This window comes from Camelus dromedarius, chromosome 8 (genome assembly GCF_036321535.1).
Source record: "Camelus dromedarius isolate mCamDro1 chromosome 8, mCamDro1.pat, whole genome shotgun sequence".
NCBI lineage: Eukaryota > Metazoa > Chordata > Mammalia > Artiodactyla > Camelidae > Camelus > Camelus dromedarius.
Window position 1 is genome coordinate 49,877,388 of NC_087443.1, and position 121,896 is coordinate 49,999,283.

The 121,896-nt window shown below is 39.0% G+C and overlaps 1 long non-coding RNA gene across 1 annotated transcript; it reads right to left on the bottom strand.

The window, feature by feature from the left end:
- Positions 1-56,815: 56,815 nt before the first annotated feature.
- LOC116155801 (uncharacterized) lies at positions 56,816-119,093 on the bottom strand. The gene is made up of 5 exons (XR_010381953.1): positions 118,949-119,093; positions 87,848-88,009; positions 69,955-70,060; positions 67,730-67,852; positions 56,816-57,176 (listed from the first exon to the last, which is right to left on the bottom strand). It is a non-coding gene; the product is annotated as an uncharacterized LOC116155801 (long non-coding RNA).
- Positions 119,094-121,896: the final 2,803 nt, after the last annotated feature.

Consider the following 121,896-nt stretch of genomic DNA (forward strand, 5'->3'; position numbering starts at 1 on the left):
TATAGTATTGTCTGAAGTCTGGGAGGGTTATTTCTCCAGCCTCTTTCTTTTTCTTCAGTAATGCTTTTGCAATTCTAGGTCTTTTGTGGTTCCATATAAATTTTATTATGATTTGTTCTAGTTCTGTGAAATATGTCCTGGGTAATTTGATAGGGATTGCATTTAATCTGTAGATTGCCTTGGGCAGTGTGACCATTTTAACAATATTGATTCTTCCAATCCAAGAGCATGGGATATCTTTCCATTTTTTTAAGTCTTCTTTAATTTCCCTAACCAATGTTTTATAGTTCCCCATGTATAAGTCTTTCACCTCCTTGGTTAGATTTATTCCTAGGTATTTTATTACTTTGGGTGCTATTTTAAAGGGGATTGTTTCTTCACTTTCTTCTTCTGTTGATTCATCATCGTTAGTGTAAAGAAGTGCAACTGATTTTTGAACATTAAAGTAAAGAAAACTTCTTAGAAGAGAGAAGAGCAGTAGAGGTGACAGTGAGGGTGAAGTTATAAAAAAACCAGGAACAACCTAAGGACACATATTCAGGGCCAGGAGAAAGGGCCCTCGGGGGATGAGAAATGGGCTGGTTCAAGGGGACATTATTTAGACCCATCCCGCTAAGATGCTGGTCAGAGCTCTCTGGTAATATTTTCAACTAACTTTTACCTCTAGTTGTTTCCTAACGGCCATGCTCATCAACACCCTATGCCTTCCCTAATTTAGCATCCCAAGCAATGAGAACACAGACTCAGGATCAGAAATATACTTTTTCCAACACACATTCCTAAGGAATATTGAGAAACTATTCTGGCATCTTCTTCTTCTAAACCAGGAATCTTTTTCTCCGCCTCGTTCTCTGGTTACCCATCACCAATCAACAGGAGCTGACACAGGCATTAAATCTATATGTCATTACAGACAATGGAATAACTTTTTAGAATGGGATAGAAATAAATGATACATCACTCCAAGAAGAGCAGCCCTGAATAAATTATAAACCTGAAGAAGGGCAATCAGACAAGTAACTTTTAGGATCAAAAGTCAAACTCCAACAGAGATGAGAACCAGATTCAATACAAAACCAGACACACTCGACCACAGCACCTCCACAACCTTCTGGCTCACCTACTTACTTTGCAACCCATTTCCCCTATTTTTTTTTAATTGAGATAACATTGGTTTATAACATTATATAAGCTGCATGTGTACAACATTATATTTCAACTTCTGTATACATTTTCCATCCATCACCTTACAGTTGACTCCCATTGCTTTTTCCTCACAGAGAAAGGAGGAGAGGCAGAAAGAAGAGAGTTGGGGTGGGGATTCCTATAATATGAGAAACACACCAGAGGAAAACTCACTGTGAAGCAGTGTCTCCTAAATGCCCTCTGTGGCACTGTATATACCACTTCTGAAGTGTCTGAGGGCACTGGGGAAATTCATAGTGTATATCTCTGGGGAAAACTACTTAATATGATTTTACCACCATCTGGTGTTAGTGAAGATAGGGGAAGCTGAGGAGCTGGGTTGTTTGTCTGATGTCCTCAATGACCTCACACATCACGCGTTCTTGCCCATCAGCACCACAGCCTTCCCGTGAAGGAGCTTGTGGCTTGGCTGAGTCTGCTTGGAGCACACACTTGCTGCTCCCACAATGAAGCATTTTGGATAGTCACGCACTAGTTGGATGATCTCTGGGCAACTGGGTGGTGCATCAGGGATTGTCATATAGGGTTTAAAGATAATTTCATTCCCACGAGGACACCTGGTGAGAGGAGTCCCAACATTTTCTTAGAATCCTGATAGCCAGGCAGAAAACCAAATATTTATTTACAAGAATTTTGCTCCAGTATGACTCAGAATAGAAAAAGAATCTGAAAAAAAAAAAAAACCTGAAGTTACCAATAATAAGGGTTCTGGTAAACAGTGTGTTTGATGCCAATATGTTGGAGTAGTACTATTTAGGTATTTTTAAAATCATGTTTAACTGGAAGGTTATTCAAGGGAGAAAATATCTCTGAAATATTGTTAGGAGATAAAGGAAGACACAGAAGACTGTGGATAATATGATCCTCATCTTATGGCGTGTATGGGAGAAAATATTGATGGTGATTATACCAGATAGTTGAAATCATGAGTAAATTATTGATTTTTCTCTCCTCCTCTTTGTAGCTGAAACATTTTTATACATTAAATGATTATTACTTATGCAATCAGAAACAGCATATATTAACAACATAGTGATGAAGAAAATATAAATTCTCCTAGGAAGGATAGTGTGGTCTTTTTGAGAAATATAAGCAAGTTTGAGAGAAAGTGGAAAGCCTAATAAAACAGGCACTGAAATCATGTTGATGGATAAAAAGACTCAATATTGCAAAAATGTCACTTCTTCCCACATTGATCTATAAATTTGAAGCAAATCCAATCAAATTTCAAGCAAGTTAGTGTGTGTGTGCCTGTGTATATGTAGATATTAATAATATACCTCTATAATTTATGTGAGAAATGAAAAGATCCAAGAATAAGTCAATATTGCAGAAGAAACATACACCTTTAGGTCTTAAAATGCTAGATACAAAGACTTTCTATAAAGTGGTTAACCAGTTTCATTTGGGTACTGGACAAATAAACCAATGGAACAGAAAGGAGAGTACAGAAATAGACCACATCTGGTCCCTTGATTACTACAGTGCATCATTAATTAAGACCAGCCTTAATAAATGATGCTGTGTCAAGTAGATATCCAAATGAAAAAATTTTTTCACTGTTACTTCTCACTGTAAATAAAAATAATTCCAGATAGATAGATGTTATGATGGATAAAATAATAAAGCTTCTAGGTTAAAGTAAAAAAAGATAAAATGGACTACATTAAAATTAAAGATATCAGTTCATCAAAAGACATTAGATACAAACTACTATATATAAAATATATCAATAAAGAATAAGGTTCTACTGTATAGCCCAGGGAACCATATTCAATATCTTTTAATAAACTATAATGCAAAAGAATGTATATATGTATAACTGAATCACTATGCTGTACACCAGAAACTAGGTCATTATAAATCAACTATACTTCAATTAAAATAAAATAGGCATCACCAGTGAAAAGATGAACTACAGAATGGGAGAAGATATTTGCAGAACATGTATCCCAAAAGGGTTCATATACAGAATATATATATTTCTAAAAAACTCATAGAAATGAAGGGGAAAAAATCAAATAATGCAATAGGAAAAAGTGGGCACAAGACATGAAAAGACACTTTTCAAAGGAGATACTCAAGTGGCCAATAAACATAAGAAAAGTGCTCAACTTTACAGGTTATTAGGGAGGTGCTAATTAAAAACATTTTAAATGCCAATTCACAATTATATGAGTGGCTATAATGAAAAAGACAAGTAACTTCACATTTGGTGATACTGTGGATCAACTAGAATTCTGCACTCACAGTAGAGCGTATGTTGATGTAACTATTTTTAGCATACTATTTGGCAGTATCTCGTAAAACTGAACATGAGCATTCTCTATGATCCAGCTATTTCATTTGTGAAAGTACAGAAATCTTTGAAGAAATGCATACAGATGGTCACCATAAAAAGTATACAAAATGGGCATGACAGAATTATTTGTAATAGCCCTAAACTGAAGCCAACTCAAATGTACAAAATGTAGAATAGAATGAATATATAAATTACGGTGTCCTCATACAACAGCAGTAAATCAATGCTACTTGCAACAATGTGTGATTTTCACAAATACGATACCGAAAAAAGAAGCTAGTATATACTGCATTATTCCAGTTATATAACATTAAAAAACACAACAAGAAAAAGTTACCTATGTGTTATATATTAGGATAGCAGTTATCCTTAGGAGGATAATGCCTGCTAAGGGTATGAAGCTGTTGATAATGTTTCGTTTTTTGACTTGGGAGCTGATTACATAGTATGTTCATTTGTAAAAAAATAGTCCTTAAGCTGCACACTTGTACATGTGTTATACTTTAATAAAATATATACTTTATGTATAACTGAAACACTTTGTTGTACACCTGAAACTAACATTGTAAGTCAGCTACACTTTAATAAAATTTTTTTTAAAAAATACTTACACTGTTGCTCAATATATATATGTAGAGGTATTACCTGCAGCCTTATTTATATGTGGAAAAACTGGAGACTTCATAATGTCCAACAAAAAGGTCTTGTTTAATAAATTATGGTATATTCATACTATAGAACATTATGAAGAAATGAAAAAGAATAAAGCAGATCCATAATTACCAATATGAAAGCATGTAGCATTGCATGAAAAATGTAAATTATAGTATGTATGATCATTCTCCCCAAAAGCAAAGAACTCTACATGGGTGCACACAAGTGGGTGTGTGTGTGTTTGTTTAAATGTACATTTTAAAAGGTCTATAGGGAAACACACCGATTATTCTGAGAGATTGAAGAGGAGGAAAAAATGAGAGCTTTCTTCTTATACACGTCTACATATTCAATTTTTTGTGTTTTAAACAGGGAGCATGCAATGTTAATTTCCTGCTTTTGATTATTGTCGATAACTATATAAAAAATTACCATTGGGGGAAGCTGTGTGAAGTATATATAGGACCTCTCTCAATTGTGTTTATAACTTCCTGTGAGTCTGTAATTACTTAAAACAAAAAGAACTGTGAGCATGTATCACTTTTGTAATTTAAAAAATTACACTTTAAGAAATTTTGCTAAAGAAAAGTTGCTAAAGAAACCATTTGTATGTTACAGTAAGTTATTTGGTGGAAGGTTACTAGAAAATGATTTTTAAAAAGATTAAAGGTATAGCTAGTTGCCAAAAAACCCAACTTGGCACAAGCTTCTATGTGTGCTGAAGCCTTGAAATCCAGGCAGGACATAGCTTCCAAACATGTTTTCCTCTTGGAGTTTCCTGAGCTCTGACTTGGCTCTTCCAGTAAGTTGTTGACTTGGACCCTCTTGGTAGCTATCCTATTGTGGTGCTCCAGTCCTGGCTTCCTGCTGGCCTCCAACTTGACTCAGCCCCACATGTGACCCCAGGTCCTCACCCTGGGGACTATCATCATTCACATCCAGTCTATGACTTTATCTCCTCCATTTTTGCCCCCACATCAGCAACCTCTGATAAGCTTACAATCTGACTTGATCACTACTCAGATGAACCCTTATTAGAAAAATAAAAATATTGAAGAAGATTTATTTTGCAGACGACAGTTCTCTCTCTCCATTCTGGCTTTTGTAAGGCTACCAGAAACGAAAAGCATAAAATCTCTCTCACAGGAAAAAAAAAAAAAAAAAAAAAGACAGTAAGGCAAGAGTTGTAAACCCAAATATCCAAGTGGGCCAGGCAAATGAAAATCATTAAATTTTTGTTAAAAAATTATTTTCCTATTAAAAGAAAACATATGCTTATTTCCATTTTTCTAAAATTTTACAGTTTTCAGCCTAAATGTGGTACAGAGAAATGTGCATTTACTATATATTTGAAGAGTGACAGCAAGTAAAATCATTATGACTCCTCCTCTTAGGGCAGACATGTACTGTAATAAAGCGTAGGGCTCATGCCTTGTCTACTTGAGAGGATTTTATTTTTTAATGGAGGTACTGGGGATTGAACTCAGGACCTCGTGCATGCTAAGCATGTGCTCTACCACTGAGCTATACCCAGCCCTACTCATGCCCTGTCTAAAACAGGTAGCTGATATTCTGATCCACCATGTGATGCTGTGGAGAAATATAGATCTAGTGCAAGGAGAGAGAGAACCTATAGTCTTAGGTTAAGATCTCCCAACTCCTAAAGTTTAATTAAAAAACCATAAAAGACTAATGTCATTGACTAAATTGACTAAAGGTCAAGTGAATAAGTGTTCGGGGCTGGATTTGGCCAATGGATTGTTAGTTTGTAACCACTCTTATGAGCTAGTTGCATATTCATTAAGTTCATTCTTCCATTAAAGAAATTTCAGAGGAATACTCTTCACAAAAAGAATTAGAGAGCCTGGTGCTGCATACATGTTTTGGAACGAGCAAGGAAGTGTCGGTGCCAAGCACTCTTTCTCAGACCCAGAGAGAGAACCAGGTGCAGGTAGGTAGGCCAATTCACTCATTTATTCATTCACTCAGTGAGCAGTTATTGGGTAGCTGCTCCCCAGGTGTACTTCAATGCGGTTCAATTAGAATTATTTAATTTCTGTGAAATGGATAACCAAATGTAAGCAAATGTGCAAACCAAGAAAGCGAAGGAGCAAATGATAATCCTGGACTTAAGATTCAGAAACCATGACTCCTCTCTGGGAAAGCTTTTTGGCATCAGCTTTTATGGAAGATACTCGAGGGTTAGTTGTGGAGTCTAGAAGGAAATTAAAAGCCTCTTGAAGGCTGACCTTTCAAACTGAAGTCTAGACATTGTTCAATTCAAATTCAAGATAGAGAAACAGAAGATAGAGGAAAGGATCGCTGGACACAGACAGTTAAATAAATTAATTCATACAGAATGATACTTGGAAGTGGAAACAGCAGTTAGAGCTGAGGTTCTCAGCACTGAGGAGAGATCTAAGAGCAGAATGTCATACCTACCTAAGTGGTCCTGCTATTCCACTCCCTGGTTTATTTTTGTGTTAAGGAAAAAAGCACAAAGAATAAAACATCTCTCATCCCAATAGCCTTTTCTCCCCTCCTTTCTCTAATAGGAGGAGACATGTGGTCCCTACTCTTTTTTCTTTTCTTTTCTTTTCTTTTCTTTTTTTTGGTTACTGTCTCTGGGGTCTAGTTTTTCCTTACATACACAAGCCAAACTTTAATAAATATTTTGCTTCTCACAATACCACCCAAAGAACCCAAACATTAATTCCTTCAAATGACAGCAATTACCCTTTTATGCAACATCAGTTCTCCAAGCTACTCAGGGGCTTCCCAGAGACGCTGAAGCTGCCAGTTCAACCCCGATTGAGAACAGAGCCAAAGTGAACCCTTTCCTGGAACCAGAGGGTGCCTTTCTGAACTTTGTTTACAGAATTTAATTTCTTCTCTCTTCAGTTCTAACAGAGCTTGTGACAAAGAAATATGAACACATTCTTTAGCAATTCCAAGGTCAAGATCATAGGACAAAGGGCCTCATCGTTTATTCGTTCTTATCAACATTTTGTGCAGAACAAATAGGGTTGTTAAATTTCCCTGCATTAAGGTAGTCGGAATCATGTGTGATTCAGGAAAAAAACAAACAAAAAAACCCTTGGATTGGATTTTGTTTGCCTAGACCTCATCCTCAATAGAAAGGAATGGAAATGCTTAGCAAACTCTTCCTGCCCATATTCTGTCCTGGGCTCATATTCCATGCTCCATACCTGTTTATTCTCACTGAACATCTGCTGATTTATGGGCATATGATGGTGCCTTGGTGAGTACAGCAAAAGGTTCCCTGTCTCCTAGATTTCTCAGCAGTGACAATCTCTAGAAGAAGACAATATCTGAGGGTCACTAGTATGATGGAGAAGTCTTAAATTTGGAGTCAGACTTCCAGCTGAACAAGACAATCTCAGTAGCTTCCATTTCCTTCTCTGTATAGTGGGAATAAATATTCATACCCACATCTGCAGTTGCAGTAAAAATTCCATGACACATATGAAATATCCAGAATGGTACCTTGTGCAAAGGAAACTGAATTCAAATTCCTGAGAGAAATGGCATCTTGAACATTGATCACAATGTTGTATATTATTCACAAAACCCTAAGAGATCAGGCAACCTAAATTATTTATCAAGATATGTCTCCTCTTGGTTTGAAAAAGCCCAAATGCTCTAGAGTTTTACTAAACTAAGCACATACTATTTTTTTCAGAATGTACACAGGCTCCAAGTTCTGCTGCTAGGAACACCATCACGTAACAACTCAAACACGTTTTCCCCTGCAAAGGAACACAGGAAATTTTGGAATTCCCAATCTAACTATCCAGAAAGTTAATATAAAGGTCAACACAGGACCATTTTGCTAGTTGAAACCCTATTTATTTAAATTTGTAATTCAAACATTTTACAAGCCTGAAAAATAGGTTGATTATATTTTAAATATTCACTTTGGTTTATTTGGTTCTATTTGGCTAAAGAGTTATGGGATCTAGTCAGGCTTTTTTTCCCAGAATCAAGAGTCATTCTCTGAGGGAGACCGAACTCACTCACTGTCTTGACGGACAGTCTGTACTACTCCTAAGATTATGTAGGGAAAACTGTATGTGTGTAATTTGTTTTTAAAAAACCTTTTATTGACCTGTAACATATCTACATAAAGGTGTGTACATCACAAGGGTACAGCTCAACTAAATTTTATAAACTTATTATTCTCATGCAACCAGCATCCAAATCATAAAACAGAACATCACCAGCATCTCAGGAATCCCTGGTGCCCTCTCCCAGCTCTGTCCATCCAAGGGTAACCTGATAGCATACAAGAATTTTGCCAGTTTTTACACATTATATAAAATTACTCATACAGTATGTATAATCTTTTTGGTCTGTCTTCTTTCACTCAACATTACGTTTGTGAGACTGATTCATATTTTTGCATGTATCTGTGGATCAATGTGGTGTTTCACTGTGTGCATGTATCACAGTTTGTTTGCGTATCATGCTGATGGATATTTGGGGTTTTTTTTCCTTCCAGTTTTTGGCTTTTACAAATAGTGCTGTATAAAGCAATGTACTGCTTGTCTTTTGCTAAGCATATGTATGCATTTCTGTGGGTTATATACCTACAAGTGGTATTTAAAAATTTTTTAAATAAGCATATTTTTAGCTTTAGTAGACAATGCCAAAAAGCCACCCAAAGTGTCTGTGCCAAAATCTACTCCTACCAGCAGCAGATGAGAAGGATGTTGGACCTACATCCTCAACAACACTTGGTATTGTAAGCCTTTTTTATATTAGCTATTCTTCTGAGTGTGTAGTGTTATTATACAGAAATCACATGTGTACTTAGAGACAAATTTATTTGTATAAAGAAAAAATAATATATCAGCCTGGCCCTGAAGAAGTATAATCGGAGAAGCAATTTTTCGTAACATGAATCAAACTCCCACAGAGATGAGCTGCCTAGGTATTCTTCACAAAGTACAGACACATTCAACCACAGTACAGCTGTGAGCTGCTGGTCATAGCTTACAGTTTTTGAGAGCAAGGCTTAGATGTATCGAAGCCACAAATGAGCTGGTTAGCTTTCCACAAAGCAATACTCTTCCTGTCCAGAAGTGGCACACCTAATGTTTGCTAGCAACTTTGTAAATAGATGTCGGTCATTCCCAAGGGCAATGAAAAAGAGTGGGTGGATAGATCAGCACAAAGTCCTCAGGAAGATTTTTAAAAACCCTCAAATTTATGGTCTTTTCCAATGGCACTTCTATAAATGTTATCACCATATACTTGATATAAGAATTTCTTCTACTCTATTAGGGTACTTGTTAAGCATAGAGCCTGGAACCAAGCTGCCAGGATCTGACTCCTGAGTCTACTATTTACTAGCTGTCTGACCTTGCCCAAGTTTCTTAGCCTCCCTGTACCTCAGTTTCCTCATATGTAAAATGTGGACAATAACAGTACATGCTAAAAGTGTTGTCATGAAGAATACATGAGTTAAATGAATAATATGAAGTGCTTACAACAGTGCCTAGCCCATGGTAGGCGTTATAAAAATATTTGCCATTATTTCATAGTATTGTGTCCTGAAACAATGCCCCATCACCTAAGATAACCCTCCAATAGTCCTTAAAATCTAGCATCATATGTGGACCAATTCTCCTTTTAGAGAAGTCCGTGGGCAAAGGAGAAGTTCCCAGCTTTCGACCAAATCAGGAGTCACAGATTATTAAGTCAACCATGCTGATCAGTATGACTTCTGGGATCTTTTGCATCTGTAAAGTTTCCTAACTCTGAAATGGGGCACAGAAGTGAGTATTGAAATAGGAGATGTGGCTTAATATCTGGGCTTGCTAACTTTTTAATTTTGAAACTTCTTGCCTGTTTCAAGGATGAAGTAGTCCCCTTGATCAGACAGAGAAGACCTGTCCCCTAAGTATCTTAGGGGAACATCTCCAGAAGTCAATTAAGAAGTAAAGGTTAGTCTAGCTAAGCAGTTGTATGTATTAGGGTGCATTGTTGAAACTAATAAATAACTCAACGCAAAACTGCCCGATAATAAAGGGAAATTTGGTGTGTGGGGGTCATCAGGTTTCAGGCAATGCCTTCTCCACACCTTAAGGTGCTGCCAGCAGAATCATGGCTACCTGCTTCCTGGTTCACATCTGAAGACAAAGAGAGCATCTCTTCCCACAACCATGAGGCCAGAGTCCTAGGCAGCACCACAGCCGGACCTGAGAGGTGGACTCTGAAGCGAACGCTATAGTGAAGAGGGTAGAAACGATCTAGTTGATCTACTACAACCAGAGTGCTCTCTGGAACTTGGCATAAGGCAAACCATGCCAAAGTCTCAGTGCTGCTATGTTTGGGGAGGGAGGTGTGGAATAAACATGGGGATGGATGGGGATCAATGTGATGTTCACATCATCAGAGGAGGTCATACCATTAATTTGGATGTGGGACTTGAGAAGGGGAAGGTAGGACAGAATCACATTATAAAAAGGCAAGGAAATGTCTTAGAGACAAGAAGGAAAGAGAAGGGTAAGAATTGAAGTCCCATAAAGATCATACCTTCTCATAAAGTAATTTGGAGGAGAGAACCAAGATTGGAGGTGGAGGAATTCTCCAATTTTCTGATTATTAACTTATTCTCATAATAAAACACATAGGTTGAGAATAAACTGTAGGTAGAAAGACTTCTACATTGATGAGTGGGAAGAAAAATTTCAGATTTGTTTAAAAATGGGCAAGGACTTCTAGAGTTAAATAAACATAACTCAAATTGTCCTGAGGATGCCAGACTCTTTCTAGGCTCTTTACATTTATACAGAGTTCCCTGTGTCCAGAATGCCCTCCCCTCCATCTTTCCTCTTGGAAAACTCTCAAGCATCCTTTAACACCCAGTTTAAATGTCATCACTTAGATAAAACTGTTCCTGATCTTCCCAAGGAGAGTCACCTCTGCCTCTGTTTCATAGCAGTCGCTATATACCTCTAACATAACAACACTTTATTGACTGTATTGAGGTTGTTCATATAGTCTTCTCTGTGGCCTAGGTTTGCACAAACTACTGGTCACATGAGACTGTTTAAGTTAAATTAATTAAAATTTAGACTTCAGTTCTTCAGTCACATTTCACGTGTTCAACAGCCACAATAGTCTAGTGACTGTTGCACTGGACAGTGCAGGTGAACACTATTTCCTTCACTGCAGAAAATGCTACTGGACAGCACTTCCAGACTCTGAAATCCACAAGGATGTTGGTATTCTTTTATTCATCTCTATCTACACGGGGCTTAGCACCACATCTTGCACATGATATATCCCTAATACATATTTGACTGATCGACTGATAATGAACATAATAATGCTAGATAATCTTGTTAAGTCCTAACTATATGCCAGGCACTGTGATAGTCTAAAAAAAAAAGTTTTTACTTTTGGAACGATAAAGCCTGAGAATGATAAGACTTTGGTCTATAAAAATTATAAGCCAATGGATAATGTGAAGAGAATCTATTTCACTAAATAAATCTTTAAATATCAGCCCAAGGCGGTATGAAATCGGAACTTCACAAAACTGGTCATGACCTATGCTGTGCACCCAAAAAGCCAGATGAAGGAACATGGATGATTCGGTTGAACCTGATGACAGTTAAATAAATCACTCAAGACCTTGTCAAAGAGGAGAGTTAGACACCTTTCACAAAACATAATACTTACTAGTCATTTGGGACAAATAAAACATGAGACAACCTGTCACAACAGGTAGTAATATAAGGAGTCTATTACACTCAAGAGATAAAAAATCAGAAATGAAAAATGACTTAATGAATAAGTAAATAGGCTTAAAACTATAAATACATTCAAAAATCACCCTTGGAAAATTGAAACATCTGGGAGCATCCCTCGTTCTTAGTATCTGGTCTACATTTAGGACTGGATGGATCAGAACCTTCAACCATTGCAGCAATTCTTTTTTCTTTTTCTTTCTTTCTTTTTTTCTTTTTGTCTTTCTAAGATATTTAACATAGGGTATGTTTATTTACATATTATTGAAGTATAGGTGACTTACGATATTATATTAGTTTCAGGTGTACAACATAGTGATTCAATATTTTTATAGATTCCACACCACACAAAGTTATCACATCATTGAAGCAGAGATGAGCCATTTTTCCCTCGGGGCATTAGGTACTAATAAGAGAGGTTGAGAACACAGGCAGAAGGCTCAGGCTGAAAAGCCAGCCAAGCTTTTGGTAGACTCATGAGGTCGGACTGACAAAAATGAGAGACGCTGGGGGCCAAGGAATCCTCCAAGAAGGGAAGGGTGGTGAACTGAACCCAGTGTTCTGTTGCTTTCTCCTCAAGACATTTGCAGAATTTTGACGCTGCTCATGGAAGAAGGCTAAGAAGTGGAAGAGAAAACCTCTAAACGGCAGGGAAGTGTTTGGGCCGTTTCCAAGTTTCAATAAGATCACCTGCATGTGGGATCTTTCAGCAGGGAGCAGCCCAGGAGCTTTCAGTTAGAACAATGGAGAAGCACCCCGTGGGAGCAGGGGCCCTGAGCCCTGAGGAAAGAGCCCCACCAGGCATGTAACCTAGAGGTAGTCACAGTTGTCTGGTTCGTTAGGGTCTTAGCCCTAGAGGCCACTTGTGATGGTCAATTCTATTTATCAGCCTGGCTAGGTTATGGTTATTTGGTCAAACAGTCACCTAGATGTTGCTGTGAAAGCATTCTGTAGATGTGATTGGTATTTCTCATCAGCTGACTTTAAATAAAGTAGATTATCCTTCATAATGGTGATGGGTCTTATCCAACCAGTTAAAGACGTTAAGAGCAAAAACTGAGGTTTCCTTGAGAAGGAATTCTGTCTCAAGACTGTAGCATAACAATCTTACCTGAGTATCCAGGCTGGTGTGTTTTAAGGATTTCAGACTCAAGACCACGACCTAAACCCTTGCCTGAGTTTTCATCTGCCAGCTCTACAGATTTCAGGCTTGCCAGCCCCCAAATTGCATAAGCCGATTCCTTAAAATCTCTCTCTCTCTCCACCTCCCCCCGACCACACACATACAAATGGTTTTGTTTCTCTGAAGACTCCTGATTGATACACTCAGTTATCAATCCTAACAGGGCCTGCATCCGAAGGAGATCCCTTCAAACATGTCTGAATTCTTAGGAGGCACACACATAATGGGACCTCACTGTGGGAAACGCAGTAAGTCACCTGTCATTTGTAAGTTTACTGAAGGTAAATTTATTGAATGAGATGGAAAATGCCACCATTTTAGTATGATGCTGTTTTCGGCCATGATTAAACAGATCATTTTAGGAAATGTAACACTGAATTACTTAACCAATCAATTTTTTGCAGCAATTAAGAGACCAGTTTAACAGCTGCAATACCTCAATGGTTATTTTTAGACCAGATTGCTTACATTGTAGTTTCATTTATAAACCATTTTTAAGGTCTTGATCTGTATTAAAGACAACACCCATTCTAGTTAGCATCCTGGCCAACAGGACATATTGCAAGGATAGATTCAATTCCAGCTAAAAGGGCCTTAATTACTACATAAGGAATGACCACGTTGAGTGTAGAAGTAAAGATTGCATTTTGTAGCCAAATTTCCATGAAAATAATGAGTAATATTAAAGCTGCAAATAAGTGCCAATTTTTCTTTACTGAGCCAATATGTAAAAGTTGTTTTGAAGGCATCCATGGTTTGTGGTAAGCACCACTCCATCTGTCTTTGCAGCTGTTAATACAAGTATCCATTTCACAGCAAGATCTGTTTGGACTACTCCTCCTTTCATCCTTTCTCTTCTTTCTCACCTTTTTCTCCTTTTATTTCCACTACCAGCTTCTCGTAGCTTTTCTCATCTTCAGTATATGAGATGGGTCCTACATATTAGCATCTTTAAATCAATTAAAATAAAAGCCATCTGTATTTCAAGCACACTGTGTTATAAACGCTCCACTCTAAAAGACTATGTTCAGGAAATGGAATGTTAGCTAAAATTTATTTTCATAAACATGCTATTCTTCATTGTTAGGATGAAGGCTCTGGCCAGAACGCATGCTCCTCTGAGAACAAGGAGTTAGTTCTTACTATCTAATGGATATTTGAATCCATGTAATTCCCCTGTAATTCAAATATTACTGCTGCAGACATTAATGACTGTGCAGCAAACACCTTTACATTTATCAGCATTAACAAGTCATTCCAGAACATTTTATGTGCCAGGCAACACACATGACATTTGCAATCCCCAGAGTGGTGCCCAGGTCACGTTATTGTAGAAGGATTGCTCAGTTAGTTGATTGAAGGAATGAAACACAGAAAGAAATGATTTGCTTCGAGGGAGAAGCAGTGGAGTGGAGTGGATGAGCTGCTAGGCGAGAAGAGGTGTGTTCAAACTCAGGATCCCACACACCCTCGCTATGTGTGACCAAGTGACTCAACTTCTCTGACCCCTCACTGCCTCATCTATAAATTGGGTCTTACCCTTATCCTAAATATGTCTTACCCTTTCAGTATCGGTGAAGGTAAAGGAGGTATTTTATGTGATGTGATTGGCATAGTATTTGTAGTACTTATTCAGTGCTAGGTAACAAATTACAGTGAACCCTTGGATAACACGGGTTTGAGCCACGCAGTTCTGCTTATATGCAGCTTTGTTTCTTTTCCACTAAATATGTATGTACTACCGTACTACAGGGTCCGTGGATACAGAGGAACTATGGATGAGGAGGAACCAACTCTAAGTTATACTCGGACTTTCCACTGCACAAAGGTAGGTGCCCCTAATCCCTGGCAACGTTCCAGGGTCAACTGTACCCCAAAATGTAACACCTAGAAGCAGGGAATATTTATTATCTCACCAGTTCTGTGGTTCTGGAATCTGGCAGGCTCTAAGCAGGGTCTCTCACAAGCTGCAATCAAAGTGTTGGCGGAGATGGCAGCTGCCTCCACCCTCATCTGGAGCATCTGCTTGCTAGCTCACCCATGGCGCTGTGGCATCATGCTTCCGAGCTCTCACAACAGCCCCCCAGAAGGCTGCCTCGTAACATGGCAGTCGGCTTCCCCCACCACCCATGAACAATCTAAGAGATAGCCAGAGACGGCTCTGTTCAAGTCGCCATCTTTTCATAATACAATCTCAGAAGTGACATCCCATCACCTTAGCCATATTGTTTGTTGGAGGTGAGGTTTTGGGTCCCACTCACACAAGACAAGGAGCTTTCATAAGAGTGTAAATCCGAGGAGGCAGGGATCCGTAGGGCCACCTTAGAGCCTGCCCACCACAGTACCTGAATGTGGTACTAATACTATGCTAACATGTTACTACCTGCCAGCAAAAGTACTTTACATGTATTACTTACTCAATTCTCACACGGTGCTGTGAGGGAGGTAGAATTATTGGTCTCGTTTGATGGATGAGGAAACTGTGGCAAAGCCCCAGCATTACTGTGTAGCATCCTCAGGCTTCAAAGCACGATAATCCAACCCTAGGACCACGGTCTTAACCACAATGCTAAATGTCCTCTCAGAAAAGAATTGAATAAACGGTAACTGTTGTCACTAAATTCAAGGACAACAAGTATTACAGAACATTCAAAGAGCAGAGTAGGGGAAGGAACCCAGAAGATGGGGAGTGGGATTCAAGTAACTAAGAAAGGAGCTGAAATTTCACATCCAGGAGAAAACACAGCAATTTCCTGTGGGTTAAGTCCAAGGGTTAGGGCCATGGGTAGAGCATCTTGGCAGTTAAAAGGCATGGATCTGACTCAGCTAAGAAAGGGCCTTGCCAAAGACAGCATCATAACCTTAGGATATGGAAGAGCATTGTAGGTATGGGTGCCTGGACAAGATTTTTAGAGCCTTAAATATGTGCCACAATATTGTGGCTTTTTTCCCCTAATGTTGGGGCATTCAGGGTAAACATTTTGGCATAGGACTCCCAGACTTAGTTATTTTGGGGGGCTAGAGAGAGAAAAAAAGAGCATTTGCTGAAATGATATGTACTCCTTCATCTGTTTCCCTAAATATCAAAATACTGTTTCAAAAAAGATTCATAATTCAAGAGCCAAATTTGCATCACATCGCTGCAAAGGAAATAATGGCTCTGCCCGTGACACCTGGCAAACTGTTTCACTATACGAGTTACTAAAGCGTGAAATAGGATCTCTCCCTTCTAAGCTAAACACACAGTCAAAGCACCTGTTTAGAGGACCGGAAACAGCAGATACAGGTAATTTAATTTGGATTCATGCTTACTAGTTACATCCAGAGTTTCAAAGGAAACCACAGCTGGTGTTCAGATAGTCCTCCAAAGTGCTAGGAAAGCCATAAAAGAAAGTGCCATGGGCCACTGAATTTTTCAAGGAAAGAGAAAAGAATGATTCATTGATCACTTTCTAACTTGGGGCCGAAACGTTAATCAGAGAAGTATGAATAACATGTAACAAGTTCTTTTGCAAAATATGACTCACTTTAAGAAATGCAGTGTGAATTTTTTACATCAGAAAATAAATTATTTTGAGGGTGACTATACTGCATTCATATGCACTGTTTAATTTAGGAAAGGAAAGTGTTAAGACGTCAGAGTTTCTATTCTTCAGAAGTTTGCTTGGAATCATGACATTGCAAATTTTTGGAGCTGCAGAGGACATTGGGGAAGTGTTGTTTGGGGAACAGGGACCAGGGAAGGAGACGATACTGCTGCTAGGAAAATAAAGTTTTGCCTTATATCCCTGCCTGGTCAGAAATAAGGTTGGGACAAGGATGGGTTGGATGTATCATGGATGTATCTTACCTCTTTCCCTAATGAATGGCTGTGGTTTGGAAGAAAGATACACAGGAACATCCTCTTTCAGGAGTCCTCACGTTGTGTTTATTGCATTTCCCTGGCTCCATGCGCTCTACCCCTGAGCAATACCTCCCCCCAACCCCCGCCGCCAAGGCAGTGTGAATGAAGCCCTTTATACCTCAAGGGAATCTGAGTCAACTCTCATAAAGGAATGAGATCTTAGAGGTGCTGAAAAGTGTGGAACTCTATGATTTTCTCTGATTAATATTAAATCACTAATTATACTTCACCACCTGAGTCAGTAGAAAACATCTAAAAATAAACCCTTCCAGGATAGAGTTCAGTCTACATCATCTTTGCATTCCCTGCTCTGCCCAAGGTGCTCAGCAAATTGCTATGAATGTTGAAAGGTAATTGATAACACTTTCCAGTATGTCGGCAGCGAAGGCTCCGATCAGTATGTCCACATCCTTGATACCTATACCCATGATCCACTTCTCACAACCTGAGCAAATCATACCCAAATTCATGGGTCAGAAGCGTCCAAGGAAGGTTCTTCGGGAGTCCGAACTGATTCATGAAAGCATGTGTCTATTATTTAGAGAAGTAATGAGTTTACTAAGCACCTTTGTGTTCACCTGTGTCCTAGGTGCTGAGAAGCAAAAGATGAACAAGACACAATACCTTCACAAGGACCTCTTTCTTTTACACTAAAAACATGACTCATTTTATAAAATTTCTGTTTAGATTTCACATGCCCGAAACACATCTGTTACAGCTATGTGCTCTTCTGTAGTCAAACAAACAAAAAGCGCTCGAAGTCTATTACATACCTCTCTGGAGAATATGTCTCATCTATGCAAATAAAGTATAGTACACAGAAACCAGCTGGAGCCCAGCTCCGATGATAAACACAGCTGCTTTTCAAAAAAGGGCCCTAAGCCTGAAGACAGAGGTTCCAGATCTATTTTCACACTTGCTAGATGCATAAACGTGGGCAAGTCACCTGTCAAAGGGGTGAATGAAAATTTCCCTGCATTACTAGAGTCTCAGCACTCAACCTATAGAAAATGAACAATGAATATTCTTAAGGAAATCACTGAATAACAATGTATCCTATCTGCATTATAAAATATCTTCTTAGTTTCTTAGAATATTAAAAGCCCTGAGATCCTACTGTATAGCACAGGGAACTAAATTCAATGCCTTGTAATAGCCTGTAGTGAAAAGGAATATGAAAAGGAATATATATATATATATAAATCACTATGCTGTACACCACACATTAACACAATATTGTAAATTGACTATACTTCAATTAAAAAATTAAAAATTAAAAAAATTTGTAAAGCCCTGAGAGATCATCCTTTAAAATAATGCTTGTGAAATCTCTTTCATTCAACAAGTACTTTCTGAGCACGTATTATATGCCAGACCCTGTGCTGGGCTCTGGGGATTGAGTGGTGAGCAGATGCTGATGACCTCTGGAGGGAAGCAAATTATGAGATTATTTCAGAAATCTAGATAATACCTGGAGCATTGTCACTTATTTTCAAAAGACTACAAATGATATGCAGGGTGGCCCTGGAATTGTTTTATTTTTCCTCCCTAGTAGGAAATGGTGAGAGCTGCTACTTTGGAAATGATCCTGTTTTCAGCTATAGTAATTTTGCTTCTCTCTTTCTTCTAATCCTCTTTGTATTTTATATATATATATATATATATATATATATATATATATATATATATATATATATATGTATATACACATACACACACACACACACACACACACATATATATATATTCAGTCAAGCCATCTGCATTGGAATCATTCTTTTCAAAGACAGCATTCAAATATATTTTACAACCAGCATAGTTCAGGGAACAACCTGACCCAAGCCAAGGAGCTGATGCCCCAGTCCTAAATGTAATTTCTTTAGACACTGGATTATGAGGAGATTCTGAGAAAGGTCCTGGGGAGGGGACTGCAGTGGTGGGGTGATGGGAAGATTCAGGCACAGCACAGTATCGACTCACCCAAGCCATAAGGGAGTATATTAACACTTCCACAAATGGCACAACCCATGTCAGATGCAAAATAAAGCATCTGCATAGCTAGTCTCTGGCATCGTAGAGCTTCACGTAATACTGAGCGTTATGGGCGTTTACTTCTCTTCCATATTCTCTGCGAAATGAAACGGATCACCACTGTAACCCACATGTTAAAGAGCCCTGTGTGGACGGACGTATGTAAGTCCTTGGCTTTTTATTAAAATGGCAACTTCTAGTTTGTGTCATACCTAAAATTGGGTAAAAATTACAGAGTCTTTGCTGTTTCCCATCCTTCCTGGAAATAGTGGTTTAAACATGTTATGCCTACTTTCATGTTGGTTACACCCATGGGTCTAGTCACAGGGATTTCTCAAAACAACAAGTCTTGCACTAAAAGTTCTAAGCTGCTGCCATTTCAGTTACTGTTATGTTTGTATAGATTGTTACTTATTTTTAAAAATTAGTCTGGTTTGCTTCTGGTTGTTCAGAGTAGGAAGAAGAATTTTTGTCTTTAGTTCAAGAGAGGAGGCTCAATTTGCTGTAAAGGATTGGGGAATACCAGAGGATTCAAGGGGAGGCCCCCTTGGAAGGAGGCTGTTCCTGAGATTTAGAGAAAAGACAAGTACCAAGGGCAATAAAGCATCTCCATGAAGATATGCAGCCTGGTAGGTGAGGAGGGAACGTCTGTTGAGCACTCAACTGAGCAAACCAGGAGGACGAGAAATAGTTATCAGGAAAAAGAGTGCAGAAAATGATCTTGTTTCACTTGAGACTTCTAGTTTCGTTCCACTCGTGGTCAGTCATAACATTAACTCATTCAGCACAATAAAAATGTTTCATGATGCTGAGGAAATGAAGAAAGCGAAATTTTGACCCAAGGAAATAAATTAGTTGCTCCTTTCTCTCTCCTTTCTCTGTTGTTTTCTTCCTTTTTCTCTTCCTATTCCCCCACCTCCTCCCATCCTTCTTCCTTTCCCTTTTTCCTCTTTCTTCTTCCTCCTTCCTCTTCCCTATGAAGGAATGAAGGGGTAGTGTTCAGTTGATTCCCACAAGACTAACTCACAAGGGCATCTGTATTCTCTAGCAGTTAACTCTCATTAGGAGCCAATGTGCATCTACCACAGGTAATTAATGCCTTCAAATACAGAGCTGCAATATTTGGAAAGACTTTCTCATTTGCCGGCTCTACCCACGCCCCTCTTCCACCCTCTAACCCAACACACACATGCAGACCTTCAGCCATAAAGTTAAGATAAGAAGAAATCCGTGAGCTGCTGATTTTTAGAATAAAATAGACCAACAGTGCTCAACTATTGTCCCCCATCTTCTAGCGTTAATACCCATCACGAAGGAAGCATCCAGAGAAAGAGATTATTGAGTAAATTATGGCAAATTCATAAACACAGTCTAAACAGAGAGAGTCTAAATGTCAGCTTTCTGCAGTGTTGCATTTCCATGGAGAAGCTGGAGAAGCTGGAGAAGCTTGAGAAGCTTTCAGTTTCCTGGGCAGTTTCACAACAAAAGTTAATTGCCTTTATCAAGTTTCATTTCTCACCCAGGGACCTCTTCTACCACAGACAGTCTACTCGCTGACAAGCCTTAATAGTGATGAGTGATGGAGAGTGAACAGAAAAGTCAAATTCATTTTTTTTTTTCAGCAAGCATGTACCATGTCAAATACCATGTTGGGTGCCAGGGACACAACTGGAAACAAGGTAGAATCACCCTCTATCGGACACTTCAGCTTCTCAGATTGTGAAACGGACTTTTCCACTCTCCAAAGCTGAGTGATACTCTCCAGCATATTATTTCAAACTTTTCATTATTACACATTGTGGATAGTCATTGTCTCTGGCTGAAAACTGTGAATGTGAAAGTCATGAATGCTAAACTCACACAGCGTGCCCATCTGAGCAGCGGGCACATCTAAAGCATACAGGAAGATGGCCTTCTCTGCGTTCCGGAATCAGTGTCACTTCCTCGCATTGGGGGGCTGCTTTTATGTGCATCTTAACTTTGTAGCCCCTAAAAATTATCTAGAGCTTTCAATTTACTCCTTCTTTTTCCTACAGCAATAATTAAAGAAAACCCCAAAGTTCCGACAACTGACCTATGTTCAGCAGTGTGCATGCTACGACTTACTGTTCCCGAGTGGGCATAAATTTGCGTCAATTGCATAACATTCATAGGTCCAGTTTTCTCTGTTAAACAATAGCTAACATAAAAAAGTCAGCTCGTGGGTGTGGTTCATGGCCTGGAACATGGTCAAGGAGCTGCCCACACGCAGCTGGAAACAATTTGTGGTGGGCCTTGACCCATGGTGCAGTCTGTTCCTGGGCCCACCCCAGGGCAGGCCTTGCCCATGAAGCTGCCTGTGTGTGAAACACACAAGGAGGAACGGCGTCAGGCCTGACCAAAGCAAACTGACAATCGAAGATCAGTACTGACAGAGTTTTCCAATGAAATTATTGAACCAGAAAAGAACATACAAGATTAAGAAGCTGGGAGCATTGAGACCAAAATTTTAACTGAATAAATAACAAGGGGAGGGGTGGACAATGGAAAGCCAGTAATCCAATATCAGAGCCAGGAACCCATCCTGCCACAAAAGGAGAGCTCAGGTGCATCACTGCAGACCCAGAAGTACAAAGGTCTAAGAATCGGTGTGAACATCGAGCATGTTTTAAAGTCCTTGCACCCTGACACAAAGGGCAGAACTTGGCGGTGTGTAGACAGAGTCGAAATAAGCTAGAAAACAATTTAGCTAATTTGTCTGGATTATGTGATTTTCTCTGGGAAAAATTCTGCATTCAGTATCTCATTCTTAATTGATGAACCTCCAAGTTCCTATCTTCTTTCCTTCCTAAGTACATTATACCCACCGCCATCAAGAAGAGAAGGATCTTAATCAGTTGCTGCCCCTGGTCTTGAGCTCCTAAATATAATTTGACATAGTGGTAAAAGGACAGACTAAATCAGAGTAATTGTGAGTATTCACAGGGTGGAGATTAATAGTGCTCTTAATTATCCAGATGCTTAAACAAATCTAGGTTTTATTTTCCATGCCAAAAAATTATCGAGATGTTTTAGTGCAATTTTCCATTTTCCCTTTATGTGTGTGGAATCATGTAAACATTTTTTGAGCGCATTAACCAAATTCTTCTTGAAGAAATGGAAAAATGTATCCCTCCCATCAAGATTATGAAGATGTCTAACCCCTGAGCCTGATTTTATTTCATTTTATTTTTTTAACTGAAGTATAGTCAGTTTACAATGTTGTGTCAACTTCTGGTGTACAGCATAATGTTTCAGTCATGTATAGACATACGTATGTACCTTTTCATATTCTTTTCATTATAGGTTACTACAAGATAATGAATATAGTTCCCTGTACTATACAGTAGAAACTTGTTGTTTATCCAGTTTTGTGAGAATTTTCTTGCATTTCCAGTGAAAGAGATGTTCTGCCGAAGTTCAGCAGGTATTCTGTGTGATCTGTTCCATACGCAGATGTAATTTTTGCTGTATTCATGGGAGAGGGTGAGCTGGTCATCCTTCTACTCTGCCATTTTGCCTAAGCCTAATTTTAAATATAACTTTAAATTTCGAGTTCCCAAGGAAAATTCTTCTCTAAATAAGTTTGTTAAAAAAAAAAATGTCTTTTGACATCCCATTCACATAGAGAGGCTTGTGAGGAAGTTTGAGGAACAAGCTTTAAGTAGAAAAGAAATCTTCATTCTCTGACAAAGACCCAAACCAACCAACCAACAAATAAATCAATAAATAAGAAGATAAAGCTGCATTAGGTGAATCAGCAGCCCCCAGTCTTAATCTTGAGTGTGCCGATTAATCCTGAAGTTTGACCTAATGCGTAGCAGGGGATGAGCATTAGGAGACATTGTAAATATTTCCTGGCTCCCTCAGTAATATTCTAAATGAGTTTCTCGCATGCCTCTGTCATAGCACGTGTCACCTCATCCGATAGCTATTTATGCACATGACAAGAATATATTCTAAGGCACAAGTAGATGTATCCCCACGCCCTACACCTCCTCTCCATCGGAAGTCTCAGATCGTCCCAGTCCTTTCCTTGCTCAGGAAACCGTTTATGTGCTAACCACTGCCTTAGGTAAGGTCTCAGAGCAAAACCCCCAAAGCAGCGTCTCTGGGCTATGAATTTAAAAACTAAAAGGAAGCAGTAAAATGGAAAGATTTGGAAGATAGAGGAATTACTTCCTCCTTCTCCTATCATCTCCTAGACCAAGAAAATATCCCATAGACTGGGGAAAGAGGAAAGGAAAGACATTCCAGGAACTGAGAATAAAGGAATAAATAAACAAAAGTGAAGTCAATGTGAAGAGATCTGGGGAGACAAGATACGGAAGGTCTAGACATCTTGACTAAAACAGTGTCATGTGTATCAGGGAGCTGAAGGGAGAGAGGCTGTGACCAGGGAATGGCATACTAGTTTCTGCCAGAGGACATTTCCTGTTGGTGTAGTGAGCAGAGCAGATATGGCCGTAAGTATACAAAGCAAAAGGGAAACAAAGGCCATTGCACGGAGAATATCAAGGAATTTTGAAGTGAGGGAGCTGCTTGAGTAATTCCACGGCCATCTTATCTGCACACAACAAAGGGGTCTCCACCCTACCCTCTAGCAGGGTGCAAGCTACCTGCTAATGGAATAGCATGGCAGAATGGCCTTGCCTCATGGAAACAGACCCTGTCCTCCCCACAAATCCATGAAGCAATACAATGCAAAGAAAGTAGAGTGAGAGCTGAGAGTCTGGTGACTCTTCAAGCCTCATGGATGAGGAAAGCTAATGATGCAACCAAGGATGTGAGTGGAGCAACGGGAGGACAGCTGAGGGCGCAGAAGTGAGTCATGGTCACTCTTCCTGAAAGATCTCACTGCCTGCCCTCACTCTGGGTCGGCAGAAGTTCTAAAAATGTCCAAGAGGGGACACAGTTGTCCCAAAGACAACTTCCTCTCTCCCAAAGTGTTTCTGGAAATGTGGGAAAAAAAAATCTCCTCTGGCCTCCGACAGAAATGTTCTTGGGCGGAATAGCTTCCAGTCCTGGGAGATGCTGGCGTCAGGGGCTCTTATTTTCTCCAGTCACTGGAGTTTATTCAAATCAAGGCAAGCTTTTTGCTAAGCTTTTCCAGTTTCCTCAAACTTAGGAGATCAAATCTCTCCCACAGGCCGGTCTCCACCCAGCTACACTAGGCAGCCCTCAGGGGAGGACACTGTCGGTTCCCGTTTGTTAGCATCAGTCACTAGCAGCCCCGTTCTGTTGCAGTTACAGCCTGTTGCTGCAGAGCGCACAGATGGCATGCCCAGATGAGACACAGGAGGAGAAAGAGGACCACGGAGGGGAAGGACGGTGTTGCTGTGCAGTGGAAAAGATGTGTGACGCCAGGAGCCAGGTCAATCTGAATTTGAATCCTGGCTTTGCCACTGATGGCTATATCCCCATAGAAAATTAACCTTTTTTGAGCCTCAATTTCTTCATCTGGAAACAAGGAGACAATAATATCCACTTTACATAGTCCTTGGCAGGATTAATCATGATAGCATGTATAAAATGCCTGGTGAATAACAGTACATAATCAGGCAGTAAGTCCACCTGTCCCCCTTTTATTTTTCATTTTATTTTATTTTATTTTATTTTTTTGCTTATAAAAGTGCCATGTCCTGGGGTCTATGACAGTGCCAGAATATATGTGTCACTTTACATTCCACTATTACATTCCTAAGAATAAACACAATTAGTAATTTTTTCCTGTTAAAGTGATTTTTATATTCTTTCACTGTTAGTTTTTCCCAGTTGATTTCTACCTCCTTGCCTTACTTGGGATTCCATCTCCTGTCATTAGATGGTATTTACCATGGAAAGACAAACTTTGAAATATGAGCTTCTGGAATCCCTAATAAGAATGCTAGTAGCAGTCCAACTCATACACTGCACACCCAAAGATTTTTGAATCACTCACTCTTTTTTATTTTTACCAGAGGTACTAGGGATTGAACCCAGGACCTCACACAGGCTAAGCACACACTCTACCACTGAGCTCTACCCACCCCTGCCCCCAGAATCATTCTCTCTTTGGAATTTCTTTACACATATAAATTAACTCAAATGTAAATAGATATAAGACTGGGTTCCTTAAAGGATTACATAATCTCATTCCTTTAGAAATCCAAGCATGAGATACCCAAACAAAGAAATTTATTTATTATGATTAATTATCTCCCAAATATCCTTCATTCATGCATTAAAAATCTAGAGGACAGTAGTTCTCAAATTTTGCTGCACGTTGGAATTATTTGGGAGTCTTTCAAAAACATCCAGGTTTCTCTTTGCCCCTCCTAGACATAACTGTTCCAAGGTTTGACCTGGGTGTGGGTTTTTTCCCAGATGATTCTAATGTACAGCAAAGTCTGGAAATTGCTGTTTGCGGCTAGAAGCAGCAGAAGCAAATGATTTCTGAGTACTGACTTCCTCTGTACCAAGAATATTCTTTTGTTTAATCAAGAAAATGTGGCCTTTCACCTTAATTATCAAGAAAGGAACAAATGATTTTCCAACTAAATACAGGTCACACAGATATATTTTTTACTACTTATTTTTAACACCTTTACTGTGGTATGGCTCCTGTACAGTAAACTACATGTATTTCAAATGTAAAATTCGATGAAGTTTGATAGATGTGTACACAAATGACACCACCACCACAATCAAGATAGCTAACATTTCCACCACTCCCCAAGATGTACTGTTTTTGAATTCCCAATTTGCCCCTTCCCACCCTCTTTACTCCCTGGTTACCATAGTTTGTTCTCTCTGTCTGTGAGTCTCTTTCTGTTTTGTTCGTAAGTTCATCTGTGTCTTTTTTTTTTTTTTTTAGATTCCACATATAAGTGCTATCATATGGCATTTTTCTTTCTCTTTCTGACTTACTTCACTTAGAATGATGATCTCCAGATCCATCCATATTGCTGCAAGTGGCATTATTTTATTCTGTGTTATGGCTGAGTAGTATTCCATTGTATATATACACCACATCTTTTTTAACGAGTCATCTACTGATGGACATTTGAGTATATTTATAAAAGCAGCCAAACACATCCTTTTGTCAGTCCACTTAAATTGTAGGCTCATCTCTCACTTTTCTGTCTGGAAAGGACACACAGAAAAGGATCCCAAAAACATCCAGTTGGTTTTTGATGCTGATGCTCCTGATTCTCCTTCTTACATGAAACCTACAGGAGATGAATTTTGTGAATTACCCAAGCAGAGAGAAGCAGGTTGACAGAAAACGTCATTCAGCTTGAGTGTCTACTACACTCGCTTCCTGGATAATTTAGATATTTTAGATCAGGCAGCTCCGGCGATTCCTCAAATATGAGACAGGCTTGGGAAAAACTGTCAACTATAAACTGGGGGGATTCTAAGGAGATAAGCTCCCGGTCTATTCCTCTCTGAAAACAATTATTAATTTAAAACTCAGATATATTCTGGGGCTTCTACAGCTGCAGAACATTTGGAGGGGCTGTTTTCTTACTCAGCCTCATGCCCTGGATGTGGGAACAGTATCTCTTCAGATTTTGGAAGTGGATCACCACCGTTCTAACACAGCCGTGCAGGGGGCCGGCAGCCCCATGATGTTAGTAGGGGTCCCTTGGAGGACGCGGAATGGGAAATTGGTATTTCATCAATTTCAGTAGAGTAAGTTCCCAAGTGACCTAAGGAAAGTTAAATTCCTTCTACCACAATTATACCCTTATAGCAAAGACCCTGCCCTAGGCCACTGACCTTCCTACCTGGGAAAAAGCATCATTTTGTGGTAGCTCTACCTTAGCTGCTCTCTTAAAGCTGCAATGACTCTAGCCCCCTGCAGCATTTCACGGTCATCTTTATTTTGAGCAACAGGATAGTTTCTTTCACATGTACAACTTGCCACAAGATGCTGGTCCTTTTGAAAACCAAAACAGTTTGGTGAGTGTTTCTATGTTTCTATTTCATAGAGTGCTTTGCTTTTTTTTTTTTTTTTTTTTGATTGTCTCCTGTTTCCACACCAAACATACTAGGCTGTACTGTGCTAGAGAACACACTGTCCCTTTGGATTTGGATGCAGATTTAAAGGCACGAGCTCCAACTCACTGTGGAGTGCCTGTGAACAGAAGTGGGGACTTCACCTCCACTCCCTAGGGCCCTGTTTGGGGAAGCTTGAACTTGGGTTGCTCAGTCACACTTCCATGAACTTCAGCTCGCTGGACTGAAATAGACATCTCTGAACCTAACTTTCCCTTTGGTCTTGTTCTCTATCATTGCGTCAGTTTCCCTCTCTTCTTCCTCTTGAAGTATTTTTATTTATAGCCAAATCAATGGGAACTGGAAAGGAGAAGTAGCCATTTGATCCTTTCAAGTCCCAGTTGGGTCTGATTTCCCAAATTGCACCTCATAGCATTTTGCGGTATGTTTCTTTGCGGAAGTCCTAACAATTGTGTAGAAGTCTCCCCTTCCTGTGCATGTGTGTTCAGCATACAAATCCCAGTAACTCTATACATCACCAATCACCAACAACATTTTTAGCGCTACCAGATTTTATCCCCAAAAGGCACAGCCATTGACACTTTCATGATGACTTATAATTCTTAAGGCTGGACTTGAAAACCATAGAGTAATTGACAACCTTTGTTTCTCGACCTCCAAGGCCAGGTACCCTATGGCAGATGCTATGTGTACATTGCTTACCATGAAGGATGCCTGCAGACAGTTTCCATTCAGGGCAATGGCTTCCTGCAACTCTCTACCTAAGATGCTCTGTCCACCTTATATTCAGCCTGTGCATAGAACAGGCAAGAAATGCTAGATAGTAAGGTCTCAGGAAGGATCCTTGCCTATTGAGGAAGAAAAGATTCTCTGCCCCTCTTCCAACATTTCTGAAACATGTTCTGCACAGTTTCTCAGAGGGTGCCCAGTGGGATTGTACCCCAGTGACCCTTAGCCACTACCTGCCAATGAACATACACTTCATTGGCTCCTCTCCCTGCCCTGTCTCCCTTCCCCATTCTGTTGGCATGCTTTCTGGGATCACCTTTAAAATAAGTTTACACAGAAATTCTTTTCTCTGGATTTGCTCTAAGAAGTACCCATAGGAAGACACATCCCAAGCAAGTCTGGGATCTGTCCTAATCACAACCCCAAGTCATTCTCCTTAGGACCAGGAACTACAATACCCCACCTGTCTATGACTTCTGGTGGCATGTAGACATGACCAGGGTTTCCAGTGAATGATTGCTAGCACTCTCCTTACCAGTGTTCACCCAAACGCCAGTGATGCCAAAAGGACCATGGACCAACACAAGTGCTCCTGCCTTCATTCAAGAAAGACATCAGGTCTTTAATAAAAGATGTGTACCTGAAGGCTGGAATGAACACCAACTTCTGGCTTTTTCTTGCACGAGTTTCTTAGACATGCTTATCACTCTCATATAAAGCAGCATACACCACATACTCCACCAGGAGTGTCGACTCTTGAATGATGCTTCCCCCAAGGGCTGTACTGCCTGTTGAAGAGCAGTTTCAACTTCTGTCCAATGCCAGCGCAGTACCTGGGGAGTCCAGCTGTAGGCGAAAATCCCCTGTGTGGTCCTTCAGGCCCCAAACCACAGTTGATTACGAAGTTTTGCATAACGGGCCTCCTGGCGTAGCCCTCTCCACCCCAGGCACGGTGCTGTCAGTGTATTGCAGTTTTCTGAAGGGAGTTACAGTCAACCACTCAGGCCACACCCTTGACTCTGAGGCTAACTATGCTTTTTCTTTTTTAAATGAAGTATAGTTGATTTACAGTGTTGTCTTAGTTTCAAGTATAGAGCAAAGTGATTCAGTATATACACTGTACACACACACAAATATGTATTCATTTTCGGATTCTTTTCAATCATAGATTATTACAAGACATTGAATGTAGTTCCCTGTGCCCGACAGTGGATCCTGCTGTTTACCTATTACACTCACACCTGCATCCCTCCTAGCCCAGGCGCCTCTCTACTGGGGGCCTCACTGGAGGCACAGCCTCTGTGCCTTCCTTATCCAGGGTCTTGGCTAAGGCACGTTTCTCCACTCTGACCCAGTACTTCTTCACTCCTAGCCCTTCCCCCTTTTCCCACCCCAGACCCCAAGGCCTATGAAGAGAAGCCCCCCTTAGTTTGGGGTCCCTCACAGTGAGATTTTCCCCATGTGTACCACCGTCATGTCATCTGATCCTGGCCCGCTGCTGCTCCACGGAAAAAGATGGGACTCTGGGAAACCAGTGCTGCTCATTTGGGCCTCTTGCTTGCACTGCTGCAGGAAGTGATTAAAGGCTTGATTGTCATTTTCAGTTTGGCTCATCGTCCTAACTGACCACCTTGACACCCGGAAGCTCTACAGCGTTCTGCAGACCACCACGGCCTGTGCAGAGACACTCACTTCTGGCAGTTTGGTTGTCACAGTGAAGGCATGCACCTGGCTGGATTCTGGGTGATGAAATGTCGTCACCAGAGACATGGCAAGGAAGTGCACTTCCGTTTAAATATCAAAGGCTTGATTACAAAATATAACCCAGGGCTCATGTACAAACTTCTTAGCCTTCGGTGGTTTTTTTTTTTTTAACTTGACTCCAATCCCCAGTGTCTCATTCTGTGTTCATGCAGCACCCTCCTAATGATGTCTATAAATTCTCGATCTTACTTCCTCCTGGTCCCTTATTGCCTGTGCTAATGTGGGGACTTTTGATCTCTGATCTAGATGCAAATATATCGTTTTGCCAGAAATCCAAGTATAATGTGATTTTTGGTTTCACTAATATTTGTGGGGGTCATATCTCTTTGGGGAAACCTTTCACGATGCATAACCCCAGGATGTGTTAACTCCAGAGGTTTCTCTCCCAGGGAGCAGCTGTGGCTGGCCAGTATGTACTCCCCAGGTCCCTTAGGGATTCTATGGGATAAAAATGACTTTTTCAAATACCATGAGGGTGATTCTCACATCCAGTTCTCCTCATACCACAGGCTCTTCTGTTTCTCTTTCTCTAAACCCTTTGAACTGTTTCTCTCATGTCTAAGCCTGTCACATGCACTGCTCACTCTCCAAGCTTCCCAGATGTGAGGGGAAGGGACTGAAGAGGCAAACTCATTAGAGGGTAAGTTTGAGGAGGCTATGGCAACATCTTGGAAACCTTATAAGTGAATGATTTTTGTCCTCTCACAACTATAAAGGTCACCAAATGATGAGTAAATAAACTGATCAATTGGAACAATAGTGTTGGCATCAAGACCACAATATGGGTTTAAATCTCAGCCCCACAATCACAAGGTGTTTGATGATCGGAAATTCACATCACCTCTCTCCAAATCCCTGTCTTCTTCTGTAAAATGGGATATTATGCTTACTTTATACTTGCTTTATAGATAAGGTGAGCAAAATATTTAGCATTTGTGTCTGACGCACAGTGAGCACTTAATTTGTAGCCAGCACTATCTCTGGAAAAAGTTAAATTTTTAGCTGGAAATGCTTATTTCATGTTCTTCATTGTTCATAAAATTCCACAGTTTATTAAAAACACCCTCCCCAGGTCATCAATGGTTCAAGTAATTCCATCCTCTTGCTCCATTATGTGAAACACAACAAAGTCAAATGTGGCCCCTTCATTCACTCTTGAGAATGTTTCTAAAGAGGGAGTCAGCAGTGGGGTGTGAGCAGAGAGTAGAAGACGAAATTTACATTGATTTAAAAACCTCTCCACCTAGAGATGACTTTTTATTGACTCATTTTTAAAATGTGATTTTGCGGTAGAACCAAAGCAGATGACGATTATAGGAGAGAGAGATTAAATGAAATAGGAGCTGGCTTAGCTATTTGTTATGAGACTGAAGGCATTTCATTGCCATTGAATTGCAAGATAAACTCTACTTTCCAGCAGGGTCGTTGTTTTGTAGCCAGTTACCACAATCTGAACAAAGTGAAGGGAAAACTGAAGCTGCAAACTACTTTTCTATAAATGTCCAGGCATTTGGTCAAAACTTTAATTTTCTTTCTTTCTTTACCAAATCATTTCCTCCATGTAAGTCTCTAGGATGCATTTGTTGTCATAATGAGAAAGAAGATTTGGGGAAGAGGAAAGTTATCCTTTAGGAAGAATAAGCCTAGTGAATTTAACAATTGCAGGACAACCTATAATTTTCATATAACATAGTGTTAAAATACCTCTCCAAAAAAACTGCAAGAATGGCAAAATTGTGACATAATAGAGAAGAAAATGGGGTGAGCCCATACATTGATAATACATAAGATACATCATTATCCCATGCTCCTGTATTAGAAGAATCAATATTGTTAAAATGGTCATACTGCCCAAGGCAATCTACAGATTTAATGCAATTCCCATCAAATTACCCAGGACATATTTCACAGAACTAGAACAAATCATAATAAAATTTATATGGAACCACAAAAGACCTAGAATTGCAAAAGCATTACTGAAGAAAAAGAAAGAGGCTGAAGGAAGAATTCTCCCAGACTTCAGACAATACTATAGAGCTACAGTAATCAAGACAGCATGGTATTGGTACAAAAGCAGACATATGGACCAATGGAACAGAATAGACAGTCCAGCAATGAACCCACAAACTTTTGGTCAACTAATCTTCAACAAAGGAGGTGAGAATATACAATGGAATAAAGACAGTCTCTTCAGCAAATGGTGTTGGGAAAACTGGACAGCAGCATGTAAATCAATGAAGCTTGAACAATCCCTTATACCATACACAAAAATAAACTCAAAATGGATCAAAGACTTAAACATAAGACAAGATACAATAAACCTCCTAGAAGAAAACATAGGCAAAACATTATCTGACATATATCTCAAAAATGTTCTCCTAGGGCAGTCTATCCAAGCAATAGAAATAACAGCAAGAATAAACAAAGTTGGGACCTAATGAAACTTACAAGCTTCTGCACAGCAAAGGAAACCATAAACAAAACAAAACAACAACCTATAGAATGGGAGAAAATTTTTGCAAAAGATGAACTGTCAAAGGCTTGATCTCCAGAATATATAAGCAGCTCATATGACTTAATAAGATAAAAAACAAACAACCCAATTCAAAAATGGGCAGAAGACCTAAACAAGCAATTCTCCAATAAAGAAATACAAATGATCAATAGGTACATTAAAAAATGCTCAATATCACTAATTATCAGAGAAATGCAAATCAAAACTACGATGAGGTATCACCTCACACCAGTCAGAATGGCCATCATTCAAAAGGCCACAAATGACAAATGCTGGAGAAGCTGTGGAGAAAAGGGAACCCTCCTACACTGCTGGTGGGAATGCAGGTTCATGCAGCCACTGTGGAAAATAGTATGGAGATTCCTCAAAAGACTAGGAATAGACTTACCATATGACCCAGGAATCCCACTCCTGGGCATATATCCAGAAGGAACCCTACTTCAAAAAGACACCTGCACCCCAATGTTCATAGCAGCACTATTTACAATAGCCAAGACATGGAAACAGCCTAAATGTCCATCAACAGATGACTGGATAAAGAAGAGGTGGTATATTTATACAATGGAATACTATTCAGCCATAAGAATCGACAACATAACACAATTTGCAGCAACATGGATGTCCCTGGAGAATGTCATTCTAAGTGGAGTAAGCCAGAAAGAGAAAGAAAAATACATATGAGATCACTCATATGTGGAATCTTAAAAAAAAAAAAACAGATAAAAGAACATAAAAAAAAAACAGAAACAGACTCATAGACATAGAATACAAACTTGTGGTTGCCAGTGGGGAGGAGGGTGGGAAGGGACAGACTGGGAGTTCGAAATTTGTAGATACTGACAGGCATATGTAGAATAGATAAACAAGACTATACTATATAGCACAGGGAAATATAGACAGTATATACAAGATCTGGTGGTAGCTCACAGTGAAAAAGAATGTGACAATGAATATATGTATGTTCATGTATAACTGAATAATTGTGCTCTACACTGGAAATTGACACAACATTGTAAACTGACTATAACTCAATAAAAAATGTTAAAAAATAAAAAAATTTAAAAAGTAAAATAAAACTGTTGGAAAAGTTATGCAAAAAAAATTATTTGGAATATTTTCCTCCAATATAACAACCACCTCTGATGTGAATATAGAATTTCCCAACTTACCTTTTACAGCGACTCTATTTTTGTAGTTCTGAAGATTACACAATGTTAGAGTAAGATTAATGAGGGCAAAGGGTACAGGTAAGGAAAGAAATTTTGGCCAGAAGAATTCAGAAGGTAAAAGTCAAGACAGGAAAATAGTATGAACTATCATTCCAGAATAAAGCAAGATCTGAAATTCCAGATAGGTTTTCAACTAAGGTCCAGGCTGATAGATTCAATCTAAAGATTTTCTCAATGTCATAAATTTATGCTATGAAAACAGCTGTACCCAAAGATGTCCTTCTTTTTAATCAGAAACATCAATGATTCAGAGTTAACTCAGAATTTGGAAAGTACTACTGAGAGCCCCTTAAGGCATATTATTTAAAATGTGGAAAAGATACATTCCTTTTCAGTCAAATGTAGGAATTCCCATGATGGAATGAATTAGTAACCAAGATCATTAGAATATATATATATAAAAAAGAGACACATCTCAAGAATTATGGATGCCAACTTCCTTGGCAGCTGGCCTGTGTATAGGTAGTGGCACTGTTCATAGCAGGCCCTGGAATGACTCACCTGCTCTTCCGTTTTGAAGACTTTTTCTTATATGGAAACTCCTTTATTTCTCCAAAGAGAAATCTTTCTTCCCAGTGTTTTTAGTCTCTTCCTTATCCCAAAATCAGCACGCTGTGTTTTGTTACCTTTGTGTAGTGTCCTTTTTCTGATTACCATACATAAACAGAGGGGGCACTCGCTACCCTGTGATAGGGAAGCTCTCTGAACCCTGCTGTGAGCAGCCTCCATCTCTCTCACACACCAGTATCTCAAATGACGTCATTGGAATCGCTCCTTAGAGTTAATTTTCATCTGTCTCCTCCTGACCTCAAAGGGTCAACTCAAGAAGTTTTACCTTACTTCTTTCACCCCAGTGTGATGAGAAATTCAGAATAGCTGAGATTTGTAGAGCAGGCAGATAGCTAGATATGAGCAGAGAAAGGGGTACACAGGCCAAATGATAGGAACTGGGGAGGAAAAAAGGAGAGGGGCATGAGGCCAAATGCAGAAAACCCTGCTTCATATAAACAACAGGGGTCCCTGGACAGACAAAAGAAAAGCAGGAACCTCTGGGCTGATAAGAAGTCACATTTTGAGGTGTCAGGCAAGGAGGCAGGCAAAGAAATATGGGAAAAGGCAGGAATCGCCAGTATCCAAGTATCCAAATATACTCTTTTGCTCATTATGCCTTCTTTACAATAAAATTAGCCTTACAGATTAGAAGTACCCATCCTGCACTGCTGGCATGACACTTTGGATCTAGACTAAGGACAAAAATCCCTCCTCCCTTTGGAAAGGTGGAATTGGAATGAAAATCAGGGAATACGATCACAAACCCTTCCCTCCCCGACAAATATTCCACCCATTCATTTTTACACTGTGTAATCAACTTACCAAGGAAACTCAGGGCAACTGCTCATCTGAGCCTGCCGGCTCTGCCCTAGAGAGTGTACAAACTATCCCTTAATAAATTCTCACTTTACTTTCTTAACTTCCGTATCCTGTCTCTGAATTCTTTCTATGAGGAGACAGGAAACTAATCACCGGCAACAAGATTAAAACTTGAGGACAGGAACCATCTCTCATTCATTTCCATGTAGGCAGTATGTTGCCTGGCATGTGGTCAGTGCTCAGCAAAAGGGCAGTGAAATAAAAAATAAAATGAGAAAATTTGTTGAGGCCATGCTAAAATGGAAGGAGAAAACGTCTAGAAAATGGAGACCAGGAATTCACTCTTTGCTACAGCTGACCCTTTAGGTTCAAACTCACTTACTAGGTGCCTCCACCTACTTTCTGGTATCATGTTTCTAAGAGCAAACTGACCTGCTTCCTGGGCACCATTCTTCCCTCTGCTTTAGTCTAAATGTCCCTACTAATTGAGATGTGTCTCCAGGAACCTAGACCTGCAAACATTTGCATAAGCAGAAAGTACATTCCAGTTGTCCCAGGAGTGAGAAGGAAAGAGCTCAGCTTGCAGGACATTAGAGTTAGATGTACGGGCGGCAGAGCTACTTCATACTCAGTGCTACTCTGGCGGCTTGAAACTTCGCAAAAAGTATGTAGAAATGGGTAACTTTAAGAAAATCCATTTTGAGATCTTTCATAATTCCATAATTCCAACTTTTAGTTTTTAAAGCTTCAAAAATACAGAATAAATTCCCATATGCACTTTATCTGGATCCAGCAATCGTTAACATTTTGCCACATTTCCTTTCTCTCTCTCTCTTTCCACGTGTGTGCGTGCACATAAATTTTTTGTTGTTCTTCAACAGTTTTAAATTTCAGATGCCACCGCATTCTGTCTTAACTGTAAAATTTCCTCTTGTTCATTTCTATTTAAAGGTAAACGCTATAGGCTGGAGTCAGAAATTTATAATAGAACCGAAGGGCAAATAGTAGCAAAATCATAGCATGAGGGAAGGCCAGAGCTCAGAGGTTTGTGAGAGAGACCAAAAGACAAAAAGACCCAGCTGGATGAATTCAGAAGTTTAAAGTAAGAAAGGAATTTCCCCAAAGAACAGTAATGGAAAATAACTGTATTATTCAGCCTAAGCTCAGCAACTGTAACAGAAGATCCACCACTATGTCAAAGAAAGATGGACTCATCTCTTTCTCACAGAGAAGTCTGGCTCTGCCCCAAACTGATATTCAGGGACCAGACTCTTCCTGTCTCCTGGATAGGCATCGCCATGATGTTCAGAGTCAAGACCCAGCTGTCATGGTTTCCAGTCAGTGGAAAGTGGAAAACAGTGTGAAGGAGACAAACTCATTGTCTTCAGGCTACAGCTCAAAAGTGGAGCCCATGCACATTCCTTTGGAAGGAATTTAATAACCTGGCCACACTCATAGGCAAAGGTTGAAAATGTAGAGTCCCTGGGCAGGAATATATATGTCTAACTTCAATTCTGCCACTGTGGAAGAGGGGGAGAATGAGTTATGGTGAGCAGCTAGCTGGTCCCATCACAGTAGTAAAGCTGTCTTTGCTGTTGTTCTTCTCTGGATATGGAGAATCAACGTATCCCTCATGGATATCTCCTCACATCTCACCAGCCACTGTAGAGCTCCTCTTCAACAGGTCTCATTCTTTAGACCATCTGCCACCCCTTCAGCACAACTCCTTAGGTTAGCCATGACAGCAAGGTAATAAAGATGGAGGTTGACAGTGGGAGCAGGACTGTGGTTATGGTGGTGCTGAAATGTAATTAAGGTTCCATCTCAACAATCTACAATGTTTAGACTCCAGAATCTATAAATATAGCAAAAATCGGGTGGGACATAGAGGTGACCTCAGTAGCTTGGCAAATGGATCCAAAAATAACTAATGTAGATCACAGAAGTTTAATCCCTGTGTCCTGAGTGTGGTCTACTTATTAGAACAAATGAGAATATGTTTATATTACTACCTCAAACAGACATGTTCCCAGCCATCCTTGGCTTGGCTTGCAAGAAAATCAGGTTTTTATAATTATCCTATCCCCTCAAATATTCAGGATATCTTATAGGCTACTTATATATATATATATATATTCAAGTATTATCCACAGTTAATTTTTGCTGCCCTCTTGATAAGCTCACATGTACCCCTTGGTGCCTGAGGCTGGAGACCTTGGAATCCAAGACAGCCAGTACTGTCTAGGCTGTGATAGGGTTAGCCTCATGGAATGACCATGGTTATATCTCAGAGCTACTGGGATAGTCAGAAAGCTACCATTACCACTGCCAGCAGTTCCCAGCTTAGGTGCCAAACGGGAGACGTGCACAGCTTGCATCAAGTTTCATGCTGATCCTGGCATCATTATAGACTTCTGCTAATTTCTTAAGGCAGCCATGCCCTTAAAATGTAAAAGGGGTTCTCTCTTTCTCTCTCCCTTTCCATATTACCGTCATTCAAGTGGAATCCCATAGTAAAGTGGCCTTGATTCCAAAGTGCTACAGAACTCAGTGAGAGAGTTCTTTCCATTCACATTTATATATATTCTTTTTTTTTTCCCCCAAGACATACTCATGTCTCCAGGCTGAGTCCTGTCCTGGCTGTACACAGTGAAAGGGATCTAAAGCCCCCTCAGTTCTTGGGCTTTGACCAGCCTAGACCTTGATTGTTTGATGCCTGTTTTTAAGGGAAGTTGGAGAGTATAAATAAGAAGAAAGAGGGGCAGAGTGGAAGGCCAACACCAGTCGCCCCAAGTGCACAAGGATATGTAGAGAGAAGGATGTTGTCCACAACCTCTCATCAGCATACGGCTCTGAGAAGACACACAGGATCAATTGATGTAAAAGTGTACACAGAACCAGAATTTGTAGATTTACCAATTGTTCTTTCCTGCTATGGAAGTTAGCATCTGTCAGATTTTGGCCTTCACCTAGAAATATAGAACATTAACACAGAATCATTTAGCTCCAACCCCTCATCTTACAGATATGGGAAGAAAGGTCCAGAGAGAGGAAATGACTTGCTGATGTTGACATGTCTTGTAAATATCAGAGTTAATACTTAAACAAATGTCTTCCTGGTGCCTTTTCTTCCATACTGCTCCTTCTTTTCACAGCACTTCACTGGAAAGCTTACTTTGACATTTTGCTAAATAAGGGGCCTGTTTGTGTCTAAAACAAATCACCAAATTTACAAATAGTTTATGAGTCAGTAGTTATAAGAGTGGGAGAAAAATAAAGAAAACATGAGAGAACTCTAATGACAGGTATTTTAGGTAAATGACTCAAAGGAGCAAGGACACAATGTAGTTTATAAATTAATTTTAAATTTATCCTTAAAAAACACTTTGGCCCCAATGTTTTGAGGTGCTTTCCTCATGCTCTAGGCTGTCACTCAAGGCCACTCTCATCTTGAGAGAATATAATAGATGTGACCCAAGAATTCTATACCATCCAAACTATTGTACCACAGTGAAGGGAAACTAGAGACACTGTCAAAGATTGAGTTTATCACTGGCGTACCCTTCTAAAAAAGCAATGAATGAATATAACTCAGAAAGAAGGATTTGAACTTAGAAAGATGGTGTATATCATATTATTTTCCATTTATAGTTAAATTTTTTAATGTGATAAGAAATTAAAAAGTAAAACCCTACTGAAGCTGAAAACAAAGCTAAACTAAAGGTGATCAAAAAGTAGAATCTTCCAGTCATAAAATAGATAAGCCTTGGGAATATAATGTACAGCATGATGACTACAGTTAGTAATACTACATTGTATATTTGAAAGTTGCTGAAAGAGTAGACCTTAAAACTTCTCATCATAAGAAAAAAAATTTATAACTATGTGTAGTGATGGATGTTAACTAGACTTACTGTGATTATTTTGCAATATATATAAATATTGAATCATTATGTTGTGCCCTTGAAACTAATATGTTATATGTCAGTTTTATCTCAATTTTCAAAAAAAAAAAAAGCTAAATGAGCTCTAGTATACTCAATACTCCAGTGAGTATCTTTGCTAGGGGACATGTGACACAGGGTTTAGAGAATTTTGACGCCTTAAAAAATTATTAAATGCTGACGAACCAACTGAATGCATGGAACAGCTAATGGCAGTAAATCAGGCATCTTCCATTGAAGAGCATTGTTGGTTTGTTTATCCAGAAAACAATCCAATGTGTTAAAAACTAAGGATACAAATGAATCACACATGGCTTGCATTCTCCAGCTGATTAAGGAAAAATAATACAACAGTTGGGATTTTAATACAGGCTGTAAGAGTGTTTTTAATAGACAGTGGTCTTGCAGATGTTAAACCCTAATGACTAGGAAGCAGAAAGTAAGACAAGCATTAACCATTCATGGCAGTATATATTCAGTCTGGGGCAACAAGAGTGTTGTTTCTAATATACAGTTTGTAAGGTTTCGGTGGTAGCTGGAATCAGGAAGGAAACTAAATGCGTAGGAACGAGGTTTGACAGAAAGTCTGATCTTAATAATCATGTCATTTCCTTCTCTATGCCTCTTTTCTCTGTTCTGTAAAACAGAGCTTAAAACATGTATTCAGAGAATTACTGAGGAGATGCTTACTAAGCAATTAACACAGTAGCACTTGTCTACAGTTTAGCTGTCAAGTGTCCCATGAGGAAGAATGCTAAGTGGAAGGACTCATTTAAATCTTACTTTATCCTTAATCTCTAAATATCCATTCACTACCGCAAATGTTCCCTTCTGTTCAATGATCATTTCTGAAGGCTTTCTTTACGTCTGGTCTTAGGATGTGAAAATTAATAACACTCCCTTTCTGTCATGGAGGAACTTCAAGTTCTTTCCCTGGACGTTTTCCCTGCAGTCAAGCAGTATTTTGTTTATTACTCTAGAATAAAAATCTTTGTTACTATCTTATGAAAGTATATTACTCAGCCATAAAAAGGAATGAAATAATGCCATCTGTAGCAACATGGATAGACCTAGAGATTATCATATTAAGTAAAAGACAAATGTCATATGATATCACTTATATGTGGAATCTAAAAAAAAGATACACATTTTATTTACAAACCAGAACTAGACTCACAGACATAGAAAACAAACTATGGTTACCAAAAGGGAAAGAGAGGGATAAAGTAGGAGTTCAGGATTAACAGATAAACATTACTATATATAAAACAGATAATCAACAAGGTCCTACTGTATAACACAGGGAAACATAATTCAGTTTCTTGTAATAACACATAATGGAAAAGAATCTAAAAAACTATGTATATGTATAACTGAATTGTTTTACTGTACACCTGAAACTGAATTGTAAATCAACTACACTTCAATAAAAAATTTTAAAAAGAAAATACTCAAAATAAAGAAAAATCTTATGGAAGTTATTATCCCACTAAACTTGGTGGCAGAGCTACCCTCACACCACCAGGTTGCAAGATTTCTTACAGTAATGTCTACCCATGTCTTATTCAATTTTGTATCCTCAACATTGGATATGATGCCTGCCAAAAAAATCATGTCCAGTAATTGTTTTTGTTGTTGTTTATTTATTTGTTTCTATTGCATTGAAAATAATCAGAAAAATAATATTGATGGCAAAAATCACTAGATTGAAGTCACTAGTATTCCTAGAAGAAATTTTGTTTTATTCCCAGTATAGACACACACACACATACACAAAGTAGTTCATGTAGATTAGTTATCTTCATACAGGATTCCATGCTATGCCTTGCATTTGTTCAATTGATATGGTGGATTGTTTATCACATTAGGCTATCACCCGTATTTCCTTTCTGCTTTTCCACACGTAATTGCTTAGAACAATTAGCAGTCTCACAAAAAACCACCCTTTCTTTCCTGTAAGAGTCATGGTTTGTTTCTGTTGGTTCCTTTTCTTAACGTGAACCCATTTTAGTACAGTAAATCTTCTGCTGGTTCTGGACAAAGTCCTTCAAGTCTTTAAACTCCCAAGATGTAAAGCTGTGAAACTTAAAAAAAATTCTAAATATAAGTGATTAATATCATACATGTGAGAATTTATCTAGAAATTCAAACGGGAACTCTGTCTATGAGTCATGTGCCTTTGCCCTAAGGGAGAATTCCTTTTCATGTATTACAGTTATAGAAAGTGGAAGAAATTCTTTTATTAGTGCCAATGCCAATGGATTCAAATTTAAATTTAATTCTTTAATTTAAAGTAATTTTTAAGCAGGAAGTAAACTAAGGATATTAAAAGGATAGAAGAAAGTACTTTTGTCCAAAATAAAAGTCATTTCAATGGCACAGGATTTTTAAATTCTCAAAAAGGATAACTTATATGAAAACCTACAGGAAATGAAATTTTTTTCCTCTGGTAATGAAAGTTTACATGAATTATTCTACGTATATGCCTGGTACAGAAGCCGGAATGTGACAGACATTCAATAAACTTTCATTTCTAACCCTCTGCCCTACCTAAATTTGACTACGATAATGGTAAGTAATTATTGGGTATTTATACAGTGCCAGGTATTGTCCTATGCTCTTTACGTAAATTATATCATTAACTCCTTACCAAAACTCCATAAGTTAGTACTAGATTATTTCTATTTTAGAGACATGAAAATTGAAGCATGTAGAGATTTGTGATTTCTCCACGGTCATACAACTAGAAAATGGCAAAGTAAAAATTTGAACTCAAGTCTGTGCTGTTCATCTATATATTACGTCTCCCATTCCCCATGCCATCATCCTAGCTAATTAACGAGGTAAAGACTCCATGGAAGAGGAAAAGCATAAATTGGGTCTGTCTACCAAGCCCGTGGCTACACCAAAACACTGGTTTGAACATTAGAAAACTTAACCAGTAAGGCATGTTGAGGCATTCAGCTACCTGTCAGAAATGCAGTCTTCAGTTATACTGCCGAGCATTGGATAGACATTCCCTAAACTTCCAAACTAGAGTATAAAACTTTGGCTAATGTATCTCCAGCTGACTCTGACAGAAGCCATACCTGAGAAAATAAAACAGACTTTTCAAGGGATAAAGAACCTTATGTAACATACACAATTATCTTCAGAAAATGAAAGGGGAAGAGCAAACTTAAGCATTCCTCAAATTCAACATTCTTCAAATGAACACAGGATTCCCTGTTAGGAATCCAGGGACGTACAGTAGATTCATTGATATGTTGGTAATTACCAATAAAAGGAGTACAAGGAGCAATAGGAGGTCACAGAAGGCAGAGAGACCACCTACATTTGGAACGATCAAGGAAGAATCAAGGTACATTTGAGTTGAACATTGAAGAAAGGGATTCTATTTGGAGGAGAGCCGTCAGAATGAAAGTCCAGACTTTTAAAGATAATGCAAACAAGGCATTCTGGTATACGTACCAAGACTTAACTGAACCCTAACATAACCATTTGAGATTTCACTATTTTTTCATTAATTTATTTCACCAATTTTTAAAATCAAATATAACAAGTAGATCTCTACTAAATGTATCTGAATGTTTATCAAATTTGTTCATTCAATTAACTCTTCCTACTCTGTGTTGGGAACTAGGCACTAGAAAATAGGAGGATGAAGCCCACCTCCTGTCTTCAATAAAACTGGTTTATTTAGTGGGGAAGACAAATAAGTAAACATGTTGTTAGTCACACATATAATAGCATCATAGCTACAATTTGAAATTTTATGGACATGCAAATAAAAAGTCATGCCACGTCTGAAAGAAAATAATTTTAATGACACCCCAAAGAATTTATTAATCTTCAAGATGAAAAAACTTTTTTTGATCTAGAATAGAGAACAATGGTGGTGAATGGCAAAGGAACTCAAATGTCTCCAGTGAAAGGAAAAGGAAAATGAGTCAGAAAATGTATTAAAAGAATTTGCTTTGAGAAGAGTAGCACTTCAAAAGAAAAGAGAATTCCTGGGATCCAGACAAAGGTTGTATCCAAAGAAAAGATTAGTGTCCAGAAAGCTGGAAGGAGCCAAATCAAATGAGTAACTGTATATTCCAACACTATATATTCCAGGAACTTGTATGCATGTAGATCATAAAGTGATTTGGGGGTTAGAATATTAAACCTAAATATATGGACTCTATATAATATGACCATGATCATACATTCAGATGAATACTGATGAAACGAATGCATGAATAATATAGTTAGCATCCTAGAAAAATTATTCTGGCTACAGAAAAGAAATCACATAGTTTGAAAACAGGGAGACAATTTGGAAACTTAGAATAATCCAGGTAAGAACTGAACTAAAAGTAGAAGCCATGGATATGATTGAAATCACCCAAACAGAAAATATAGTCTAATTAAAAAAGACAAAACAAAACAAACAAACAAAAAGACAAAAAGCAAGTCTGGGACACAGCTCTGAGAAAGAAAAGGGGTAGTTAAATGTAAAAATCTTAAAAAAAAATTTTTATCATAGAAAAGCTCAGATATTTCCAAAAGTAGAGAGAATTGTAAAATAAGCCTTCATATATCCACCACCAAGATCCAAAATTTATCAGCTTTTCATCTATTCCTCCACCTAAAATTTGTTTTGTTTTGCTGGAGTGTTTAAAATCAAACTCACTGAACATTATGAGACATTGATGAAAGAAACTGAAGACACAAATAAATGAAATATATTCCATATTCATGAATTGGGAGAATTACCACGGTTAAAATGTCCATACTGCCCAAAGTAATATACAGACAAATGTGATCCCTAGAAACTTCAATGGCATTTTTCACAGAAATATAATGGATAATCCTAAAATTTGTATGGAACCACAAAAGACCATGAATAACCAGAGAAATCTTGAGAAATAATAATAAAGCTGGAGGCACACTGCTTCTTGATTTCAAGCTATATTACAAAGCTATAGTAATCAAAACAGTATGGTGTTGGCATAAAAAATGGGCATATAGATCAATGGAACAGAATAGAGAGCCCAGAATAAACCCAGGCATATATGGTCAATTAATTTATGACAAAGAAGCTGAGAATATACAATGAGGGAAAGACAGCCTCTTCAATAAATGTGTTGGAAAAACTGGAAAGTCACTCAAAATAGTGAAACTGGACCACTATCTTATACCATACACAAAAATTGACTAAAAATAAAAATAGGATTTGAATATAAGAACTGAAACCATAAAACTACTAAAATAAAATATAGGTGGTAAGCTCCTTTACATCAGTCTTGGTGATGATTTTTTGGATTTGACAATAAAAATAAACAAATGGAGCTACTCAAACTGAAAAGCTTCTGCACAGCAAAGGACACCAGCAACAAAATGAAAAGGCAACTTACCAAATGGGAGAAAATATTTGCAAACCATATATCTGATAAGGGGTTAATATCTAAAATATATAAAGAATTCATATAACTCAATAGCAACACACACACACACACACACACACACACACACACACAATCCAATTTAAAAATGGGCAGAGGAATTGAATAGACATTTTTCCAAAGAAGACATACAGATGGTCAACAGGCACATGAAAAAGTGCTCAGCATCATTAACAATAAGGGAAATGCAAATCACAACCACAATGAGATATCATTTCACACCTCTTAGAATGGTTATTATCAGGAAGACAAGAAATGTCAAGTGTTGGCAAGTATGTGGAGAAAAAAGAATCTTTGTGCATTGTTGATGGGAAGGTAAACTGGTGAAGCCACTCTGAAAAGCAGTGTGGAGGTTCTGCAAAAATTAAAAATAGAACTACCATATAATACAGCAATTCCACTTCTGGGTGTTTATCCAAAGAGAAAAAAAACACTAACTTGAAAAGATATATGAATCTCCATATTCACTGAAGCACTACTTATAATAGCCAAGATATGGATAAAACCTTAAATGACCATCAATAGACGAATGGATAAAGAAGATGTGGCATATATATGATGGAATATTATTCAGCCATCAAAAGAAGGAAGTTTAACCATTTGTGACAACATGGACAGACCTTAAAAGCATCATACTAAGTGAAATAAGTCAAACAGAGAAGAAACAAATCACATATGATCTCATTTATATGTGGAATCTGAAACAAAACAAAACGAACTCATAGATATAGAGAACAGACTGGTGATTGCCAGAGGTAGGAAATGGGGTTCAGTGAAATGGGTGAAGGTGATCATAATGTACAAACTTTCAGCTATAAAATAAATAAATGTTGGGGATGTAATGTACAGCATGGGGACTATAGTTAATAATGTTATGTTTTATATTTGAAATGTGATGAGTATAAATCTTGAAAGTTTTCATCACAAGAAAAAAAACTGGAACTGTGTGCGATGGATGTTAACTAAATTTATTTTGTTGGCCATCTTGCAGTATATACAAGTGTTGAATAATTTGTTGTACATCTGAAACCAATATGTTTTATGTCCATTGTATCTCAATAAAAAAGAGGGAATTTTTAAAATGATAGAATACCCACAATGAATGTTCCTCTTTGGTGAGGAGCTTTCCTCCAAGTGTTAAAGATTTAGGAATGGGAACACCTTTCATTTTGTGCCCCTACCATCTTCTATTCATAGTTTCCAAAGTTGTCTGGGAGGTTTTGATGGACTTAAAAGTAATGCATTTTACTTCTTACCTTCCATTGGCTAGAACTCCATCACATGGACACATTCACCTGTTAAGGAGACTGAAAACTATAATGACTATGTGTATCTAGGAAGAAGAGGAAACAGATTTGGGAAAGAGTAAGCCATATACTCCACAGTACTGGTGAACCATTATCTCAGGCCACCCATCCCAAATAGAGTTGCCAGCTTCCTATCCTCTATCCCCTTCATCTAAGATCCAGGACAGTTCAGCCCAGATGATGATAGTAACTGAAACCATCTTATTTGACTTCTTGCATATCATGATTGATTCAGGTATTTAATCAATGACCCACATTGGTTCAATGAGATCCAATCCTACGACATCTTTGGAACATTTGGTGAAGAGAATCTCTCTTTCCATGAAGTATGCTGAGCTATAAAGAGATGAACCAGGGCAACCATTTGGCAGGCAAACCTTTTGTCAGCATGATGGAGAAGCCTGCTTGAGAATTAAGCCAACAAATAAGAAAGCAGAGCTGAAAGATAGAAAGAGATACCTTTTAATGATAGCCTTTGAGTATATTCAGGCATGTCTGCTCAGTCCTACTCGGTGACTTTTTCCACTAAGATACCAAATAAATCCTTGAAAAATTGGTTTTCTTTAACCCAGTTTAAATTGAGCCTGCGTCACCTATAAGCAAGAGGATTAACAGAAGGCCACCTGCAAAACTCTGGAACACCCTTTTGTCCCTTCCGTCCATCCTCAAATCCAATGACATAGACACCCCATTCTGCTCTCTGCTGGTGAGTAAATGAGCTCTTTGAGATGGGACTGCATCCATCCCATCCCCATATGGCTAGATTGCTCATTTTCTCAACTGTTTTTTTTAAAAAACGCACGCATTGTCTTGAATCAAATATAACATTTGTTGCCTTCTAAGGAGGTCAGAATCATTTTCATTAATTAAAATCTGGCTTCCTTTGTATATGCTTTTTGAAGATGAGTGATCTAATCAGCCTGGAACTGAAGAGTTTTGTTTCATGGTAAGAGGCATATTTCTGCAGTTATTTCCCTTTTGAGAGGCAGTAGGGTCCCAAATGGTGATCGCCGAAGTTGAGCAAAGACAGTCTGTAAGTCACATGGAGGAAGTTGTGCCAGTAATAATTTTGGGGTAGTCAGCAGGGACTGTTGCCATCGCCTCCACATCATTTATTTTCACTCTGCTGAAAATTTAATTCTAATATAAGGATTCATCCAACAGTAGTAAAGTATTAAGTTCATGCCTCACATCTACAAATGTCAGATTTCAAATAAAACACTGGTGAGATATAAAGAACACAAAACATGCTTCTTGACTTTCATGAGAGACAGAGAAAGAGGGAGAGAGAGAAAACTACCCGTGCAAGTATATTTAGAACATCATTCCAAATAAGGAAAATGCTACTCACAGAAGCAAAATCAGTTGGTGCTATTTTGCAAGTCGACATTAAACCAGACTAGGATTACCAGTCAGTTTTAGGGAGATAGCAAGCCTGATGCAACCATTTCAGACAAAATAAAGACAAATATTTTTGGAGGAACCATCTGTACAGAATTAGTGCATGACTTTGGACTTCCCATGTTATCAAGCAACTTGACACCATGTTGGGTATAGATCTGTCACTAGCCAGAAACTCACAGGCTGGGCAACCACTCAGAATCATATACAAGAATCAAAATCCTTTAGAAACCATGTACTTAGTTTTGTGACCTGATAGACTTAGAAACCACAATACTTAGCTTCATGACACTTGAAGTCTTAACAGTTTAATAGGACCTGAGGCTCAGAAAGGACCTAAAACCAAGGTTTAACAGCTCAATGCACTCAGAAGACTGATGAAGGCAACACGTGTTTTTTGAGTTTGATTATTTATCTCGCTCTGTAGCAAAGGAATTGTAAGAGAAAAATAAGGGGTGTGTGTTCTATCCCTCTCACCTACTTTTGGTCATCAAATAACAACCTGCATAGAGCTGGTTACAAATGTTCAGTAACAGGAGTGATCCCTGAGGATGAAATAGGAAAACTTTTTGGAACAGATACAAGGCTGGCAGAACTAGCAGAATTTGGTTATTTGGATGTGTAGAGAGAAGGAAACAATCTGGAATGGTGTATGTGTGTGCACGTGTGTATGTGTGTTCACATATTGTGTTGTGTGAGTTGTAGAGGTACCATCATGGCACGAATGTTACTAGAAGAAATAAATAGTGCTCAGGCTCTTACAGAGAGGTAGGTTCCAATGACAGAGGCCCTGGAAGACAAGGGAGTAGGGTGGGCCCTTGAAGGTGAGGCAGCAGTAAGTCATTATAATTCCCTGGGTAGGAGAAAGGTATGGTGTGTTAATTTCTGACGGTCACTATAGCAAATTACCACAAACAAAGTGGCTTACAAATGACACGAATTTGTTATCTTATAGTTCTAAAATTAGTAATCCAAAATGGGTCATACTGGGCTAACACCAAGGTTTACACAGTGCTTATTCTTTCTGGGGGTCCTAGGAAAGAATCTGTTTCTTTGCCTTTTCCAGCCTCTAGAGGTTGCCTACATTCCTTGGTTTGTTGCCTCTTCTTCCACCTGCAAAACCAGCAATCATATCACTCCAACCTCTACTTCCATCCCTATGTCTCCTTATCTGATTCCGCTGCCTTTATCTTTCATCTTTTAAGGACCTTTGTGATTATATTGGGCTCATCTCGATAATCCAGAATACTGCCCCTATGTTAAGAACCTTTATCACATTTGACAAGTCCATTTTACTATAAGAGGTAGCATATATGTAGGTTCTGGGGATAGGATGTAGACACTTTGCGGGGAGCATTATTCTGCCTATCACATAGAGTTCAGTGACTTAACTCTAGTCCCAAATCAGTAAATCATTGTCAGCTTTTACAAGGTGATGCTAGTGCAAAGATGCTAATCAGGAGTGTACAACTGGCTTTATTTCTCACAAGGACTGCTCTCGGTACATCTCCATATTCCTGATACACATATTCATTCTAGAAAGCAGCACAGCAGAGAATATCATGGGCCCACCATGGGCAATTCAGTTTGGCCTAGCACTTGGGAATTCTGCAGGCAAATAATAACTTGGAAGGGACAGGACTGTCCGTGAGTGGAAAACTGAGACTTCAGGAAATGGTTCAGACACATCTACAAAGAGTGACCACAGGAAGGAACTGGATCATGTTACCAAATCCACTGAGTGCTTAATTTCACTTCTCCTTTCACATTAGTTTTTTTTTTTAATTTCCTTCATAAATTATAGATGTAAGTTGTTATTTTGGTACATGGTTGGAGAAAATGTCCATGGATCTATTCCATTGCAGTGAGAAGCAATGATATTTCTAAATGATTTCATAATGGAAACTAAGAGCTGACTCAACCATTCTTTTAACAAAAATATATTAGAAGCCAATTTAGTGCCAGGCACTAAGGACAGAAAAACGACATTCAATCCATAATCTCAAGGACTTCGTGGTTTAGAAATTGTCAAAAAAATTATGTGTAAGAGGTGTATCATGACCACTTTTAAGTAAAACAAGAAAGTCTCAAAGAGGTTAAACAACTCATCCAGTCATCCAGCTAAGAAATGACAGCACAAATTTGAAGGCACATTCATCTGAGGTAAAGGCCCATTTTTTTCCCCAATACATTGTGTGTCTTTCCTCTGGACTCAAATTCTTTTATAAAAAATACTTTGTATCTTGACATTTTTTTGCTCATATTCTATCAAATTTTATATTCACTGAAACAAAGAGAGTGCATGACTTTGCAAAAATTTATAAGCCCTTTATTTCAATCAGTCTTATGTAATATGGCTCTGTAATTCTGAAATTCACTGACTGGCCTGTCAGTTATGGTTTCATTATCCTTATTCCACCTTACACAGATGCACATAGTTAACAATGTTTTAAAAACTCTAGAGAATTTTACAGTCAGTAAATGTTACAGGAGCTCAGAAGGGGAAGACAGAACCATGCTCTGAAGGAGGTCAGTGAAAACTTCTAGAAGGAGGTCAGATTTGAACTGAGTCTTAAGGGGTGGTTGTGATTTGGAAAACCAGATAGAGTAGGAGAAGCCAGGTCAGACGAAGAGTAAAAGGCATGAAAGATAAGCCCACAGCATTTCCTGAGGCAGCAAAACAACTTGTTTGGAAGGACAAAGTGTTGTGCAAATGTGGAATGGACCCTAAGAGTTCTATGAAAGCTCTTGCCATTCTTTCTCGATATTTTTTTCCCATATTTTTGTCACAGCATTTAACATTTTGCATCGTAATTATTTGTGATATCTTATTGACCATTAGATTTGTGACATAGGGCTCAGAATAGGAGAGCAAGAAACTATTGATTAACTGACTGAATGGCGACCTCTCTCATTAACTGTGGAGTCTGTGGCCAAGGTTGTGCCTTACTCTTCTCTGTATCGTCAGTTCTGGGCCAACACATGTAGGTTTTCAGTAAATTGTATAAAGATGATTTATTCAAATTCCTACTCATTCTTCAGTGATCCCCCACGCTACAATTCCACCTTCCCTCTTTTGAATTCCTAGTCACTAGGCAGACAAATGTAGAACACACCCCTCTCCTCTGCACCATGCAGAAAGGTGCTATTTACAATTGTGTGTTGGAGCTCTGTCATACAAGATCCTGACAGCCGATTATAAAGTGCTCAGGAATTTTGAAAGTCAGTTGTTAAACTTGAGTAAAATAGGGGGAAAAGGTGTAACTCAGTGGTAGAGTGCATGCCTAGCATGCAGGAGGTCCTGGGTTCAATCCCCAGTGCCTCCATTAAACAAATAAACAAACAAACAAACAAACAAACTTGATTACCTCCCTTTCCCCCAAAAAATAAAAAAATAACCTCAAGTAAATTATATAAACTTGAAACTAAATGAATTATATTAAAAATGAAAATACTAAGCATAAAACTCATCACTTTCTATTATTTTGCTATATTTTACTATTTTCCATGTCCTTGAGATGCTCTATGTCCATTTCCACTGTTCGGTACAAATATTATATGATCAAGTGCTACTCCTGTGCATCTCTCCCCATCTCCACATTCAATGACATTCCTGTTGGAAGCTTGAAATGAGCCTTGGGGTTTTACAACATGGAAATTGGCGAGCACTACAAAACAGGGTGTGGCTTGTTGCTTTGTTGACTGTCTAGACTAGAGTTCAGCAAACTTTTTCTGTGAAGAGCCAGATTACAAATATTTAGACTTTACAAGCCATCCCAGTCACAACTAATCAACTCAGGCTATAACTTGAAAGCAGCCATATACAACATGGAAAAAAATAGGTGTGCTTGTTTTCCAATAAAACATTCTTTTAATTAAAATCAAGGTGGTTTGGGGTGGTGGGGTAGATTTGGCTGTAACTTGACAACCCTTGGTCTAGACTTAAGAAAGTAATGGAGAAATATTAACGAGGCAGATTAAACTTAGAAATTAAAGCAGCGTCGTAACTGTTACATCGTGAGTAGTACCAAAAATTGAGGATGGTTCTTCTAGTGTTCTAAAACTATTACCTAATTCAGCAATAAAGTCACTGACAGAACTGGTGAGTGAGTGAGGTTCCAATATATGTCTTTGCTGCTTCGTTTTCAACTTACTCATTAATGCCTACGGAAATATCAGTAAGTATTCCTAGCAGAACATTGTCAGTTATAACAACAGTTTGACTACAGACACGAGAGTTCGGCCAAAATCACTGAAGGCCTTCTTTGAGAATCAATTGGTTATATGGAATTTACAATGGAATATAATCTGAACAAATATATAACTCAACCACCTTGCTATACACCCAAGAAAGAGCACTGCATATTTTAATGTTATTTGTAAATTGTGTGCTACATATCCTTTATATCACTAATATTTATAATAAATATTTACACACACACACACATATATATATATATATATATATATATATATATATATATATATAAGCTACGACATTGGTCCTCAGCCCTAATTCAATCTCTGTCACTTAGAAGGTAGGATTTAGTTATATCTGAATCTTCTGATCAAATGATACCCCATGGATCCCAATCTCAAATCAATATCTGAAAAACAAGTTTTATGAAAGCCACCTTAAACCTCATATAGCTACTCCGCGGAGGGTTAAACTAAATTCTGTGGAGACTTAAAAACTGTTTATGTAATAGCTTAAGTCTTTAAATAGAAGTCCTTCTAGACCGGCTTTACTACTGTTTGGTCTGCTAAACTTATTCCAGTTCTCTTTCATTATGTAGGAGCACAGCTGGCTTGATTAAACTCTACTCACAGAAGGGGCTGAAAACCAAGAGACAACATCCTGGAGTAAGATGGCCTTAAAAGGGAGAGATGGTATTGGGTCACTCACCTTCTTCCTCTGCTTTAAGAAGTCAGTATCCCTACAGGAAAGACCCTGCTAGTTTGTTTAAAGTATGGAAGATTAAAAAGATTAGATCATAGTTTAGAACTGCAATGTGATTCTGATGAAAACACAGTGGTGGAAGAAAAATCCTCCCCAGATATAGATAAAAGGAAAAATATAGGTAATAGGAAAAAAAGAAAAGTATAGTGGCTGTAACTCAGTTTCAGCCCTCAAATTAGTGTGTGTGATCAATGTGATCAGATCAGTCTTTACCACCCTGAACTGGCTTTCCTGGGAAACTTCAGTGATACTGCCAAGAAAACTCAGTCTGTGTTCCAGTAGCTCCATTGTGTTGGAGACAAAAGAGTCTAGTCTGGCAGATACTATCTTGTATTGCCAATGTTTTCCTGTCTATTCCATATGTGAACAAGTTGGCAGTAAGAGTGGTGACCAATTTATCTCTGTAATCCAGTTCCTAAAATAGTAGTTGAGGCGTAGTCAATGTTCCATAAAGGTGCACCACCTGGATGCCTGAAATTAAATTAGGGATCTTCTGAGAGGGTTGGTGTCCTGTTACCAGTTCTATGTTTTGTTATAATTTAAAAGTCTTATCCAATAATATCCAATCCAAGAGCAATGAGCAGAAATTATTAAAATGATTCTCCTGATGGGGAAAAAAAAACTGAAACAAAGGGAGGTTAAGTGTTTGCCCAAAGTCATAAATATGGTGGTGGAAGATTCAAGAATAAACTCCCAAGCTTGAAGCAAATTTGAAAATCCTGATCATAACACAGACTCAGAAACTTTAGGAAAGTGATTAGAGCAGAATTTCAGTAATCAACGGATCATAGAAGATGCAGGTATGAGAAGGTTGGCTTACAAAGAATAATCAGTTATTCATTTTGAAGAAAAAATAATGAGTTGTTTTGTTTTGGTTGCTGCAGGCAGTTAGATGCCTAAAATTCCAATAATTAGTCTTATTCCATATGGACCATGTTAAGAAATAGGTTCCTTTTGCCCCTCTTTGGGCAAGATGATTATTTCATACTATTCACAAAGATTGATTGGTTGGATGACCACAGCCCATTTTTTAACACTTTGATTGACCATGGAAGGCAGGCCAGGCAGACAGAGAAAAGAGCTAGAAAGTCATGGCTCTCTCTGGGAGAATAGTTGTCAGCCTTGGCTGTACATCAAATCACCTGAGAGATTTTTAATAAATTCTTAATAAATGTATGAGCCAGAGCATTTATATCAGAATCTTTGAGAGTGCTACCCAGGCATCAGTATTTCTGGAAGCTCTTTGAGTGACCTAAAATGTGCAGCTAAAGTTGAAAATCACTTCATTAGTGTGTCTTAATGTAGTGAGTCACCAACATTTTGTAAAAAGGAAAGGAACGGAAAAGAAAAGATAGGATGATATTCTACATAATAAAGGTAGGATTTGTTTTAGTAAAACTTTGGTTTCACTTTTGGGTGCATATGTGCTAGCACTCTGTTGCAATGTAAAATACACTTACTATACGTCTTGGTTCAGAACACTTGATGAATAGGGATTTGGATAGATGAGACTCTGTGATGGAGTCCTAGCAGGCAGAGACAACTACAAAAACATCTAGAGAGGACACTGTTCTCATTTCTTTCTCTATTTCACAAAGGACCAGATTTGTGGATCAGTCATACTTTAGAAAATTAGACCCATTTCATGGATTGACAAGCCATCTCAGACTTGGTGGTGTAAGAAAAAATTCAGGCTTCAATGGGAAGCTATGCATTGTCTATAATATACCCTACCAAGATACCTTTTGTAATTCTATAGAAGCTATTTTACAACAGAAAGTGAGAGATAACTAATAGAAATGCATGCTTGTTTGGAAGCACGCGAATTCTGTCTTGTCCCGGAGATTCAATTGACTTCCCTCCCCCACGTAGAAAAGCCTCATGTTGTCTGCCCACACAGTTCATTTCAGCATTCCTTTATTTCATATGAATTTATGCTTTTGTAATTTCTCCTTTGAACCAGTTATAAATCAGTGTGACTTCCTCATTATAAGTTAAGTAAAATACTTAATACCTGTTCACTTTTCCATCTCTATGAGAGTCGCAATCTTTTTGAACATTAATTCTGAACTGTGATAATTCCCTCATTAGAACAACATGGCAGGTCTTTTAATTTTATGGTCTCTTCGCTTGTGGGCTGAAGGGCCACCACTTCATGACCACATACCATCCTTGCCACCTGCCTCAGTGTACCCACAAACAGGATCTGAATTCACCACAGTTGTCAGGCTTGGATCTGACCCAGGAAGATCATGCCCAGGGCTAGGGTTAAGTAATACCGTGGCATGCCTGTGGTTTCATGTAAAACAGAATAAATGCTGATGAAATCTTGGAAATTAAATCATAGAGAAAAGTGGCAAACTGCTGAATTTACTAATTCATCCTTTCTTTGTTCCTTTCTTTTTTCCCTCACAGGCTAAACTTTCAGCATACTTTCCTGGTCATGTGATTTATTCATTTCAACAAACATTAACAGGGGATTTTTTTCTCGCATCATGATAGAAAAGATACACTGAAAAACCTCCCACTACAAAATAGCTAGAAATTAAACAAACATCCTTTAGAGTAAACAGCTAAATTTAAAAAAATAATTATTATTTTGATTTCTTGAATATATGTAAGCACATTTGACTATTCTTTATGACTGGATTACCGCATTCTGTTGATTCTTATTTTGTAGTTGGCTTTATTCCATTGATAACTATGTAAGTTTAAAAAGCTAAAGGTCTAATCTGTTCTTAGAAATAATAATTAGTACATATATGAAAACTTAAAAAAGTGGAGTATACTGTTCTCATGTATTTACATACAATATAATGTGTATGTGCAGTCGAACTGTAATAATTTTACATAGTAAAACTGGAAAAAAATATGGCAAATGGTGCTGGAACAACTATATATCCTTACATAAAGAAATAAATTGAATCTAGACATAGACTTTACACCCTTTACAAAAATTAACTCAAAACGGATAGACATAAATGTAAAACTTAAAACTATGAAACTCCTAAAAGATAACATAGGAGAAAATCAAGACGACGTTGGGTGTGGCAATGACTTTTGTTTTGTTTTGTAGAAAAGTGTAAGTGTGTTTCTGTCTTGTGTTTTACCATTACAACCAGTCCAGCACAGATGTTTATAGACCCTCCACGCTATCATGTGACAACAATGCTTTCCACTTATAACAGCTTTCTATGGCTTGTCATACTGTTTTCAGAGCCCTCTAAAGTTTGAAATTCAAAATCAAGTTAACTTTTTTTGAAATTACTTCCATTTCTCATTGATTTCTGAAATTTCCTAGATCCTGTATTAACATTGGTGAAAATGTTTTCTTTTCTTATGAGGTTCTCAACTTAGGATTTACGCTGGAATCACCTGGGGAGATTTAAGAATCCTAATGCCTGGGTTCCACCCCAAACATTTTTATTTGATTGATTCGGGGTGAGGCCTGGATGTCGGTATTCACAGGAGGTCCCAAGTGATAATAATACTTAGGACATGGGGGTGATTTTTTTTAGCTATAACACCAAAGGTATGAGCCATGAGCGAAATCATTAACAAACTGCACTTTGTTAAAGCTAAAAATTTCTGCTCTGCAAAACACACTGTCAAGAGAATGAAAACACAAGCCATAGACTGGGAGAAAAATATTTGCAAGAGACATATCTGATAAAGTACTGTTATTCAAAATGCACCAAAAAACCCTCAAAACTCAATAAGAAAACAAATAACTTGATTGCAAAATGGGTAAAAGTTCTCATCAAAGAAATATGCAGATGGCAAACAAACATTTGGAAAGATGCACAACATTGCATGTGATTTGGAAAACACAAACGAAAACAACATTGAGTTACCACTGCACACCTATTGAAATGGTCAAAATCCAATGCACTGGCAAAATGAGGACGTGGAGCAGCAAGAACTCATTGCTGGTGAGAATGCAAAATGGTACAACCACTTGGATGACAGTTTTGCAATGTCTTACAAAACTAAACATACCTTTAACATGCAATCCAGCAATGCTCCTTGATATTGACCAAAAGGAGTTGAAAACTTCTTTCCACATAAAAAGTTGCATGGGAATATTTACAGCAGATCTATTCATAATTGCCCCAAATAGGAAGCAACTAAGACGTCCTACAGTAGGTGAATGAATAAATAAACTGTAGAGCATCCAGACAATGAAATATTGTTCAACACTTAAGAAATGAGTTATCCAAGACATTAAAAGACATGGAGGAAACGTAAGTGTATATTTTACTAAGTTGAAGAAGCCAATTTGAAAAGGCTACCTATTCTATGATTCCAACTCTTTGATATTCTGGAAAAGCCAAAACTATGGAGACAGCAAAAAGATCAGTGGTTGCCAGGGGTTAAGGGGGAGGGAGGAACGAATAGGTAAAATACAGAGGTTTTTTGGGGCAGTGAAACCATTCTGTATGATACTATAATGGCGGATACATGTCATTATACATTTGACAAAACCCATAGAATGTACAACACCAAAAGTGAACCCTGATGTAAACTATGGATAATGATGTGTCGATGTAGGTTCACTGACTGTAACAAATGTACCACTCTGGTGTGGGATGTTGATAGTGGGGGAGGCTATTTGGGGTGGCAGGGCCAGGGGAAAGAGGTATATTGAGAATTTTCTGTGCTTTTCTCTCAGTTTTGCTATGAACCTAAAATTGCTCTAAACAGTAAAGTTTATTTTTAAAAAAGAAAAAAATGAAATAGGGAAATGAAATGAATGCTAAAATAATCTTCCCACAAAGAAAACACCAATCCTAGACAATTTAAAAAGTTATGAACATCCAAATCCTCAAATAACAAATAATCCTAATCTTGTACAAAATATACCATAGCATAGAAAATGAAGGAACACTCCATAGATCGCTTTATGAATCTAGCACGATTTTGACACCAAACTTCTGAACACAGAGTCAGTATACTCCCGTGCTTAACCTGGACACTGAACCAAACCACACTTTACTCTGTGTGCTAACATAACTTGTGCAGTTTCTTTGCACTCATTAGCATGTTTTTGTTCTTCCAGGAGTCTTCTGCTCGGCAAATGGTTATTTGATTCTTCATTATATGAATTTCCCGAAGACTCATCAATTCCTCAGTGTCAAACATCAACAGACAGTTGACACCCTGATTCTCTGAATCCTCCTCTGTCTTTCCACCAATTCTAGACCACTGGATCTTGAATGTTTACCCCCTCCTAATCAGCTCTACCTCCTTTAAAAGACCTGCCTTTAAATCAGACTTTCAATTTAGTAAGTCCTGCCCTTACCTTTCTCTTCTCACAGGCACTGTCGAAGCTTCGCAGAGCTGGCATTCTCGTACAGCTGCAAGCAGTGGTCTCATCAAATCGTCAGATTTGTCTCATCAACAGGCTGTGGTGCTGGTAATATCTGAGAGGCAGATTTTGACACTTTAGAAAGATAGTATTCAAAAGGAAATTTACAGGACAATCTCACTCATGAGGATAGATGCAAAAGTCCTAAACAAATTCTCATATAATTGAGTATAGTAATTATAACAAGTAATAGGTGATAACCAAGTTCAGTTTATCTCAGGAATGTAAGGTTGGATTAATATTAAAATATCAATTAGTGTAATTTAACACACTAATAGATAGAAAGAGAAAAATTATATGATCAACTCAGTAGATTTTGAACACATTTTGAACATTAATATTCATTCAAAGAAAAGCAAGTCTCATACCAAATTTAACCACAATTATACACATTTGTTAAACAAATATTTATAAGCAGATTCAAAATAGCTTATATAACCTGTTGCAAGCCCTGCATGTGACTGAACAGGCTTAGGTCAGTATATCACTAAGGATATGGAAAGTAAACATAACTGTTAGTAAAATGCTGAAAGCTCTCCTTGTTAGGTCCCACCAAGACAAGGGACCTCTATCACTATCTTGTCTTTTCAACCTTGTATTAGAAGCCCTAGCTGATGCAGTAAGAAAATAAAAGTGTATAGACTAGAAAGGACAAAATAAAAAACTCTTTAACTAGATAGTAAAATTATAATCTTCCTAAATTATGAGACTTAGCTGAATATAAAATCAGAATAGTAAATCATTTGCATTTCTATTAACCAACATTCAGGGACTTGAAGAAAAAGGTTGCTGTTTACAATAACTTCTGGAAATATAAAGTACATAATAATAAATCTAACAAATGTGTATAAAATATTTATGGAGAAAAAAATGTAATCATATTCAAAAGCACAAAAGAAGAACTAAATAAATGAAGAGATAGAGTAGGCTCAATGCATTAAAAATTTTAATATAAAGGTATTCACTCTCCCCAAATTGATCTAAGGATTCAAAGTGATTCCAATGAAAATACCAACAGGTTTTCTTTTTTTTTCTTTTTTTTTTTTGTAGAAATTAACAAGGTAATGTGGAAAACAAAAATGCTAAGAAAGGTCAAAAGAATCCTAAAATCAAAGAACAAGGAGGGGTGATGGCTCTTACAAGATACCTGTAATTATTATAAAGTTGTCATGATTCACACAGTATATTATTAGCACGAGAAAAAATGAAAGTATCAATGAAATGGAATACATAGCCTGGAAGTAAATGCATATATCTATGTACATTTGATCTATAATATATGTGGAAGCACAAATCAGCCAGGATGGACTTTTCTAAGTGGTGCTGGGAAAACACTCATCTACAGTTAAAAAAAATAAAATTGGATCCCTACTTCAATAAAAAAATCAATCAAAACCCTAGTAACTTTTTTGTAAATATGACAAGTTGATTCTAAAATGTCTCTGGCAGTTTAAGAGGCCTAGAAGAGCCAAAACAATTTAGAAGAAAAGGACAAAGTAGGAAGACATACTTCCTGATTAAAAGCTTTAGTATAAAGCAATGGTAACAGAAAGCATGTTAGTAGTCAAACAGATCGATGGAACAGAACAGAAAGTCCAGAATTAGACTCATTCACAGACGGTTAATTGTACTTCAGCAGAAGTAAATTTGATTTAAAAATAAACATAATATAATACTAAAGGTGAACTAAGATATTGAGTAATATATGCAAAATGAGAATGACAAGACTTAAAACAGTCTAAGGCCACTGTACTGTTTAGATGGAGAGTACAGGTGCTAACTTACTTGACTTTCTAAAGTGAAATAGGCATTTTTTAAATCTTAAGTGTAGCCACCAAAATAGAATGCAGTAGAAATAAAATGTATGCCTTCAGATCACAAAGGAAATAAAAGGAATTTTTTAAAAATCCATTCAAAAGAAGGCAAAAAGAAAATTTCAAAAATAAAACATAGAAAATGGTTTAAATAGTCCAAAATGAAACTAGAAATAAAGCCAAATATGTCGATAAATCACAGAATATGTAAGTGGACTATATTTGCCTAGTAAAAGATAAACAGTATCAGACTGGAGTGCCTATTATGTGTTGAGGATGGTGCATGGCACGAGAGATAGAAAAGTAAGGAGCTTATGGTGAAGGGAGAAGTCAGGCGAGTGCCACGAGCTCTGTCTGAGGACAGAAGTCATCCCGGGTGCTACAGGGGCACAAATAAGACAGGAATGACCCTCTCCGTGGAGTCACATGTCTTGCCACTGTGTTGAGTTACCCAGGTTAAAGACGTAGAGAAAGGGCATTCTTGGCAGAGAAAACAGCTTGAGCAAAAGCACAGAGGAGAGAAACAGCTTGTTGTTTAGGGCTAACAGGCAATTTTATATTATTAGTCTGGGATGTGAATTTTGATGGATGATGAAATGATCAACTCTTTGACACTTAAACTGTCAGGGACTCATTTCATTCTCCATCTCAGCAGTCCAGCATCCAGAAAAGGATCATATTGAGAGCAGTGTCTAACTCCGTGGAATCAGCCCATAATGGAAATTAGTGGTTATTGCTAAATAAGGATCTTTATCTTCAAATACTCCTGTGCCTCCAGGAGTTGGTATATTGCTTAGTGTACATAAATTTGCAAATCCAAATTTGCAGATTGGATTCTGACGATCATTTATTTCTATATCCTACCTAACCCTTAAGAATGAACTCATCTGTTACATCCTCCATAACTTTCCCTGTATGATTTTTTTTTCCCCTCTCAGATGATATTGTATTCTCCTTTGGCTTAAGAAATTTTTAGTTTACTCTCACTCTTAATGTATTTGTTCCTCTATACTGAAATTTCCAGGAAGACAGAGACATGTCCATTTATTTTAGTTACAATACAAAAGCCACATAATGGATGGGTGCTTAGAACTAAAATGATGGAATAGTTGCTGTACTTTCTACAACTTATTCTTCCAAAGATCTTTTTTAAATGCTGTTTGGTTCCAGTTGTTAATGATAAAATTGGATTATGCTTTTATATGAATTTTAATGATTTTTGTATTCTTCAAAATAAAAGAAAAAAAATTTAAGTAAGTCTGGATAAAGACGATTTGAAGACCCAGCAGTTGAAATCGTGGCCTTTTAAGACAGCATGGATAAAGCCCATCGGCAGACACCTCTGCAAAGTAGCCCTGCAGCTGGCTGATCTCGAAACCACAAGAAATGTTACCAGCTGCTTCAGTACCAGGCAAGCGCTGTGTGGAGAGCCCCTTACAGCTCAGGGAGAAGCTGGGAAGCCAGCAGAATCTGTCTACGTAAGCACCCCCTTGCTGACAGCATTCTCATCCTTCTGGCATTTCCTACTGTGCAAGACCGATATTTTTTTCAGTGATTCCTTTTATTCTTTAGTTATGCCTCAGACTAAATTACTACTACTAAATCCTAGATACGTAAGATGCTTCTCTCTCGCTCGCTTTTTTAACATTTTCCATCAGCAAACTTCATCAAGTAACCTCAGAGTTGCCTGTTCCATTTATTCAGTGGGGAAAAGCAAAACAAAGATGTATGGAGTGCACCTTCCATAAAAGCACTCCACATCTGTATCTCAATCCATCGTCCCAAAAGTCCCAATATAATAATAACAACACTAGTGTTAATAATAAGAGCTAACATGTATTGACCTTTGCATGAACTCTCCCATTTGATTTTCATACCAACCATAAGAAGCAGGCATACCCTTCTCCCCATTTTACAGATGAGAAAACACTGAGGCTTAATTAAGAACACAACTAGGAAGTTCATGGCATTAAGATTTGAACTCTTGTTAATCTTTCCAGTGGCCACACTTTTAACCAATGTGCAGTATTGCCTCCCTGTAAATTAGACAGCACTTTCTCCATTTTAGAAAGGAGGGTATAGGTTCAAATTGTGCTCCGATCACACACTTAATGCATAACAGAGCCAGGGTTTAAGCCCAGCTGTGTCTAACCCCCAAATCTCAGTGCTCTGTCTTGCAATCACACCTCACTGATGCAGAGAGCAAGCTTTCTGTTTGAACTTTAAGAAGGTCAGCTGTCTATTTTTCCGTTCATGGTCTACATGTGGGACTAACTTTGATGTGTTGCACATACTACAGAGGCAGGGATCACAGCGAGGTTAAATAACAATGAATTGAGATCCAACTCTCAACATGACTAGAAAAGCAAGCCCGGCCCAGACTATGAGTTGGTTCAATGCAAGCATCTCGGTGTTTCAGATGGGCTGATAAGAAGCATACGACTTGTGCTACAGACGTACCCTGGCTCACTTTCCTCAGGTTTCTTCCAGCAAGGGAGCAGGAGAGATGGCTGTTCTCCTTCCTCCCTTGCTTCCCGGAGGTTCTCTTTCACTTTGGTTTTCTAACCTGTGGCTCCACCAAGAACATGGGAGCACACGTGGCCCAGTAGAAAGAACTTGGGGTTTTCATCAGCCAGGCAGGTATTCAGGATCATCCCCTTGACCTGCTCTGGACTCACATTACCCGTGGTGTGGTTCTATCGCCAGCAGCATCAGCAGCACCTGGGAGCACGTCAGAAACGGAGAATCGCAAGACCCAGCCCAGACCTACTGAATCAAAATCTGCATTTTAGCACAATGGGTGATTTGCATGCACAATGGAGTTTGAGACTCTTTGTTCTAAAGCATGATGACTAACATGTCAAGCCTCAGTTTTCCTTTCAGTAAAATGAGATTGATAGCAGTGTATCTTAGAGGGTGGTAGGAAATGCAAAGGGTCTGACACAGAACCTGAGTCAGTAAGTATTTACTAGAAAAGCTCAATTACAACTTTACGGTTGTTATTATTATTATCCCAATTCCCAGTATTTGGAAACCACAAAGGTTTTTCCTGCACTAAAACTTTTTTTTTTCCACCAACATACAAAGCTCTTTGGGATTTTTTTTTTTTTTCTTCTTCTTCAGAATAATAAAGAAATAAAAGTCCTCTCCTTCATCAGGGTTACATTTCTTTCTCTTCTTCTCTCGAAACATCTTGAGTTGTCTGGACACTCTCCGGGTTTCTCTCCTTCCTCTCTCTCTTATACTCACTGCAAGTAGGCTTTTATCACCAACACTTCACCAAAAACAAGTTTTCTTCAGGACACCAGTGATTGCTGTGTTGCTAAATCCAAGGGTCACTTCTCAATCCTTATCTCACTCACTGTCTCAGCAGGATTCTTCCTGCCATGCAGTACATTCTCATTTTGCTTCCAGAACACCGCACTCCCCTGGTTATGCTCTCACGTGGCTTGCTCATCCTTTTTCGTCTCTTTTGTTGGTACTTACTCTTTGGTACTTGTACATGATGGCATGCTGCAGGGCTCCGTGTTTAGAATAATTTTTTTCTTCATTTACCATCACTCCCTGGCGACCTCATTCAACGTAACGGGTCATCTATTAGGCGATGACATCTCAATTATATTTCTAGCCTGGAACTTCTCTCCTAAACAACAAACCCATGTATACAGCTGGTTATTGCCTTCTACAGACATCTGCATAGCTAGCTTGCTTTCTTCCTTCATCTCTTTCCTGAAAAAGTCACTTTCTCAGTGAGGTTTGTCCTGGGCATCCTAAAATTCAAACTCTCCCCACCAAACAATTTGCATCTTCCCTTCCTGCTTTACTTTTTCTCCTTAGCACTATCTAATACATTTTTATTTCTGTATCATACATCTTACCTCTTTCCCCCGCTTTGATAAGCTCCATAAGGCAAGGGTATCAGTTTTCCTTGTTCTCTACTATATCCTTCATGCCTAAAGAGTGCCTGGCCATAGTTTTTGCTCAAAAATCACCAAATGAATGTCTGATCCCGTTTCCCAGATGAAGGAACACAAGTTCAGGAATGCAAGTTCCCCAGGTCACAGAGCTAGTAAACTTCAGCGCTGTGAACTGAATGCTATTCTATCTGACGCCACATCTCTTACTATTAATTGATATCACATGGTGCCTCTTTTTGGAAGAGTTTTATATGATTACTTTAATTCTTCAGCTTTCATTTTGCGAAATGCTGTGTTTGGGGGGAACAGCACAGAATCCCCCCCAAAAAGGACTGCATTCTCTACCAAGACATAAACATAGTTGAATGATAAGGAAGTGTCAGGATGACATCTTGCCAGAGGCATCATGTTCCCAGTGGTCCTGTTTCAGAGAACTTGATTCAGAGCAAAAAGGGAAACGTGTAATGTTCCTGCTTCCTCCCTTCCTGTCACCCCCTCCTTCCTCGGCCTCCACAAACAGTTCTAGGGTGTTCTTCCCACAGAACAAGCATAGGAAGTGAAGGCTTGTCACATTCCATGATTCCCCTAAAAATAAGGTCTGGTTTAGAAAATCAGGACACACGCATGCTACTTTCCTCTGACTGGACAGTTAGAAGTCGGTGTCCCTGCCTCTTCGTGCCTCTGCAGCCACAGACTAGGACTGCTGGAAAGGAAGCACACTTTGTGCAAAATTCTCCTCCTCGCTCTGCCGTCTTCCTGCGGTCAATCCGAACTTCTCAAAGTTTCATTTTCCTTATCTCTAAAACAGAAATAACAGCACTCCTTTGGAGGGTGGCTGCTAGCATTAAAGATAATATACCCGAGTGCTTAGGGCAAGGCTTACAAGCTCTTAGAAAGTCTGCTTGTTTCTGACAGCAGTTACACTGATCTCATTTGTAGGATCTGTTGCTGCTTATTCACTGCAGTAGGAAAGCAGATGGCTTGGCTTCCCTCGGGAAAACGAAAAGAGCTTTACAGATCCCGGCTGTGTGTTATTTTGCTGTATAAACACTTTGCATATGTTATCAATGGCTCTGTAAGGTAAGAGGAATCAGCTCCATCTCAGAGATGTGGAAACCCAGGTTTGGGGATGGTAGAGTTGGCTCTGCCTCATTTAGTCGGTAAGCAGCAAAATGAAGATTCCAAGTCAAGCCTGACTCCAAAAAGCCCATCATTTGTACCTGAACAGCACCTCCACAGGTCCCCCACACCCCTCCCCCCACCACACAGGCTTCTTTATGGATTTTACGACACGCCAGCCATGGTTTTAACCGTAGTCCTTGAATTCTATCCTTATGTGTCTCTTTAGAAGGGCCAAAAAAAAAAAAAAAAAAAAAAAAGAATTTATGAGAGGACATCTCAGGAGGAAAAAGATCAGCAATCACAATGCTTCTTGATTTTGCCTCTTCTGAATTTCCTTCTCCATCTCGGTTCTAATCCCTCCAGCTTCTCCCTGCACCTCGGGCGATGTGGCATAAGGGTAAGAGATGGATTTGGCATTGGACTTGGGTGGAAATGCATCCCCTCTACCTGACTGCCTTGGGAATTTTCTTGAACCGAATCTCAGTGCTCTCACGTAGAGAACAGGAATAATAATACCCACCTAGTGCTGAGAGGAAGGATGGGAAGAGCTCAGCCCTGTTCCTCTCACTGGATACGCCGACACCAAATGTTTATTTGGCAGAATAATTTATATAAATTTGCTTTATGTTTGGTATGGATGCCACAGGAGATTTAGAAGGAAGAGCGTTCCTCGCTTTGCAGCCCAAAAGCGTACGTCCTTTGGAATATCTCTGAGCATTTTCCCTTTTCTGTTACCCTTCAGCTCCTCTTCTGAGAAGGAAACGGATCTTTTATTTACACTGTTCAGATCCAGATGTTTCGATTTAGAAGTGTTCTATCCTGACGATTTCACTCACATTTTCCAACAGTTTTCAGGAAGCTTGGGGCTGATTCTGTTTCTAGTCCATCTATCACAAGCAGTTAAAGCAAGAGTCTCATTAAAAAAAAAGTTACTGATTGAACTATTAATCAGTATTACTGATGGAAGGGTGATTGAACCGTTCCTATGAAGCAGTCATTCTCAAATTTTGTTCACCATTACAACCCCATCACCGAGACAACACTGACACACAGCAAGAATTCAATAATGAATAAATGAACGAATGGACAAATGTTCTTTTTGACAGTGTGCCTCTATGGGTCAACACATTTGAGCAAGCACCCCTAGTATATATACATTAACTTATAGTTATTTTTATTTAGTTATTATATTTGTATACCATTTTATTAATATACTTTATGTACACTAGGAGACACACACCAAAACAGAAACTAAAAAGGATGAGGCAAAAAGTAAGTACGAATAAAAGTTCTGGTATTGCTTTCTCATGTGCCAACAATTCTCTCCTAGGACTTCAGGGGTGCAGAGGCCGGGGTAAGACATGTAGCAAGAGTGACCCCCAAACAACTGTTTTAGCTGTTCATCAGTCTGTGCCCAGAAGCTTAAGCTTCGAAGTCTCTTATCCTTTCATTCTCTCCTTCCCTGCCCCCAGTGAGGAACCCAGAAGCCTTTGCAGAAGTATATTAACCCTGCACTCCTAAGAAACACACAGTCTTTCTTCTTTGGAAAAATCAAGAAGGAGGAACTTTTTATATCTTCCAGAGACTACACATAGAATTCTATGCTATCGTTTGTCTCCTCCAAAGTTCCAAGAAAATAGTCAAAAGGTGTATTACACACATGTTATTTCCAGGTATTAAAAAATTAAGGCAACACTGCAGCCTCACACACCTCAGCTCCTTCTCCTGCTAAAACTGCAACTTCCAGGAAAGATGGAGGAGTCGTCTTTCTCTCTGCTCCCTACAGCCGGGGAAAAGTCAGTCTTCCTATCCTCCTTTCCGAGAATCTTCTAAGTCAAGGGTTTTTTTACCTTAGAAGTCTAAGAAGATCATGTCACAGGAGAGGGAGGTCAACTGGTAGGGGAAAAGTAAGTGAAAGAGAGAGATGAAGTCGGAGGAAGTCAAAACCTATGCAGGGATGGGTTTGGAGGAAGTCGTTATGAAAGTGAAATTGAAAGGCAAACTGAGAATCTCCATGGTAGCTATTGGTTGAGAGAGATTTTGAGAGCAAGAGAAATGAGAAACAAGAATTTAATGAAGGGAAGGGAAATCAGAATTACACCATGGGATAGACATCAAATCCTCACAGATGTTCTATACAGAGTTCTAATAAACATCTGAAATACTCTGAATTATTTTCATCTGACAGACCGCTTCCTAGAATGAGACGCCATGCTAGATGATGTGAAGCCCTCCTCCTGTTCACTTCATGTGAATAGTAAAGAGGCTCAAATCTTTTTTCAAAGTCTGGAATAGTCTGATAAAACGATACATCTACCTTCCAAAAGGGTCTGAGACAGACTCAAGTATTACATTTCCTCACTTTGAACTGGACTCATCGTAACTCAGTGCAACCACACTTGCACACATAAACAAAGAGGCATGTACAGGTTTGGTAGGATTTATAATAGCAAGCAATAAATAGATAAGTTAGAGAGAGCGAGAGGAATGGAGAAGGTAAATAAATGATTAACACTAAGTAATTTTACCAGAAGTTAAAAAGAATAGGGTAGAGCTACATGCTCCAACCTAGAAGATCTCCAGGATATATTACTCTGTGAAAAAAAAAATTGCAGTAAAATATGTATAATACAACATGATTTTACTTAGGTTATTAAAATCCACAAAATAACACGCTGTACTTCCATGTGTGTGTGTCTCTCTCTTTCTATATACATATAGAGGGAAGGATAAATCCTTTAAAATTGCTGATATTGACCAACTGTGACCTACAAAAGCAACAACTTCATATGATCCATCCTAGTAATTGTAGAGGAAAAGATATAGAAGGGTATATGTCAACTAATAACAGTGATTATCTCTGGAAATGGAAGTGAGACTAGGGATTGGTGCTCAAGGCAACATTTGAATTATCTGAGTTATTTGAATTTTTATTACGTAAATTTTATAGGCATTACTTATACAATTAAAACTAAGGTGAAATGTATGTTTAACAATAAAGGAGGGAAAGAAGACAATCAGGGAGGAAGGAAAACACCACGTGGGAGGCCCCAAACACCTGGAGAGCAACGGAAAGTAGGTAAAAGGAGAGTTTTGAAAACAGAATAAAATAACGCCATTCGCAGCAACATGGATGGGTGTAGAGATGGTCATTCTAAGTGAAGTAGGCCAGAAAGAGAAAGAAAAATACCATATGACCCCACTCATATGTGGAATCTAAAAAAAGAAAAAAAGAGGACACTAATGAACTCATCTACAAAACAGAAACAGACTCGCAGACATAGTAAACAATCTTTTGGTTACTGGAGAAAGAGGATAAAGAGGATGGGAAGGAATAATTTGGGAGTCTGAGATTTACAAATGTTAGCCACTATATATAAAAATAGATTTTAAAAAGTTTCTCCTGTATGGCACAGGGAACTATGTTCAATATCTTGTAATAACCTTTAATGAAAAAAAAATGAAAATGAATCTATGTATGTATATGCATGATTTGGAAACTGTGCTGTACATCAGAAATTAGCACATTGTAATTGACTGTACTTCAATTAAAAAAAAAAAAGAAAAAAGGAAACAGAGACTTTGAGGGTGAGACAAGAAAACTTTAAAGAAATATCACTGTGATCACTTGTGGTTCCAAGCACACCTCAGATATTTTCTTGCAAGATTAAGCAAGTATTCAAATTTTGTTCAACTGATCAGAAAATAATAAATAAATAATGAAGGAAAAAGACATCAGAGGCATTTGAACTCACTAGGCAAGAGGGAGCCAGAGTCAGAAGTGAAGCTGCCATGAGATCAGGGCCTTTGGGTGAGTTTCAAACAGACTTACATGAGTCACGTATAAGATGTTAATTATCTCCTGATGAAGATTATTTCTGTTGGCACAATGGAGAAAGGAATCAACCACACATTTTACATAAATGACTGGAAAACGTGGGGGAAAATTCAGTGAGGCAAGACTGTTAATTCCAGCCATTCTTGTGTCAGTGGCTGGTTCTCAGGGAGACACGACAACTGCTCTCTCGCAGACCGTGCGCTGGAGCCCACTACAGTGTGTCATAGGCGTAAAGAGCTCAGTAAGGCACGGTTAGTTTGATCTTATTTATGGGCCTTCAGCTTTCAAGTTTAGTGGCTTCTTTTGGGGTGAAAATGACTTTGAAGTGTTGAAAGGTAACTGAAAGCTAAAAACTGTATACCTTTATTAAGTGTGCACTTTGGGCCCAAAACATTGGGATTGGTACATTAATATGTATTATCTCATCTAATTCAACCAATGATCCCACCAGAAAGATCTTTTTCCTTTTCTTATCGAGGTAAAATTGGTGTGTAATATTATATAAGTTTCATGTGTACGTTATATTTCAACTTACGTACACACTACAGTGTGCTCACCATCAAAAGTTTAGATTCCATCCATCACCATCCATTTGATCCCTTTACCCATTTCTCCCTCCCCCAGACCTCCTTATCCTCTGGTAACCACTACTCTGCTCTCTGTATCTATGTGTCTGTTTTTGTTTGGTTTGGGGTTGTTCATTTGTTTTCTTTTGTTTTGTTTTACAAGTGAAATTGTACAGCATTTATCTTTCTCCACCTGACTTACTTCACTTATCCCAGTTCCCTCCAAGTCCATCCATGTTGTTGCAAATGGCAAGATTTCATCTTTTCATGGCTGAGTACTATTCCATCGTGTATATGTACCACATCTTCTTTATCTAGCCATCCATTGATGGGCATTTAAGTTGTTTCCATATCTTAACTACTGGAAATAATGCTGCAATAAACCTAGGGGTGCATGTATCTGTTCAAAATAGTCTTTTCATACTCTTTAGATAAATAACCAGAAGGATCTTATTGTGGTTCCTAGATAAGGAAAATGAAGCTGAGGGAGATCAGGTGATCTGCCCGGTGTTACAAGGCATATAAGCAGTGGGGTTGGAAATGGAAGACAAATCTGTCTAATCCAAAGCCTGGGCTTTATTTCAGAGGGAAAGCAGGTTGGCAATCACTGCTTCTCCACCTCCTATTCATGGTTCATTGAGACAAATTCTGACTCTGTCCCGCTCAGGGCTCCACCTCTGGCCCATGCTTTTGTCCTTCTGTCCCTGTGGTAGAGAATTTAGGGATTCTTTCAACCCATGAAAGATTTAGACAGGAGAATACTAATCTAAAGACATATATAGTACTTAAAATGTAATAAACACAGACATTCACAAACTGCTCGTGTAAAACTCCTAGGTGAGTACAGTACTACATGCTCTCTCCCAGCACTCACTTAAATGCCAGACCCAGTTCTGGCTCATTAGTTTTCTTGTGGTATTAAATATAATTGTGCAGTCAGTGAACTCTAGGTATGTTAACCCATAATGATACATTCTTGATCGTGCTTGTCACACGTTTTAGTTGCTCATCTGACATTTATAGTAATTGGTGTATTCACCTGTGAGAGAATGTTGATGATTCATTCAGTCGAATCACCAAAATTTCCTATCGCTCCTCATTCAAAGTGCTGGCATTCCATGAGGTAGGTGTGAGTTTTATCACCATTTCCCAGGCCAAGAAGATACTGAAGCACAAAGTTTCGATTGTTCCCAAGACCCCACAGCTGACATGTGAAGCCCTCACCATGATGTCTTCCTTATTCTAGGGGGAAAGATTTGGGGTCACTGGTCACCCAAAAAGGCATCCTCCTGAACCCCAGAAGGAGAAGTGAGAGACTGAGGAGGTTATTTCACCTGTTTTTCAGTTTTACCTGGGGTCACATGAGAAAAAGAGTTAGAAGAAAGGCTGGAGATAAGAGAGGAATGTAGAGACGGTGAGAGGGGTGGTACTGGCTGGACTTGGTGCCACAAACTAAAATGAAAGTGAAATGAAAACCCCGAAACTCCCAGGAAACAGTATGAGGAGGCCCTGGGAACTTGGCAGAACTTAAAGGATAAGGGAGGAACAGGAAGGAAGAAGGCACAAACCAGCTCACCCTTGCGCAATCATTTTTCCTGGGGGTTAGGCTGTGTAATCTCCTAATACCGAATACATTATCATCCATCAGCAGATGCCAGAAGCTTCGTCATGGAGGGCTAGGACTGTACACGACATGAACAAAAAAAAAAATAGAATCTATACTCAGCATTTATTAACACAAGGCTCTAGGCTAGGCTGAGGGAATAAACATAAATCTATAGATCCTAGTTTTTTTCAGTTTTTTAAAATAATAAAATTGCATTCTTATCAATAAAAGCAATTGATTCCATGTAAACTATTTTAAAAATTTTGCACGGTATTTCATAAAACAAATTCACACACTTGAAATTTTTGTGTTGTGCTTGGGACACAATGACTAAAATCTTTACTATGGCATGCATTAGTTCTGTGACTCTAGGTAAATATCTTAACCTTCCGAGTCACAATTTTTTCATTGTTCAAACAAAGATAATAAAGTATTTCCTGCCTTTCTCATGGAGTTCTTTTGAGGATCAAAATAAAACTAAGATAATGTGTGTGAGAATAAGTTCTAATGGATGGATGACACAAAGAAACCAATGTAAGGCATTGGCTTTACTGCTGACAGATCTCATTCAGTATAGAGCTACCCTGGGCAATTTTCTTGATCTTCCTAAACCCATTTCCTCAACTATAACATGGGAATAACAGTAGGAGTTTGTTAAAAGGCTTAAATGAGATAGTGTATACATAGTACAGTATCTGTCATATAGTGAGTGCTCAAAAGTTGGTAACTATCATTCACTTATTTATTCCTTCAGTCTGTATTTATTGAGCATCTATTGTGGGACTAAGGATATAGCCATCAACAAAATATACCCCTGAATTCAAGGAATTCATATTATAATGGAAGGAGATGGGCAATAAACAGAGAAACAAACCATATGTAATATATCAAGACATAAGTGTAATAAAAAAAAGTAAAGAAAGAAAGGGGGAGTGACAGAGGTTCCAGGATGCATCAGGTAATTAGGGAAGACCTTTTTGATAAGATACCATCTGAGCAGAGACATGAAGGAAATGAGAGAAAGACCCATGGGACTAGGTAGAAGAAAATGGTTCCAAGAAGTGGAGGGAGCAAGTGCAAAGGCTCCGAGGCAGGAATATGTTTGACGTTTTCCAGGAATAGCAGAGGCCCACATGACTGGAGGACAATGAACAAGCACAGAGTTGTAGAAAATGGTTCACTGAGGAACAAGGAGCAGGTAACGTAGAGCAGCATACACTATGGAAAGGATGAGAATTTTACTATAGAGGAAATAAGAAGCTATTGAGATATTTTCCTTTCAGGCACAGTGGAAAAGAAGGGGACAAGGGAAGAGAAAACTGTAAAAGCCCACATGAAAGATCACAGTTAGATTAAAGTAGTAGTAGTGGAGAAGTGGCCAGATTCTGGATGTATTTTGAGGAAAGAGCTGGGAGATTTTACTGATGGATTAAATATGGTTTAAACAAGAGTTCAGTTTTGGATACACTATGGTGGAAGATGCCTATTGGACACTGATGTAAAGATGTCAGTTAGGTATTTGGATATACCAGCATAAATCAGAGGGGGATTCCAGGATGGAGATACAAATTTGGGAGTCATCCATTTTGGGATTAGACGCATTTACTTAAAGAGTCCATGTGGATAAAGAAGTGGAGATTAAAGGATAAAGCTCTGAGGCACTTCAAAGATTAGAGTATGGTGGAATGAGGAACTAACAAAGGAGAATGAGAAGGAAAGACTAGTGAGGTGGGAAAAGACCTATGAGAGAGAGCCAAATGTTAAAGTCAAGGGATGAATGTGCTTTCAGAAAAAGGAAACAATCTGCTACTTCCGGTATGTAGGGTAAGGTGAATTGTGAGAACTAGTCATTGAATGTGGTCATGGGGAGGTTTTTAGTGACCTTGAAAAGCACTGTTTTGGCAGAGCAGTAGGGATGAAAGCCTTGTGAGTGGGTTCAAGGGAGAAGAAAGGAAAAGAATTGGAGACAGCAAGTTTAGACAATACATTCAAGGAACTCTGCTGCCAAATAAAGGAAAGAAATGGGAGAAGTGAATTGGGGTGAGGGGATCAAGGAACTGTTTTGTTTTGCCTTAAGATGGAACCTATTAAAGCATGTTTGGAACCTATTAAAGCATGTTTGGAACCTATTAAAGCATGTTTGGAAACTAATGGGGATGATTCAGTAATTAGAGGAAAAATAAGTGATACTGAGGAAAGAGGACACAATTGCGAGAGCCATGTCTTGGAGTAGGAGAGAGAAGATGGGATCCAGGAGAAAAATGGAAATTGGCCTGAAAGAGGGATGGGGACTGCTCATCCCTTGTGGAGGGAACCAAAAATAAAGGTCATCAAATGAGACTGAGAAGGGTACAGGAGGTGTTGGAGATTGTAGACAGCCACCTCAGGCACTCTGATAATGCTTGGACCAGAGAAAAAAAAAGAACCACTGGTCAGCACTAAACATCCTTTTGGAGTTGGTGGTACACTCCTTATATGAAGGAAGAACATTGGCCATGACATGTTAACTTTCTCATTACTAAGGGTATGACATCATTTAATGGAATTTTTCAAATGTATTAATTTAAAACACATTCTTAAGAAAATTTTCTCCAACAGTATTTAGTTCTATGTTTGTTATTGAAAGTATACATTAATAATTCTCAGGACTGTAACTGTAGTACACTGAAAGGCACGTCTTTATTTCACAGATATTTAGCAAACTTGAGGACTTGGTGATGTAGATACAAAACTTTGTGTGCTCACTATTTCATTTGTTCATCTTTCTATTCTGCCTTTGTCTTTTCCATATGGTAAGCTTTGATCTTCTCAGAACCTCTCTCTCTGTCTCTCTCTGTGTCTCTTTCTCTGTGATAACTAATCCTATAAGATAAACAGACTTCAGAGATTATTTCTACATCCTATGAAAGTAACCTTAACCTCTAGAGTCTTTAATTTTGATTGGTTGTCTTATTTAATAATATTATGCCCTGATGATAGTATTTAAGTTGGTATCTCTGTTCCTTGAAAGAAATAAATACTTTTGAGTTTTCTTTGTTAAGTGAGACCCTTATTTGGAAATTCCCTTTTTTCCCACATTGCTGAAAGTTAAAAGTCAAATAAAATCTATGACTGTTGGATTTCTTCCTTAAACAGAAAGTTTAAACATGCAATTTTATTTAAGTTAACAATGACCAACTCAACAATAATAAAGGTATAATATTCCACATTGTAAATGACCATACTTCAACTAAAAACAAATTTCTTGTAATAAGCTATAATGGAAAAGAATCTGAAATATATATACATATGTATATATATAACCGAATCACTTTGCTGTACACCTGAAACTAACATTATAAATCAACTATACTTCAATAAAAAATAAAATTTAAATAAAGGAATATTTTAATATTAATTTTTTTCCTCAAACAGATTGAGATTAAACAATAATCGATTCTAAAGCTCTTTGTTGTCTTATTTCTATGAGACTCAATTCCAAGATCTAGTCTAATAGGGACTAGGGCTCCATATGTTTCTCACCTTAGGAAAAAATTCTATTGACACTAACTTAATGACAATATTTAACAAAGAAAGTAAATTTGAAAATACATTTATTCATTCTAGGAAGAAGGGTTGGCTTAGAAGACCCCTTTTACTTTTATGTATTTTAATATTTTATTCATTTTTGTTTTTCAATAAATGTGTACTAACATTCACCTTTTAATAGTTCCCATATTTTACTATCTCCATCAACATTTAACTTTTTCCCCATACTCTTAAAGAAATGGGTCTATTTACTGGGAAATAGGTTGACTTTATTTGGAGGGAAGAAGAGATAGAAGTGTTAAGGCTGATTCTTGAGCCCGCAAAGCAACAGCACTGAAAATGTAAGGCATGTGGGTTTCGTTGCTTTCCCAAAAGACCACACATGTTTAACAGGAGAATGAACTACACAGAAAGTGATTTGGCGCCAGCTTCTCAACAAGTCTGTCTTTTCTGATTCTAGTCCGAATAAAGTCAATTACTTGCAGATTTTAAAGTCATATGACTTCAAGGAAAATGAATGATTAGGACCATTGGCATCACAAGAAGGAGAAAGACTGAGTTCTGTTGATCAGTCTGAAACTGTTAATGATTATAAGAACATTTTTGTGTGATTTAAACATATGGAAGAGGATTTCAAGAAAATATGGCCCCACCTGAATAGGTATAATAAGTCATAACTTGGTTATAGACAGTTACCATACATATACTAAGAATTTGGATGTTTTATGCAAATGTCTGTTCAAAGAAAGGAAGAAAGGAAGGGAAAGAAAGAAAGGGGAAAATAAGGGGCAACTAGAAATGAGACAGAAAAAAAGATGATTTAAATAAATAGGAAGGAAGTCTATGGTATAGCAATCTTTCATGGCCTATAACCTACCAATCACTCCATCAAAGCAATTAGATCAACAGATAACTAGCCATATTAATAAAAACTAATAATTGCAGTGTACCAAGTGCTTTCAATATATTATACTGTTTAATCATCACAACTCCCTGAGTAGCTTTTAAAATTAACTTCATCTCAAAGGTGAAGATAAAGCCCAACAAGAGTGAATAACTTTTTCAAAGTGACGTGGTTGGTAAGTTGCAAAATTAATTCTTGAATTGAACTAAGCTGCCTAATGACAGTGTCTTTCTTTCCTAATCCTTACAGGAATGGGACAATTAGCTTCTATTAATCTACCTTCTTCAGCTTGTTCGCTTTCCCAGCATGCTATAAATACTTTAATGATTGTTAAGTGATGTCTGCTCTCTTCCTGGATAAACTGTTTCCACTAAATTGTATGTACAGTGGTTCTACTAACTTCATTTTCAAGAAGAAAAGAAACAATCTTTAATTAATATATTTCCTCCTTCTAATAAAGGCGATTACATTGCTAATTAGAATCACAGACCTGGGGAGCTCTTAAAAATTCCCATGCCCAGGCTCCACCCAGACCAATTAAATCAGACTTTGGTTAACACTCCCAAGTGACTTAAACATGTGCCTATAGTTGAAAATATATGTATCTCGTACCTAAATTCGTCTTAATGGAACCCAAGAAAACATTTATTTGGTAGCCACATCATATTTCTGAAGCATTTTGATCATAATACTTTGTCCCAGATACTGCTTTTAAATCACCTTTCCTCCACTCTGAATTCATGTATATGCTCTTGGGATTCCAGACCAGATCTTACTTTGGGCTCAGTCGCCTTTTCCATCACGTCAGGCAGTTAAGACATCTTTCAATGCTGTTTCTACCAAACAACTTATTCTTTTCAGTTTCATGTCAGACATTAACTTGATCATCATAATTTATACGGGCTTTTCTAAGTTACTGACTAATATAAGACAGGGTTGAAACAAGAGTACAACCTGGTGGCATAACGTTAAAGACCTCTCTCCAGGCTGGCGTTGATTCACTTATTAATCACCTCCCTTTGCCATTCATACCATCTGAATTCTATCAACTTCCATTTCGCAGATGACTTTTAACATCCTGATCATAATGATGAGATATTTTTAAATAGCTTCCATTTAAGAATCTTGTGGGTGCTTCTGTGGCCTGTGTGAAGGATAGCCTCTCTGTTATCAGAACTTCATATCCCAGCTATGACCATCCAGCCTAAAGTTGATCAAATTCTGTTGTCTTTTAATGAGCAACGTTATCTTTTTAAAAGGGTACAACTCTTCTGTCTCAGGCTTGGCAATTAAAACTTGGGAGCAGCTAACAAGAACTGGAATCTCCTTTGGGAGTTAATGAAGATGAAGAATTAGAGACGTGGTCAGAAGTATCAACAGCCGCTTAAACACTGAGGGTGGCTGGCTGTGTTTGCAGTGTCAGTGTGAGTGAGGGTCCTAGTTACAGACACACCTCTCCAAGGCAACAGACAGATCCACATCACCAGTTAGGGAGAATAGTCTTTTTTACTCTGGGGGGAAAATCCAGACAAGACCTTTGAAATCCTCAGAAAGGATAAGAAAGCAATCTTGAGAAACTCCCCAAAATAGCTACAGCAAAATGAAAGTGACCATCTACCCGTCCATAGAATAAAATCGTATTTTGGTCAGCTGGATCCTAAATTAATAATCTCTTTTTGTATTTTATGAAACAGCTAAATGCTTTATTTCTGACTTGTCTCTAAAACTTTGGGAGAAATGTGCATGTGTGTATATGTGTGTGCTGAAAATTTAAACAATACAGAAGTGGATACTGAAGCCTCTTCTATCTTTTCCATTTCCTAGAGGTAACAATGACTAAATATTGAGTAGTTACGTTTCAACTACTTTACCATGCATACAGAGATATGGTTTTATAATACAAATAAAATAATACCATTCAACAATGTGCTTTTCTATTTTGTAACAAATCATACCCTTCTTATCAGAATATATAGGTCAACTTTTTTTTTAAGAATTGCAAATCCAGCATATGGTAACACCTACATTCTTCCTGGATGACCTGTTTCCACTAAATTTCATGAACAGTAGTTAGAGTTTTTCCATGTTTCTCTATTTCATGAAACACAATATTGAAGTTTTATATATGAATTTTTAAACAAGTGTGGAAATATTTGTTAGGATACATCCTAGAACTAAAAGAGATCAACAAAAGAGACATTTAAAATTATAATAGCTATTTAAATATTTGACAATTTGTTAGTACTTATTGGTGTTTGACATTTAATTAACATTTTTAAATTTGAAATTTTTAAGAAATAATAATTTTAGCTTTGATTTATTATTTAATTATCAGTAAGGTAAATCTTACCATGACAGTTATGTTCATATTATTAATTTATTTTTCTACCTATTTATTTGTTTTCTTCATTGGCTTATAAGTTTCTTTATATACTATTGATCTTTACTTTTTGTATCTAGATTGCAAATTTTTTTCTCAGTTGTTATTTCTCCTTTAACTTTATTTATGGTTTCTTTTGCCCTAACAACATTTTAAATTAGTCTTATCAATCTTTACTTTCTTTTATAATTTATGGGCTGATACCATATTTAAAAAGAGGTTCTCCACCCCTAATATAAAAATATTTTTCTACATTTTATCTTTTTATGTAGTTTGCATTTTTATTTAGATAATTTGCCCACCTGGAATTTATTCATGAATGATCTGAGGATCTAATTTAGTCCAAAATTGGTTCATAAATAATTTTATTTTTAGATAAATGTTTTATTGTGTGGTGGTTAATAGCACAGGGTTTTTCAGTCACAAGGCTCTTTACTAGAGACACAACTCAGCCTTTTTTGTACCTCTTGGCAAGTTATTTTCTAACTGCTAATTCTTTCATCTGTAAAACGTGGACACTTCCTACATATCTAGAGGAGCCATGAAGAATAAATGAGGACATCCATGAAAGGACTTAGCACAGGATTGGGACATGAAAAGAACTTAATAAATATCACCTATTCTCATTATCATTATTTTATTTTGAAATAAGCAATCATAGGGCCTGGTGTATTTTCTCAATTTTTATCATAATTACAGCATCATTTGTGAGTTTACTTGTAAAATTTTTGTCTCCTCCACTAGATAAGCTATAAGCATTTTAAGAGCAGAGACCATTTCTAGCACAGTGCCTGGCTCACTGCCGGTGCTCAATAAATATTCCATGAATAATGACTGGAATATGTGTTGCACATTTAACTATGCCTTGAAATGATTTACTTTTTAGAACAATCTTACAAGGTAAATGTAAGATACCCATTTCAGAGATGAAAAAATTGAGTCCAGAGTCAATGAACTGGGGCTGAGGATGCACAACCTAAATCAGAGCCTTGGTATCCCTACTGCTGGTAGCAGAGGCATGACTGGTTCTGGATGGGGCAAATGTGTAAGTGTGGGTCTCAGCGTGGCACTTCTCAGGGCGACCTGCCAAGTATGACTTCTAGTACATCCAGTCTTAGCGGTTTCCTTTACAGAAAATGGAACTAGGTCCTGCACCAAGCAAGACAACAAATTTTGTACATGTCCCTGAGAAGCTAAAATAGATCCTCATCGCCCCTGTATGGTAGTAGTCAAGACTTACTCTCTGCATATTGGATCAGAATTCCATTCTGCCTAGTGGCCAACTCTCCAATAGATTAACAAACAGGTTATAACCTAGTTTCAGAAAGGAAAAAGTGAGTAAGTGAAAGAACTAACACCACTACAAGATGATTTATGTTTTCCTGTATCTGCAGGCTTTCTGCTTGTCCTGGCTTCCTGCTGTACATTTGTACAAGACTGGCAGCAAAACAAGACTTATCAGGAAACTGAAACTTGCAATCAAACAGGAAAGGCCACCAACTAGATAGCATGCCCCAACACTGCTCTGTCAGCATCACAGCTCCCACAAGTACCTATTCATGACACAGATACAAATTTGAATCTATAGCAATGTGAAGTTTATTTCATGCCATCTATTCGAGAGTTCTTGATAGGAAATTCTACATGCGGTTTTTCCAGTAACTTTGTGGCACTGGGAGTCTTTTAATGTCTCTGGGAATAATATGTCTGCAAAGCTAACCTTAAAGAGACTTTTAAAGCAACAATAAATTTTGTCTACGTGAGAGAGAAGTGCATGTTGGAAAGGAGGCATCATGGCTACTCATGGTGACTAAAAGGGGCAAAGGGCTGCCAGTGACCCTCATGGAGGCATTTCAGAAGAAAGAGATGTACAATCCAGGCTGAGGATGGTGGTGTGGAGAACTCTAAGACTCACTCACTCATGGAGAAGGAAGTTATCAGTGGAAGTAGCTCTAGGAAGTCACCAAAGGAAAAAAATCACTAGGCCAAGACATGGAGACAACCTAAACATCCACTGACAGATGATTGGATAAAGAACTTGTGAGATAGATAGATACATAGATAGATACATAGACAGATACATAGATAGATAGATATAATGGAATACTACTCAGCCATAAAAAAGAATAAACTAATGCCATTTGCAGCAACATGGATGGACCTGAGATTGTCATCCAAAGTGAAGTAAGCCAGAAAGAGAAAGAATAATACATGATATCACTTATATGTGGAATCTAAAAAGAAAAAAAAAAGACACAAATGAACTTATTTACAAAACAGAAACAGACTCACAGACATAGAAAACAAACTTATGGTTACCAGGGGTCATAGGGGGTGGGAAAGGATAAATTGGGAGTTTGAGATTTGCAGATACTAACTAATATATATAAAATAGATAAACAACAAGTTTATACTGTATAGCACAGGGAACTATATTCAACATCTTGTAGTAACCTATAATGAAAAACAATATAAAAAGGAATATATGTATGTATATTATGACTGACGCATTATGCTGTACACCAGAAATTGACACAGCGTTGTAAACTGACTACACTTCAATAAAAAATGGGGGAAAAAAATCACTGGGAAGTATCTATGGAATGAAAACAAATGGAGTCAGAAACCATACCTCCTGCTCCAGATGCCCATCTGCTAAGGCACAGAACAAAGGACATAAATAGAATGCATCTGAGTTCTTAGTAAAGGAGGCAAGCCTAATACAATAAACATCAGTAATAAGTATTATTTTATTAAATGGAATTCACAACCAAAATGTGATAATAGAAGGACATTCCTTCAAAAGCATAGGTCTGATGAGAATTATTCCAGGCCAGCTGGGGTAATGGGGGGGAGGTGGGACAGAGGTCTAGGAAGTGAGTTTTATGAACAGTCTCAGGAGACATCTGGCAGGACCTAGAGCAGACCTTTGTCACACAATAGGCACAACACACATATTCAAGTTAGGAACGTTTTTGGCTGCAAATAGAAAAACTAACAAATGGTGAGTTAAACAATTGAAGACTTTGGTCTTCGAAAACCTACCTCTTTTTCCACGCCACTGCATTTGACAAAATAACCTTTGTAACTCAAGCCTTCCTGTCTACATTTCAGGTAGGAAGAAACAGACAGGTGATGAACAGAAACCAAAGGTTGCTGCTTGTTTTATTCAACAAGAGATTCTCTCCCCCAGGGTTGTCTGCTATCTCCAGTGAAAAGAGCATTGTCATAGGCCCTCCCTTACTACCAAGAAAATCTAGTTGTTTAGCTGGTCTCATTCTTACTCTGAAAAAATAAATTATTATGCTAGTAAAGGAGGAAAAAGATACTGGGCAGACAAACTGCGTATCACAATAGGAATTAACATTTTAAATAAATCATATAATTATTATTTAGTACTTAAACTGAATTCTTTTCCTCTATATGAAAACTATGTTTAAAAAATATAACCAGCTAAGATATACCATGATTTTTATTAGTGTATTTTGACTGTTTCTCAGTTTAAATAATCTGCTAACTTCAAAATTTTTTAATTGGCTTGGGCCTCTCTCAATCTCTGAAAGATATAAAGATGGTAGGTTATAAAGGTTTACATATCACAGAGTGAAGTGTGGTGGCAACAGAAAACCTCTCCTATCTGGATACTTGGTTGAATTAGTTAAAGCAGAGAATTGAGTACATTTGTGACCTTAGTTTTGAAGCTTAATTTCAGCTTCAAAGAAAGTAAAACTAAAGAAAATGAAAGATATTCCCAGGATAAATTATAATTCACAAAGAGGAAACAGACCAAAATATGATCAACTAATCTTTGATAAAGGAGCAAAAGTAATACAATGAAGAGAAGAAAAGTCTTTTCAATAATTGGTGCTGGAACAATTGGACATCCGTATGTCCAAAAATAATGAATCTTTAAACAGACCTTATACCCTTCACAAAATTTAATTCAAAATGGATCACAGACCCAAATTTGAGATGGAAAACTGTAAAACTCCTAGATTTCAGAGGAGAAAATCTTGGGGATGGCACTGTTATTTTAGGACAACACCAAAGGCATGAGCCATGAAAGAAATCATTGATAAGCTGGACTTCATTAAAATTTAAAAACTTCTGCCCTACAAAAGGCACTATCAAGAGAATGAGAATACAAACCATAGACTGGAAGAAAATATTTGCAAAAGACATATCTGATAAAGGACTGTTATGCAAATATTTAAAAAACTCTTAAAATTCAATGATAAGCAAACAAATACCCTGACTAAAGAATAAGCAAAAGACCTGAATACACGTCTCACCAAAGAATTTATACAGATGGCAATTAAGTATATGAAGAGATGCTCACCATATGTCATTAGGGAATTGCAAATAAAACAGCAATGAGGTACCACTACGTATCTATTAAGATGGTCAAAATCCAAAACACTGACAACACCAAATGCTGATGAGGTTGTGGAGCAACGGGAACTAATTGCTAGTGAGAATGCAAAATGGTGCAGCCACTTTGGAAATGTTTGGCTGTTTCTTACAAAACGAAATTTACTGACTGTAACAAATGTATCATACTGGTGTGGAATGTTGATGGAGGGGGGTAAACTGGGGAAGGGGGTATGGGATATATGGAAACTCTCTCTACTTTTCTCTCAATTGTGCTGTGAAACAAAACTGTCCTAAAAAATTAAAGTTTGTTTTTTTTTTTAAGCCAAAAAAAAAAAAAAATTAGAAGGAAAGGTAGGGACCTCTCATGACCTGAGAATCTAAAATGTAAGATGGTTTAGAAAGATGGAATATTCTTAAAGTAATTTAGACAGCAAAGTCATATGAGAAATAAAGAGGGCAGCTGAAGAAAGTTCTGAAGCCAGACAGGAAGCTCTTTATTATACCCTGATTTTTAGAGGGCAGGTAGAAAACATGAACAGAAAATGCATGTCAAAGATACATAAAGGATTTCTTAAAAAGAGTCTCAAAAAGCTAGAGCTCAGGCAAAATTTGGGATTAAAAAAATCTAAAAAATGGAAAACAAAATCATCTCACATCTTTCTTTAATTTTAATATGGATACTTTTATCAAATCACATGACTTTAAATTTAAAAGTCTAGAAATTATGTAGCGTTGTGAATAAATGATATTTTTATGGCATATATAGGAAACATTCAGAAAGTCTCCTGGGGGTTTGCACTCAACAATAATCAACCACACTTAACATTTTGCTGTTTCTCCTACAAGTCTTCTTAAAATATTTGAACTGCTGTCAAATAAAAAGATTTGATCAGTTTCAAACTCTTTAACTTCTTTTCCCCCTTTGACTTCTTTATTTTTTTTCTTAGCACTTACTACTACTTAACATAATACATTTTATATATAATTTATTTTTTAGCCTTAAAAATAGTTTCTTGTTTAAAATATTTCTCATTTATTATTTATCTCCCCTATTAGAAAATAAATCTAAGGACATAGAGTTTTTACTGCTTTAATCCCAGAGCCTACACCACTGTCTGAGCAAATACCAAATATTTGTTGAAAGGTTTGACAGACTGACCAAATGAGTGGAATGTTTCCATGTAGTTTCAGAGGCTAAAATTGGTACCACACAGAGACAAATTTGGGGTCCACAGGAGGAAAATCTTTCTAATTAGAGATCTCCAACCCTAGAATAGAAGCCTAGAATAGGAGCCAGAGTCCCCATCATAAAAGAGGCTAGATGACTGGGAGACTAGGTGAAAGCTGAATTCAAAGACCGCTAAACAGTTTTTCAGCTCCAAGATTTTATGCTTTTCAATAGCAACTTTCCCGGTAACCAGAGAATGAAGAGAGTTCACATGTTTTGAGCAATAGTCCATCTGTGTGAATCTGTACTGAATGATGGATGCTTATGAGCTGGGGGAGAGAGCTCCAGGGTCTTGCTGCATGATCATATTGAACACTTTCCTAGCCAGTGTTTTCAGCCATTGTCTTGGATGCTGACATAGAGAGCTTGCTCCCCACATCTGAGGCTGGCATAAACTAGGAATGATGGTAAATACTTAAAAGAAAGACTAATTCTAAGAGATCTCAACCAGCTGGAGCAAAGTAGGTGGTGGTGAGGGTGAAGGAGAAGTCAGAACTAGCTGTTTGCAATTATGCAAGCTGGGGGTTGTGTTCAAGGAGGAGGTGAAGGGGACACAGGGATGCTTCTCAACACTGTGACTCACCAGAGAGGATGAATAAGTCTTTGCTGGATTAGAGAAGATCCAATAAGATATCGTGAGCCTGATAAGGTTGAAGGAATCAAAACTGGGACAAGAGTGTGAGAGAAAAGACGCAGGAAAAAGCTACATCTTTAGAACTAAGAGTGAGCATGAGGTTCTCCAGACATAGAGGACACGCCTGCACTTTCAGGTCGAGCTGCAGTTCCAGCTCCTCTGGGAAACCTTTCCTAACCTCTTCCACTCCCAGATGCTGACTTGGACGGCCAGTGACACACACGGGCTGCGTGTGCTGGTATAGTATCTTCTCTTACCCCTATTACAGCCCTTACTGTATGATATCACAATCATCAGATTTTTTGTCTCTCTCCCCATAAGCACGCACAATTCGTAAGGGCAGGTTTGAGCCCTAGTCACTGTCATAATCCCAGCACCAAGCTCCAGGCGTGGTCCATAGAGAACACCTCAGAAATCCTTGTTGAATAAATAAAGCAGCAGTGTTCCATGCTACACAACATAGTGACGACACCACTGAAGAGCACCAAAACCAAGGATACAAAGGGAAGTAAAAAAAAAAAAGTGAAGAAGAATAAGAAGAAAGAGGAGGAGGCTGGAAGGGGAAGAGGATGATGAGAAGGGAAGAAAGAGGAGGAAGGACTGCTTCAAAGAATAGAAGCAGGAGTCAACCTTGCCTCATGAACATCATGACAGACGTGGGGCCCATCCCTCAGTTGAGGCAGAAACATAGAAGAGTAGGGAGGACCCCAAGAACTTCCAGTCCCTGTCGGCGGAGCCCTACAGTGGCAACAGCGGCAGCTTCATGAAGACCCAGTGTGGCCACTTGGGATTTCTCCATGGGATGTGTTCATGTAAGCCTCTGTTCTCCCCTGCTGAGTCAGGGGAAGCAGATAACACCCTCAGAAGAATGTGAGAAACAATGAGGTTTGAAGGGAAGAAACTAAAAGAGCTAGAGATTGAAAGAGGACCCAATATGGCACCTGGTGATCTAGGTTTGAATCCTAGCTCCCCGATTTACTTGCCAAGTGGGCTTTAGCAAATTATTGCATTTCCTGTAGCCTCAGTTTCCCTATCTGTAAAGTAGCCATAATAGCACCTTTCTCTTGGGGTTGCAGTAAACATTCAGTGAGAGCATACCAGTTAAGATAAAGCAGCCAGCCCAGTAGGCTCCCTGTATGTAGCAGACTCAACAAATATTTGTTTCCTTTCTCCCTCTTGGTTGCAGAGAAGGTTTCTTTTTCTTTTTCTTTTTTTTTTCTTCAGACGGTTGGGATTCAAGAAAAACAAACTAGGAGGGGAACAGCTGCTCTACAGGTGGCATGAGACTTGGGGGGACCTATCACTGGAACCTGTCTTCCGTGCTCTCCTGTTTCCTGCTTCTTCTCCAATGACATGTGCAGTCAGAGAGAACCTGCCTATCAAAACGTACACGAGACAAAAGTCAAGTTAAGCAGAATCCAAAAAGATCATCGTCCACCAGAGGAAAAGGTGAGATTTAAGGGGTATAATATAAAAGAGTAAGTGTAAGCTCCCACACTTGGCTCCAACAACTCAAGTGTATAAAGATAATCATCATACCCAGGTCGAAGAGTCTTACCGCACACTCAACTCGACTCTGCATGTCAGGATAACACGCTTCTAAGGTTCCTTTCTAGTCCTCCATTTATATATAAAAAACTTAGCATTCTTATTTTCTGAATTTAAGTTGAAAATTGTACTTTTGATATGGATTACACTAATGTGTATGTAACATGAACCCTTAGCCAAGCTTCACTCTATGAAATTTGGCACCTTAGCTTGAACATAAATTTATGGGAAAAGTGAAATGAAATCTGTGCCTGAATGACTCAAGTAGATGAAATGGTCTCTTTCATTTCCCCAAAACGGCCCAAATGTCTTCAGGCTGTTCTACATAACACAGCCAGGATGACTTAGAGGAGATAGCAGCATGTCCCGTCCTCAGACGTGAGTCTCCTATTCCTGAGAAATGCTTTCTTCTAAGTAAGAAAGACACCAAGACGCAAGACTTGAAATCCTGCAAAAAAATTCTGAGAGTAAACATAATGATGAGTAAGCAAATGTCAAATGTTACTGCTATTATAGAGCTGAGAAACAAACCATACAAGGAATGGTCTCTGCCTAACGTGAAAAATGAAGAATATTGTTAGTTTCTTCAGGGTGATTTTGGAGATATATGAATGCAACAATCCCATCCCGCCTCCCCTGGAACTAGAGAATAAGGGGAATTAAGTTGCCCTTTGAAAATGAACTTCACTTTAAAGATAAACAGGAAAAAAATATTCTAAGTCCATAAAAATAAGAAGTTCAGTGGGAATGGCTATCTAGATGAAGGAGGGATAACAGTTCAAGCAGGGCAAGAATGTAGCAACTCTGATGGGGTGGAATATTTAGAGAAGTGTGGTCTGGAGAAGCACAAATGAGACAAGGAGGATCATTAGGGTCAATGTGGCTAAGGTGGACCAGAATTAGGCAAGCAAGCACCCAGCACCTAGGTCAGCTCCCTAAATACTGAAATACTAGAAACTGTGCATTCTTGGCAAGGGATATCCCTCCTTGTTAGATAAACAGTGGGCTACTTAATCTATGGGGGTTGTCAGTAAAGCTAATAATCTGGGTTTACAGTGTTAAGCTCAGAGCCTGGGCTGAATATTGGATGCTCTGCAATGGTGATTCACTTTGATTTGCCAAATACTGAGCCCATCTTTCCAGTATCATACCAGGTTCTGAGAAGAGTGATGAACAAGACAGAAATCCTGTTCTCATGGAGCTTGGGATCCAATTTTACCCTGGAGGATTTCTTCGTAGATAGTCATTTGCCTCCCCAAGCAACCTTAATATACCAAGCATCTTCTTTCAGAGCCTAACAGATGTTAAATCTGGTTAAAATTTCCCAGGACACTGATGACCCATCAGAGTCCAGTCATGAAAAGCCAGATTGTACACTCCTGCCTCACAGAGAGCTCTTTTCCCTCTTTTCCAGGGCAGGTGATGAATGTGTGGTATTTTGTAGCCGTAAGCTATGACACGAGAGAAAAGATGACTTCGTTCAAGAAGAGACTGGAGAAAATAAGTACGTTAGACATGGTCCTAGGGGATGAGTCTACAGGAAGCTCCTGCAGGGGGTAGGGTGGAGGATGAGGGAGAAACAGCAGCTTCTGTTGGTGGTTGACTTCAAGGAACACAGGGTGCCCTTTCTTCAGACATCTCTTAACGCATAGACATCAAATACTGGACTGGATTCCCCAGGGCTTATAAACAGGGGCTCATTCTCCCTGAGGTTCTGGTACAGCCCCATCAGGCACACATGGGCTTCCAGCCCAGCTAACTGTGGTACTATAGCTTTGGTTGAGGATTTCTTCATCTGCAAATACCTTGTACCTAACTGCAGTAGCTGTATTAATCACCCAAGAATAAGAATAACAATACGTCTGCTTCTCTGTTAGACAGGATGATCACTGTGAGAATGAATCTGCAGGGGGGTGAGAGAAAGAGGGAGGTAGATTACCATGGCCAGAGATTCAAGCAAAACTCTCTCAACTCAAAGGCTTTCCCCTATGCAACCCTCAAATTAAGCACAGGAGTCCAAGTGTGTTAACAGCAATCGACCTTTGGAAAGAGTCTTAGCAGGCTGATGTCACTGGAGAAAGGATGCTTTATCACTGCATGTGTGAAAAGAACTTGTACTGACTCCTGATTGGGCCGGATCAGAGTCTCAGGACACTCAGCTAGGGAAACTAATAAAAGGCAGGAGGCCAATTTGAACCCAAGTCCAATGGAGCCCAAAGCTCATGACATTGTACTGTAGCACCCCGGCCTCTGTGGTGTGGAAGAATCCACCATGGGCTCAATCATCAGTGGGAAAGAGAGGAAGTATACCCTAACCAAGGGGACTGCAAGGGCCCCCTCACAGGCACAGAAATCCAAGGGCAGGGCATGCCCAGGAACAAACTGCCCAGTTAAACCTTCCTCAGCTCCACCTTCCAAACCTGGACCCACACCTAGAGTCACGATTAGTCAGCAGATAAGACCCCAGTGCCTTCCACTTGAAGGCTTTCCAGTGTGGGAGCAAGGACCAAGGCAGGTCTTTGTGAATACCTACGGCAGAAGGTGACTTGGAGTAAATTAAGAAGCTAACACCGTCTACAGATATTCCGGTCTGCTTATTTATTCAACTAACACATAAACAGGCAATGTACAATGTATGTCATTCATTCAACGACTACTCAATGAACGTCTGCCACCTGCCAGGCACTGTGTTATGTGCAGGTGACACAGTGGTGAACAGGATGGAGAGTCGCTGCACTATTCAATAAATGTTACAAGTATGTATGAATTAATGAGCACAGCTAAAGATGTGCAGAGCTTCAAGGGTGCTGGCTATGCTTCAAGAGATGTGCCCATGCTTCAAGAGATGTGCCCTTTGGCCAAAAATAATATATGTTTCTGGGAAAAACATTTCATTATCTCACTATTTCTCATCTAAGTGTCCATTTACCTTGGGCAAATTTGGCTTTGAGTTCTGCTCCAAAGGAAGCTATTCCATTGTACCTCTATTGAACGGGGCAGGTTTCATCAAGCATCAGCTACCACCTGCTTCTTCTCACCCCTCGTAAACTGACACCTGGAAACTTATCTAACCAGCTTTGATTTAAAAGCCTTTTTTTACTTTCAAGAAAAGATATGGTATGACCTCTGTATCAGTCAGGGGTTCTCCAGAGAAACAGAACCAACAGGATACAGGTTTCCTCTGCTATCTGAAAGTACAGCATTCCTGTGAAACATTTTGTAAGTCAAAATGACATAAAGAGATGAAGCAATTACCTGAGGACATACCTTGCTGACAGATGCACAAAATAAATTGAGATAAAGCACAGATGCTCACAGACACAGTTCAAAGCTATGGTGACTGGATACTGAGATGATGAGTGTAGTTTCTGAGGAAGGAGCTTGGCAGTGCCCCTCTGCTGCCCGAGATGCTCACTGCTTCTCCGCTCCCTGCAAAACAAATGCTGAGCGCTATTTTCACTTTTCGCTTTTTTCTTAAAAGCAAAAATCTTATTCAGATTTTTTTAGGGAAAACAAGTACTAATGTAGGTCTTTTGTAAAAGCAAAGTGGCATAAAGTAAACTTTTGAAAAGCAGGAGATACCCATATGTGTGTACTTATAGAGAGAGCTTTATTTTAAGGAGTGGCTCATGTGACTGTGGACATGGCCAAGTTTTAAATCTGCAGAACAAGCTGGCTGGCTTGAAACTCAGGCAGGATTTCATTCTATGTTACAGTTGTGAGGCAGAATTCCTTCTCCAAGAAATTTGCTCTTTAGGCCTTCAACTGATTGGGGGAGGCCCACCATATTATGGAGGGAAATTGCCTTTACTCAAAATCAACTGATCATGATAATCTCATCTACAAAGCACCTTGACAGCAACAGCTAGATAAGTTATGTTTGACCAAATAACTGACCAAGTTAACACAAAATTAACTCTTACAACCTCTTAAGCAGCCAAAGCTTTTTGTGTGACTCAATCAAAGCTTTTGGTTAAGTTACTGTTTTATATTTCTCAGCAATAGTTCCAAACAAAGTCTCCAGAACTTACTGAGAAAAAAAAATGAAACAAGTGAAATTAGAAAGACAGAACAAAAGCTACGTTTTTTTCTGTTTGTAGAGACTCAGCTCAAAAAGTTCCTGACGTTCAAGGGGTTGATTGCATGATATTCACCAAAATAAACAATGCTCAAAATAGCCAGCCTACTTACTGCTGTCACTATAATAACCAGGATACCAGCAGAGATGCTGGCTCTCTCAGCAAAATCAGACCAAAAGAGGCTATAAAAGGATATACAGACTATAGGAATTAAGGAGAATAAAGGAGGCTAAAGTGGAAGAGGAGATGAAGAAAGAGGAGAAGGAGGAAGAGGGAGAGAGGGGAGAGAAGTGGAGGAGGAACAAAGGAGGCAGAAGAGGAGAAAAAAGAGGGAGGAGCAGAGCAGGAGAGAAGAAAACCCTAGGGAGAGAAAAGACTGTTCTGAATTAGGATGTGGGTGTGTCCGTGTGCGTGTGCATGTGTGTGTGTGTTGGCCAGAGCGCTGAGTGATGGCTACAGCGTCCGGTGGAGGGTGGCTGGCACTGTGAGATCGGTTGGAGAAAAGCAGAGTAAGTTCTGCTCTTGTCTTGCCCCCTCCATCCTCCTAGGACAGTCACTGCCTGCTGCCTCTTTGCAGAAATCTGCAAGAATGGCCAGGGCGTGGATGTAGGCATCTTTGGAAAGAAAGTCACGGCAGAGCACAAGCCCAGCTGGGGTAAGAAGATAAAGGAGACAGATGAGACTAAATGGCTTCAGGAATCCACCCTACCCCCTAGAAGTACCCAGTTCCTGTGTTTTTCAAAACCCCCTCTCCCCACCCATTCTCTCTCAGGGTTCAAAAACAAAGCCTTGATGATGATTGATGGGTTGCTGAAGGGTTGCTGGTGGTTGATTCCAAAGGAGATTGATTAACTGTGATTTTTTAAATCCCAGGGCTCATATCCTTCTCTCTCCTTGAACTTCATGAACCAGAGTAGCGTTTCTCAACCTTGCAGTCCACTTGATTAGAGTACACCTCCTCTCACCACTGATGATTAAGGCCATCATAGAGTCTTCCACACCACAGAGGCAGGGGTGGTGCAGTATAATGTCACTAATGTCGCGAGCTTTGGGCTCCCTTGGACTTGGGTTAAAATTGAAGTCTAGCCTTTTATTAGCTTGAACCCTGGTTTCCTGATCTGAAGACTGACACAAGTTTGGCACTCATTAAGTGTTTGTGAATAAACTGTTGAATAGACATCTGCTGTTTCATATAATACAGTTTGGGGTATCATATCCAGTTTCGGTCTCTTCTTGCATAATGAGAAAATGTTTGCCCAAGAAATCCACGGGCTTGCCAAGTCATGGCCTTCACTGTAAGCACAAGGAAAAGCAAGATAGACCTAGATCCCAGAATGAGGACAAAATCAAGTGTTGTTACGTGGCTTCTATACGCTTTATGGTGTTCAAGTTTTTATCATCACTCAATACTTATAACAACTCTGCATAAGGGTCCTTATCAGATGCATTCCTCACCACAGACTAGGGCCAAGTTGCTTTATTTGTCTGTCTCTGGTCTAATAATTCCAATATCTGAAGCCAATGAGTCTTTGTTGGGGGACACACAGTGGGGCCAGTGATGCAGGTTGGTAAAAGAATTTAGCAAAGGCAAGGAAAAGTTTAAGAACAAAGGAAAGTTTATAAGTAAGCTGCTACAGGCAACAGCAGGCCATACAGACAAAGAGGTGCCCGTGTGAGCCCTGAGTGTGAACGCACAGGGTCTTTTATTGAGGAAGGGGCTGTGCACACAAAGGGATGGAGGAACAGTCTTCTCATTGGCCATAAGTGAGGTAAGGGGCTTTGGGATACAGGAGGACAGTGGATTTATGACTCCAGTAAGATGGAGACCTGGGCTGATACAAGCAAGGTAGTGAAATTTATGACTCTGATAAGGAGGAGACAAGGGCTGAGACAAGCCAGCCTGAGCTGTGGTGAGGCCAGTCATTTCCCAGGGCTGCTAATTCTCCTAAGGCAAACACCCGTCAGGAGTTTATCTTTGGAAGAGGAGCAGGCAGATGCCTCAGGGCTGGAAGTTTGGGGCCGCCGGGCCTCGGCAGGCACTGAATGGCACTGCATTCCCCTCTGACAGATTGTCAATGTCAAGTCTTTGATGTATGGGCAGAGGTCTCATCTTATTTTAGTGCTTTTCTAGATAAGAGGAGATGCGAGAATTGGGGCTTATAAAATCTTTTCCTGAAAATATTTAACTATCTGAAGGTCTTTTTTGTCAGTTTTCCCAGAGCACAGAGTGTCTCGTTTCTGATCTCCACCTTTTAGGATGTTCCTTTTAGGGTGTGTTGGAGGTTAGTGACTGCAGTGGCAGATGGCAAATGCAAAAATTGGCAGGGCTCCCCATGAGCATAAATTTGACCATGGCTTGGGAGGCATTTTATGACCATTTTGTCCCATGGTACTAAAAATGCTGATTCCTAGGTCAGGCGAGGATTCTGTCAACAGGCCACTCAATGTGCTATTATGGAACTAGGCCTCAGTAACAGCAGTAAAAATCTCTGGACCACCTGTCTCACTAGTCTGTTATGGTCCAGGAAAACTCCCTCTTGTTGCTTCTTCCCATGTCTATAGTTGCACAGTTATAATCCTCAGTCTCCTGTAGAACTATGTATCTGGATATCTGCTCTAAGTTATCCAGTCATCATCTTACCAGAGTCTCAGTCACACCTTTAGTAATATAAGGACTTTAGCTCTACATACTTGTGAGATGCATTTTGTTTCTAAGCAAAGGTATGAGCAATTATCAAAGTAACTGGTCCACAGGCCTAGGTCTGCATCTTGGGTCAGCTGTCTACCTCAGACATTGGCTTCTTCTCATCTTGGTCTGGTAGCTCCTTTTTCACTTGAGCATTGTTTTAAGGTGCAGCAGTCCTCTCTATAGGCCAGTCCAGGGCAGGGGCCCTTTTTGGGTGGAAATTAATCCGAGAATTAATTTCCTTGAGTTTTACTGTTTATGAGTTAGTTAAGAGTATCTGATATGGGATCCGTTCACTGAGGTTGAAGATAGTCCTTAAATTACGTTGTTTCTCCTGGTTAAGTTCAGGGGGCATCTGCAGAAACAAACCTAGAGTGTCCTTTTAATGCTTCAATTAAACTTTAAAACAATATAGCATAACAGTGAGGAATGGTCTGGGAAGTGAATTTTAGTAAATACAGACCTCAATTAACAATAATAGAATTGAATATCCACTGAAACATAATCTTTTCCTCTCTATAATTACCCTCATTTTTATCGAATATAATCAAACTATAATTGATCATATAGGCTCTTTTAGATTGGCTGTTGGAATTTTTTTTTTTTTTGAAAGAGTCTCAGACTGAACTCCCAAAAGGCATCTCAAGGCCAGGAAAGCCACATATTATAGATTTAGGTGAATTATAAAGCTGTTGGGAACCTAAGTTTCCAATCTTTGGAGGGCTCAGATAGAGAGAAAAAGATAAATGTTTCAATTTTGCTTACAAAGGTATAATTCATCCAATTGTTACAAATCATAATTAGCTTAAGGGAAAATGTTTCTTTTTATCTGGAAAAAACAGATTAAAAGCCAGTAATATTTTAGACAAAACCAAAATTTGCAACTGTATTTGTTAGTTTACTCAGTCCTATGGTTCTAATCCTTTTTGTTAACAGTTTTATGCCTAAAGAGAAAGCATTTTTAAAGGAACACAGTAAAACCATAACTATTTATGAATGACAAATAGCAGACACAGTTAAAACTCTGTTTACAAAGTAACTGACAAGAAACTTTGTTACTGCTATGAAACAACATTTTAAGATAATAACTAGAATTACAATTGATAACAAGAGGTAGAGAAATCTCATATGTGTACACAGACATTACATCCAGATAGACACAGAGATCTCATAGTTTTTCTCCCTGAGTTTTTCAAAAGGCCTTTAACCACCTTTTTTCCCCTTTGGTTTGAAGTTCTGCTAATTACCCCCAAGCTGCAGTCTTAGGCACAGCAGGCTGTGTTTATATTTCAAGGACATGATAAGGGTTAACTTCAGGCTTTCTCCTAGCAATGTTTTTTTTCTCTCAGAGTCAGGATTTTGAAAAGGTATCAAGCTAGTTTTTTCTAACCACATATGCAAAAAGAACCAGTTTTTGAATTTTTAAAGGAGTCTCCCCAAACCAACTTTTCTGGAGTCTAAAGAATATTGTAGCCAGACAGTGTTATAATACCATTTTTTTTTCAGTCATAGGCTCATAACTAAAATCTCCCCCGCCAGACAGAATTTACTGAAGAGGGCTCCATGGTGGAACAGAACCAGAATTTTCATTTTGCAAAAGAGAATGATGATCACAAATCACAAGACAGAACACAAAATACAAAATACACACATGTATGTCCATCACAGACTGACCAATATGACGAGGAGTCCTAAGCAGACAGTTTTATGTTTTGTTTTGTTTTTTTAAACACAACCAGATCTCAGTTTGAGAAAGCTATAAAGGCTTGGACATATGGAATCTTGGACCATTTTTCTCAGTTGTGGCAGAAGAGATCGAGCTGATAGAAGGTTTTACAGAATCTCATTAAGGGGCCAAGTCTCCTGATCTGGGAGCTGGTATTATGGCCAGACAGTGTTACAGAAAAAGACAAGGCACTGTCTCTATAAGGGCCGGAGATTGAACTTAACCCAGTATTTTAAAATGCAACCCAAAGGTGAGTCCTGGGGAACAGAAGAGGCATTTCCCATAGTGATTAAGGAACGTATCAAAGAGAGAAGGAAACCAGCTCAGACTCTACTCTGGGGTGTCTCCCAGAGAGAGAGAGAGAGGCTAACAGTGCAGACTCTACTCTGGGGTGGTCTACCCCAGAAAGAGAGACAAAATTTCTGACATCCTCTTCCTTTGGGCATCCCTCAAGAAAAAGAAGCCAACCAGCCTATGGGCCAAAACCAGCTTGTGGGCCAAAACGAGTGCTCTGCCTCTGTGACCAGGATGCTCCGGAGACATCGGCTTAGTCTCCTGTCTCCAACTGCCACGCCAGATATAAACCGCCAGTGGGTAAGTTCCCCGCCTTTTCCTTCTTTCTAAACTGCTCAGCCCTTATGCAGGTTTAGCCTTGGCACTGACTCCCTAAAAGCTTTGGTGCTGGTGGGCTGACTCCCTTCAGCCCTTGCGCTGTTCTGTTTCTCAGCCTCTGCGCTGCTAGCTTTGGTGCCGATTTTGGCCCTTGAGCCAGTTTTGGCCCTTGAGCCAGTTTTGGCCTCTTGCGTGTCTGGGGCCAACCAGGAGGAAGGGTCTGCTGGGTGTCTCAAGGCAACGGATGACCAGTCCTTATGTGTGCCTTCTCCGACAAGACGCAAAGTCCCCTCTGACCCAGGGGCAGGGTATGTAGTGGCAAAGAGTAAGGGGATAGAGGTAGTGAAAAGAAAAGATGTTCCCTGTGTGCGTTCACCACTGCGCGGTGAGCCAGGAGGTCACTGTCCTTGGTCAGACCAAGTTTCAGAGCCCACAGAGAGTAGCCCAGCCAGAGTTTCTCAATCCTCAGCAAGACTTAGGGGAAGTCCCGAACGCTAGGAAGTGGCAGAAAAGTGAGAGAGAGCAAAGCAGAAAGGGGAAGAGGGGCCCTTGGCAGCTGGCTGGTGACTTCGGTCAGTAAAAGAATTTACCAAAGGCAGGGAGAAGTTTTAAGAACAAAGGAAAAGTTTAATAGTTAAGCTGCTACAGGCAGCAGCGGGTCACACAGGCAAGAGGTGCCCGAGTGTCCACCGAGTGTGAATGTGTAGGATCTTTTACTGGGGAAGGGGCTGTGCACACAAAGGGATGGGGGACAGCCCTCTGATTGGCTGTAAGTGAGGTAAGGGGCTTTGGGATACGGGAGGACGATGGATTTATGACTCCAGTAAGATGGAAACACGAGCTGACACAAGCAAGGCAGTGCAATTTGTGATTCTTATGAGGAGGAGACATGCATGGGCTGCGACAAGTCAGCCTGAGCTACGGTGAGGCTAAGTCATTTCCCAGGGCTGCTAACTCTCCTAAGGCAAACACCTGTCAGGACTCTTGTCTTCTAAAGAAGAGCAGGCAGACACCTCAGGGCTGGATGTTTGGGGCCACTGGGCTTCAGCAGGCACCAGTCAGCACCACAGTCTTGTTCTGCTGTCTGTGTTTCTGTTGCTTGTTAGCCAAGTTGCCTTGTTTTCATGTGTTTATGTTAAATTTACCTGCAGGCTAGTCATTGCTCTTCAAATCACTAATTGTGAGGGTTTCCAAGGGCTTAAAGTTGAATATAGCCTTCTTCAGAGAATCCTTACAAACTCATTTCCAGTGCTACCAGCTGATGATAACCTTAAAGCAAATTGCTCACCCAAAGTGCCCGGGCACATGTAAGTTATATAAGCCCAAAATGGAAACCCATGTGCCAGCCAGTCTGCAACCACCAGTTCTCGGGGATTTCTGCTTTGTTCTTTTCCTACTCCTCCCACAATAGCCTTTTCTAAATTTTCCTAGAATTGAGGAAGTGAGGGCAGAGTTCAGTTCTGACTCTCCTTTATGCAAAGGGTCATGTCCTTTATGGACTCAGCTTAATTCATGGAAGGTTTCCTATAAGAATTGTGAGTTACAAACCACTCCAAAACATATGGGCTTAAAACAATGAATACTTACTCTTATGCATGTGAGTCTGCAGGTCATCTCGAGAAGGGCCGATTTAAACAGGGCTTGGCTGGGCAGCTCTCCTTTAGGCCATACTTTGAGTACATTTGGCTCCAGATTGTGGGTTTGGTTCAGGTCTGTATCATGTATGTTTCCTGATACAAGGGGGCAGCAGTGACCCAGGACATGTACTTCTCAGACGGATCACTAGAGCACAAGAGCTATACACCTATCATGTGCCTGAATTACAGAGCCTGGGACATCCTATTCCTCTATGAACGATCTTTCTACTAGTCCGCCCCATCCACTGGTAGTTTAACATAAATGCAATTGGTGCCTTAGGACCCTAGTCTCCCACTGCCAACTGCTATAGTCCACATGAAATTAAACATTGGAGTGGCACCTAACCACCAGACTGTTTACACACACTGTTTCCTTAATGCTCAGATCCATCTCGGTATTACTGGTGTTCAGAGAGGTCCAATAACTTGCCGAAGGTCACACATTTTGTACAAGGCAAAGCCAGGATCTGTTTGTTTCCAGTATCAACATCATCTGCACAGTGATGAAAGGCGGGGGGTGGTTGCCACAGCAAGAAAGTGCCCACTGAGGTGGGGTACTGCGTGGGAGTCAAAAAGTAGAAGCAGGAGTGGAGTGTGTGTGTACATGTATCATGATTCATTCCTACATCACAGCTTTGTCTTCCAGGATAATGATCTGACTTATATACGTGATAAAATAATTACCACAATAAGTTTAGTGAACATGTGTCATCTCACATAGGTACAAAATAAAAGAAAAAGATTGTTTTCCTTGTGACGAGAACTCTTAGGATTTACTCTTAACACCTTTCATATATAATGTAGAGCAGTGTTCATTGTATTTATCATGCTGTACACTACATCCTTAGTACTTATTTATCCTGTAACTGGAAGTATGAACCTTTTGACCACCTTCGTCCAATTCCCCCTCTCCCAACCCACCACCCACACCAGCCTGCCTCTGGTAACCACAGATCTTTTCTCTTTTTCTATGAGTTTGTTTGGAAAACAGGTATTTACATACATGGCCTGTGGAAATGCTAGTTCATACACCACTATGGAAAGCAATTGGCATGATTTATCAAAATTATAAATGCAGAGATATACACTTAGCCTTGGGCACACTATAGATCTTAACTTCTGCTTAAAATAAATAGACGAAACATTCTGGCTAATAACACTAAGAATATAGTTGATTGGGTGGTTAAGAAAAAATGAATTTATTCTAGTTTTACTAATAGGAATTTAAGAGGCTAGATGAAATCCTAAGTGGAAAGTGGTAAAGACTTTTTAAAAATTACATAGAAAACTGGGTAGGTATTGAGTGACATGCCCCAAAGGTATCTTCTAATCCTGAGATTCTATCATAATAAAATATCCAGAGATCCAATATCAATATAGGAAAAATATCTTCTGACTTACCCATTACTCTCCATTCAAATTTATTTTAAGGGAATTTGTGTTAAAAATCCCATTACTAGTTAAAAAAAAAAAAGGACAGAGGGAGAGAGAGAGAAAAAGGAAATATAATGAAGAGTTATCATTGGTTGCATTAGAATGGTGAGTTTTGAATCTCCTCTAAAATAGCACCCAAAGTAATAAAATACCTAGGAATAAATCTAACCAAGGAGGTGAAAGACTTATACATGGGGAACTATAAAACATTGGTTAGGGAAATTAAAGAAGACTTAAAAAAATGGAAAGATATCCCATGCTCCTGGATTGGAAGAATCAATATTGTTAAAATGACCATACTGCCCAAGGCAATCTACAGATTTAATGCAATCCCTATCAAATTACCCAGGACAAATTTCACAGAACTAGAACAAATCATAATAAAATTTATATGGAATCAAGAAAGATCTAGAATTGCCAAAACATTACTGAAGAAAAAGAAAGAGGCTGGAGAAATAACCCTCCCAGACTTCAGATAATACTACAGAGCTACCGTAATCAAAACAGCATGGTATTGGTACAAAAACAAATATATGGACCAATGGAACAGAATAGACAGCCCAGAAATGAACCCACAAACTTTTGGTCAACTAATCTTCAACAAAGGAGGCAAGAATATACAATGGAATAAAGACAGTCTCTTCAGCAAATGGTGTTGGGAAAACTGGACACCAGCATGTAAATCAGTGAAGCTAGAGCACTCCCTTACACCATACACAAAAATAAACTCAAAATGGATCAAAGACTTAAACATAAGACAAGATACAATAAACCTCCTAAAAGAAAACATATGCAAAACATTATCTCACATACAACTCAAAAATGTTCTCCTAGGGCAGTCTATCCAAGCAATAGAAATAACAGCAAGAATAAACAAAGTTGGGACCTAATGAAACTTACAAGCTTCTGCACAGCAAAGGAAACCATAAACAAAACAAAACGACAACCTATAGAATGGGAGAAAATTTTTGCAAAAGATGAAACTGACAATGGCTTGATCTCCAGAATATATAAGCAGCTCATACGACTTAATAAGATAAAAACAAACAACCCAATCCAAAAATGGGCAAAAGACCTAAACAAGCAATTCTCCAATGAAGAAATACAAATGATCAATAGGCACATGAAAAAATGCTCAATATCACTAATTATCAGAGAAATGCAAATCAAAACTACAATGAGGTATCACCTCACACCAGTCAGAACAGCCATCATTCAAAAGTCCACAAATGACAAATGCTGGAGAAGCTGTGGAGAAAAGGGAACCCTTGTACACTGCTGGTGGGAATGCAAGTTGGTGCAGCCACTGTGGAAAACAGTATGAAGATTCCTCAAAAGACTAGGAATAGACTTACCTTATGACCCAGTAATCCCACTCCTGGGCATGTATCCATAAGGAACCCTACTTCAAAAAGACACCTGCACCCCAGTGTTCATAGCAGCACTATTTACAATAGCCAAGACATGGAAACAGCCTAAATGTCCATCAACAGATGACTGGATAAAGAAGAGGTGGTATATTTATACAATGGAATACTATTCAGCCATAAAAATGACAACATAATGCCATTTGGCAACATAGATGTTCCTGGAGAATGTCATTCTAAGTGGAGTAAGCCAGAAAGAGAAAGAAAAATACCATATGAGATCACTCATATGTGGAATCTTAAAGAAAGAAAGAAAAAGAAAGTAAAAGAAAGAGAAGGAAGGAAGGAAGGAAGGAAGGAAGGAAGGAAGGAAAGAAAGGAAGAAAGAAAGAAAGAAAGAAAGAAAGAAATAAAGAAAGAAAGAAAGAAAGAAAGAAAGAAAGAAAGAAAGAAAGAAAGAAAGAAAGAAAGAAAAGAAAGAAAGAAAGAAAGAAAGGGAGGGAGGGAGGGAGGGAGGAAGGAAGGAAGGAAGGAAGGAAGGAAGAAAGAAAGAAAAAGAAAGAAAGAAAGAAAGAAAGAAAGAAGAGAAAGAAAGAAAGAAAGAAAGAAAGAAAGAAAGAAAGAAAGAAAGAAAGAAAGAAAGAAAGAAAGAAAGAAAGGAAGAAAGAAAGAAGGGAAGGAAGGAAGGAAGGAAGGAAGGAAGGAAGGAAGGAAGGAAAGAAGGAGGGAAGGAGGGAAGGAGGGAAGGAGGGAAGGAGGGAAGGAAGAAAAGAAAAGGACAAATGAACATAAATACAAAACAGAAACAGACTCATAGACATAGAATACAAACTTATGGTTGCCAGGGGGAAAGCGGGTGGGAAGGGACAGACTGGGAGTTTGAAATTTGTAGATACTGACAGGTATATATAGAACAGATAAACAAGATTATACTGTATAGCACAGGGAAATATATACAAGATCTTGTGGTAGCTCACGGTGACAATGAATATATTCATGTTCATGTATAACTGAAAAATTGTGCTCTACACTGGAAATTAACACAACATTGTAAACTGACTATAACTCAATAAAATAAAATTTAAAAAAAAGAATGGCGAGTTTTGGAAATGTTTTCTTTTTTTCACATTGCATTTTGTTTTCCAACTTAATTTTTGAGTCAATATTACATTTGTATGGTTTAAAAATACTTAATAATCAAAACAGTAAAATCTCCTGCCCACATCTGCCCCCATCACACCATTTCCTACCCACTGCCCTCCACTGCAGCTAATCACTGTTACTATTTTCTTGTGACTCTTTTCAGAGTCTCTTTATACATATATAGACAAATATGCATTTGCCTTATTTTCCTTATTTTCCCTCATTTTTACACCAAAGGTAGCATCTTCACTAGATGTTAAATGTCATAGTTTCCATCACAAGTTTCATCATATTCCTAGTTCCCAATCTCCTGACAAGACCCATTTAGACAATTAATTGACTGACCCACCAGACTGTAAATTTCTGAGTTGTAAGCAAAGTGTCTTTGGCATGTGGTGTCCAGCTGAGTGCCTAATACTCAGCAGTACTCAATACGTATTTGAATTGAATATCTCATCACCTTGGAAGGTGGGAGTCTGGTCTTGCAGACGGGAAATACAAAACAACTATTCAGGGTAGAGGGAGAGTGTCACAGCAGCAAACCCTGAGTGTCCAAGGAACAGTGATCGAATGGGCTCTCAAACAAGGAAAGGCAGTCCAGGTGCTGAGGGTACCATCCAGGGAACTAGAAGGGAACTAACACTTATTGGGCAGCCGCTGAGGACCTGCACAGAGGTACCTCCAGACAAGTAGATGTGCCAATCCCTCTGCCAGTCACTGTGAGGAACACAAACACCTATAAGATGGGATCCAGGCTGGGTACACACTTGGGGAAAATCAAAGCAACAGGAAGCCTCATGCCAGCCCTAGAGGCTTACCAATATTGACAGGCAGGTAAGACAAAACCAAACAGATACATGATGAGCCACATCTCCAAAGAGTGCCAAAGCCAGGGCTGACCCAAACTGATGCCGAACAAAAAATATGTGAGGTCCATTCAATTCCTGGCTTGGAGCACAAACTTCCCATGCGAGAAAATAGAAGATGCTTAGACAAAAGGGTAAAGACAGAGTGTAAGAGAGGGCCGTGGTCCACATGCCAGGATGCACAGCAAAAAACAGCCACTCTGAAAGGCCAGAGGCTGAAACTGACATTGAGACCAAGGAACCACGTGTTCAGAAACTGGCAGACAGCTCCCGACTGGGAATGAAGGAATTTTGTGATGGATTACTGATGTCTGTGACAGGAAGGTTCGGAGGTTCATTTATCATGCACAAAAAGCCCAGCCCTATACGTAATCCAGTTTACCACCCTCAAAGCTCCGGGAGGGCTATCACTGAATACACAGCCAAATGAACTGAACAGGACAGCAGAGATCACTTCATTTGTGCTTTACCAGTAAGAGAAATGACATCAGATTCCTCTCTAATTATACACACAAGTTAGGACACTTTTTGACCCCAGAACATTCCTTGGGAGCTAAACTTTCCTTGTAAACTGTGTGACTTCACCAATGCTTTCTCCAAAAAGCTGGTGAGTTTTAGTCACATATGTTTCCTTAAATTCTTTTCTGATGATCGTTTCCTTCATGATACCTCCAATTTTCTCTGTTATTGAGAGCACATGTCATATTAAAAATTGAAGCCTATTCTGAAGGCTGAGAAGAAACTGAGTCCAAGATCTTTCACTGGGATAACTGCACGCTGCCACCATCAATACAACTCTCCAGTGTGCACAAGACCTTATATAATACTGTACATCACTTCAATTGATTTACAAGACTGTGTTAGTTTCAGATGTACAGCACAGTGATCCAGGATTTTTGCAGATTATATATGATCCAACAAGTACTCTGCCTTATTCATCTTTGAACTTTATGACCTCCTGACCCTCAATTATATATGACTAGCTGGAGCATGGTTTTTCCTCATCAAGGGTTGAAATCTAGCAGCTGCAACTTTGAAAGTTAAAGATGAGATTTCTTTTTCTATGCTTGACCTAATAGTAAGTAATACTTTCTCCCAAATCCACTCATCTCGCACTAGAAGATTAACCTCGGATTAAAGGTAGCCTCAGTTGAAAATAACACCACATAACAGCAGTAGAGAATATAGATAGGTGGGCCAGAATGCAGTCTATATGGATTTGAATCATGGTGCAGGCCCCTTACTGGCCATGTGGCACTGAGTGAGCTGAGTAAAATTCTCAAGCTTCAGTTTTCCTCACTTCCAAAACAAAGATGAGATTAATAGTAACTTCCCCAACAGCTGTCAGGATTAAATATTATAACATGTTATACTAAAGTATTTGGCAACCTCCCTAGCATACAGTGAGTGCTGAGTAAGTATTAGCTATTTTTATTAGTTCTCAAAACTAATAATCAAGAGCTTTAAAGTCAGCCAATATACCCCCTGACTTTCATGCGGAAACCAGCTGGAATAATTTCTGGAAAAAGAAAAGTCACAGGAATGTCAACAAGTCATGAAATCTGTTCATTTGCCTGGGGAATGCCAAGTGTGATGAAATTGTGCATTTGTTGTTTATCATGAAATGAGGTCTGTGCCTTATTCATGATGAATACATTCCAGGGTTGTTGACTGCTCTGCAGTAATGCAACCCAGAAAAGCAAATTAATAAAATGGGCACAGGAATGCAAACCTCATCAGGAATCTACGGACAACATTCAGTCAAATGTTTTCAGCAATATTCAATGAAGACTGAGGCAAAATTCTCCTCTTATAAGTCTATGTATTTGGAACTACTTTCTGTACACATCTTTCCTTAAAAATGGGGCTAAAAGAAAGGAACTCAATTTTGCTGATTCTGTTAAATTCATTCTAATTCCTCTTGTAGTCTGGGAGAGATGTGTGGCTTGTGATTTTATTCACTGAGAAGCAGTAGGATGAGAAGAACCTTGCTCTCCAACTCAGAATGGTCTCATTTTCATAAACCTCATCATGGTCTTCACTGTATCTTCCATGAACACCTGGAACAGCCAAGATGAATTTTCTGACTGAACAGTAGTCACTTCTGAGAAGCCACATAAAATGAGTCACTTACCACCATGGTCATGACTCTCCAAGCTCATTTTTTCACCTCCCTAAGAAGGCTTGATTCTCCGGGGTGAGGAATGTGGAAGAAGAAGACTAGTGTCTAACCAAAATCTGAGATCTACTCCAAGAACAAACAGAGTATCTTCCCAGAAAACTCTAGATTAAATGCTGCCTGCAATCATCTGAATGTTTATATCCCCACCTCCAAATTTACTTGTTGAAATCCTAACCCTTTGAGGATGATGGTATTAAGAGGCGGGGCCTTTGAGGGGTTGTTAGCTCACGCACCCTCATGAATGGGATTAGCGTTCTCATAAAAATACCTCATGGCGAACCCTGGCCCCTTCCACCACATGTGAACACAGCGAGAAGGCAGACTGTGAACCAGGAGCAGGGCTCTCACTCAGCCGTGCTGGTGCCTTGATCTTGGACTTTCCAGCCTCCAGAACTGTGAGAGATCGGTTTCTGTTGTTCACAGGCCAGCAGTCATGGTATCTAGCTATAGCAGCTTGAAGACTAAGACACTGCCAGTTCGCAGTGAGGTACAGAAGGGTCCTGGGTCGGGCTTCATATACATTACGTCCTGTCTCATGTGTTTCCCCGGTGGAAGGAATATGAAGATGACATGGGGAAAGCTGTCAGCACTTTACCCTCAAGCTTTGGGTCAGGTAGAGCACGCGCACCCACACATCCACACACACACACCAAGGTGAGTTGAGGGGAAGATGGTGCAGGAGCCAAGGAGACAGCAGAGTCAACTCTGAACAAACAGTCAGGAAAGGGAATCTCAAATCTCAGAGAAGGAACCTCAGATCAGAGCCCAGGGAAATTTGCTGAGAGCGAGTAGAATTGGGATCCCTTGCCCGGCTCCATGATGCCTTCCCCAACTTGCTTCTGCTGAGGACATAGCTAAAGTCCTCAACAGGGGGTGCTGTTGACACTGGTGGAGAACCTGGTTCAGATAACCTAGATCCAACTGAACTGTTCTGGGAGCCAATACCCACGGAAGGACCCTAGGGAGACACCCACACAGAGAGAATGTATGTGGGAAGAAGAAAGGAGAGGGCATGCAAAGGGAGCTGGAAGGACACACAAGCTGGTCTTGTCTGCTCCAGGCTCCGACCACACAGGGACAAAGTAAGGAGACAGCGCAAGACTGGCCACGGGCGAGCCCGGCTTGGCCACTCCAGATTGTGCTATTCTGCTGTCTTCAGGAGCTGGCTGTAATCCATGCTCACAACCTAGCCTCTGCTCTTGGGAAAATGTTTTGAGAGCATTTGTCACATTTCACAACAAATAGGGGATGATGTAGAGGCAGGCCAACTTCAGCTGACATTTTTATAACTCTGACACAACTTTGTCAGAAACCCATTTTTATTTAGCTTGGTTTGAAGTTCATGATTTACTTTTTGGAGGAGTGACATTTTCCATAGATTTTTAATGTCTTGTCATTATTTTATGCATATTTTTACAGAGAAAATGGTGGTAAATAAGGCTTGCATTTGGAACATGAATGCAACCTCTATAAATTCCTCCCCCCGACCCCACTCATTATAGAACTTCTGGATCTTGAACCCTTCATGCTTTTTCTTATGGTTATGTTATTAATATGAAGATTGAGGTTCTAGCTTGGTATACAGAGGGCAGGAGACATTGAACAAAACAGGGCCAAATGGTTTGTTGCAAAAAGAATTTTAGGGATGATCCAAAAGACACTCTTGTCTTCCAGATGCTGCTCTCAAAAACCTACCACCTATTCTGACCCCATCTCCTGCCCCTCCCTATCCCCTATAAACCAAAATGAAAATCACCTGCTGGTCTTATCATCCATCATCAGCAAAATCTCCTTTATCCGCATTCTTTTTTGGTGTGGATTCCATTCACCTCCACGTCCTAACTGAAACCTGGCTCTCTCCACATAAAAAAGAATAAAATAATGCCATTTGCAGCAATATGGATGGACCTAGAGATCGTAATTCTAAGTAAAGTAAGCCAGAAAGAGAAAGAAAAAAAAATCATATGATATAACTCATATGTGGAATCTAAAAAAAAAAGAGAGAGAAAGGACACTATGAACACATCTACACAACAGAAACAGACTCGCAGACATAGTAAACAATCTTATGGTTACCAGGGGAAAGGGGGTAAATAAATTTGGGAGTAAATTTGGGAGTTTGAGATTTACAAATGTTAGCCACTATACATAAAAATAGCTTTTTAAAAAGTTTCTGCTGTATATCACAGGGAACTATGTTCATCTTGTAATAACCTTTAATGAAAAAAATGAAAACGAACATATGATGTATATGCATGACAGGGACATTGTGCTGTGCACCAGAAATTGACACACTGTAACTGATGGTACTTAAATTAAATTTTTTTTTAAATGAAACCTGGCTCTCTCCTGAGAATACTTCCTCCCCTACAACCCTCTTAAATGCCACCCTCCTGACCGTGTGTCCTGGATCTGAAGATGGGTGAGTAGACGCCTTCCTTGCTCTTTAACGCTACTTGAAACCGTCTTCTCCCCTTCCTCCCTAAAATCACCTACCTTCGATTCCCATGTCATCAGATTATACCATCCTGTAGTTGTTGGTTACCTAAAGATCCCTGGGACACTCTTTCTCCTTCCGTGAAGATTTTAGCTCCTGGCTCACTGTCATCCTCTCCAAATCTCCACCAAAAAAAAAAAAAAAAAATATCCTTCAATTCTCTGATTTCTGAATTTCATGACTTTCTGTCCTTCAATAATCTTGTCCACACACTACCTTAGTCACTTACTTCCATAGTCATAACCTAGACATCATCATTACCAATCACTGCTTTCCCACCAGAATCTAATTTCAAGCATGCCAATTTTTTTGACCATCCCACTGTTTATCTTTGCACCTAACTCTTCCTAAAACCCCAGCTCCACCAGTCATTTGACCTCCACCAAGACATATAATCCAATCCTTCCCACTGTTCAATAGCCTCACCCATAGTTTCACTCTCCTCCTTCCCCAGGCAAAAAGCCACGGTCAGTTATTATAACCATCCCCTTGGTTTCTCCCTCATCTTCCTTAGTCTCTATTGTTTGATGTAGTTGCTTCACAGAGCCCCAAGTTCTGTTCAATCCAAATCTCCACCTATTTTGCACCTGTTCCCAGACAAATACTTGGACTGGAGAAGAAGACACAATTGCGCTGATGGCCATGCTTTAAATTCATGACCTCTAACCTCAAATGGGAACTTAATGTTGCTTGGCAATCATTTTTCCCCTAATTCATCTATTTCTCCACTCTCTTCGATGGTTATTTGATTCCCTTTCCTCTTTCCTCAGACTTTCAGACCCTCTCCCATTGTCTTCACTCTCAGCTGATCATTTGACTTCTACTCTCTACTCAGTTCCAAACTTGCCTCTTAGTCTCTTCTCCTCACAGCAGCCAGAGCAAGCATGTGAAAGAGTCAGAACACACCACTCCTCTAGACAAACTTCTCCCATGGCTCTCCAAGGGAGGATGAAGTCTAGAGTCCTCACAATAGCCTGCCAGGATCTACACGATCGGGCCTCCCTGACCTCCTCTCCTAGAAACTCCCTGCCAGTCACTCCACTTTAGCTTTTCTGTTCCTCATGAGCTCTAAGCATGTGTCAATCTCAAGCCATTACCCCTAGGAATCCCTCTACCTGGGATTCCCTCCAGTTAGGTCCATGACCCATCACTTCTTCTAGGCTACTATTTAAATGTCACCTTCTTAGTGAAGCCTTCCCTGGCCACCCTAGATAAAACTGTGTGGCAGTCCCCACTGCCATACTGGCTAACGTGGCCTCTACTCTTTCCTTGCTTTATGATTCCCCTAAGCACCCAGAAATCTCAAACGTACTGTGCATCCTGGTTATCATCTGTCTCTCCCACTATAACGGAAGTTCCTGGCAGACTGGGATGTTTGCTTACTCATAACTATCTCCCAGTGCTCGGAAGTCTCTGGCACACGATTGGTGCTCATTTGGTGAATGAAACACATGAAAACATACTTGCATACTTGCTAGGTACTGAGGACTAGAGTGGGAACAGAAGTCCACCGAAACACAAATACTGCCTTTGAGGTGTTGATAGATCTAAAGAAGAGATGCTAAACGCACACAAATCACTGCAGCACAAGGCAGGATGTGATGAGTGCCATGACAGAGGGTGAAGAGGGGAAACAGAAATTTCAAAGCAGGTTGAGGAGGCTAAGCACATGTGATAAACAGCCACGCTGTGTCAAGGAAGGCAGGCTGGGATTGGATTAATCAGGATTAGACTGATCTGAGAATAGAAACTTTATATGGGAGTTCAAGTGGCTACATTCACTCATTCTATACAAGTCACTGGAGATTCAGTGGTGAATATGTCAGACATGGTCCTTCCCTGCATGAACTTCATAGCCCAGTTATAGGGAAGGTGGCTTCCACCTGGATTGGAAACACCAATGTAAGCATCTAAAAATACAGCATTGAACAACTTCAAAATTCAGAGTTTGAGTTACTATGCAGTTTGTAGTAGAAGTGAATTGGATTTGTTAAGAAAATTATTTCAGGGTTAAAATTTTAGGGGAGCTCAAGTAAATTAGGCTTTAATCTCTGTGTATAACTTTTAATGCAATGGTCTAGAAGAGCTTTTGCATTTCATGACAGGCTGAAAATCAATCTTATGAAACTCTGTGAAAGCAAGGTTGATGGGGGAGGCAGGAAGAAGGGGAGACGTGAAAAGGACAAGCCACAGTTCCAAAGGGGCCACTCGGCTGAACAACCCGCAAGTGGCTGTAAAAGGAAGAGCCCCGGTGTTAAGAAGCAAGCTGTCATCAAGGAGTAGTGTTTATGACGAGGCGGGGGAAGCAGGTGGGAAGGCAAATACTGCCTAAGGTTATCAGGGGTGACCTTATGGAAGGGGCTGAATATTTGACGGGCTTACAGGATGAGTTTCAAAGGGAAAAAGGAGGGAGTAATTTGCCAAAGCTGAAGAACGAGCCAGAGCAGGGGCACAGATGGCAGAATAAGGTATGAACCTTGATAAGCCTGCTTCTGAACTGGCTAAATGTGCAAAGTGCAAGTGCCCCTCTCAGAGGGAGCCGGGGGAATTAAAGCAGGCAACACCTACAGAGCATACAGCCCAGAAACATAACTTTAATTTTAAATGAATGTTAAAATAAAAAGGGAGGGAGATTGAAATTAGAACCCCTCACCCCCAGCACATAGGAAGAGAGGCTTCGAGGGGCTGGGGGTCCGAGGGGAGCTTGACTGTAGGTTGTGGAGGACCCAGAGTGACCGTGGTCCCCAGACTCAGGCCTGGGCAGCCAACCCCTACGTCAGGCCAGCCCGAGAGGAACGAGCTTAACACCATGTCTCAGGCTGATTCTTGTCCTCAGCAAGGCCTTGCTCCGTCCGACATAGGCATCAAAGGGGATGTTAACTAGTCTGTGACTTGGTGATGACCACGTCACCTTCAGGATGAAGTACCCCTGGGACAAGACAGAGCCTCCTGGACCCACAGCCCACACCTGTGAGGTCACACCTGCAACAGGCGAGGCCCCACAAAAGCCACCGGTAACCACATTTCCAGTCTGCAAATCCCAGATTCAGAGATCAAAGAAAGAAGTTAACCCAGGGAACTGAGGCACAGCTCACCTGAGGTGGGAAGCCCCATAAAAAAGACCAGTAGGACCCCCAGGCAGGGCCACTACTCTCCTGCCAGCACCATCCGGTTTCCTGGCCTGGTGGCATTATCTCGCTCTTTGCCTCTGAAACAGCTTACTTCTAGGAGGGCCAATAGAAGCAGTATTGGAGAATTTTGGGTCTCTGGTTGACCTGTACGCTCAGTGAGAGGGTCTTTGTTGAAGGCCTCGTGCAGGTTTTTTGAAGGCATGATACAATGAACCCTGAAATTCTAGAACATAGAAGTCTTCCAGTTTCCATTTTAGTTGAAAATTTTCTTGCTGATGTAAAGAAGCAGATTAAAGAAATTGTGGTTGGATGAGCAGGTCAGGTTTGGGGTATAAATTAGGCAGCAATCCAGTTCTTTTGGGAATGGAAAGCAACTGTCTTTGTCTTGCAAATATTTACAAAATCAGAAAAGTAAACACAGGCCACAATGGCCTAAGACTGAGCCAGGTTGATTCAATCAAATAGAACCTGAAACCAAAGAGATTAAAAAAAAAAAAAAGAGAGAAGAGGCCTTTTGAAAAGTACAAACTGCTAGAAAGGAGTCCTCACCCCAAAATCTAATTCACAACTTCCTTAAGGATTTGTCAAGGACAAATACAAATCTTAAAAGCCTTTCCCACAAATAGCAAAAAGCCTTAGTTTAGTTAGCAAACTTGTTATTTATAAACTAGTGAGTTTTATACTGTTATACCTAATTAATGACTAAACTTTTTAAATGAAAGCTATGAGATCTCTGGTTGTAAAGGTGGGTACATTATAGATCTGGCTTTTCTCTACCTCTGGAAAATATTACCAAAATTAATTTGTAGAACAGCTCTGTTTAATTGGCTTAGAAGTACACACTTACGAATTAAGTACTTCTAAATGTAACAGAAACAAATCCAATCGGTTTTCAAGTTCATGTGATCTAGGATGATCTTTAGTAAGTAAAAGCAATTTTAAAGTTACTGGTTTAATTAATACAGACATGACTATAGAGTTATCAACATTAAGTTGAATACTTTTATTGTACCTGGGTTTAGGCAAATAAGATCATGTTATTTCTTCCAAAATTTGCCAGCAAGAAAAATAGCTTGAGATGATGGTTGATTTTTGTCTAATGTCTCCTGAAGTTTTCATGGGTAATCAAAACATAATTGTTGGGAACAAGTGATTTAGTTAGACGGGCTAAGTAAATGGGCTAAGACTTTTTAGGTAAACTCTTTACAAATAATTATGTTTTATAGTGTGTCTACTTAAAAACAGTTTCTCCAAATCTTTTTGGTAACTTAAAACTTTAGAGTTTTGCTAAGTTAATTTAAATGATGACCATTATTGAATGTCTAGACCATTTCCAAATAAGATAAAATACTAAAACATTAATTGTTAAAAAAAAAAAATCTGAACTTACCTACTTTTGTCTTCTCACTACAGAAAAACTAAACATATTTAGGTCTATTAGAAACATGTCATATAACACACTGAAAACATTTATGCTATGAGGGTATGTTTCTAGAAATTATGAAATGTATTCATAAGTTTGCCAATCAAGAAATATTGGTGTAACAAATAGTTCACAACTGCTTGCTTAGTTTTCACTAGAAATTAAGGTTTCTAAGGGTTAAAAGCTCTAATTATTATATGTATTAAAACTACTAAAATTAATAAGGAAAAAACCTTCATGTGCAAGGAAAACAAGTATAAGGAATGGAAAGGTATTTTCTTAAGAAAAAAGAAAGTAATTCTGTCCTATAAAGAGATGAATGAATTTTAATATTAAAACTAAGTTGGTACAAAACTAGAATTTGGTTTTCTTTCTCTGTTAAGAGGACAAAGTTTTCTTGCAATATTGATCTGCTTTGATAACAGATTATAAATTTTCTTTATCTTTTAAGCAATCAGTTGAACTTTCTGTATTTGCTTCTGAAATCTTTTATTGTCACTTTGGTTCAGTGAGTAAGTATTCTTTCACAATGACCTATGATACTACTTGACCAAGAGTTTTTAAATCTTTCAGTATCTTTGACAAACTCCCAAATAAAATCCTAAACAAAGTCCTTTTGACCTCTAGTTAACTTCAGGATATTTCAGAGGGCCCCTGAAGTGTCTCAAAGAGAGATTTTAAATAATTAGGCTTATTTGGTATGTTAAATTGCACAGGAAGCATTGTCAAATGAGTGACGATAAACCTTAAGTTATATTGTATTGGTAAATGTTATTAATATAAATGTTCTAGAAATTGTATGAGATTCCCCAAATTTGGATATGTCCTAGTATAATGTTATCAGCCATATTTCTACTTACTTTTTTAAAGTGTTGTGTGTTACAGAGATAATCAAATTTCCTTGTCAATTGCACTGTAATCAGAACTTTTACCGTGACATTGTCTTTTGTCATTTATAGACATTACTGCTTTACTCTGATGCTTTTGAAAAAAATGCTTCATCTTCAGGAAGAGCCATAGAAAATACTTTTTGACAAACAGGTTTCTAATAACTTTCAGATCATACCACTGAACTGCGTAGGAAATTACAGAACTCAATGAAAAACCTGATGGCTTCATAAACCAGCTAACAAAAGATCAAGATCAACAAGAATTAATTACGTGGGATTGAAAGAACCGATGAAATGTGATTACAATTTTATGACTTTTTGTCTAAAATACTACTGACTTTTTAATCTTTGTTTTCCAGATTAAGGAACTTTTTCCTCTCATCTGATGATTTAATAGCAATTTGGTAAATTATATCTTTGTAAGCAGAACTGAAACAATCTTTTTTTCTCCTTATCTGATCCCTCCAGAAGCTAGAAACCCTAGTGAATATTCTTATTTTTGTGGCAATATAGTTATTTACGTATCAGTTTGCTAAGAATCTGTTTTCCTTATAACAGGACACAATTGGGAACACGGGTTATAGGACCAAGGCTTTGACTGAAAGGTCCTATTTGAGAAAGACAGGCATAGACTCAGATATAAGATTGACTTTATGGAGCCATACAGTTTCTTGGAAGATCAACCTGGTACCTTGCTTACAGGGTTTCTAGCAGCCTTACCAGGTGCATAAGGAAGGTAACTTTCTGGCAGGCAAAAGAACCTCAGGATATTTTGAGGACCTCAGGAGGAGAGGAATTTATCCAAATCTGTAAGTATAAAAGATGAATCAAGTGAAAATTCCTTGACATGGCTTCCTGGCTTCAAGAGGCATTTAAAAGTTCAATCCACCATTTGTGACAACACAGATGGACATAGAGGGTATTATGCTAAGTGAAATAAGTCAGGCAGAAGAAGACAAATACTGTAATGATTTCACTTATATATGGAATCTAAAACACAAAACAAGTGAACAAATATAACAAAACAGAAACAGAGTTTTAGATACAGAGAATAAACAGGTGGTTGCCAGAGGGGAGGGGAGTGGGGGGAGAAAATAAATAGGTGAGGGAGACTAAGAGGTACAAACTTCCAGTTGCAAAACAAGTGAGTTTCAGGTATGAAATGAACACTGTGGAGAATATAATCAATAACTATGTAATATCTTTGTGTGGTGACTTATCTTAACTAGACTTACTATGCTGATCACTCTGAGATGTATAGAAATATCTAATGACCACATTGTGTAACAGGAAACAACATAGTGCTGTAGGTCAATTATACTACAAAAACAAACAAACTCATAGAAAAAGAAATCAAATTTGCGGTTACTGGAGGTGGGAGATGGGAGGAGGGGGAATGGATGCAGGCAGTCAAAAGGTACAAACTTCTAGTCATAAGATAAATAAGTACTAGGGATGTAATATATATCATGATAAATATAATCAACACTGCTGTATGTTATATATATGAAAGTTGCTTAGAGAGTAAATTCTAAGAGCTCTCATTACAAAGAGAAAATTTTTTTTCCATTTCTTTAATTTTATATCTATATGAGATGATGGATGTTGACTAAACTTACCCTGATAACCATTTCATGATGTAGGTAAGTCAAATCATTATGCTGTACACCTTAAACATATGCAGTGCTGTATGTCAATCATACCTCAATAAAACTGGAAGAAAAAAAGTAAAATAAAATAAAATAAAAAGTTCAATCTGGAGACTATGAAAAGTTCCAGCGAAGCATAATTTAAAAAGCCTATAGGGTTAATTGCTATTCTTGCTGGACTTATGTAAACAATCATGCCAAGTTTAATGAAACAACTTATTTTGCAAATAAATTAATCTTAATTTGACTGTCTTTGATAGAAATGAGGGTGATTTTAGAAGGAAAAAATTTTATTTCAGTAAAAACTATAATACACATTTGTGAATATTAGATTCTAGTTATGTTGTCTTTGAGGTTTTGCTTTTTCACCTATAAAATGGACTGGATCCGGAGTTATTCTAGTTTCCTCGAATATTTGGCTCCAACTCTCCAAACTAACATTTTCAGGTTTTTTCCCACTTTTGACTTGGAATCATTAAGAACTAAAGGTGTCCTTTTCCTGAAGCCTTATAAACTGAAGCCAAACAATTTGGAATAAACTTAAGAGACATCACAATAGCCCATGTTTAGACACCCTTGTGCCTGCTGGCTGCATAAGCAACTCAGAAAGTTTACCTAAACACCTAATGGCCTCATCAGAGACATTTCAAACTGCAAAAGATGTTTCAACTCTGACATCTAGAAGTCTTCTCTACTGTCAGCTTTCAGGACTCAAAACACTGGGTTTATAATTTGCTCTAATCATTAACCTTTGTTTTCCTTTTGTCTCCATAGAAATGCCTCTTATTAAATACCTGATAACTTGCACCTTATAGACCTGACTTTGAAGGTCCCCCTGCACCACAGCCTCCTGAAAAGAATTTAACTGGACTGACCTATGATCAGGACTAAGAGACTGGTTCAAGGAGACATAAAACAATTTGTCAACTCAACTGGCAGGACTATAGAGAAGCAAAACTTGCCACCCCAAAGTGTCTCTGGCATGTGAATTGTTTCAAGCTGAAAACGATCAAAGCCCAAAAGACTCAGGACAAGACTTTGACCTTCCCGTTATCTCCCTAAAAAACATTAAGACAGAGGGCCTGTTCCTGGAATAGAGCTATCACCAAAGATACCTGCAAAGAATACCGGCTAGGTGTATGGGGAGACTCAGCAGGGCCCAGATCAGTGTCCGCTCAGTGTCCCACTGTCTCTGCATGGCCCAGTAAACATTTGTGTACCAAACATTTGCTTTCCCATCTCTATATGAACTGCCTTTCTCCCCTTTGACGTCCCAAACCACTGCCCCAACATCCCCTTTCGCCTTTAGCTGAAAATGATATTTAAGGTGAGGGTTTCAGCCCTTTTGGTGAGTTACTCAGTTTTCCTGGGTCTCTCCCATGTATACATGTTATTAAATTTTGTTTCATTTTCTCCTGTTAATCTGCCTTTTGTCAATTTCATTCTTAGACCAGCCAGAAGAACCTAGAAGGGTAGAGGGAAATTTATTCCTCCCTGACACTTGCGTCCATGTTTCCCACACCAGGTCTTATCTAGATAATGGGCCAGCACGCATCATTGTGGTACTTTCTCCCCTCCTTCCCAAGAAGCATTCTTGCGCTGCAGGGTCCCCTCTGAGAAAATCATCTGACTGGGAAACAAGCCAGCTACTCTGTATTTCCCATAAATCATGATCACAATTTACAACTTTGTCATATTTCCAATGGCATATTATAATACATTAGAGCTGGAAGGGAGTTAGAAATTGAGGTTTATAAAAGAAAATGCAAAGGACCAGAAGGGAGGTGCACTGTACAAGGCTATATATAAACTTCTATTCCAGAGCTCTTTATCACACAGCCTTATTATATTCCCCACTTGCAGAAGATTACTTTTGAGGATCCCTGTTAACAGAAGATTTCATCCATAAAAAAGAATGACTCTCAAAGGAGGAAAGGAGGCAAGAAGAAATGTGAAGGTTTTTAATGTTAATTGAAAGGGAGACAAATGTTCCCAAAAGTCTGAAAAACACTGTTCTGTAAGAGAACACTCATGAAGTATTAAAAGCCTTCTTGGCAGGCATCCTCAGTTTCCTTAGAAATGTTTGCAAATCATGTTTACATATTTTAAGGAATTTTGTTGTGGTTTTTCCCATTTGGCTATTTCTGAGTAAGAGCTGAGAAGACTGAGAGACAGCTGGGATGACAGACTTCATCAGTAATCCAGAGATATTTTAACTGTAAAGGACTGATTGTTCAGTATTTTGTTGAAACAAGGATACCATAACAGATCATTGAGACATAATGGGACTGATTTACACCTCCTGTGAAGTTGCATTGTTGCTTCAGACATTCTGGAGATGGGGTGGGGGTGCAATAGTTTCCTTTCCAACCTGCCCTCAGAGGCTTTTGTCTGCTATATGTTATTTCAACTATCCTCTAAGGTATTAAAAAAAACTTTTTTTTTGACACTGGAACTAATTATGGAACCAACATCATTTAAGATGATGTTCCTTTGTTTTAAAAAAATTACTTAATATTCTGAAATCAAATCTGCCACACCAATATCTCAAGGCTTCTTTGTGGACTAGTTGATTAGAAAAAGCCTTTGTAAACGTGCATTATGTATAAATGTCACTTGTTATTACCATCTAAAAGCCAGGCCTTTAGAGTCATAATATTTAGCGACTAGGAAAATATCGTAATCACAAAGGAATTTAGTTTTTCCATTTTGTCCTGCTGGCAGATTTCAGTGGACTCTGATAATAATATGGTTTTCTTTGAAAGAATGTGATTGTAGAGATTTGCACTGTGTTGTTCTGATATGCTTTCCACATTATTTTGAATGCATTCTGATCACCACTTGATACTTTTGGGGCTATTCCAGGCTTTTAATAGAAATGTGTCAAAAGAGCAAATCCACACTACAGCTGCAGTTGGGGTCATCTTCCCAGGCCTCCGCCCCTGCAGTCCCACTGCAGGTGGGGACCTGGAAAGCCTGCAAGGTGAAAGTTACCATTCTGGGAGCAAAATCTTTGCAAAGTGGTTGTCACCTCCAAGAACAAGCAACTACCTTTCATCTCCTGCACCTTCCATCCAGGGCCGCCAGGGTTTCTTATGCTGTGGCCTGTGAACCACTGGTAGAAGGACTCCTAGTCCCTACCCTACACCTGCTAAATCAGAACACCTAGAGCATGTCTGGGAGGAGGAAACTATCCTCTACCCATCTAGGTTCTTCTGCTGGTCTGAAAATTAAACTGACATGAGACAGATTAACAAGAGAAAATCAAAGAAAGTTTAATAACGTGTATAAATGGGAGAAACCCAGGAAAACTGAGTAGCTAAAAAAAGTGGCTGAAACGTTCACTTTGAATACCATCTTCAGCTAAAGACAAAAGGGGATGTTGGGGTTAGTGGTCTGGGATGTAAGAGGGGAACATGGCAATTCATATGGGGATGGAAAAGCAAATGTTTGGTAAACAAATGTTTGCTGGACCTGCAGAGATAATGGGACACAGAGTGGACTCTGATCTCCAGGCTCTGTTCGCCCCACCACACGGAGTCCATAATCTTGCGATTATCTCTGGTGATAGCTCTACTCCTATAACAGCCCTTCTATCTAAATTTTTTTAGGCATTTAGGGGGAAGGCAAAGTTTTTTCCTGTGTCTTTTCAACCTGAGCGTTCTCAGTATGTAATAATCTACAAACCAAAGAGACATTTTCAGATGGCAAGTTTTGCTTCCCTGTAAGCATAACCCAGGAATCTGTTTTCTGCAGTTTCCTTGAGTGATTCTTATGCATTCAAAAATCTGAGAGCCATCGTTCTTAAATCCAATTTCTAGGATGCATATGAACTAGATCTGACAAACACATCAGGGTAAAGTTTCATTATGCTCGGAGATTCATTAGTGTTAACATATTTCATTCCTCATTAGAACCAAATAGTAAGAGGTACCGCTCCAGGCAGGCAATTATGAGGACATCAAGTCAAATAAGGTCCACATTCATTCTCCTTAATATATTTACTTTTCTGGTCTCACTTGGTTTTAGGTACTTTTGTCACTCAAATACAGATTTCTTAAAGTACAGTCATTTATTTAACAAACTGCAAAATTAATTAGTATCTGCCATGCATGAGCCAAGTCCTGGGGTTGTCATCAATAATGCAGAAATGAGTAAGTTAGGATCCTTCCCATCAAAGAGTTCAGAGTCATCTTTTCTTCCTGGCCTCCTCTAGCAATTGCCACAGAGCAAGCACCTCATTCCCCACAAAGAAATTCTAGAAATTCCCCAGCCCACTGGCTTTGTACTGTGTTCCTTAGAGATCTTAAGTGCTTGAGATGTTCCCCAGAGGACATGTGTGGGTGGCAGATCAAGCAGACTCCATGTAAGAACCTCCCATTCCAGAATAACAGCTCCAGTTTTCTCTATATATTTTGTATTACATGTCCACATGAAATTTCAGTTAAGACAAGAGAGAAAATTTGTAAAGTATCACCCTAGAATAGATACATGTTCAAGTATTTACCTCCAACAAAGAGTTTCTAACACCATATTCCACTCTCCCATTCTTGTCTATTTTGCTGTTTCTGGTTATTCAGAGGGAACATGTCTGCATGTGTTACATGCCAAACTCCCCACCAGCTAAGATTTTAAAAAGGTGTTTGTTCTCAAGGGAGCTGGAGGCAATAGAAGTATTGCTTTGGTATTTCACTTGGAAGAAGAAGTTTTTGGAACCATGTCAAACCACACAAGGAAATTTGGAATCACAAACCTTAACTCTCTCATTTTTCTAAATTTTATCTCTCATTCCAACCTGCTCCAGTCTTGGTCTAGGCTGATCTCTTTGTGAAACTCCCCACTGAGCAGTGGGTCAGCACCAGCTTCCATTGAATCAAAAGATATTTTCATTTTCTGAAATAATAGTTGCCCTTCTGAGCCAGGAGGGAAGAGGGCAGGGCACAACCACTGAAGGAATGACACAGCAATTGAGGACAGGACAAACTGGTTAGAACCAAAATTGCGGAAGATTCGATTTCCAGTAGACCTTGAACTTCAAGGCACACTCAATTTCTTTCACAGGAGATGTCTCCATAGAATAGGTTCTTGTCTCATGCAGGAAAGAATTCAAGATTGAGGCATAGTAAAGGGAAAGTTAAGTTTATTCAGGGAGACACACACTCCATAGAGTGCAGGCTGTCCCAGAAGGCAGGAGAGAGATCTACCACAAGGTGCAGGGTTGTTAGCTTTATGAGCTTGGTAATTTCATATGCTAAGGAGTAGGAGGATTATTCCAACTATGTTGGGGAAGGGGCGAGGATTTCCAGGAATTGGACCCTGCCCACTTTTTGACCTTTTATGGTCAGCCTAGAAACTGTCATGGCGCCTGTGGGTATAACTTGCCGAGTGTAAACACAGATTTCTAAAAGGATAAAGTTATTTCCAAGTCTCTGAGAATGGAGATAGCATCATAATCTGGCTGAATGACAATCAGCTGGGCTATCCATGCTCTACCTCCTTACAGCTCTGTAGGGCAACAGGGACCACGTACTTACATTGGGCTATAAATACTGCCTGGTCTCGGGGTAGTTCTTATTGAAGCAACTCTTAGTAGGCAGCAATTGGAGTTCTTCCCCTTACTGTTTATGTTGGCACTTGTAGATGAAATAAAGGATTACATCTTTAAAGGGCTATTTCTGGATGAGTCAATTTATAAAAAATATGGATTTATTCTACTGGAATATGGACCCAACTCTATTTAGTTTAAAATCGCTGTAATTTGGGAGGTTTTTAATGTTCTCCACATTGTTGCAATAAATCTTCGGGTTTAGGAATTGAGAAAAGAAAAGGATTTAGGTCTCCATGACCTTTAAATGGATTCATTGATTGCTATGGGCATCCTGGGAAGGAAAGCCCAGAGTTTAGATTTTTATTTGATTTTTGAACTTGGATGTTTTGTTTAACATCTTTAGCCTCATATTCCAGATTCCCCTTTTGTATGACATAAAATTATCTATCTGTCCAACTTCACAAGGTTATAACATAGATTGCAGCTTCTGACTGTGAAAGCATTCTGTAAAACCCCATGTGAATGTAAGGGAGAATAATAATCTTCTTGTTACTCTTACTGAAGTAATGAAATGAAATCATTAGCTGGGCCCAGCCCAGATCACAAACCTTTCTCAAATCCACTGACAGTGTTTCTCCTGCCTCCAGCTCCATGAGTGCAAACACTTTGTTAAAGCTTAGCAGTAGGGAAATATCTCTGGGGACCACAGCACTTGAGAAGCTGGCCTAGAGAAGAAGAAAACATACCCAAGTGAAGACTACTCATGTCCTTTAACTTATCCCTAAACTCATATGTTCACTCATATATGGATAAAGCCATTTCTCACAGCCAAAGGCACAAAGCAACTTTCTGGAAAAAGAGACAAGAAACTGTTCATTTCATGGAAGACTGCCTTTCAGACTATAGTCACTTAAGCACACATGAGTACCTGAAGGAAATCTCAGATGAATTCAAAGGAAATAGCTTACCCTTGTTTGTGGTTTAGCATCATACTGCCAAATCCAGCCAGGCGATTTCTTTCACAGCAGTTTTTTGGAAGGTGGCAGGCATGTAGGGACACATGCAAGGTAAATACCCAAAGTGTACAAATGCAGGCATATCCATCACCATCATGTTGAGAAAGTCACACCACATGGCAAGAGGTGGTGCAGCCAAGTCCCTTCAGGTCATTTACTCAGAATCATAAAAGCATGGAAAGCACCTCCAAGAATGATTACAAGGAAGAATGCAGGGGTGAGGATGTGGTCATCATCAAAACATTCTCTCCTTTCTGAATAAAACACATTAGCTGCTTCAGGGCCTCCTTATACACGTCTCCAAGGTGTGAACGGCATACCTCCGTGGGGGGGCACCATTCACATTGAAATCTATGAAAAAAAGACCCTCTCTGGAGTTCAATGCATAACCTGCAGGGCTGTACTTGGACAGTGCAGGAGACCCCCTCTGTCATTTGAGGGATGGAGGAGCGGGGAGGTGTATGGAAGAAGGCTTTACTTACAGACCGAATTTGTCTCCTGGTGTCCATATACACTCTGGGCATGAGCACGGGCTAGTAATGTAACCTCTCAGTCTCTATTTCCTCTTCTGTAAAATCTGATAACAAAAAAGATTCCACAAAGTCATTGGGTTAAATGAGGGCTAGATGAGATTATATAGATAAAAGTGCCTGATACATGGAAGAGACTCAGTAACTGATAATTATTAGTACTGACTCAGTCTGCCAAGTAGATACTGGAGGAGACAGGCCTCCTTTATTTATAAACAGAGATAATTATAATAGTATCCCACATTTAAGTAGCATTTTATGTATTACTATAAAAAAAAAAAAAAACCTTTTTGTAGGTACTATTAATAGACCAATTTTTACAGATTAAAGTCACTTTCCCAAAGTCACAAAGTTAGTAAGTGGAAAAGCCAAAACTCAGATCCCTCCTTTTTCTTAAAAGTCCAATGCCCTATCTCTAAGTGATTTGTCAGGGAAAAAAAGGGGTTTGGGGGAGGCACTTAAAGGAAGCTTTATTGGAAAGTGGGGCTGACTACTGAGCTTCTTTGGCAATAGGTTTCATGGACTCGATAAAGTCTATTCAAGATGATTACTTTTTTTCTCATCAGCCATCCTGAGACGGCTTTTGTACAACCCTGGGACACCAAGAAAGAAATCAGCTCTCAGGTCACACAGACATACCAGGAGAGAGGAATAGAAACATAGAATTCCAAAGTTGATTCCAACCTAAATTACCTCTATTTTGCCAGGAAATGTGTTTTGTTTTCTTATCCAATAATAGGTGTGCATGATATGCCAAGATTAGAACCAGTTCAACAACGACAACAAAAGGCCAAAAACATCAAAGGAGCAGCCGATCTAATCATATTCCTTACCCTGACTGCCCAAAGTTCAGATCCCCACTCCACATCTAAAATAGCATAGTAGTTATAACTGGGGATTCTGGGGTCTAACTTGTCGGATTTTTGTCCTACTATGTAAAACTTTGTGCAAGGCTCATCACCATTTCATGTGTCTGTTTTCTTCTCCTCTCGAAAACTCAGGTAGTGATTACTGAACACACCTTTAACAATGAAGGAGTCAGTGTATGGAAAACAGGTGCAAGAATGCTTGTCATGTAGTAGGTACTCAATAAATTAGGAGTGCATAATAATTGTAAAGGTTTCTATACCTCATATAATGGAGGTACATGAAGCAAAACTGATGGAGCTAAAAGGAGAAGTAGACACATTCACAGTTCCAAGCAGCAATTTCAAAAACTCACTTTCGTTAATTGATAGAACAAGTAGAAAGAAAATAAATACATAGGAGTCTTGGATAACACTTTAACCAACTTGATGTAATTGACAGTTACAGAACACTCCACCCAACAGAACAGATATTTTTTTCAAGTACTATTATGGACTGAACGTTTGTGTCCTTACCTCCTACATTCATATTCTGAAGCTCTAACCCCCAATGTGATAGTATCTGAAGGTGGGGCCTTTGGAAGGTAATTAGGTTTAAATGAGGTCATGAGGATGGGGCTCTGATGATGAGATTAGCATCCTTATAAGAAGAGGAATAGAGACCAGAGCTTGCTCTGTATCTATGAGAACATAACAAGAAGGTGTCCAGGAAGGGGGCCCTCACCAGGAACTGCCTCACCAGGAACTGACTCTGCCAACCCCTTGATCTTGGACTTCTCAGACTGTAGAACTGTGAGAAGTAAATGTTTGTTATTTAAGCCAGTCAGTCAATGGTATTGTGTTATAGGAACCCAAGATGACTAATATGAGTACACATGAAACATTTGCCCAGGTAAACCACACTCTGAGCCACAAAACAAGTCTCTGTGAATTTAAAACCATTCAGCACATACAAAGTGGATGCATCAATGTAAATGGAGGGTAAAGAACTCCAAAAGTCATCCCTCTTTAAAGGCATTGGCAAAATTCTCAAAAACAACACTTTTGGAATCCTGGGAACAAACCAAAAGTTCATAGGAAGCAGGAAAATGCTTAATCAAGAAAAATGGCTGAATCTCAATAAGAACAGAGAGTTTGTGTTATTATAACTTGCCTTGGTCCCATCTCTCACTCCCTAGCTCAGCAATGGCCTTGAAGAAACGGCCCACATCCCCAGTACATGTACAGGTGCTGGGAGGAGATGAATGGACTTCATTGTCAAAGAATGATGCTTGATTATTTTGACCAAACTTGTATCTCCCTGGAAGATAGACTCAAAATATTTGCCTTTATCTACCCTAACTTGGAACTCACCCAGTGATAAGCCAACTGCCAGGGTGGAGGTAGGAGGGAGGGTTGTAGGGAGGCATTTGTCAAATATTTACAGGTAAATGTATTAGTTGCTGCTGCTTAGGGAAATGGATAATAGCTTGGCAAGCAATCAACTAACCAAAAACTTGGGAGGAAAGAAATATGCTTTGGGGAATAAAGACTTTCAAAAGTTCCAAAATATTCCTGGAAACCTAAAGGCCATACATAAGCCCAGGGCTGTGTGTATGCTCAAGAGAGACTCGAAAAGACCCTAAGCCTTCACCTGTAACAGACCTTCAGGCTCTACACAAGCAGAAAGCAAAGGCTAAGACAGAGTTGTAAACCGCCAGGCTGAACACTGAAAGTGTGTCCAAACGTATATGCAGAAGCCACTTGCAATGAATGAGACTTCTTTTTGGTTTCAGGCATTTCCAGCTTTAGAAAAGTCACTAAACAAAGTAAACAACCACAACAAGCAGGAACAACAAAACCTGGGGAGGAGCAAGAGCCTGATTTATAGAGTTGCCCTATTATAATATTTAAAATGTCTGCTTTTGAACAAAGAAATTACAAACCATGCCATGAAATAAGAAAGTATGACCCATTCACAGGGGAGGAAAGCAATGAAAAGAAACTGTTCCTAAGGAAGCCCACTTGGTGGACTTAGTAGACATAAGGCTCTTA